Genomic DNA, 128,408 nt, shown 5'->3' on the forward strand with positions numbered 1-128,408 from the left:
CATATGATCTAGCTATTCCACTTCCGGATATTTATCCAAAAAGCATGAAATCAATAATTAAAAAAGATTTATGCACCCCTAAGTCTACTGCAGCATTACTCACAATAGCCAAGACTTGGAAGCAACCCAGGTGCCCATCAACAGATGAATGGTTAAAGAAGATGCAGTATATATACACAACAGAATACTACTAAGCCATGAAAAGGATAAAATTGTGCCATTTGAGACAACATGGATGGACCTTGAGGGCATTATGCTAAGTGAAATAAATCAAACAGAGAAAGACAAATACCATAGAATTTCACTCAGATGCGGAAGATGAAAAAAAAACCCCAAACAAACAGCAACAACAAACAAACAAACTTATAGATTCAGAGAACAGATTGGTGGTTGCCAGAGGGGAAAAGAGGTACAGGGGCATGTTTGTACGGTGACGGGTGGCCAATAGACTTTTGTTAGCAAACACTATGCAGTGTATACAGAAGTTGAATTATAATGATGTACACTTGAAATCTATAAGATGCTGTAAACTGTAGGGTCACGCTTGCTCAGCAATAAACCGTGAGCCCTTTACGAGCTGTGTGTCCTTCTGGCCCCCTTCATCTGGGCAAGATGCCCATCTGCTGGGATTTGTAATGATCCAGGGCCTGGCCAGCCCGGATCTTAACTTATCTCACTCAAAGAACATCACGAAGGAAGATAGAACCCCTCCAGGTGAGCTACTGTTCCTGGGAAAGCTGACCGTACCAGGGACAGCCCCTCTTGGCAAGCACATAGCCTCTGTGCCCCTCTGCCTATATAAACAGTCCCCTCCCTGCCTGAGGTAGCAGTGCACAAGTCCATCCACCCAGCCGCCCCTGGACACTCCCTGTACGTAATTCTCAATAAACCTATATGTCTCGTACGCTGTCTTCAGGTCTTTTCTTTGGTCTCTCCATAACCTATCCCACATTGCTTGCCCAAGTGGGCATGTAGCCAGACATAAACAAATGTTACCTCAATAAAAAAAGAAACTGAAAGAGAAAGGTAAAGCAACTTGCCCAAGCCATACAGCTAGGAACCAGCAAAACCAGGCCAAACCCACATAAGTCTCTCTTTAAAGCTCATGCTGTGCTCCCAAATATGATGTCATTGTAGCATTCACAAGAAAATCCAGAAAATAAAGCAAAAAGCTGTAAAATTGTACCAAGTCCACAACAGTCATCTTGATGTACCAAAAGCATATGGTTAACGGAAGCATCAGCAATTATAGGGGAAGGATCAGCAAACATCGTCTGTCAAGGGCCAGGTAGTAAATACATCAGGCTTTGGGGGCCAGATGGTTTCTGTTGGAACTACTCAGCTCTGCTGTTGTGATGGGAAGCAGCCATAGACAATCTGAAAAGAAGTGAATGTGGTTGTGTTCCGGTAAAACTGTATTACGGAGATGGAAATTTGAATTTCTTATAATTTTTGCAGGTCACAAAATATTTTTCTTCTTTGGATTTTCTTTCAACTGTTTAAAAGCGTAAAACCATTCTTAGTTCACAAGCTGTACAAAAACATGCGGCAGGCTAGAATGGGCCCCCACCCCACCCCCACCATAGTTTTCCTGAGCCCTGTTACAGAGGGAAGAAGAGCAGCTGGACTTAATCCAATGATGAGGGCCTCCTGTAAGCTGGGTGCTGAAAATACAGTGATCAGTAGATAGTCTGCCATGTGCTAGTGATGGAGCAAAGAATCAAGCAATTAGAAGGGTACCAGGTTCTATTAGGGCAGGTGGAAGGGCTCCTAACTCAGACTTGTGGGGACAGGGAAGGGACACCAGGGAAGTGATGCCACATGGGGACTTCATGGATGGGGGAACTCATCAAGAAAACGTGGGAGGAGAGAATATTCCAGGTAGAAGGCCTGTGGAATCAGAAGAGTTGGGTTTGAGACCTGATGCTACCATTAACTCATTATTGGCTATCAGGCAAATCAGCATTCATTTGTCCTTTAATTTCCTCATGTGTAAAATGGATATGTCGATACTTACCTCACAGGTTGTCAGTGAGATAACGGAGACAAGAGTGTGATAGGCTATTAGTTAGAGTTCATTTTCAGTGTTTTGCATTTGTGAATTGAATGAGTTGGTCTGAATAATCTGCGAGACTCTTTCCAGCTCTGAAGTCCTATGAGAAACACTGCTAGTGAGTAACTCTAGGTGCTGTCAATGTAAATGTCAGTGATGACCTACCTCAGGATGACTGAGACTGCCCCAAGTTGAAGAAATATATTGTCCCTGGTATTCAAAGATGACGTCGGTGATTGCGATGGTGCCCTTCTCTGGGGTAAAATGGCTGCAAGACAGACACATGTTCTGTCCTCACCCCATGTGGGAAAGGCTACCCTGATTTGGCAGCTGTGGCAGATTTGTGAGGATCTTAACCTGAGGTTGACGTAGACAAAGGTACCTAACACTGCTCAGCTTTTGCTCAGTTGGCCCCAGTGGTTCATGTTCTCAGATCCGCTCAATCCTTTCAATCCGTTCAGTGTAAGAGAAGAACTGTGGGCTTGTGGTTGATTCCCTGTCCCTTAAATGAGTGGCAGTATTTCTCTTCTTGCTCAAAATAAGAAGTTGATACCAAATGTCTTAACCCCAGGTCCGTGCCTGATGCACAGTAAGACATCACTGAGACACCAGTGATTGGAAGTATATAGGTTTATTTGAATTGGCCAAAACAAAAAGGCAGGAGAACAGGTTCTCTCAGATCCAACTTAACAAAAGGAGGAAGCAGGGGATCTTTATAGGGCTGAGGGGCTTGGGAGGAGGAGTTTCAGGGAAACAAAGGGGAAATCCGTGTTTCTTTCACTTCAGATAAGACCTTGAGCAACCAGACTTTTTGGTGTCAGCAGCAGCAGGGGGCTGGTTATCTGGTGGTCGTAACTTCCTTGAGGCATTCTTTTTCCTCTGCAAAATAAGCTCATAAATCCTTGTGACCGTTGAGTCACCCCTTTGATTAGACAAGAAAACAACAAGTTACCAAGCTATAATTAAGCAAGGGCGTGAAACAAGCATTTGGACTCAACAAATACAGCTAACGAGGACTAAGGTTATTTATTAACTCCTTTTCATCTGTGTCTGCATTGAGACCAACATCGGGGGGGAACCGTGTTCTTACAGAATATTTACAGTATCCCTTAGATACTGAGCTTCAAAATGGGAGTAGATTTTCCAACAGTCAGGATGGACTTGCAGACTGATTTCAGCAATGGTATGAATTCTGGCAAATGGCAAATGAAGAAGACATGGAAGGAAAAATGAAGGTGAAGGTGTTCGGGTTAACTGTAGGGCTTCTGGCCATTTCTAGAATTCTTTTGTTCCTGTATAGCAACAATTGAGTCTAGCAAAAATACCTGCAAATGGGAAAAATGTCAAATGTCCTTGAAGAAGTCTGTGACATGATTGTGACAGGAAAGAAAATCTTCTTGGGTGGAAATATATCAAAGACACCATTGTGGAACATAACTTGCCAACAATACTTGATCCAAAATCACTACATAATGAAACTTCTGTCTAAAGATGAAGCTGAGTTCCCTTTGGCATATGTCATGGTCATCCACGAAGACGGATACATTTGAAACGCTCTTCAGGGCTCTTTACATGCCTCAAAATGTCTACTGTGTTCATGTGCATGAGAAAGCCACAGCTGCTTTCAAAGACGCAGTGGAAAGGCTTCTGAGCTGCTTTGTAAATGCCTTTATGGCTTCTCAGAGGGAGCCTGTGGTCTTCGCAGGAGTTTCCAAGCTACAGGCTGACCTGAACTGCCTGGAAGACCTTGTACCCACCGAGGTTCCGTGGAAGTACACTATCCATATGTTTGACCAACGTGTTTGAGAGCAAGATTTCCCCCTGAAAACCAACAAAGGAAATAATAGTTCAGTATTTGAAGGGATTTACAGGGAAAAACGTTACCCCAGGGGTGCTGCCTCATCCTCATATTATCAGAAGGAATAAATACACGCACATGGAACAGAGATACTGTTGTTTCCTTTCATGTTGTAGACTTGGATGAGAACGCTTCCTCCCCATAGTCTGACCATCTACTTTGGCTCTTACGAGAGAGTTTGCTAATTTTGCTCTTCAAGACCCGAGAGCCATGGATTTACTCGGGTAGTCGAAAAACACATACTCAGCTGATAAGCATTTCTGAGTAACCGTAAATAGGATCCCAGTTACATGAGACTTGATTTCCATTCTACATAAAGTCTGGAAGCATTCTGTGTGTGCATGTGTGCGTGTGTGTGTGTGTGGATTTTACACTTTGAAAATGTCCTTGATGGCCTTATGTACGTTCACCTGTTTCCAGACTTTATTGACATACTACAGACTACTGTTTTTTGTGTCTTTTCAGTGGAATTCATACGAAATAAGTTATACTTCTTACATATCAATAAATATACTATTTGCTTGTGTAACATACTTATTAAATTTCTACTGCATTGTGTGTCACAAATCTTTGATATGGCACATAAAACTGTTTTTTAAGTAATTACAGTATGTTGTTTAGGAATTCAATTATCTTCAGCATGGATTATTCATTATAGTCTCATTTGATGTGAATTTGAATTGTGCGTGTTTGAAAAGTTTGAAATCTGGAAAATGGCAATAAAATCTCTATAAGAACAATTTGAAATAATGAAAATCTCTCCAAATTAAATTTTTTTAAAAAGCCATCAAGAATTCAGCACTCTTAGGCGAGTGAACTGTAGACTGTGTTTAGGCCTGGCCACAAGGCAGCCTCACTTTGATTGGTGAATAGAAACCCTGCCCTCTTGTTAGCGCCGTACACTAGGCATGTGAGTCTTCAGGAACTCACACCTTCGCGTAAAATTTGAAAACCCTGTACAGTCATGCACCACATAATGACGTTTTGATCAAGGACAGACCACATATATGACAGTGGTCCCATAAGATTAGTATTATATAGCCTAGCTGTGCAGTAGGCTGTACCACCTGGGTAAATGTAAGCACACTCTATGATGCTCACACAATGACAAAATCGCCTAATGACAAATTTCTAGAAACGTATCCCTATCATGAAGTGATGCATGACTGTATTAGCTATTGGTGGGCAGAAAATTAAAAAACGTTTTCACTTATTATAAAATACATTCCTATTGTAGAAAACCTGGAAATAAAGAAAAGTGTAAAATAAAATTGGTAGGTAGAAATTGAAAGTAAAAGTAGGAAAGCAAAAATTATACATTGTGCAAATTGAGAAGTACTTGCTGTGGCTATATTTGCATTATTTATCTCCTTCTCCGTGTATTGCTTTATGTAGTTAGGTCACACTGATTTACATATTTTTTGTGTCCTACTACTTTCACTTAACAATATATTAGAATAATTTCTCTATCTTCCCGAAAATATGAAATAACTGCATTCTTTCTCGTAGTATGGATGTACCATAATTTGCTTACCAGTTCCTCAATTGTTGAGCATTCATTTCCAGTTTTGTACTGTGTAAAATGCTATTGTAATCACTGCTGGATAACATCAAAAATAAGTAACACCTTTTCGCATAACGCTTTGTCACATGTTAGTGTTACTGCCTTTGAAATGAAAACTTTAAAAATGGAAAGATAGGAACACTTTAAGTTCTTGATACATATTGCCAAATTGTGTAGGGAAAAAAGAAGAAAATGTTTTCTTTACTTTCTTAGGTTTTTCAGCTAGGGTCCTGGAAATTAAACTGACAAAAGACAGAATAAGAAGAGAAAAACAAAGAGGGTTTATTAACACATGCAGTGCCTGTACACACAGAGAAACTCAGTGATGAGTAACTCGAAGGGATGGTTACAACTTGGGGCTTATATGGCATCTGAACAAAGAACAATAAATTTGTGGAGAAGAGACAAGACAATGAAAAAGGAATTTGGGCTTTTAGGGTGGTAAATTGCGGTAGGGTCAATATATGGGGAAACTAATGGACGATAAAGGCTAGTTAGCAAGGTTTACTGTGTAGATGCTTCTGGTGCTGGCTCCATACATGTCTAGAGTTGTCTCAGGGGATGAAGCCTCCTCCCATCCTTCCTGGTAGAGACGGGGAGGGCAGAGAGTTTTGTTGTGTTTGCTTCTTCCCAATTGCCTTTAGCTCAAAATAATCTTTATGTCATAGTGGCATATTTTGGGTAGCACACTCTGAACTCCTTCAGCTGCTTTCCAGAATATGTCCTAATTTTCAACCAGTCCACCAGTGTACAAGGGCTTAGTTCATCTCACCTCTGCTAACAGTGGATGTTCTGATATATTTCTTTTCAAAAAATATTTGAATTAAACAGAAAAAGAATTGCATTATTGTTTTTATTTGCAATTCATTGAAGATGAATATTTTTTAAATGTGTATTAGCCATTTTTCTTTGTGTTTGTGGGTTGCCAGTTTTCTCCATGCTGGGCACAGAATTTAAACGCTCTCTTGTTAATTATGAAGAGCAGATTGAGTGGGTCAGTAGAAGACAAGATAAGGGTATTTAGAGAAAAGAATGGAGCCAAAGGTGTAGGAAAGCACTGTGGGAATTTGAATGGGCAGGATCTGTTAAAGGGTACAGTGAAATAATTAGGTAATTGCCAAGGAAGAGAAAATCACCTCTCGTGAGATGATTTGGCTTGACTGATTCTTTCCAAATGAGAAGACCCAATCCTCAGTCTTCAGAACAGCTGCTGCTTCTTTCCTTCCTCCATCTTCAAAAGCCATCTGGAAGGGTTTGTAAAGCACCGATGTATACCAATACAGATATGCAATGATTTTATTCCCCTGTTGGTAAAGGTGTAGAATCAGATAAAGCATTTTATTTACCTCTCTAGCAAAATTCCCATTGGCTGCTGTCTATTTTTTATACTTTTGCAAATGGTACAGAATGCCAGGCCATGAAGACATTGAGGAAGGTGCACACTAATGAGGAAGTCAAATTGTAGCTCCAGGCCTAACACGTGCAGCTCAGCATAGGATGAGGGAAAAGATAACCAGTCAAGGCCATTGAAATTTCTCTTTCCCAATCAGAAAAAATAATTCATGACCATTTTAGAAAATACGGAAAATAGGAAAAAGTATACAGGAAGCAGTAATTCCTCATAATCCCAACACTCCAAAGAAAACTGGTCAAATGGGCATCTTTTAGTCTCTTCAGGAATAAGTAATTTTAAGAACTGTTGACTTGTTCTTCCTTCAGCTTCTCTTGACTCTACTCCTGCAAATTTTATTTTATTTTATTATTATTATTTTTTTAAATAATTCCTGGTCTCTATTAGGTAGGTAATGTACACAACAAGGTTTGATAAGCAGTAAAGAACTATCGGGGATAAGCTATGAATGCCCTGGAAGAGAATTCTAGCCCTTCTTGCTTGCAATGTGTAATTTTAAGCAATAATTTTGAAGAGAGAGAGCTGGCAGTTTGTAGAAAACCCAGTCTGTACAGATGACTGGAGAAAGGAAAGGTTCATAACTGGAGAGGCGGAGATGAGAAAACAGCCTTATTTGCAGAGTGCCTGAGGGCTTGAATAATAGGACGGAAGCTTAAGAATAAGTAAGGCACAAAAACAGATGAATTTATTTAGAATGTCGGAGTTTCCAGGATTTGTGTAGCCAAATCAAAGTCTGAAAGCCACTCTAGGTTCAAAATCCATATCTCTGGCCATAAGAATTGCCTCTTTTTCTCAAAACCCACTCAAACACAAGTCAGTCGCCATCTTTGGGATGAACAGCGCTGCCCAGTAGTGCTTCTTTGAAGACTGTGTTGGCTTTCTGCTCTCCCGCCCACTCACATCCCTTGTCCCGCGCTTCCAAGCCCAAGTGTGTGAGCCTTTCCCCAGAGCCCTCGCTGCTGGGGGTGGGGGTGGGGCGGGGCAGTGACCCCTGCATCCTCCCAGAGCTATCACACATGAGTGGTTGGCCTGCGTGCCTCACATGGGTCTCAGTTCCCAGCCTCTCCCCAGAGGAAGGGCTTGTCCGTTGGACAATGTGGCAGATCGGTCCATTGGGAAATCTGGGATTCACTGTCAGGGAACGCGTTATCCTTCACATTTAACCTGAAATCTAGTTGGTTAAAAAGAAGATAGGAAAAACACTGCAAATTTTTTTTTTTTTTTTTTTTTTTTTTTTTTAAAGATTTTATTTTTTCCTTTTTCTCCCCAAAGCCCCCCCGGTACATAGTTGTGTGTTCTTCGTTGTGGGTTCTTCTAGTTGTGGCATGTGGGACTCTGCCTCAGCGTGGTCTGATGAGCAGTGCCATGTCCGCGCCCAGGATTCGAACCAACGAAACACTGGGCCGCCTGCAGCGGAGTGCGCGAACTTAACCACTCGGCCACGGGGCCAGCCCTGCAAATTTTTTTTTTTTTTAAAGATTTTATTTTTTCCTTTTTCTCCCCAAAGCCCCCCGGTACATAGTTGTGTATTCTTCGTTGTGGGTTCCTCTAGTTGTGGCATGTGGGACGCTGCCTCAGCGTGGTCTGACGAGCAGTGCCATGTCCGCGCCCAGGATTCGAACCGACGAAACACTGGGCCGCCTGCAGCGGAGCGCGCGAACTTAACCAGTCGGCCACGGGGCCAGCCCCTGCAAATTTTATTTTTAAAACGTCGTTGAATTTTCTAAGTTGCTTCTGACCATTTATAGGAAGAGAGGAACCTGGATAAATTCATAATAACACTGAGCTTGTTCCCTGGAACGTGTATCATAATTCATTTCTGAAAGAGTATGTAAAGAGCACACAAACCCTCCTGTTTGCGTGGCCTGGGGGGAACCTGGGGAACAGAGAAAAGTGACTTGCTCAAGATAGACAACTTGCGTGATGGAGGCTAGAATCTGGCCTCCGAACTCAGCCCAGGCATTTCCTATGGAATCCTGTTTGCCGCCGCCTTGTGATTTCCCTTCCCCAGCGGGAAGGCATTTGTGAGGAAAACAGATACAAATCTGTTAGAGGTCACTCCACATCGGGGACTTTAGGGACTTCCCACCTGCAGCTAAATTTAAGGGCGAACCTTAAGCACAAAGGGTCTGTAAAGGGAATCCGAAAGTCCTTTCTCTGGGAAAAGCAACCTGTGAGTGGGTAAACTGGGGGGCGGGGGGAGGGGGTGGGTGGAGAGGAGGATCTCAGAAAAATACCAGAGAATGATTGGCACGAGCCCGCTATTGGAGGATCCGAGCGGGAGATCCGGCTGCATCAAAGGCAGTTATTTCCCTGTGCCGCTTCTTACGTCGTTTCTGGGGTTGGAAGAGTTAGACTCAAAGCCGTCCAGGATGCTGCAAGGAAGGAATAAACAGGTATTGCATAGCAGCGGGATGACCGTAACTTGAGACATCGAGGCTCCTTCCTTCCATGGTTCTCTTCGCTGAGCCTCTGAAGTCCAGGCCTTTGGGGGTGGGACTAAAGGCAAATAGAACTTGGCACTTCCACATTCCAGCTTCTGTTATTCTACTTCTAAACACTGCTGTGAACCTGGCTTTACCTTAAGGAGACGGAGAGTATTTGCTGAAGGACATTTCCAGGCAACTTCATCTTCCTGGGAACCCAGAGAGGTAGGCAGGGGCCAACTTGCTGGAAAACTACTGGAGGGAGGAGATGGGAGGGAGACGGTCTTCCTACAATATTACCTCTACTTAATCCCCCAGAGCTGTTTGTTTAAGATCCAGTAGCCTTGTTCTCATTTGGGCTACCTTTGTCTTTTATATTTCCAGAACATAGCACAGTGCGTAGCATAATATAAGTACACAAAAAATGTTCGTTGAATGAGTGAACGAATCATTTCATCGTGGGACACGAGATTTCCGTTTCTAAAGGTTTTTCAAAGAACAGCTCATGTTAGTATGTTGTTCCATTACGTGGTATACTTACTGGGGACAATGAGTTTTCATTTGTCTTGTTAAATCATTAGTATCTATATATATCTTAGTTAAAACTTTTAGCTTTTTATTAAAGGACAATGTTCATTTCTAACTTAATGGTTTGCGTTATGTTCCTCAGTTCCCTTCAGGCAAGGGGAAAATGTTTCCAGAACTTAATACAGTACCTGGCACTGTCCGGCGCTCAAAATGTACTTTATTTAATTAGTCACTCCCCATGACATTCCTGTGAAGTATGAACTTCATTTGCTAATAGGTAAAACTGAAAATGAAGTCCTGGACCAGCTAGAAAAGTAATGAAGTAGTTTTGCAATTCTACAAAAATCCGTTTTCCAGAATTAAAGACACATTTACTAAGTAAATTCAGGTTTTTCCAAACTCAAAGCTACTTTTCTATTTTCCTCATTTTATCAGTTTGAGCCTTTGATAGTCGTCTCTTATAAAGAAGGTCCTTCCCCATCCGGTGGTGGATTGGCCAAATAGAGAGTAGGCATCAATGAGCTCCTTGTAGACTGCGGGCTTTGAGAAGAAATGGGGACACTGCAGTTCCAGCGCCTGGGGACCCTAGGGTTAGGGGATCTGTTTCCTTGCACTCTGTTCTGATTGAACAGCATATTGCAATTGGAAGAAGGGAGGCCACATTCTTTGAGCATGTCATTCTCGGGGATCAGAAGCTCAAGGTCTCCCTTGTAGTTGGAACACTTAGGGGAGCGGGACCTTACGTTCCTCTAACTTCAAAATCAGATCAAGGACTTTTTGAGGATTAGAGCAGTGGAAGGAAAGAGAGAAATCTAGAAAAGTGAAAAAGCCAAGGTGGCGCTGGGATTGGATCCCCATTCTACCTTCTCCGCATGACACCCAACCTCTAAAATCCAGCCAAAACTCAAACCTGAGGACTCTCTGAGCAGGGAGAGAGGCTGGACTGTTAAGACATCTGAGGTTCTTGGGCTCAAGCTATTCCTTTAACCCTTGGCATTTAAAGCTGCGGGCTGCAAATGCAGCTGGAAGGTGCCTTGGGGCACAGAATTTACGTAATACAGAGGAGCTGTTCACCTTTCAGCTCTTTGCCTCAGCTTTGCATTGCCCCAGAGATATTGAATTGACTGCTTGTTTACAAGCACCAGCTTGTTCGTGCATTTTCCTGCTATCCTATTTCCAGTTATTTCATGTTAAACTATCGCAACTCTCCCCATTTTCTCCCTGCTCTCTTCTTCCCCATGGCTTTCCCTCATGGTCTGAAATTAGCTCTGATGTCTCTGGCCAGCCCTGAGCTGGGTGCTTTATGTATGTTACTTCTGGAATCCCTCCAGCTACCCCAGGAGACTGATGTCATCTTGATTTTGGAATTGGAAAACCGAGACTCAGAGGTGTGGGTGAGCAGGCTAGAAAGGAAGCCACGGTGGAGGTTGGAGAGCCCCAAATAACTGCAGGGTTGTTTTTTCAAATTTACCCAAGAGCAAGGTGTGAGGTGTGAGATCAAATGACTTGGTCAAGGGTTCCAAACTGTCAAGAGTGGCCTTGGTCCAAATGGGGACTTTGTGACACACAATCCAGAGCTTTTGTTTGCCGCACTCCTCAGCTCTTTTAAGCCCTGTTGCTTCAGGCTATTTCTTGTGGTTATCAAAAAAAATTGATGGGGGTAAAACAAGGTATGAATTTATCAATACTATAGTAGACACATAAATAAACAGAGGGATAAAGAAGAGGGAGAGAGGAGGGAGCCAGGGCAGGGAAACAGCTGGGACAGTGAAAAAGGACACAACATCTAATGCACTTACAACCACTATCATCCAAGCTGCTCTTTCTCCGCCACCTCACCAAGCTTTCGCAGACTCCGAGAAAGCTTCCATTCGCTTCCCTGGTGTCTACCTTGGGCACAGAGGTGATGTCATCATGAAATGAATACATGAAAAGCACTTTGGGCATCATATGGCCCCAAGAATGAGGAAGACGAGGATGATGGGCAGCGTATCTGCATCTGGAGAAACGACGGCATTTTCTTCTGCTCCCTTTCTACAGCCAGTTGTTGAGCTGAAACTCCAACTGCAGTTTTCTCAGTGGAATAAAAATTATTTTATGTCCCGGAGTGAGAATTTATAAGAGTATACCTTAAGTAGAAATAAGCTGGTATAGATTGAACTTGGGACATAAATATACACCCTGCCATTTATTGAGACCAAGCCGCAAGTCTACACTGGTTCCCAATTTCTTCAGAACTCTATCTTTCCTGATGGCTGCCTCCAACTTAGGATTTGGGGTATTCGTTTTCAGCTAATGTTCAAGCTGGGATGAAGACTCGCTCACTCGTTATCACCCCCTTCTGTGATTTGGCACAAACACAAGAACATAGAGCCCAGAATTTAGAAGAGTGATTAGTGGTGTGTTGCAAAAGGGAAAGCCAGAGGGCCAAGGGAACCAGCATTCCCCATGTTTCCCACGGGACCACCAAGAGAGTAAGCATCAGAGGGCACCGGCTTGATGGAGGAAAAAAAAAACTTGATACTAATTCTTTTAAAAATATCTAGCATCGTCCAAGATCCTATTTCAAATAATTGTGGATGTTTCTAGAGCTCAAAATCAAAGGACCCTCACAGCATTTCAGGTGAGGTACAATTAAGGACTCCACTGCAGTGCGGTATTAAATTGCAAACGTTTTTCACCCTGTAATTGTAAATTCAGGGAGCCATAAATTCAGAGAAGAACAGACAAATTATTAGAGATGTTTTTATGCATGAAATGTCTGGACCAAGAATGAGGTGACAGCCAAAATAAACAAAAGAAGAGCTGATGTAATTATGTGGATACATTAGGAGAAAAAGCTGTAAAAATTATTTAGTAGTTTAGACAAACATAATTGGGTATTGACACCTTCATTCAGTCATTCCCAGTCAATGTCGGTCGATGTGGACAGTCCTTCTAGGTAGAGGGATATTAAAAAATAAAATAAGATTTAGAGAAATTTTAGTCATCATTTCAGAAAAGATTGTTCTTGTGTGACTACAGTATTGAAGAAATAATTTGTTCAAAAGAATTCTGGATAGACACATGAAAGATAATTATGTAAATATATATATGGGTTGATTGAATTCTATTTTGGGTCATATAGACAAGACTGTATGCACCTGAGTCATGCTGTAGAATCTGATTCCTAAAACAAGTGAAGACTGACTTATCTGGTTCTGGAGAATCTCCTTGGGCCCTTTGTTATCATTTCCTGTGCTCCTGACGCTTAGGAAACAGAATTGGTAACCATCTCAGTAATGCGTTAGCTTTCAGTAGGGGTGGGAGAAAAGGACAATGAATAACAACTTCAGGTTTGTGTTCTAAAGCAATGATTGTGAAGACAATGCCCAGTGAAGACTGAGTAACCCTATGGAAAATGTTACACTATGGTATTAAGTGCAAAACACAGGATGCAAACTTACATCTCCCATGTGTTCTTGGCAAGATCAAAATGTGTGTGACTATGGGCAAGAAGTAAGTGAGAGTACAGGACATGAAAACATTGTGCTTACAAACAATCTGTAATATTATGTTGTCTTTACAATTAAGATGTATTGGGGGAAAAAAGTACATTGAATGTATCCACGTCCACAGATACAAATATAGGTTACAAATCATGAATACTTGGAATCTCACAGTAATGTGATCAGGGAAACAGGGAAATGAAAACTTGAGCCCTCAATCAATAAATATTTGATTGTCTAGTATGCAGACCGTGGTGGGAGCTAGAAATAGATGAGGAGTATGTGAGCTCCGCCCTAGTGCCCCCTTCTGAGTGCTGCACAGCGGGCTTTCACACCCATGTGTAGCTAACTACCAAATGAAACAAAACATCAGTTCTATTCTGGATGTATAATGTAATTGGCACGGGCTCACAGAGTGAAGAGTGAGGGAGGAGCAAGAAGATTTCAAAGGAGAGGCAGTAGGTGTGTCATTTTCTTGGTGAGTGAGTGTGGGGGGAGGGGTTCTTGTTTACCCTTCCCTCCCAGTCCGGTTTGTTGCCGGGCGCTGATCTCCATATATGTTATCTCGCTTTATTCTCACGACTGACCTATGAAGGTGGTAAAATTATTTTCACTTTTTACAGATAAGGAAGCTCTTTAAAAGACTTTATAAATCTGAATCTCAGAGTCTCTCTCCTTAAGTTCTGGAACATCCCAAACTGGGATGGCTCCTGCCGCCTCCCTCTCCAGGCATCGGGCTGGTGCGCCTGTATCCTTCCTTGAGCTGGGGCGAAATAGACTTGACATTCCCTGACTTCAGCTTTAGCCTCTATGCAATTTTGGGGGACAAGGAGCTCTTAGTTCTTTTGGGTTTTTTTCCCCTTTTTTGGTGAGCCTTTATTTATCCTACCTAGTGCCCAGTCACTCTGTGTAGTAAGTTAGGTGGGGAGGTAAGCTTGTTAGTGTACCTTTTTCAGGACCTTACCTAGCAGCAGAAAAAATTAAGCCCTGGAAAGAATTTGGCTCCACAGCCAGTCATATGCTTTGCTTTATTCCATTCTCAGCCAATACAGAGAGGGGGATGTGTATGGAAAAAGACAGGGTTCAGCGATTTATTTTTAAGCACTAAATATTTATTGACAAAGCCTCTCTCCAGGCAGTGTTCACATGCTTAGAACTGAAGCTTTTAACTTCGCAGTGCTATTTAAGCAAACAAACTCAGTCACTCAAACACAATGATTAACAGGAAGTTGGGGAGCTGGGGAGCTGACACAGGAGAGGCTGGGGTTGAAGTCCTAGGAGCAATGACTTGCAGAATGGTGAGCTCTCTCCTTGGTGATTTTACTGTGGGAGTAGGTGGACATGGTGGCCCCGGAACCTTCCTGAGCTGACTTGTTTTTGTCTGGTAACAGGCTGCAGGTTAGCAGGAGACCAAATCCAAAGGCACACCTTCAGAAATGTGTCAAAGTGGAAGTGCAACACAGCAGTGAATGAGGAGGGAAGGGAGAACACGAAAGGACAAGCACTGTCGCTTGGAAGGGCAGGAATAGCCAGTCAGAACTGTATCTGTGAAGAGGATGATTCTGGATTCTGGAGAACACGTGAGTTAAACATAGCTACACTTTGATCAGAACTTGAGATATTTGCCTCATTTCCTGATTTTGAATAATGGTCTCTTGGAAGCACTGTCTTTTTAGTGTCTCTCTTATCACTGTCCTGGTTCTTGTATTTGTTTACAATAATGAGTTATGGGAGAGTAAACAGTTTCTGAGGGCGTCTCTGTCCAATGCTTCACTGTTAGCAGAAGTCTGTCATCAGATTTTCAACGGAAAGGTTTTTTACCCAACAGAGAATGCATTGAAAACCACCCTCAGTGACTCTACCTGTTATGACTACGTGGCTCAGAGTCACTATATAACAGAAACACTGTCTGAGGAAGAGGCAGGCTTCCCTTTGGCTTACGCAGTGACCATCCACAAAGACTTTGGCACTTTTGAGAGACTCTTCAGGGCAATTTACATGCCTCAGAATGTCTACTGTGTTCATGTGGATGAAAAGGCGACAGATACATTTAAAGATGCGGTGCAGCAACTACTGAGCTGCTTCCCCAATGCTTTCCTGGCCTCCAAGATGGAGCCAGTTGTGTACGGCGGGATTTCCAGGCTCCAGGCGGACCTGAACTGCATCAAAGACCTCGTGGCCTCGGAGGTGCCATGGAAATACGCCATCAACACCTGTGGGCAGGATTTCCCCCTGAAAACCAACAAGGAAATAGTTCAGTATCTGAAAGGATTTAAAGGAAAAAACATTACCCCAGGAGTGCTGCCCCCAGCTCATGCCATTGGACGGACTAAGTATGTCCACCGAGAACTATTAAGCAAAAAATATTCCTACGTGCATAAAACAACAAATTTAAAAACTCTGCCTCCACACAACATGACCATTTACTTTGGCACTGCCTACGTGGCCCTCACAAGGGAATTTGCTAACTTCGTTCTCCAACACCAGCTCGCACTTGACTTACTTTCCTGGTCCAAGGACACCTACAGCCCTGATGAACATTTCTGGGTGACACTCAATAGGATTCCTGGTATGTATGTCTCAACTTCTGTTTTTATGAATAAACATTGCATGGTCAGTACCGAATAAACTGTTCAAAAAATAGTAAAAAAAAAAATTAAAATTTCAAAGATCTTTACAGTTTCAAATGTTAATTTAAAAAAATCTTTTCAGCAGCTCTGCTCAGAGTAGGTGATATAACTCATCTCCATTTTATGAATGAGGAAACTGAGGCACAGTGATGAGCAGGGCAGAGGAGAGCCCTACTGTCTGATGCTTTTGCTGATATACCAACCTACCTTTCTGGGTCCATAGACTTACTTCAGATGTGTGCTGCAGCCTTAAGATGTGGCAAGGGATTGGGGCCAGCCCCGTGGCCGAGTGGTTAAAGTGCTGCCCAGGATTTGTGGGCTCAGATCCAGGGTGCGGACCTACTCCACTCATCAGCCACACTGTGGAGGAGTCCCACATACAAAGTAGAGGAAGACTGGCACAGATGTTAGCTCAGGACTAATCTTCCTCAAGCAAAAAAAGAGGAGGATTGGTAATAGATGTTGCCTCAGGGGGAATCTTCCTTGTACACACATAAAAAAGCTATGGTCAGGATTGAGGGAACCCTGGGTGCAAATGAAAGATTAAACCCAATTCTCCTTTAAGTGTGATGGCTCTTACAATCAGGAATAAATGTCAATTAAATTGGAATGGCGATTTGAACATTTTAATAATACTTTTGACCCTGTTGAAGCTCCCATAGCTGAATTCACATCCTTTCAAAATGGGAACAGAGTACAACTTTAAAAATTTTCATTTGCAAGTCCTTTCCTGGAATTGAATTAGAAATTTAGAGCACCTTTAAGATTTCTCGACCAGTGCCTTCATTTTGTAGACAGAGAAACTTCAATGTGGTTACACGATGAGCTCAACTTCCCAGCTAGTAAGCAGACATGCCAATTATAAACCGGGTCTCCCCAAGCCTGATGTTCTTTTTAAGTTGATTTTCAATTAGGTCTCAGTTGTTACTAAATTAACGCCACTTTTCTTTTGGTCCAAGTTCCAAACAATATGAATGTTCTCAATTGTTTAGAGTGAAGCAATTCAGTTCTGCTTGTTCAATTCAAAATAAAAATTCGGATTCACAGTTTGGGGGAAAAGGGATTTGAATCAATATATGGATCAGGTTGATGGTTTCTTAAAGTTCGTGGTTCAACCCTGGACACATTCTGCAATCACCTGGAGCTTTAAAAAATGTGTAAGGCCAGGGCCCGTTTCCCAGAATGTCTGACGTCCAGGGCGGATCCAGCCGTCGGTATTTGCTCAGTCTCCAGGGGATTATCTGTGAACCATTGCAGATGCTTGTTTTAAATGTTGGTATACAAAGCTTCATAGACTTGGAATGCTTTCCTTTTTTTCTAACCACTTGAAACCAACCTCTTTATTTATTTATTTTTAATTGACATATAATTAACATATAGCATTATATTAGTTTCAGGTTCACGACATAATCATTTGATATTTGTATGTGTTGCAAAAAGATCACCATAATAAGTCTAGTTAGCATCTATCACCATATATAGTTACAATTGTTTTTCTTGTGATGAGAACTTTTAAGAACTACTCTCATACCAACTTTCAAATATACAATACACTACTACTAACTATAGTCACCATACTGTACATTACATCCCCAGGGCTTACTTATCTCATAACTGCAAGTTTGTACCTTTGACCACCTTCACCCACTTCTACCCCCCACGGCCTCTGCATCCCCCTTCACCCACTTCATGACCAATCTATCCTCCATATCTGTGAGTTTATTTTTTCTATCCATTCATCCTTTGATGGACCCTTAGACTGTTTCTACATCTTGGCTGTTGAACATAATGTTGCAATGAACGTGGACGGGGGTGCAGATCTCCTTTTGAGTTTTACTGTTTTCGTTTCTTCAGATAAATACCTAAAAGTGAAATTGCTGGATGATATGGTAGGTCTATTTTTAGTTTTTGAGGAACCTCCGTACTGTTTTCCCAGTGGTTGCACCAAATTACATTCCCAGGGTTCCCTTTTCTCCATGTCCTCACCCACACTTGTTACTTCTTGTCTTTTTGATGATAGCTGTTCTAACAGGTGTGAGGTGATATCTCCTCAAACGCTTTTTAAATTGGTGGGGTTTTCCCAGAGCTGGGAGGAGTAATGTTGTAGTGATAAAAGAAATCGCGGCTCAAGAAAGTGAGGTGGGGAGTCATGACCATATAGTTGTTTATATGGAATTGTAGTGCCCAGAATAAGGGAGGTGAAGCCCCACTTCTCGCTTTGTGTTGCTTGGACCAAGCGTGATGGAGATTTTTGGAGTCTGAGCACCATACTTTAAGGGGAGTCATTGACAAAGCAGGTTCCAAGGAGAGTAGCCAAGAAGGAGAAAAGGGCAAACCCCATCTTTTAAAAAAGGACCAAGACAAACAAAAAGGATGTTTAGTCTGAGAAAGACTTGGAGAGGGATCACGTCTTCACATAAACAAAAGATTTGCTCGTGAGAGAGAAATTGCACCAACTCTGTAGTTTACAAGAAGAATGTAGGGTCAGTGGTGGGAGATACAAGAACCCATCAGTCTGGGATCAGAATGAGACGCTTCCTCAGTGCTGAGCAGGCACAAGGGATATGCGGAAGCAGAGCCTGGAGAAATTCTATGAAGAAACTCATGGATCAAGTGTCGGACAGGAAGGCGTGGGAGTCTCTTCCACTCTGAGAGTCCGTGATTCTAAATTACGACTCTCATCAGTTTATTGAACAGAAACTTAAGGGTAGCAGCCTGACTTCTCAGTGTGATTGATCTGTCGGAACTGGATTTTCACACTCTGGTTAGCGGTTACCGATCAAAAAGCAATGGAAAACAAATGTACTGATTCTTGCATTTCGAAAACTTAAAATAGTAAGCCTTTGAAATAGCTTCTGTGTTATGTGTATGGAGGATCCTTGTTCTTACGGCACCTGGCGCAGGCCCGAGGGTGGGGCTTCGTCACGAGAAGGTAAAGGAACTGGAAATGTAGGTGGCCATCTGGTTCACTGTCACTTCCGCCATGTGGAAATCTGGGTCATTTCTGTTTTGAGGGTCCTTCTAGTTCATATATGGGTTGTTTGTTTGTTTGGGACATTTTAAGATTGTTCTAATTGAATGCAGTGATTGGGATTCTCAGAGAAGTAATAGGCCAGAGGGGAAAAAAAATCTTACAGATGAAATGGCCTTATGGGGAGCGACAACACTGGCCAATAGAAATATAATGTGAGCCACCTCTGTAATTTTAAGTTTTCTAGTGGCTGCATTAAAAGAAGCAAAAATTAACAAGTGAAATTAATTTAAATATTGTATTTCATTTAACCCAATATACCCAAAATATCCTTTCTACCTGTGGCTGGCGGCTACTGTAATGACAGGGCAGGTTGGCCAGGCGTCCTCCGTGTCTGGAGAGAATGGTAGGACAAGAGCAGGACCGCCCTAGTAACATCGAGCAGTTGGCCATGCTCGTGTCTCCATGTCTTCATCTCTGCTTCTTCTGCTTTGCCTGCTTCTCTTTCCTTATCTGGAGTCCTCATCTCTGCTTCAGAGTTTCCACTCGCTTGCGGGGCCCACTGCCCTCTGGCTTCTACTCTCTGTCTTCCCCTTGTGTCATCAGACTCTGTGCTGCTCTGTGGACAGCACTGCCTCTCTGTGTCTCCTTCAGCTGTACCCAGAGAGTCTTGCTTTGGGTCACGTGGTCACTGTACAGTGAGTGACCCTGTTGTCCTTTCACACCACTTCATAGGCGACTGCTGACCTCTGTAGACGGCTAACCTTCATTTAGGTCCCCAGTTGCTCTGGTCAGCTGTGGCCAGGGTGGCAGAGTCATGTGGATTAAAGCACAAAACAAAGCAGGGTCACCTATACCTAATAAGTCCCTTAAGAAGTGGCGGGTCCTCTGGAAGCCTCTCAAAAGATAAGAGTTCCTGCTTGGCTGTTACACTAAGGGAGTTTGCCAATGCTGTAAAGATGTTGCCAGATAAGCTCTGTTGTGAAATTAAGGCTTTCTGCTCTCTCTTCTTCCCCTCCCCCTCTTCATCTTTTACCCACTTTTCTTTCCCTCTCTCCTCCCCACTTCTTTTCTCTAATGCTGTCCGCAACAAGATGGCAACCGTTTTTTAGTTTCACATCTGACTCAGCTGTGGATGATTTCCAGTTAGGAAAAAGATCCATTTATAGGCCCGAGGTTGGAGTTCCTCACATGCCACTTTCATTTTGAGTGATAGATCATGTGCTTGTCTGGGTTGCGTGGTTCTGCCTGGAACAGGGACGTCCAGTGGGTTTCTTTCATTCGTCACGTGTTCTTTGGATTGAAAGCTTTCAAAACTGATCAATGATTTCTGCCTCACTTGCTAAAAAGGAGTATTTGTAATCTGATTCTGTGGGAGTTTATTTCAAACTCTTATTAAAACCTGAATGAAGGAGAAAAGAGCCGGTTTGGTTGCAGATGGGAGGAAAAAGGCACGTCAAGACGCCTGGAGGAGAAGGGATAGAGGAAGGAAGGAAATTGGAGATTGTGGGCCTGGAAGACAGACTCTGCTGCCCATTTGTCCCCTGGAGCCAGCCTGTGGACCAGCCCTGTTGGTGTTCTGTGTCATATTTGTCCCCCTGTGCGCTTGACAGGGGCGGCTTGATGCATTCCCATTGCTGTCGAGCCCATACTGGCCTGACTCTTTGTCATTATTTGAGACTGGCTGATTGCTTTGGTCCCTGTGTATGTAAAAATGCGATGCTAACGTGCCACATGCAGAAATCTTGAGAGGTGGCTGCGGGAGGCAGGAAAGAGCAGATCTGAATCAAGATGGCCCTGGGAACTCATCCTCGTGGCCTCTGATTTGGCTGGGATCTTGCTGGGATCTTCCAGAGGGAATTTGTGTTCCTCCTACACATGCTCACAGAGCTTCCAGGATCACGGGATGTGTGGACCGACTTGTAGGGGAGGAAAATTTGGGGGTAAGTTTTACTATTAGCTTGAACAATCTCCATTTTTATATCTGCTAGAAATGCTGATTTTTGTCAACTTGTAGAAAAGGAAATTGGTGAGTTGGAACACCTGTGAGTTCTTTTCAAGGAAATACAGTTTCTTGAGAAGGTAGTAAATGGCCTGACAGACGACCTTTTATGTAGATAAATTATCAAGGAAACAGTGGCATTAGTTTTATAACTTCTCCAGGGGAAATGGGGAGGGGAGCATAGTTTTAACTTGTGAGTGATGTTGTCTCTGCTATACCTTTGTCCTCCCTCCCTCCCTGGGCACTGGGTTTATCTTTTGGGCGTTCTGTGGCTCACACTGTCTCCTTACTTTCTTCTTTTTCCTTCCCCAGCTGAGTTAGAACTAGTCTGAGTTAGACTGGTTCTTTTCTCTCAAGAGGATAATTCATGCCTGTGTGGTCTTAGAAGTTAAAACCTGATAGGGCTCAGGGCACCTAGAAATTCAGTGCCTTCTGTGTTTGAAGTTACAAAAAATGGGCTTAGTTGCTTAGTTATAAGATGACTCAGCCGAACCGAGGACCACTGGAGATTTTGACATTTTTTTGAGTTTTTGAAAAGATTATAATTTCCACAAATCAGAAGTTGCCCTAATATGTAGTTTTGTTGATTTAGATGCATTTTACATATCCACGTTATCATCAAAAATGGTCTGGAAAATAACGATGGTATGTATGAACATGTTTGCTTTGTTAATTATTACACCATCTTCTGGGATTTCTGAGGAATAATCAGAGACATGACCCCATGTTAATATTAATATTAAATTAATTAAATCAAGATATCATTAATATTTAAATTTAATAAATTAAAATATTATTAATACTTAACATTCAGAAACAACATTTCTTTGTGTGGTGACCTCTTTTAACTTTATATTATGAAAGCTAAAAGTAGATTGAAGAGAAAAAAAATAGAGTCAGTGGCCATCAATGAGCATGCTCTTCAGACTTACGCAGATTATAAAGTGTGTTGAACAAATGATCTAGAGATCTGTTTACTCTGCAGAGTCAGAGAGTCGCTCCCATTTGCTGGTGGGATGTGAAAGCAGACAGTCCTGGCTTTGCCATCTACAGTCTCTTTGACTTTGGGCAAGATGCCTAATTTCTCTGAGCCTGATTCTTCGTCTGTATCCTGGGGATAAAATATCTCCTTGTCGGGCTGTTGGAAGGATTACAGAGTATGAATTGTACCTGGCACCTTGTAGGGCTCATGAAATGTTACAAGAGAGGGGATAGACGAACTTGCTAGATGTTGATTTTTAAGGTTTTAGTGTTACTATTCTGAAACTTCTGTGTGTGACCAAAAAATCCATGAACATTTGGTTTTGAAGGCCCCAGGATAATTTTTTGCTGGAAATCGAGTATGTGACCCGCAGAGGTTACCCCTCAGCTGTAGCCTTTCTTAGCAATGTCACATGTATGGAGAGCCTTAAGCAGCTGGTTTCTCCCTCCTCTTATTAGGAAATAGTGTTCTGTGACTATTTGGAAGCCTCTCATTGTGCCAAGCTGCTGTCACTCTAGAGTGGTCCGAAGACAAATGGTCTCCAGGCCATTGCTCATGCTGCCCGCTTGTTCTGGAATGTTCTTTACTTTTGCTGCTCATTCTAGTCAGTTCTCAAAATGCAGTTGAAATGTCACTTTCTCAGAGAACACTTTCCTCTCCCACAGAAGCAGCCATCCCCCACCCCCATTCACTTTACTCCTACTTCGGTTATAGCATCTCTTGCATTGCATCTCAACTATTTGTGTGGATCTTGGGCCCCCTCTACCCCGTGTCTCTGGCCCCACCCAACACACACCCCGCAAATGTGAGAACGTGAGTGAATGATTAGAGCCGGGACCTAGCCTCATCATTCTATGGGGTTCCCACATAATTCTGAATGAAGAGCAAATGAATGGGAGAGAAAAGAGCTCTATTCTGCTCATCTAATACAGTATTTTCTACACATGAAGAAAATTCTCCTCCAGCTTTGCAGAACGTTAGTTTTCTTCCTTTTCAGTTCTGGGTCGGCTTTAAAGCAGTCCACAGGGCAGGGGTCCTGCCCCTACCTCCTCTTCCAGGGGGCAAACATCCTTTGCCGCTGATGGTAAATCCATTAGAAAACTCTCTTGGGAGTGTGGCTGGCTTGTGGGAGTTGCTAGTCATCTGATTGCTAAGGTCAGTATAAATTAACTTCTTTATGCATTTTGAAGATTGAAGTTGTCCGTTTTAGTTCAGGTGTAGAAAAGTGAAATCAACATTTAAAGGAATTTGCCAGAGTCATTTTGGCCCTGCGAAGCTTTGATTTAAAATAGACAGAAAATGTAGTGAAAGTGGTTTATTTAGGGCTATAACTTGAATTCCCTATATAATTACTAGGCCCCAAACAGCCCTCTTGGTCCCATGCCAGTTTTCCCCGCCTCAGGCCCTTCTTTGCTTGGAGAAATGCTGTTTATCTCCGAGGGACCAGCTGAGCTGTACTGTGCACTGTGAAACTTTTCACAACCCCTCCCCCAGCCGCCAGGCAGAGTTAACTTTTGTCCTCTGTGCCCCAGATAGTCCTTATCTTCTTCCTTATTTTCTTGTTTGAGTTTGCGGCTTCAGCCCCTGCGGGGCCTCATAGAATGCAGAGTCCTGGGGGGCCTGTGACCTTTATATCTTTGTGAACCTCAACCCCTAAGGTGCGTGGGGTCAGATTGAATTTGATTCACCCTCAGTTGCTAGTGTAAAATAAATATGGTGTTGCTTCCATGCAAATCCAAGAATTTTCTACTGTCCAAGTCACTGACAGCTCACAGTGGACCGGCAGAATTACCAGCTGCGTTTTAAGCCCCAGGGTTACGTAGTAGAAAGCCTTTCTAGAAGGCATGTACATCATAATCATTGCATGAATCCTTACAACATTAGGCATTGACAAATAGCCTTTTTCCCCCTAAATTAACAGCTTAATTGAGGTATAATTTACATTCATTTGTAAATTATCACGGTATGTAATTCACATACCGTAAAATTCACCACATTCCCTGTTTGAAGTGAACAATTCAATGATTTTTAGTATATTTACAGAGATGTGCAACCATGACCCCCTCTACTTTAGAATATTTTTATCACCTCCATAAGAAACCTCATGCCCATTTACAGCCTCTTTCCATTTCTACACTTGACCACTACTTTTCTGTCTGTATGGATTTGCTTTTTCTGGACATTTCATGTGACTTGAATCATATATGCTTTTTCATGTCTGACTCCTTCCATTTAGTGTAATATTTTTGAGTTTCATCCATGTTGCAGCATGAATCAGTACCTCTCTCCTTTATATGGATGACTACTGTTCCATCATGTGGACATACCACATTTTGTTTATCCATTCATCTCTTGATAGACTCTTGGGTTGTTTCCACTTTTTGGCCATTATAAATAATTCTGGTGTGAACATTCCTGAACAAGTGTTTGTATAGATTCATGTTTTCATTTCTCTTGAGTAGATCCCGAGAGAGAAATTGCTGGTTCATATGGTACTCTGTGTTTAACATCTTCAGGAACTGCCAAGCTGGTTTCCAAAGTGGGTACAATATTTTACGTTTCCACCAGCAGTCTGTGAGGGTTCCAGTTTCCCCACATCCTCGTCCACACTCGTTACTGCTTATCTGTTTATTTAACCCTTCTAGTGAGTGTGAAATGATATTTCACTGTGATTTTATTTGCATTTCTCTAATGAACAATGACGTTGAACATCTTTTCATGTGCTTGTTGGCCTTTGGTATATCTTCTTAGGAGAGGACTCAGTGCCTTTTGGACATTATTTCTGTGAACCTAGTATGTTGCAATCCCTATTTTATGGATGAGGAAACTGAGGTATCGAGAGTTTGTGTTACTTGTCCAAGCACCCCCAGGTCATAAGTGCCAGAGTCAAGATGGTTAAATCTGTTTTGAAGACAGGGAAGATTAAGAGATGAAATTGTCTGACATTGTCAGACTGCGTGGCTGAAGTGTTAATTCAGGTTTCTAGCTCCTGAATCCTCTATTAACAATTAACTAAGATTCACTTAAGAAAATAAATAAAGTGAGGCTGGCCCGGTGGCGCAGCAGTTAAGTTTGCAGGTTCAGATCCCAGGTGTGGACCTACACACCGCTTGTCAAGCCATGCTGTGGCAGGCATCCCACATAAAATAGAGGAAGATGGGGATGGATGTTAGCTCAGGGCAAGTCTTTCTCAGCAAAAAGAGGAGGATTGGTGGCAGATATTAGCTCAGGGCTGATCTTCCTCAAAAGAAAAAACCAGAAAACAAAAAAGAGAAAAATAAAGCAACCCATTTAATCAGGACAGTGTCCTAATATGTAGTTACTATGATTTGACCCCTTTTCTGTGATTTCATCCAAACTGTAATTCCTCCTTCTTTTAAGAATCAAATGGCTGCAGCTCCCTCCCTTCTGATGAAACCCTGTCCGCCATCTCTAGTCCAGGTTCTTATCCTCCCAGTTCTTTGGTAGTGAGTTCAATGGTTTGTGCTGGAGTGCTGGTCGATGCTTTTGTGGCTTTTACTTTCTGTTTCTTCCATTTCACAAGAGTTGCCCCTTGGCCGTGGTCTCCGTTTTTGTGTCTGTGCCAGCTACGTTTGACCACCTAAAGCTTAGGACGGGCCTTGTTTAAATCAACATGAGTTTGCTGCTGCAAATACTAATTCTTATGTTACTGAACCTGACAAATTTAGAGCAGTGTCTGACAGGATTTCACAAACATTTATTTTTACCTCAGAGAATTCATAAATGTGTCTGTCTAGTTTTCTCCTTATTAGGAACGAAGCGAACTTCAAATTCCTATAATCGTTGCAATCCTAACTAACCTCCTTCTAGCCTTGGTGAAAAATCACAACAATTCTTGCGGATGGTAAATCAGCCCCCCTTGGAGAATCTTTCATTCCAATATTGAGCCGCGCGCAGCTGTTTCCAGCTTTTCTTGCAACTTTACAGGACTCAGTCTTGCTCTGTCTCCAGTGTCTTCAGTCTCATAAATCAGGCAAAAGCTAGGCAAGGGATGCAGTTTAAAGTTCTTCTTGCTTTCTAGCTTCAAAGCTAGAAAAAGGAAGCTTAAGATAGAAGGGAAAATGAAATAAAGGACAAGGCAGGATTGGGAATGGAATTAATTGCAATGATAGGTCACTGGTGTCAAGATGTTGAGAATGGAGGCCTGGAGTTGTTCTGAAGGGTGTAGGGCCCAGCACAGCCTAATTCTGAGTGCAGTTAGAAATAGCTCGATCTTTTCCCAAAGTGTGTGTGTGTAGTGCTTTTTAAGCTTGTTCCCAAACTGTTTCCTGTAACAGCAGCCTCTTTCCTTGTTATACTTCCTGCTCATGGCGGAGCTTCCCAGCCTTGTCTGTGTGCGCTGACGTGCTGGGAGTGGGTTGCAGGTCGGCTCCATATTCATCCTGGCAGCATGTCTGGCCACCGAGGCCCAGGGCAGTTCAGGCTCCTTGGCCAGACGCCTGTGGCTGAGAGTGCTTTGTGCTTTTTTTCTTTTTACAAGTGCCGGATAAAGGATTGTTTTCAATATGTGTCATGGGGAGAAAATACTTGAAAGTTACTTCCTTTCTACACCATCTCAAATTATAAACTAGATTTGAAAATCTTAGAGGGGCAAAGTTTCCATTTGGTCATGAATGGTAGGAAAGAGCTGAATCTGTTAAGGGAGCATCCATCTTTAAGGTAGAATTCATATTTTAATGAATGTTGTAGGTTAATTCTATAGAATGGGGCTATTTCCACATTCTGGATGGCTCCAACACTGGCACTGTTTGGTTGATGCAGGTAATGTAAGTTTTCTTTGCAGAAGAAATCCTGTAGAACAAATGTTTTCTCAGGGATACAGGAGAGACGTAACGTTGATGCTTCACTTGATTGTGTCATTTAAGCCACGCAGGCATCCTCCGAGGAGGTAGATGGTATTACCGCCAATGTGCACATGAGGAAACTGAAGCTCTGGAAGGTAAAATGGCTTAATTTGGGTTTGTTTGACCACTAATTCATGATCAATCTAATCTATCATGCTGCCTTTTGGAAGTTCCTGTGGCTTAAGCAGTGTAGTTCATGAAAATACTACTCTTTGAATATCTAGAAAATGTTTAAAGGTCTTAATGAGTTTTCAGTCTTTTCTTTTAACTTCAAAATTACTGTACTTACAAGAATAGTATAAAGAGCTCTCCTGTATCCTTCACTCACAGGCCCCAACCCATAACATTTTTCTCATTTGCCTTATCTTATTCCTCTCTGTCTCTCTCTTCCCCTCTCTCTCTATGCTTATCTTAAACCATTTGCAAATCACCCCTCACTATTTCAAACTATATTCCTAACAACAAAGATACTCTCCTACATAAACGTAGTGCCACCATCAAGTGACACAGTGTTACTCTTTAATCCATACACCCTATTCCAGTGTGACTGGTTGTACCCATAGTGTCCTTCATAAGTCTAGAATCTGATTAAGGATCACGAGCTACACTTAGTTGTCATATCTCTTTAGTCTCCTCCAATTTGGAACAATTTATGTTTATCCTTGTCTTTCAAGGTCTTATCATTTTTGAAGAGTCCAGGTCTGATGTTTCTCATGATTAGATTCAAATCATGCCTTTTGGGCAAAGATACCAGAGAAATGACACTGTGGAAACTCGCAATGTTGATTTGTTCTCATAGTGGTGATATTACCTTTTGTCCCTTGGGTAAGATGGTGCCTGTGAAATTTCCCCACTGAAAAGTTAGTAAGTATTTTGTATTTATTACTAAGTAATTAATAAGTATTTTGTGGGGAGACACTTTGAGACTATTTAGATGTGTTATTCTTCATCAAACGTTCACTCCCCAGTTTTACCATCCACTGAGCGTTCCTGTCTTAATCAATTATTACTGTAATGGTTGTCAACTCCATCCTTCTGTGTTTATTAGTTGACATTCATCTATGAGGGAGAGCCTTCTCTTCTCCTCCTGTGTTTGTTTGTTTATTTATCTTCCTATGGACTTGGATTCCCATTTTATTCAGTAGATTACAAACCACTATTAGTTTTACTTACTTTGCTGCTCAAATTGTCCTGGACTTGGCCAGTGAGGGCCCCTTCAAGGTGGCTACTGTGTCCTTTCAACATGTCCTCCTCATTCTTTGAGCACTTCCTTGCTTTCTGGCACAAGGAGATGTTCCAAGCTAATCTCCTACTTAACCTGCTCGAGTTGTGGAGTCAACTATTTTCTCCAGGGAACTCTGGTTCCATTTAGTCAAGAATGGTATGTGTTTAAAAACCAAGATCTGGGCACTCAAGGGCATTATTACTTCCAAGCCCTTTCAGGGGTTAGAGCTAGGAAAAAATATATATCTTGTGTACACATAATGTCTGTATACACACATGACACACACCCACAGCCACACCTGTGCATTTTCAAAGACATGCCCCAACTCACACATTGTCTCATACACACACAAACCTATTTTTTAATTTAAAAATATATATATTAGAAAGCACAAGTTCACACTGATATCTCCAATTCCAATCCAACAACACGGGGTTTATTCTTTCTACTTCCTTCCCCAGCAGTGAGGAACCTGGCTCCCATTAACCTTAGTATCTTCATTTGTTTTTCTCCATCCCATTACTGGAACCAGTCTTTCCCATTGGTGCTTAGCTGAAATCCTGGCCGCAGGACATGCTGATCCCATCTCTCACCAGCTATAGCCTTGACCCTTGGGAAGAGAGAAGGAGCTCTGAATGAATTTTGATATCCTGATATATCTCATTTGTATTGGGAGGCAAAAAATTAGATATATAAATTCAAAGTCCGGCTCCAGTGCTCCCTGACTTTATGGCCCGGGGTAATATGTTGGACCAAGTCTCCCTTGCTTATCTGTAAAATGGGGGTAATAACTGTGCCTACTTCACAGGGTTGTTGTGAGCAATAAAAGATAATCTTTGTGAAATATTAACTAAATACCTTGCACATAGTAAGTATTCTTCCAGTGTAATCATTTATTATTGTATCAGTCAGGGCCCCAGCAGGAAGTAGACAGCACACTCGAATTGGACTAATTAAGAAGGATTTACTTAAAGGGACTATTTTTGAAGGTTTGGGCAGAGTGAAGAAAAACAATATTGTAATACCCAGAACCAGTAATAGTGGATCTGTTACCATTTCTAGACCTGAAAGGGGGAGTGGTTAGAAAAGTTGCTGTGGACAGGGCCCCTTCTAGAAGAACTGTGACTTTTGAACTTCAGTCAAAGGACAGGGCTGTCCTGCTGTGGCTGACGAGAAAGGAGCTGAGGAGTCAACGCCTTGATCCCTCTGTCTTCCCCTCATTGGCAAACCCAACAGAGGCAGAGCCCATTGACACACTGCATAGAGATCACCCCTCGTGCAGGGTGGAGAAGAGAGGGGAGGGGACCTAAAGGGCCAAATGGAAGCTATTCAGCACATTATTCAACTTTTTTGGTGGTATGTTGTCTTTGTAAAACTGATAACTGATTCTGATGGAATTCTTGTCATAGTGTGTATCAAACTCCTGTCACTGTATCAGTCATCTGGATAGTCTCAGACCTAGTCTTCCTAAGAAAGCAAAGTTTAAAAACAAATTTAGCAAATGTGATCAGGAGAGCAGGTGTTCTGAAGATTGTGAAGTCTTGGAGTCTAGGAAGCCTGAGGGCGCTATCTGAGCACCTGAGTCCCAAGTCAGAACAGAGGAAGAAGGACCTTGGGCTTGGTGAATTGTTCTCTGCAGAAAGAGACGAGATAGGAAGGGTTCCCAGGGGCTCTGGCCCTAGAGATTATTCCCAGGTGACTGGTTAATTAGTTCAAGGACCAGGCTTCAGGAATTGAGGTCAGCCTGGGGCCAGCTATTCCCTGGGTCTCGCTTTCTGCTTGTAACTGGTCAGAACAGGCAGTGATGTGATCACCTGAAGAGGGGGCTGGAGAGATGGAATTGGGAAGTCAATCATCATGAGCCAGAAGGAAAAGATTTGTCCAGGTGGTTGTCTGAGGAATAAAGAAAAGACGTTGGAAGGAAAGGAAAAGAAACCTCTTGGTGCTTCAGGCCTAGGTGCATTCTCAGCAAGTATTGATTGATTGGATGTGAGAGAAAGAGGAGCGTTGGAAAAGGGAATGAATGTGTCGTACTGAAAGTGAACACAGCTCTCCTTCTTTCTCATGATTTCTCCATGAAGCAAATGTGGACGCTGATGCCAGGACATTCCTGGGCCTGCCTGAAAGGGCACAGAATGGCAAGAACTCTGGACTGAAGCTGCTCTCATTCAAGGCCAGGGTCAGCCTCTCCCAGCTCAGTGACCCTGGGAGACCAGTGACCATCTAAGTCTCAGTTTCCTCACTGGGCAAGTAGGGTGCATAGCCCCTAATTCCAGCTATCAGCTCTGTCATTCATACTTCTTCGTACCTGTTTTAACATACATTCTCTTGTCAGTGCAAGTGCCCCCTCTGTCCTTATCTCGATTACAAGTGCTTTAAGGGCTGGCACCCGGTTCTGTGTTGATAACAACAATGGGTTTTTAAATTCAGTTTTAACCTCCTGTTCTGTTTTCTCTTGGCTCCTTTTATGCTGGACATTGCTGACTGGTAGGAAGGAGTGGTGGTTGGGTCATGGCTGAGGGTGGCTAGTGTCAGGAACCAGAATGGAAACACTCTCAGCGGTCAGTCTGCTTAAGGAAGAAGTAGTGTGGGCTCTGGTATGTGGTACTGCAGAGTATCCAATCGTAAGTGATACCCATAAATATTAGTTATTCAAGAAGGACTCTTGATCTCCAGTCACCTTGAAGAGTCCCATGGAAGAGTATTTCTGGGAGAAGGACCATGATTCATTCTATTCATTCATTCATTCATTCATTTTTGGTGAAGTATCGTCTAACAGAAAAGTGTCCATATCATTGGTGATCACTTGATACAGTGTCACAAACTGAACACACCCATGTAGCCAGCATCAAGATACAGAACGTGACCAGCATCCTAGTCACTACCCTGGTGTCTAAGAGTGGAGATTACTTTGACCTGTTTTTATCCTTTACATAAATGGAAATATACAGCGTATACTCTTTTTGTCTGGCTATTTTTGCTCAATGGCACGTTTGTGAGATTCACATTTTCTATCGTAGGCAGTTGTACTTATTCATTTCATCACTGTACAGAAAGAAGGAGGTGTGTAAAGTGGGGAGGGGTGATTTTTCTCCCTAGGGAACGTTTGGCGATATCTGGAGACATTTTTGGTTGTCACAACTTGGGGGAGGGGCAAAGGGTGCTACTGGCATCTAGTGGGTGGAGGCCAGGGATGCCACTAAACAGCCTACACAGGACAGCCCCCCACAACAAAGCACATTCAGCCCCAAATGCCAATTGTGCCAAGCCCGAGAAACTCTGCTATATAGTAACTGTTGGTGGACATTTGGGTCTATTATGAATATGGCTGCAGTGAACGTTGAGCTGTATGTCCTTTGATAAACACGTATGCATTTCTGTTGAGTGAATACCCGGGAATGGAATTGCTGGGTCGTGGAACATGCCTCCGCTCAACTTCAGTAGATATTGCCAGTTCCCCGAGTGGTACCCATTTACACTTGTGCCCGCAGGGCTTGAGCAGTCAAGGGGCCCCACATCTGCATCAATACCTGGTATCTTCTGCCTTTTTCTCATTTATTTATTTACTTTTTTTTATCCTTCTTCTGCACTCTCCTCTAATTCGGTTTATGGCACACTAGCGACTCAAAACATCAGTGTTTGTCGGTAAAGAATCCTGCTCCACGTTTTGTGAAAGACTGGGTGTGTTCGCTGTGTACAGTAAATTGGAGACTGTGTTTGGAGCAGGAGAGACTTGCAACGAGGGTTTCTCTCATTTAAATAACAACACTAGCGCCTGTCTGTATATCCATTTTCTTCCCTTCTTCCTAGGAGTACTGATTAGCTTTCCATGGTAAATTTTACCCAAGGGATCAGATTATCCACCACTTGAGTTTATTAAGTATCTCCAAACTGTACAGTATTATTTATCCTGAAAGATTAGTTGTTTTGTTCTACAGTATATTACTTGGTCATAGGAAAATAGATCCAGGGGGTCATTGAGGAAACAATAAATAAAAGAATTTTGGTCTCTGGTCCATTAGTTCTCAAACTTTGGTCACCAGACCTTGTTAGAAATGCAAATTATTAAGTTTCACCTGGAACTTACTGACCTCTGGGGGTGGGGGCCCTGCAATTTGTGTTTTAACAACCCTTCTAGTGATGAGATGTTAAACAGAAGTTTATAAACTTTTAATCTGAACTGTCCTTATCCCCAAGCCACAAACATACCTAGTCTGGCTGAATACTTTTAGAAACAAATATTTTGGTAAAACAATAGTAGGTCCGTTATTCTTCCAGGGGTAAGCAGTTGATTTCCACATGTAAATGCAGTGGTAAGTTTCACCTTGAAATGTGAATTGGCTGTGAGTTATTTGGGGTGATTTATTTTTCATCTTCTAAGCCCCCAAATTTCAGGCTCTTCATATTTTTACTTGCTACGTTTATGCTACTAGAAGATTGCCGCCTATCTGCACATGCGCTGACATTTGCCTATTTGAATCTGTGTATACTGTCTTTTGCAAGTATTTGCTTAGCATCCTTCAGTATCCAGGAAGCGTTTCCATGATCCTTTGCCACATGAAAATCAGATGCAGATCACTTCAGCTCACATGATGATGATATGGTCTAGCATGACCGCTTTCTGGACCTGCCTTCCTAGGCCTTTAAAATTCTGTGTGTTAAACTTCTTCCCCCATCTGAGATGAGAATTTGAAATAATGCTTTGGGTTCCGTGATCTAGACAACAACTTATTCTGTGACTAATTAGATGAATGGTGTAGAAAGTAAAATGATTGGGTCCCAGGAGAAGGTAATTTTCCCCAGTGAAGCCCATTGGAAGATTCCTCAGTTATGGGAGAATTGTTGTTTTAAAGTGATTTGGAAAGGTCTTCTTTCTTCTTCTCTTTAGCATCATGATCATCAGGATTTAAAAAAAAACGTCATTCCATTTATAAACTGTCTGGCCACCCAGAGCAGAGTTATTTAATTGTCTGTCCAAAGTGAATGGATTCCCACCGTTCTCTGCTTTCCCATGAATTACTCTTAATTCGAGAGGAAAAAACAAATCCCTGTATTTTATAATTAAGAACGAACCCGAGTCATTTGACCTGCTTCAATAACAAAGCAAACCAAACAACAATGACCTTCCAGAGAACAGCCAGCAGAATTGATCCTCCCCTCGTTTACCTAACCTTAATCTCGCCTCTCAGTGCTGCTTCAACAAACTGTGTCCGAGCCAGGCCTTTCACTGCCCTTTTTCTTAGTATTTAACATTATAAATCTAGTGTTTCTGCTCAAACCTGTGTACTCTCAATTTCCTTCCCAGCTAAAGGATAGCAGTTAATTGAGAATGGAGAAACAAGTCCCGGAACAATTATGAAAGTGTAATGAAGTTTGCATTAGTCCATGCAATTAAGCAAAGGAAGGCTGCACGGGGAGACAGAGTGGCGTGCTCCTTGGTCCATTTATCATTAGGTCTGCGTGGAGGCCTGCGCACACGGAAGAAGAGAGAACAAGCACCATTGGTACAGTAAAACCACATCTCCAGATAACGAGAAATCAGCTTAAAAGAAAAAGTCCTGGAGGGCCCTCCGAGCCTATGCTGTTCTAAGGTATAAGCTAAAACAGTGGGCAAAGAGTGGGCTGAAAATTGTAGTTTTCAAATGCCCAGATGGTTCTGGACTCATTGAACAAGCGTTGAACGCAGTGTGTGTCAGGCCCTGGTGGGGCTGCTGGACTACGGTGAGAACAGGAGGCAAAAGCCCCTGCTCCCCTGGCGTCCACCTTCTCACCCTTCGAGGTCGTGGATCTCTGATGGCGAAGTTTTTATCGGCTGCCACGCCAGAGAAGTTCTATATTCCCAACTCTCCCCGGGAAGTTTCTGCACATCGGGCTTAGTGTTTTTGTGTTCTTGCTCCCTCTCGTCATTTCTCTGCCTAGAAAGCTTTCTCCATGCTTTGAGTGTCTGAATCTAACCATCGGAAGCCCTTTCTTACCATCTCAGCCCCAGGGGAACTCTTTGTCTTCGGAGCTCCCACAAAATTTAGCGGATAGTCTCTTGTTCCGAACTGACCCATAGTCTTCCCCATTTGGTTATATTTTCAGCTGTCCATGTTCTGAATCCTGGTAAAGAAAGACTCTCCTACAAGAGAGGGGCCATTCCTCACACTTCCTGGGTTCCATCACTGCTGCTGAGTGGATTCATCTTATACATATTGAATTACAGCTCATTTTAGCTGGAAAGAACCACAGAGAACATCCCTTTAAAAGATGAAGCAAGGAGGAACGCCCAAGAACACCTAATCAGTTAAAGGTAGAAAGTGAACTAGAACCCGGGGCTCCTGATTTTTGTACCATGTCCTGTTACTAATATTATGGGAGTTAATGGGCAACCCTTCCTTGAACCACAAGGGAAAACACGTCTTGCGTGGTTTCTCCCAGAAATATGATTAAAAGTTGTGTGTGTTTTTTAATGTCATTTAATCTACCTGGTCAATCAATCTGGTCAGAGCTGGGTTTTTTTTGTCAAAATAGAAGCTACTAGTTGCTCTGTTCCCAGTTCTAGTTAAGAGCACATTTACCCATGGGCATCTGAAACCATGGAGAATGTAGGCTCCATTCATTCATTCATTCGTTCGTTCAACACATATAAACAGGTAAATAAATAGTATAAATAAAATAATGTACATATTTCTACTTTACAACATTGGGGGAATGGAAAAATAAATCTAGACTTTCCACTAATTCCCAATCCATTAATTCCTTAGTGACTCTGGGACTTTAAATCCTTCTCCTATCTTTATTTCTTTAAGAAAAAACTCAAATAATGCAGTATCTGAGGTTCTGTGACTCTCTACAGGACTAGGGTCTCATCAGAGCCTTGGAATTGTTTCTAGGAAACGTTGTTAACGAAGGCATGGCTAGTACCTTTACTTCATAGCTTAAGAGGCTTTATTTACATTTAATGTTATTATTAAGACGTGCAGTATGCATTTATGGGCTGACGTGGCCTTTCTCACCGTGATTTATTTTGCTCGTACTCCTCGTCCACTCGGCACGCGTTGCCTGGGAGAGCTCCTCCACCTTAAGCCTTGGTGATACTCCTTTGGCAACAAAATAAAGTGCAGGTCTTCGAGCATGACGACAGCTGCCGCCTCCCCTAGCGCTCGAGCCGGGCAGGCAGCACGCTCTGCAGTGCAGCCCCCTTCAGCGCCTGCTTCTTTAGTCTGGAGCGTCAGGCAGGTGTCTTCTGGCCCCTGCACACAGGAAAGCCTACAGGTGCTGAGGTGTCAGAGGACATTCTTTTCCGTCTTCGATTATTTTCATTTTGTTGAGATTCCGAGTCTTCCATCATTTCAAAGGAAGGGCACCCTCTTCATTTTGGAGCTGTGTCTAGATAGCTTCATAATCGGGAAAAAAAATTCTTTAATGTACCAAAAATAAAGACTTCTGAGGAATAAAGAGTGAGCTTTTAAGGTGGCCTCAGGGGGAGGGTAAACGTGTCTAGCCTGATTAATTGGCTAGTTCAGGAATAATTGCTTCCAAAGTGAGCGACAAGGCGTGGTTGCTAGGCCTCCAAGTGTTGACCTTGTCGTTGCCTGCAGTCAACGGCGGGTCGCAAGGGCTGAACTGCTCAGTCTCAGTAGCAAAAAAACACATGGTGTCCGTTCTTGATTAGCAGGTCGTGTGGCCTATTAGATAGAAAAGATGACAGGTAACAGCCTTTCTCTACTGCAACATGCGGTTTTTTAAAAAAGCTCTCCTGGAGGGATTTTTAATAGCCAAGGACAGCCAGAAAGGCAGAGAGGAAAAACAGCTGTGTTTTCGTCACACAAACAATGCCATTTGAAGTAATGGGTTCAATACAGAAGTATTATGAAAGTTCCTAATTTGGCTAGCGTCTGTATTTTCTTAACATAGCAACATTATTAATGTCTGTCCCCTAAGCCTGTGTAATTCTGAACCCCCGTGTTGTTGGCCAGTTGGAAATAATAATATAAACAGAATCTATTGGCTTCATTGTTATGTATCTGTGCACTGAACACTTTGTCAACCTGCAAATATTTTAAATATTTTAATATTCATTCTAAACCAGAAGGCATTGCCAAAATAGATTCTGAAATTAACCTTTGCTGTTTTGAAACAGAATATATAATAAGCTAATATTTAAAGGTATTATGTGGAAAAAAGAAGCTTAGGATTGAATTTTCCACGATCCTGAACTTTAGGTCATTCTCCTCACTCTACTCCATAGAAACACTAAGAATTAGATGAATCTGCTCTGTGCATATAATGGCTACATTTTCTTTTTCTGTTCTGGCTAAAAATCCAAAGGTGGGTTCTGTATAGAGTTTATTTGCAATGGGTCTTAGGAGAGTTTAGTACGGGAGAGAGCAAAATAGTGAATAAAAAATGAGAGCAATGAAAGCTAGAAGAATGAACAGCCACAGGGTGCCCAGGAAGTGGGGTGTTGTTCAGCTGGAGTTTAGATGCCTTGAATCGTGGGGCATAGGCTTCGGTTTTCCTACCTAGGCTGCATGCAGGAGTCAGCATATTATCTTACTAATTCCATTAATAGCGGGATAAAGGCTTTCCAAAAGGAAGGAGAGAAAGCACATTAAAGGACATTATTTCTTCATGGAGTGAGGCGGGGTTCAGTCTCCATTGTGAGTTAATGCTATAGGGTGAAGGCTCTGAGGTGTTCAGTGCAGACGGGTGGTCAGGGGAAATGTGAAGGCATGCAGTAGTTGCATTGATGTTTTAGAAGTGCTTTTTTTTTTTTTTTTGAGTAAGATTAGCCCTGATTTAACATCTGCTGCCAATCCTCCTCTTTTTGCTGAGGAAGACTGGCCCTGAGCTAACATCCGTGCCCATCTTCCTCTATTTTATATGTGGGATGCCTGCCACAGCATGGCTTGCCAAGTGGTGCTATATTTGCACCCAGGATGCAAGCTGGCGAACCCCAGGCCGCCAAAGTGGAACATGCGCACTTAACCGCTGCACCACCGGGCTGGCCCCAGAAGTCTTTTTAAATAAGATACATTAATCTATATTAAAAAATAGCTGATGGAGGAGGGCCAGCCCCATGACCTAGTGGTTAAGTTTGGAACACTCTGCTTTAGTGGCCTGGGTTCCATTCCCAGGCGTGGACCTACACCACACATCAGCAGCCATGCTGTGGTGGCGACCCACATACAAAATAGAGGAAGATTGGCATAGATGTTAGCTCAGGATGAATCTTCCTCAGCAAAAGAAAAAAGCTGATGGAAAAGTGAAAGGTTGGAGATGAGAATCTTCTAAGTAAAAGACCGTGGTACCCCTTAGCCAAAGCACTACTATTTATAAAGAGGGTGAAACAATATTCATTTCCTAGGTGGTCGATAAGCTTAACTGGGCAGGTATAAAGCACCTCTCTGAGTATTAGACGATGTTCTCTGGGTGGTTATACCCTCTTGGTCCCCTAATCTGAACACCATTTGTGCCCAGGATTCACCTTATTTCCAGTGAAGTTTTACAGTCTCATCTAAATCAGGGGCTGTAACTCAGGACTCATTCATTTGACCTCCACATTCTATGACAAGCATCACAGTCGTTGCTGGAAGTGGGAGGAGAGGGGCTGTCCCTAATCTCAAAGTGTCAGGACCAGGAGCCCTGCAGTTTCAGATCCCCGAGGACTAGAACTCCTGGAGGCTCTTGTTTTAGTTTCTAAAACAAGTATTATTTTCTGAAACAAGGATGGGGCAGGGCCGGAAAGCATTCCAAAGGAGCCGGGATGGATGAGGTTTTCTTTTAGTCTAGAGCTTGTCCTTTCAGCTATTTCTTCATTAACGCGGTGTATTAGAATGGAGACTACGTTGTACCCCCTGGACAGTACTGGAAGAGTGGAGGAGTCAGGTCGTGGATCATTGCCATGAGCAACAAGAGTGGGTGAGAGCCGCAGCCTGTCGGATGACTAGCAGGAAACGGGGTGCCTGCCAGAACACATCATTTCAACTTTGGCTCTCACTGCGCTAATTCTCTGAATGGCAATAACAAGAGGGGGGAGAAAAAACCATGGGAAATGAAAGAAAAGAGATCTGAGAAACTCAATCTGCGGGGAGAAAGGAGTTACCAGAGTTTTAGTGAAACAGCGAGCAGATGCAAGCGGGAGGCAGAGGGAGGGAAAAAGGTTGGGCTTAAGCAACCTGCTACTGCGGTTTAGACAAAGGCGGTTTGATTGAGGCAGAGAAGAGGCGGGATCAGTTGCTAATATCAGCATGGGGAGAGAGCCAGCAGCTGGACTCCCGGGACGAGGCTGAATAAACTCGCAGCGTCTTCCTTCAGGGTAGAAATTACTGGAGTATGTACCAAAATAAGAACCCAGAGAAAAAAGTAAGTTTGGGAAAGGACTTACAGATTTTGACAGTCTTTGAAAGCTCACTCCTCTTTGAGGCATGCGTTCGTCGATGCGTTACCTCTTTATAGTTTCTGTTTCTTGTGTAATCATTTTTATCGTGTTCTATGTGTTTAATTCTGGGGGAGAGCAAAGCTTCCAGAGGCTAAATAACTCGGACACTTTGATGCTGAGTCAGGTTTGCACATCCTTTATCAAAGGCAAGACGCCTTTCCTGTGGAGAGACAAACTAACGATATATGAGAAGTCTTCTTGCAAAGAATACTTGATCCAAAGCCACTATATCACAGCCCCTTTATCTAAAGAAGAAGCTGAATTTCCTTTGGCGTATACAATGGTCATCCATCACAATTTCGATACCTTTGCAAGGCTCTTCAGAGCTATTTACATGCCTCAGAATGTCTACTGTGTTCATGTGGATGAAAAGGCGACAGTCGAATTTAAAGATGCGGTGCAGCAATTACTGAGCTGCTTCCCCAATGCTTTCCTGGCCTCCAAGATGGAGCCAGTTGTGTACGGCGGGATTTCCAGGCTCCAGGCGGACCTGAACTGCATCAAAGACCTCGCGGCCTCGGAGGTGCCATGGAAATACGCCATCAACACCTGTGGGCAGGATTTCCCCCTGAAAACCAACAAGGAAATAGTTCAGTATCTGAAAGGATTTAAAGGAAAAAACATTACCCCAGGAGTGCTGCCCCCAGCTCATGCCATTGGACGGACTAAGTATGTCCACCGAGAACACCTGGGCAAAGAGCTTTCCTACGTGATAAGAACCACCGCCTTGAAACCGCCTCCTCCCCATAATCTCACCATTTACTTTGGCTCTGCCTATGTTGCTCTGTCAAGAGAGTTTTCCAACTTTGTTCTCCATGACCCACGGGCTGTTGATTTGCTCCAGTGGTCCAAAGACACCTTCAGTCCCGATGAACATTTCTGGGTGACGCTCAATAGGATTCCAGGTATGTGAGAGTCCGTTTTTCACATGCTAGTGATATGCCATACGTGGAAGGGGTTTTCAAGAGCCTGCTCATTTTATTTGAAGTAGAAGATGAAAACTGAGATCTATAGTTCTCACCCTAATCCCTTCTAAACGCAGAATGATGTCCTTTATGTGATAATACAATATTCTAGCATGGCCAGATAATGCCTGTCAGTGGTATTGCCTTGCATTTCATCATGTATTTTTGCATTCATCATCTTATTAAGTCTTTACCACAATAGGTATTATTGTTATCAGTCCCCAGGGGTGGTCTTTTTTCCCCCCAAATTGGTCAAACTTGCTCTAGCCCCGGGGCCTTTGCCTTGACCATTCTCCTGCCTACCCCTCAGACCTTCACAAGCTCCTTCTCATCAGCTAGATGTCGTCAGCTCAGACAAGCTGAGCTGACCCCCCACCTCATTTTTCCTTCAAAGAGTTTATTACCATCTGGAGTTATCATATTTACTTATTTGCATGAGTTTGTTCTCAGCCTCCTCTGCATTAATTCCATGAAGTCGGGTCATTTTCTGTCTTGTTAATTGCTGTATCCTCAATGCTTAGAACACACAGTAAATGCTCAATAAATACCTATTGGAAGAGGGAATGAGGGAATGAATGGCAAAGCCTGAGGCTTTACTCCGGCACCACAGCTGTCTCCCTAAAGCCCAGGGAGCTGAGAAGTGTTTGGACTCATGCATGCACCATAGTATTGGTATAGACCTTTTTAAAAATATGTGTGTTTTACTTCAGATAAATAATGAGATTCTAGGAGAAACTCCTTTCTTTCTCACCCAACCATTTCTACCTTTACTAATGGACCAGATCAGTTATTTTTAAAACTATATAAAACATGATAGGATTCCTTCTGAAGGAAACAGCATGCTTTGGGCTCAATGAAAAATACAAAATGGATCTCTGATGAACTCGACAGCATTATTATAGCAAGAGAAAAGAAATCATTGTTCTCATTTTTGGGGTGCTGCCAAGTTGGAAATGCTGGTAGGTGCTCCCAGGCTGCAGGGCAGAGTCTGCTGGACGATAAACACACTAGCATTCTCTGGAAAATACCATGTTTGGGCTCTGAGTCCCAGGGTGACTGGCCTGGTGAACAGGGCTTGCTCTTAGACTGTGTGTTCTCTGTTTCCTGACCTCCCTATCACTATGGCCACCATCTTTTCACCTTTTATCTGTTGTTGCCATCATTGGCATATAATTTGGGTACTTAGGGGCTGATTTTCATACTCAAATATTTATTCCATTTTCTTTTCTTTTTTCTTTTTTTGCTCAGGAAGATTTGCCCTAAGCTAACACCTGTTGCCAATCTTCCTCTTTTTGCTTGAGGAAGATTCACCCTGAGCCAACATCGGTGCCAGTCTTCCTCTGTTTTGTATGTGGGTCACCACCTCAGCATGGCTGCTGACAAGTGGTGTAGGTCCACACCCAGGAACTGACCCTGGGCTGCCAAAGCAGAGCACACCAAACTTAACCACTAAGCCATGGGGCCAGCCCCTTCCCTTTCTATTGGTATTAGCCATGTGGTTCCTTAGATATTGTACTGAGATCAAGGCATTTCATAACTTAGCAAAAGCCTGAATTGTCACTTTTTTTTTAAAAAAAAGGAGAAACATGGGTTTTGGTTAGTGTTAAATGTCTATGATTACTTTGACCGAAGGATGGTCAGTCTTATCAATGTCAAATCAATATAAGAAAATCAAGGAAAAAGAATCTTTCACCCTCCTTTTTCTTTTCTTAGCCCCCTTCTCCTTTCCAGTCCTAGTCAAATAGACAAGGTGGGAGAGCAAGAATGATACCTACAGAGGGGCAGGAGAGAAAACCGTTCTTGCTGTAGGTTTGTGGTGTGGCATGCTGACTTCTGCCCTCTCACAGTGACAGTATGACCCCATGTAAATCGCATAACCTCTTGGAGCCTCAAATCTCCCTGGCTACAAAATGAGGGCCCAGGTAGCAAGACCCCTTCATTCCTACTCAGGCTTTCTGTGCAGAAGACATGATGCCCAGGACCACATAAACACCTAGTACGTGGCTCTCAGGAACTTGTAGAAAGGTGGAAATTCTGGGGAGTCTGGACTCCATGTTGCCCATTAGCTTTGGCGAATGCTTGCATTTGCCTTGTAGGAAATTGGAGGCGAGAGCTCTGTGAAGAGAACATCTCTCTGGAGAGGAAGGCAAACACCGCCCATGTCATTGGTCTGTTCGGTCTGATTCTGCAAGAGATGCTCTTCAGGATTAACATGACATTTGCTGCAGCTTTGCCTCCTTCCTTTCTTAGACTCTGGATGGCAGCCTGGTTCAGGGAGAAAGCAAGATATCCTGCTTGTAGATGGGGCATTCCTGAATTACAAGTGATTTAAACAAAACAAACCATCAAACTAGCCCCAGTGTTGGATTATCTCCATCTTCAAAGGCTATATAAATGCAGACACACGCGCCAGTAACTCCATTGGTTTTATGCTTGAGCCTCCTTTGTGACTTATGATTTGGGGTGTGAATCTGGGTTTTTATGACTGGACAGCCTTTAACCATATCATCCCTTCTATTTTCAATGTCACGTTTTAAGGGGAGAAATCCTTTGGTAAAAATAGCGTAAACATCTTCTTTTGCAAACGTGCAACTACAGATAGCACTGTTCTTTTCCTCCCTCAAAGATGTCTTCTCTCTTTCTCTCAAACATCCTAAATCAAAGTATTTGTTTTAGAAAGACCCTGTGCAGGTGTGTCAGATTCCCCCAAACACCCACAAGAGTTGGAGGACCAAGAAAAGAATTAGCCCCTTATAATCAGATGATAAGAGAAGACAAGGGGAAATGGTTTAAAATTGGTAACACTCAATAGAAAGGATATTCACGGAGTCAGCAGTAAATCACGTGTCTTCACACTGCTTTTTATTTTTTTTTTTCATGTTGTCTTTCTATTGAGAAAATGGCTTCTTTCTGGGTTTTCAACTCTCAGGGTTTCTCCCTACTGAGTTAGAGTTAGAAATGGTGATAGAAGGGGCTGGAGAGGACCTTTGCGCCCCAGTCTTATATTCCTCTTCAGGGGAGGCCGGGCAGAGTGACTCTCATTCCATCCTGTGTGGCTCATGTACAGACGATTGTCTAAACCTCTCTCTCTGGCCATATGCTGAAAGGAGGCCCTCCAGGAGCACAAATTTCCCATGCTGCAGACCATTAGTCTCTGATAGGAGTAGCTCACCCTGAATTCTGGTGCATCCTTGTACTTTTTAACTTAGGTCTTTGTAATGGTTGTTATATGTCACCTTAAGAAAAGCCCCTTTTCTCTAGCTTTTCTTTTTTCTTTTTGCATGGAAAGATTCACCCGGCGCTAACATCTGTTGCCGATCTTCCTCTTTTTTTTTTTTCTCGCTCCCCAAAGCCCCAGTGCATGGTTGTAGATCCTAATTGTAAATCCTACTAGTTCTTCCATGAGAGCCGCCGGCACAGCATGGCAACTGACAGCCGGGTGGTGTGGTTCTGCAATGGGGAAATGAACCTGACCACTGAAGTGGTGAGAGCGCCGATAAAGCTGTTACGTCCCTTGGGTTTTTTCTCCTCACTGCGTAAATTTGTTCTTTTGAAATTTTGCTCATGCGTTATTCTGACCTTTCTTGTGCCATGATGCTTTTTTTCCCATAAGAATGTTTTCATTTGCTTCTCTTCCTTTTTCCATGTTGTATACATTTTTTTTTTCAGAGCCGCTTTGTGACATAAATTTATCTCAACCTTAGAAGTGACCACATGGTCACGTTTCCTCATTTTTCAATTCTAAAAATAGCGTGTTTCCTACTTCGATTTATTTGACTTTTTTAACTTTGAGTTTTACTTACATGTGCACATTATTTGGGAGTGTGTTATGACCCTTTAAGTTGCAAGTGACAGAAATGCAGCTCACAGTTGCTGAAACAGACACCAGAACTGAGTGAGTCACAGAACTGAGATGCTCAAGAAGGGGCTCCAGGGGCCAGCCTGGTGGTACAGCGGTTAAGTGCGCATGTTCTGCTTTGGCAGCCCAGGGTTCCCCGGTTTGGATCCCAGGTGCAGATATGGCACCACTTGGCAAGCCATGCTGTGGTAGGCGTCCCACATATAAAGTGGAGGACGATGGGCACAGATGTTAGCTCAGGGCCAGTCATCCTCAGCAAAAAGAGGAGGATTGTCAGTAGTTAGCTCAGGGCTAATCTTCCTAAAAAAAAAAGGAGGGGCTCCAAATAAAGTTGGATCAAGGGGGGAAACAATATATTCAGGACTCTTTCTTGCCAGCTCATCTCTGCAGGGTGACCAACTGTCCCTGTTTGCCCAGGTCTGAGGGAGGGTCTTGGGCATGAAACTTTCAGTGCTAAAACCAGGAAAGCCTCAGGCAAACTAGGATGAGTTGGTCCCCCTATCTCTCTGCCTCCCTCTCTCTGTGTTGGCCTCATTCAGGCAGGTGCTCCCCACATGGTGTCAGAGATGGCCAGACGTAGCTCCCGGTGCTTGGTTCTGACAGCTGGCACTCCTGGGGGAAAAGAAACTCTTTGACCTGATAGTCCAGCAACAGCTCAGGGGAGTCCTCAGAGTCATCCTGCTTGGTCCAAATCCCTAAGCAAATCAGGGGGAGGAAGAATGCTGACCAACATTTCTTGGGTCGCTTTCCCACCCTAGAGCCAGAGGTGAGGGGCAGGCTACTGTGGAGGATGGTTCCTCAGAACGGTGCTGGGCGGACAGAAGCACACGTGGTGGAGGATGGTTCCTCAGAACGGTGCTGGGCGGACAGAAGCACATGCCCCCTGCAAGATGGTTCCTTCACCTGCAGGCAGAGAGCCGTTAGTGAGCATCCCCACAGGACCTTAGAGGGGCAGGATTTAATGAGATTTATAGCTCTAAGCACTTGAGCAATTTTAACTTGGAGAACACAATTGAAAGTACTACTGTTGAAGTGGCTTGATCTCAACAAGCATACGCCTTTTCCACTATAAAAACGTATTTAATAATGTTCCTCTATTATATTTCGATAGTACTTAGTTTGCCAAAGGATTTTTTATATATTATCTCCTTTAGTCCTTATAAGAACTCTATAAAAGAAGGACTATTCTCCCCATTTGCAGATGAGAAAATTTAAGATTAAAATCTGTGACTTGTCCAAAGACAAATATTGCATATACCTAGCAGGAAATAAGAATGAAAAGAGGGGCTGGCCCGGTGGCGCAGCAGTTAAGTTCGCTCGTTCCGATTCTTGCTGGCCCGGGGTTCGCCAGTTTGGATCCCAGGTGTGGACATGGCACCACTTGGCAAAAGCCATGCTGTGCTAGGCATCCCACATATAAAGCAGAGGAAGATGGGCATGGATGTTAGCTCAGGGCCAGTCTTCCTCAGCAAAAAGAGGAGGATTGGCAGCAGTTAGCTCAAGGCTAATCTTCCTCAAAAAAAAAAAAGAAAAAAAGAGTAAAAAGAAACATCTAGGAAAAGGATAGGTGGGACTTATGACATACATTTAGATTAAACTGAACCTAGTTTTACAGATGCTTATTTAATTATTGTAATAACTGCAAGTATTCAGAAGATGAAATGTAGCTAAATTCTGAGTCTTATTAAGCTTGTGGAATGATTATATAATGGACCCACCCCAGAATTTTCTCTCTTGTTCCTTATGTCATCTTGATAGCCCATCTTGCCTGGAACTTTTGGCTTTTTCAAGTAAGCAGAAAGTTCAGGAAAGATGAGGGAACTGATGTTTACGGAACATCTGCCTATAGGTCTGCATTATCTCACTTTATCTTCACAAGAATCCTGTTTGGTCGGTGCTTAAATCCACATTTTACAGACATGACGATGGGATCAGAGGGGTGGGTAATGGCCCTGCCCCAGAAGCAGGGAGCGCAGTAAATGAGAGAGCGTGCTCCACAGGCACCTCAAATGCTACTCACTCAGAACTCAACTCCTGCTCTCACCTTTGTATGCCCCGCTCTGCCATTTACAAGCTGTGTGACCTTGGATAAGTTACCTAAATTTTTGGGCCTCAGTTTCCCCATCTATAAAATAGGCAAAATAATAATATTTATATCAAGTATGTGAGGCTTAAATGAGTTGGACCAGTGCCCAGCACATATTTTCAGTGTTAGTTTTTATTATTGTTGTTGTTATTATATTTTTCATCTAGAAAATGGATATTCATTCAATAAATATTTATTGAGCACCTAGACACTATTGGATATAGTAGCAAATAGGACAAGTAAGGCCATACCTCTCATGGAGTATTTATTCTAGAAGGGGGAGACAGATAATAAAAAGTAGACAAGCTAATTGGAGATTATGCTAAGAGCTATGAAGGAAAAGCAGGCTGATGCAGGAAGGGACCTACTTTAAATGGGGTGAGTCAGGGAAGGCTTCTCGGCAAAAGTGGCTCATCACCAGTGCCTCTTAAATGAGAATGAGCCAGCCATGCGCTTGGCAAAGAGGTTCCAGGCAGAGGGACTGGGGATTGCCAAGGCCCTGAGGTGAGCTGGAAGAGCAGCCGGTGTGGCTCCAGTCGAGCGAGCGAGCGTGAGGGCTGGCCTGGCATGAGGTGGGCAAGGCCCTTGTGTGAAGGCCACAGGGACCACATGACATGGCAGCACCACGTTCCCAGGGTTATTGGCAGAAGCAGCAAGGATGATGGCTGCAAGTGCTTGGCATAGTGCCAGGTGCAGAGTAAAGTCAAGAAACTGGATCTGGCCGTTGGCCTCCTCACCATTTCTGGTGCTGCCATCCATCTCTCTTCCTCTCTCTCCTTCAGTAGTCTAATTTCTTTCTAACTACTTTTCTGACTCCATTCTCAGCCTGCTTTAACACCTTCTCCACAGTGACAGGAAGACCTTTACAAAAATGCACATGATCACATCTCTCTCCTTCGTAGAAACCTTCTGAGGATCCCCATTACCTCAGCGTAACATCCTGGCCCCTTCACTGGGCACGGGGAACTCATTGCAATCAGGCCGCTTGGCCTTTCTAGTGCCGTTTCTAACTATGCACCCCATCCCATATGGCACCCCAGCTCTCCTAGTTGACTTGTAGGTCCCAAATGTGCCACTTCCAGTCTGCCTGCCTTGACTCATGCCTCTCCCCAGCCAGGATGCTTGGAAATGCTCTTCCTTCCTTTCCCTCATCTGACTGACACGTGCTTTTCTTTTAAGCTTCAGCTTGGAGTCACATTCTCTAAAAAGCCTTTCCTCCTTCTCACTCCCGTGGCCTCGCTCCTCCTGTGTCACGTTGTACTATTATCAGTCCTGCAGCACTGTTTGTGTTCCCCGGGGCCTTCTAGACTGAGCTTCAAGGAGACACCTGCACCTGCTAGTTTTTGTTTCTCTTATACCACACAACCCCCGGTGCATGAGCCAGGCTCAGTACAATGGAGTCCCAGCTCGTATTCATTTAACTTGCACAAACTCAACTGTATTCACACACACACACACACACACAGCATGTAAGATTAAACGGTTTTGGCCATCCCACCCTACCCTCCGTTCCAACCAATACATCTGGGATTCAGAGTGAGCATGAGGTTAAATAAGGATTTTGCTTGTTCTCATGATGGGCTTGGTTCCCATGGCTCACTAATGTTAAAGATACAGTGTGCATCTCATAACATCACTGCTCAGCTCGAGCCAACTTCTTCATCTGGTGCTCATTAGAAGGATCCATCATCTGGACAGAGATTAAGGAGAAAATTGCCCATGTTGGAATTATGGAGATACTCTGTGTCATCTTAATGTGGAATATTCCCAAGAGATTTCTCCAGAGGAATTTTACTTGTATGTTGTTTTCCTTTTACATACTGACTTGGCAACCTAACTTCCCTTTAGGATGTACACCTTCTCTAAATATTGATTGACTTTATTGAACAGCTAGTAATTAGCAAAGTCAGGGCACAAATTCACATCGTCTTTCTTCTAATCCAGAGTTCTGTCCCCCAGTCACAATGCAGTGCATAGAATCGTTCTTTTCTAAAAGAGGATCTGAATAGATATTTTTCCAAAGAAGACATACAGATGGCCAACAGGCCCATGAAAAGATGTTCAGTACCAGTAATTATTAGGGAAATACAAGTCAAAACCACAATGAGATATAACCTCACACCCATGAGAATTGCTATCATTAAAAAGACAAGAAATAAACATTGGAGAGGGTGTGGAGTAAAGGGAACCCTCATACGCTGCTGGTGGGAATGCAAACTGGTGCAGCCACTATGAAAAACAGTACGAAGATTCGTCAAAAAATTAAGAACAGAACTACCATATGATCCAGCTATTCCACTGCTGGGTATTTATCCAAAGAATACGAAAACACTAATTTGAAAAGCTATTTGCACCTTTATGTTCATTACAGCATTATTTATAATAGCCAAGATATAGAAACAACCTAAGTGCCCATCAACAGATGAATGGATAGAGAAGATGTGTTGTATATATACAACTGAATATTGTTCAGCCATAAAAAAGATGAAATCTTGCCATTTGCAACAATACGGATGGAGCTTTAGGATATTATGCTAAGTGAAACAAGTGAGACAGAGAAAGACAAATACCGTATGATCTCACTCATAGATGGAATATAAAAAACAAAACGAATGAACAAACAAAACAAAACAAAAACTCAAAGCAGCAGACAACAGATTGGTAGTTACTGGAGGGGAAAAAGGGTGGGGGGAGGGCAAAATGGGAAAAGGGGGTCAATTGTATGGTGATGGATGGAAACTAGACTTCTGGTGGTGAGCACGCTGTAGTATATACAAAAGTTGAATTACAATGTTGTGCACGTGAAATCTACATAATATTTTAAACCAATGTTATCTCAATTTAAAAATAAATACATAATAAAAGTCATTTTTACTTAGGAAGGCAGATAGGGCTGGAGCGCTATGAAGAGATAATTATCAAAGACTGAAGCCAGCAGTCTTGGAGCAATACTTGGTCATAGAACTTTGAGCTATGACTCCAACATTATGAAAAAGCTGTCATGTCGCCAAATGTGTTAAAGGGCAATTGCTTTTATAATCCCTCTTTGAAAAACTTGTATTTAAATGGATAATTCTGTGCTTTCCCTATTCTTAGTTACTGATTATTGAATGGAGACTTGGATAATAATTGATTTTAGAGCCACTGTTCTCTGTGAAATTTAGAATCAGGAAATGTAAGTTTTCAGTAAACATTCCCCTTGAGTCTTTCCTCAGTTTGCTTTTTGGCTCTTCCTGTTCTTTCTCCCTTGATGGTCATTTATGTCTGTAGCTCAACACCATTTCTGTACTGATGAACGCTAACCCTCCACCATGCTCCTCAGGCCTTCTCCCACATTTCTCCTTGTCTTTTGGATATCTCTTCCTGAGGTTCCCACTGGCACCTGCCGACATGCTCCCCCATCCATCTCCCTACTCCCCATAAACTCACTTCTCCAGAATCTCTGTGGCTGGCACCACTGTTCTCTGTGTTGGCCAACTTCCCCCTTCCAGGCCCCGATATCTAATCAGTGCATTCTGTACATTCTGTCCATGATGGGTTCCTAGTGAGTCTCACCGTTCCCATCCCTATCACTACAGCTCTAATTCCCGCCCATCGTGCCTCTCAAGTAGATTGTTAGAGCTCGTCCAAGTGATCCCTCTGGCCCAAATCTCCCTCTTCAAACCATTCTAACACTCTTGACATATTTTCCTTTTAAAGCATAGCTCCAAGAATAACTTCTCAATCCCAAAAGCTGCAGGGAGTTTCAACAGCTTATTGAATTATTCAGCATAAACATCTCAACATGGGGTATTGGATATCAACAGATCCTTGCTGGATGTCACCTGTCAATTCCCACTGCTGCCTTCCCTGGAAGGGACACTCCGGAAAAACCACCGTGCCGTATCTTCCTGCACTGGGTACTTTTCTTCATGTCATTCTCTTCACTTGTGCCATTCTCCTCCATCTCTCCCATTTACATAATGGCCTTAATAGGTCGGCATTCAATGCCTCATCGTTTAGGAAGCTTTTCCTATCTTTTCTTTTTCAATTGTACACTTTTGGAAACCTTTATTTTAACTCCCTTTTTGTCATTTTATAATCTTCTTGGCATTATAATTATGAATGTGAATATCAAATTACCCTGTCAGGACTACAGCAGGCCCCCCTTATCCATGGCGGTATGTTCCAAGACCCCCAGTGGATGCCTGAAACCAGGCATAGTACTGAACCCCATATATACTATGTTTTCTCTTCTACATACATACCTATGATAAAGTTTAATTTATAAATTAGGCACAGTAAGAGATTAACAACAATAATAAAATAGACCAATTATAATAATATACTGTAATAAAAATTACTGTAGATCTTAGCAACCTCAGCATATGATTTTTTTTCTTTCCTTATTAAGTCGAAAACTTTTATCTTTTCACTCAAAGGGAGCAATTTATGGCTTCTCTTTGGCATATCCGAATTGCCAGCATCACTGCTCTTGCACTTTGGGGCCATTATTAAGTAAAATAAGGGTTATTTGAACACAAGCACAGCAATACCATGACAGTTGATCTGATAACCAAGATGGCTGTTAAGTGACTAACAGGCGGTAGTGTACACAGCGTGGACCCGCTGGACGAAGGGCTTATTCACGTCCCAGGTGAGACAGATCAGACCAGCATGAGAGTTCATCATGCTACTCAGAATGGCACACAATTTAAAACTTCTGAATTGTATAGTTCTGGAGTTTTCCACTTGATATTTTTGGACCATGGTTGACCATGCGTAACTGCAACCTCAGAAAGTGAAACCGTGGATAAGGGGGGACTCCTGTATAATCTTTTCGGGGTTTTTTATATCTTTAGCAGCCCAACATAGCAAGCAGCCAGTGGGATAAGAATAGATATTTCTTGAATTGAGTCAAATGGAAATAATTTTAATATGCCCCTCAGCACTGCTGTCCACTCAGCTACAAATCATCACCCCCCTTTGCCACCACCCTCATCACCACACACAACGCACATACACAGCTTAGATTACTTTGCCAAATCCTGAGGGCTTGGCTTTACATAGCATCTTCCATCATGTTGAGCTTTTCTGGGAATTTTCTTGGTCTTTTTTGCCTCTAGTCAACAGCAATGGGACTGTTCTCTCTCCTTCAGTTCTTCCAAAGCATCTTGCTCATCTTGGGAATACTCCTCAATGTCACGCTCATCCTGGGGGCAACACTGGCTCAAGCCAGTCTGTGCTTCAATCCGAGGCCCACCATCCGGTGCCAAATGGGCACTGAATTCTGCACCACAGAAGTAAAAAGAACAGCTCAACAGCAGCGGCCCCTGCTTTAAAGACCAGATCTGGGTTTTGATGAGGCTGCTTCTTTGATGGAACTAACCCATCATTTGGTGAAGCAAATGACCCTACTAAGATTTTTAGTGATTCTTTGTTTCTGAGGTGGACAATTTGCAGTCTTAGAAAGCTACATCCAAAGCAGCCAATATTACTTTCCTAACTAACCATTTCTCTTTTTTTATGTATTCATTACATTTATTTTCGTAACTACATCATTATACGTTGTTTGACTTTAATCCATTTGGACAAAGAATGATCGGAAAGTAATGCTGACTGAATGTAAGGTAAAGAAGGCAAACATTTCAACCCATTTTTTCCATGAACATCGATTATCCGATTTAATGCAGACCCAAGGCCATATATTTTTTAGAGGTAGGTTCTACTTCCATTCCAGATTCTCTTCATGTAAGATCATAAAAATACAATCCAATGCCCAATTTAAAAATCGCACCAGCCCATATTAACACAGACAGCTCCCAATGAAGGACAAGAAAAGCTAAATCAGGCGTCAGTAGGGCCTAACTAACCATTTCTTAATGTAGTTATTCAGTGACAGATCTGCCCACAAGCCTCTCTTTCTCTCATCCTCTGACTTGCACAATATGTGCCATTCTTTCCCAAGATGCTTTTGGACAAAGCCATGAGTGGCAGAAAGTTTTTCCCAAATGTGTTTACCTTTCTTTAAATTGAGATATAATTGACAGAGAACATTAGTTCCAGGTGTACAACGTAATGATTTGGTATTTGTATATACTTTGAAATGATCAGCACAGTAAGTGTAGTTAACACCCATCACCGCACAGTTACAAAATTTTTTTCCTTGTGATGAGAACTTTTAAGATTTACTCTCTTAGCAACTTTCAAATATACAATATGATATTATTAACTATAGTCACCATGCTGTACTTTACATTCCCAGGACTTATTTATTTTATAGCTGGAAGTTTGTACCTTTTGCCCTGTTTCACCCACTCTCTACCCCCCACTTTTGGCAACCACCAGTCTGTTCTCTGTATCTATGAGTTTGTTTTTTTTGTTGTTCAGATTCTATATATGAGTGAGATCATATGGTATTTGTCTTTCTCTGTCTGACTTATTTTACTTAGGATAATGCCCTCCATGTTGTCACAATGGCAAGATTTCCTTCTTTTTTAATGACTGAACAATATTCCGTTGTGTATATATACCACATTCTCTTTATCCACTCATCCTTTGATGGACACTTGAGTTGTTTCCATGTCTTGGCTATTGTAAATAATGTTGCAATGAACATAAGGGAGCAGATATCTTTTCAAGTTAGTGTTTTTATTTCCTGTCAGGTAAATACCCAGAATTAGAAGTGCTGGATCATACGGTAGTTTTATTTTTAATTTTGGGGGGACCCTCCATACTGTTTTCCATAGTGGCTGCACCAATTTACATTCCTGTCAGCAGTGCACAAGGGTTCCCTTTCCTCCACATTCTTGCCAACACTTGTTATCTCTTGTATTTTTAATAATAGCCATTCTGACAGGTGTGAGATAATATCTTATTGTGGTTTTGACTTGCGTTTCCCTGATGATTAGTGACGCTGAGCACCTTTTCATGTGCCTGTTGGCTATCTGTATGTCTTCTTTGGAAAAATGTCTTCAGATCTTCTGCCCATTTTTAAATTGGATTATTTGGTTTTTTACTATTAAGTTGTATGAATTCTTTATATATTTTGAATGTTAACCCTCTATCAGATACACGATTTTCAAATATATTCTCCCATTCAGTTGGTTGCCTTTTCATTTTGTTGATGGTTTCCTTTGCTGTACAGAAGCTTTTTAGTTAGATGTAGTCCCACTTGTTTAGTTTTGCTTTTGTTGCTTGTGCTTTTGGTGCCTAATCCAAAAAATCAGAACCAAGACCAATGTCAAGGAGCTGACTGCCTGTGTTTTCTTCTAGGAGTTTTATGGTTTCAGGTCTTATGTTCATGTCTTTAATCCATTTTGAGTTGATTTTTGTGTATGGTGTGAGATGGTGGTCTTTTGCATGTGGCTGTCCAGTTTTCTCAATACCATTTATTGAACAGACTCTCCTTTCCCCCCAAATATATCTACCTTTTAGCCACTTCAGTGCCGTGTTTTCAGAGAATGGATGGTTGCAGGTTATGCCTTCAGAGTCTTTGTCCTTGAACTTGGTACTTCCATGATATTCATTCCGCATAATCTTTCTCTTCGGCCAAATTTAAAAGATCAGAACTTAGTGAAAACATTAGGGGAAAAAGCTGTGATCTTTACTAAGCAAACCAAAGATACTCAGACCATCCTAATGGAATTAGCTTCCTGACATGATTAGTCCCCTCTTCTAGATGTTTCCTCTTTAGCCACACCACCCCCAGTCCTCGCATATTTCCTCGTTCATTGAAAATCTGTAATTCTGTCCTCAGTTGAAGTTAGAGCTACTTCTTTGAGCTCCTTGTGGTTCTACAGCAGGAAGGCCCTCCTGCCAAGGACTCCAAATGGCGTCCACGTTCCACGCGGAAACTGCCCACCTGAGACTCTGAAGTCCGGCTACGTGTTGGGTGGTCTCCTGGAGAGGCTGAACACCTCCCTGTCTGGTTTCTCCTCTCCCGGGACTTTGGTCTGTCTGAGCTAACTGCCCTCCACTCCACCTCCAAGCCTCCTTGGTCAGTTAATCTTATCACATTTTGAAATTTCCCATGCACTACTGAGTCTAAACCAAACTCTCTAATGCAGCTTTCCCGTAAAAACAGCCCCCTTTTTATTCTGCGCAGAATCTAGCATAATCACAGCATTTTAGAGCTGCAAGAAGCCTTCGGGAGCACCTAGTTCCAATCCCGACGATGTGCAGATTTGGAAATTGAGAGTCAGAGAGATCAAATGGCTGGTTGCTTATGATGCTCTGTAAAATGAATTAACATTTTCTGATTTCATTGCCCATTCATTATAAATATTAAAATAAGCATTTCCATTCGTGAGACCCCTATTTTTCTATTAATCCCCCCTTTACAGAAAGATTTCTCAAGTCACGTGTGGTGTGGAGGGAGAGGACTTTAGATCCAGTTGACAGTGTACTAACAGTTAATTTCCTTTTAGGTTCTCCCATCATTATTTAAGCTGTGACTAAGACATTCTTAGATCCACTGGGGAACATCTGTGTAGTTAGAATGGTTTAAATGCTTTCTTTTAGGTTGACTGTAAAGCTACCCCACATATGTCAATCATTTTGTCCCCATGCCTCAGTGGTTCAGGGACATGTGGAGAAGGGACGTGTAGGGTTTTTATGCACTACAGTTTGCAGACTTTTAATGATCTGCATGCTCCCCCCATCCAGATAAATGGTTTAAACATTTCTTTTCCTTCCAGACTGATCAGTACCCTTTAGTTAATATACCTTTCAGCAGAGAGTGGGTAGGGCTGATGGTATATAGGATGACCGATCCATCCTGATTTGTCCAGGATTTCCTAGTTGTAGCTCTGACAATCCCATTTCCTGTGAAATCTCTCAATCCTGGGCAAACAGGGACAGTCGGTCACCCTAAGTGCTGCCTCCACATACTCCTGCTCACCTTACCAATGCCCAGGTCATCTCGTGATCAGGAATTAGTGCCCTAGATAGTTATGTTCCACAGAACAGCACTGATATTTACTGGAAGAAAACTATAATTGAAACCACTCAGTTATGTTGGTTACATCACATTGAAGACACATTGAAGAGTAATGATCAAAACTACACTATCAGCCATGAGGGCCCTAACCAGAGCAGACCAGGACTGAGCCTACTCCATTTATAACAATTTTTCCATAGTTTTTGGGGAGAAACTATAAAGGTTAAGGGTGTCATATAAAAGGATAGATTGGTAAATATAAATTTGAATCTAAAACCACTTCAAGCAATGGGAGAATCAAATGCAAAGATTGTCTTCAGTTAAGTACAAACACAGGACATATCTTGGAGGCAAATTTGTTCCAGCTTTAATTTCTAAGAAAACAGAAAACATCTGCCTTTTGGGATTTGTAACAAACTGTCTAAAGTCAAGTAAATGACGTCCTGTGGGAAAGAAGCTAGTATGACAGTGGACTGAATAAACTGAAAATGAGTCAAGAATGTAATAGGGCTATTAAAATTAGAAGTTGGAGGAAACTACTGCCTATCTCTATTTTAAGACTATTTTGTTTCCATTTATCTGAAAATGCTCAGAAGATAAAGACAATCTTCAAGATACAGATCTCTGGCAGCAGCTGAATTGTAAAGTGCTGTCTTTTAGTAGAAATACCATTCCACTGCAACCTCAATTCAACATTCAAAAAATATGGAGGTGGAAGAGTTTGGGGGATATTTTGTATGAGAAAGGTTCCAGAAGAACATCCAGATCTGGACACACCTTGGACATGCAAAGTCTTTTCTTCATGAATTTGCAATCTTTTGTTCTTAGAGGAGACACTTGCAAACAGAAAAGCACAGAAAGACAAATAGTCACCTATTCTTTTCCTTGAAATTTAACAATATATCCAAAGATAAAATTTTTGATTGCGGTTTTTTTGTTTTTTGCTTTTGTTTTTGTTTCAGCCATTAGAGTTAAATCTGGGCAATTAACCCCAGAGGGAAAGAAATTTGCTACTCTCAAGTAGGCTGCTAGGGAGTAGAAAGAAAGCAGTGTGGTCCTACAACAATGCAGTAAGGTGGGGTGGCGTTATGTGGAATAGTTTGGGGTAAAGGTACAGAAAGCTTCTTAGCCAGACTTCCACCACTTGGGTAGACTTTCTACTTCTCCTTTTTTCTTTTCTTTTCTTTTTTTTTTTTTTTTTGGTGAGGAAGATTGACCCTGAGCTAACATCCATGCCAATCTTCCTCTATTTTTTATATGGGACGCCTGCCACAGCATGGCTTGATGAGTGGTGTGTAGGTCTGTGCCTGGGATCCAAACCTGCAAACCCTGGGCCAACGAAGCGGAGTGCACGAACTTAACCACTATGCCACCAGGCCAGCCCTTCTACTTATCCTTTTTTAAAATTAGGAAACTAGCGCACAGTGATCTCAAGAAACTTTCTCCGGGTCACATAGTAAGCAGCAGAGCCAGATTTAAACCGTGCTCCAAAGCCTTGGTCTTCACCACCAAGCTGCGTATTTGTCTCTGTCATCAGCTTTTCTCAGGGTGCACCAGCAGGCTGGCTTTCTGAAGAGGTAACAGAGTCAGATACAGTTGAAAGAACAGGTTCAAGAGGCTGTGATTGGGAATGAGGGGCAGTTCCCCTACCCTGGGTGCGGGGAGAGGGCAGAAGAGACTGAAGCTGCCCATGATAATGAGGGCCTTGAGGCCTCCTGCCTGTGCCCTGGGATCTTTCAGGGGCAGAGCGACCCCTCCAGCACAGCTGTTCTGCTTCACTAAACAGACCTAGGAAGGTGGATGGGGTTCTTAGGGTTCCAGGTGAGCCGGGTCTGGCAACAGAAAGAGAGATGCCTTAAGATTTGTTGATCACTTCTTACTTGCAAGACATTGTTCTAAGCTGTTTTTATGCACTGACTTGTTTAAATCTCTTAAGAACCCTATGAGGTCAGTGTTCTTAACATCTGCATCATATAGGAGAAGAAAGGAAACTGGGGCACATAGTCACACTCTGCGCTATAACCCAGATGGTGTACATCAAGGGGCTTCAGGCAGATACAAGGATGATCCACATTACTATTTTCCTTCATATCACATTTCTTCATCTTGAAAAATAAAGAAATTATAGGTCATTGCAAAGACTCTGATGTTGCAAAATTTAGGCCTGGAGGAACATGATCATAATCTAGAGCAGAGATCAGCAAACCACATACAGCCCAAGGGCTAAATCTGGCCTATTTTTGTACTGCCCATGAGCTAAGAATGATTTTACATTTTTAAGTTGTTGAAAAAAATCTCAAAAGAAGACTATTTCATGACACAAAAATTATATGGAATTGAGAGATCGATGTCCATAAATAAAGTTTTAGCAGGACACAACTACCTGTTGTTATGGCGACTTCCATGCTTCAGTAGCAGTGTTCAGGGGTTGTGTCGGAGACCAAATGGCCCACAAGCCTAAAGTCTTTACCACCTGGCCCTTTACAGAAAGAGTGATGTTGCCCGATGTTGAATCATGTGGTAAACATATCACCTAACATTTTTTTAGGAAAAAGTTTTGTCATAGATGTGAGTTTTCTAGCTAATTGAAAGCCTACCCTTTTGTGCACAAAACAGTTAATTAAAAAAACCTATTTTGAATAAACCTATTCCAGAAATGCCTTTTTAAATAGAATATGCAGAATATATGTATAGGATATATATGAATACATTTATATTTCTGTTTCACTAAATGTTAGTACTCTGCTTGTTTTCAAAGATGGTCTGGGTTGGCCCAGTGTCTGTACTGATCGCCACAGTTTTCAAGCCTTTCATAGACATTAACTTATTTGCTAATTATAAATACTAGAGGTAGTGGTTGAAGGTAATAAGATGGTCACTGAGCTACACAAATACCAGTCATCCATTAATTGAATGGTCCTGCCTCGCTCTGCTTTCGGAGTTTTTCTTGAATCCATTTCATTCTCAGACCATCACCTGTTGCTGACAGTAGGCTGCCCGAATCTACCAGTCCTACATTGCTCTTCTAATTTGTGACTTCTTATCTGTTTAAGTCTGAGAAAGTTTGCTATGATTGTGTCTAAACTAAGAGTCAATAGGCTAAGCCTCAAGAGGGATTCAAAGTCCATGGCCTTTGATGCTTAAAGCAAAGATGATAAACTGGCATCCCGAGGGTCAAATGCCATCTTCAGGGTGGCTATGCATGCATGCACTCGTGTCTTCAAACTTTGTTAATTACTTGATAATAGTCAAAGAGTTTGGGAATTTTCTTTTGGTAAAATTCAGATTTCTCTCTTAAAGTATCTGAAGAGCTGGGAGCCCTGGGCCCATGATCTAGCGTGGCATTAATTGCTGGCGTTGAGAGGCAGCTGCTTCCTTTAGGTGGGACGATGGCTCTTGGCCAAGGTCCCCACCCTCCCTCAACGTCCTCGACGCCTTGGCCAAGTGTTAGCTGCCACTTGTGAACTCATTAGCCCTGTTTTTCCTCCCCTCCACTAGCTTCACTTACTTTTTTCACTTACCTGCCTGTACACATCTGAGTGTGTGCACCGGGCCTACAACGTGTGATCATTATTTTGGTTCCTGGGAGGCCTCTTCTTGTTTACTCTCTGTGTCTCGCTTGCGACTGAAGTGTGTGAGGTTGCCAGACTGACGGAACCAAAGCCTTAGTTGGGGAGCAGGGTGCTGTAACCTGTAGGGAGGTGAGAGGACCCATCAAAAAGCAGTGCCTTGATTCAATAGCACTCATTACGCCGAGAGAGCAGTCTGAGGGAGAGGAGAGCTATGAAGACTTGGCAACAAGTCAGGCCCAGATGCCAGCCCCGCCCCCACGAAACCAGCCTCCTGCTGGCCTTTGACAGCCCTGCGGGAGTGGACGCACCACTCCTGTAAGGTTAATGAAAACTGAGTGACTGTAACAGAGAAAAGACCTGCCTTGTTCTCAGAAAGCCCCAGAGAGCCTGGCCTTTTGATTTAATGTTTGGCTGAACTGATTATGTGTTGTTAGCTGCTGTCCTTGTGCTGTCTCCTTGTTTGTGACAGTAAAGGTTATCCTGGGGCATGAGGGAGGCAGGGAGCGATACAAAAACGTCCACTTGACGACAGTTTTCAATATGTTAAGCCAGCTAGAGTAAACGGAGCAGACATAATGTCCTGGTTGGAAGTTAATAGCTTAGCCTGCCCAATTATTTGCTAGAAGAGCATGCCTGTTCAGTTACCACAGACACCAGGCAAAACAAACCTACTGCTGGGCCAGCCACTAAAAAGGCATCACATTCTAATCTCAGGCTGTTCATCGAAACCATCGCAAATAAGGCAGGACAGACTATAGAAGTGTTTTTTTTGGATACTGCTGTTTTGGACTGTAAAGCGTGTTGCATACCACTCCACCCCCTATGTGCAATCTGCTTTGACTAAATCATGATTAAAGACTTGGGGAGTTTGCTTTGCATCGGCATTCCACCAGAACTCCCTGTTGTAGATCAAGGCTCCAGGCAAAGAGAGGGAAAAACTCTACTGAACTTGCAATGAAAGCCTTTGCCTCCCTTCCTCCCTCTGCCTTCCCCCTGCTGCTCTCCCACACGTATCAAGGATGTATTTTGCAGAAAAGGGTGTGGCTCTGGTAAGAATGAAGGGAAATGAGGGCAGCAAAATGGACTATTCAGTTCTTCCCTTCATACAGCCACATTTCTAGTATTTTTCTTCTGGGGTGAAAGGGAAAGAGAGATGGGGAAGAGAAAGTGTGGAATTTAACCACCACTTTTATGAGTGGGAATAAATCAACCCATTTGAAAGCCTTAAGAGTGCAAATACTTTTCTTTTCCATTACTAAGAACAGAAATCAAAATATCAGTTCATTAATAGGGTCAGAAATGGTGGATATTTTTCAAAAGAGAAACAACAGCGACAGTAGTCGCTAATGCCTATTGCACGTAGGCGAACACAAACCCTGAACAAGAGTTGTCTCATTGAATGTTCTCAACAACCATGTGAAATAGGAACCACTGTTATTTCCCATCTCTCAAACCAAGAACTTGGTGCTGAGAGAGGTTAAGTAACTTCACCCTGCTCGCACAGCTGGTGGCGACCGGCTGGGATTTGAATCCAACTGTCCTGGCTCCAGCCTCTGGACAAGGGAGCTGTAGAATTAAGGCTCTGGCTTCTATCCAGCTGAATGACTTCGAAAAAAATATATTTATTGGCCTCAGTTTCCTCATCCATAAAATAAAGGTTGTGTTAGGTGATCTTTAGATCCCTGCCAACTCTTTGACTCTATCTCCAAGTCGCTGTTTGTCACATCTACAGTACTACTGCCATTCATTAGTCCCGTGAGCTGTAAGACGTTAAGGGTGGTGTGGGATAGGAGGGGGGTGGGGAGATCGCTGCATTACATACCAAGAGTTTTCCTAACAGGGGCAGCTGCTCCAGCTGCCACATCATGCCCAGCAGGTGGATAACTGGGTGACTGCGGGAATAAGAGGGGAGCAGGGCCACTTTTAGCATACCTTGTATGGCTGCCACTGTTGAACTTTTAATTGGAGCAGTAACTTTCCTCCAGAAGCGTCCTTACCATCAGCATCAATCTGCAACGCACTCCACACTCGCTGAGTGCTCGAGGCACCTGGCACAAGTGAGCTCGGAGAAGCCCTCTGTAATGTGACCAGACCTGCTGGGCTTCTCTTCCTGGCTCCCCTGCAGTACACTGACAGATGCTTCCAGGAATTTTGCAGCAGCCCTGAGCCTTTGTTCTTTCTTCAGAGTAAGGAAGTGGGAGAGGGGGTTGGGTGGGAAGAAAAATCCTTTGAGTTCTATTAAATCACCTCAGATCTGAAGATGTCGGCCTTTTAAAGAGACCCAGTGGCCAGTCACTCCACATGTTGTAGATAATACCATGTCAACAGCTCAAGTTATCTGAAGCTCTGTGTGAAAGGGAACCAACTTTTGCTCTCTGGGAACAATGAGTATCACCTTTCTCTCTGGTGTGTGCACTAAGGTGTGTTTATTTCACTTATGTCATTCACACTGACCCTTTAATGTTTAAAGTCACTCCTAGGTTCCTTCTCCCCTTGTCCCATGCCCCCAAGAGTGTAATTCTTATTTCCTTCTTCCCATACCCTGCACATACATAGATACGCTATGTAACACTATCAGAAACTGTCTGATTTAATCCAGCAAACACCCACCTAACCATCAGACATTTTTGGTGCTGGTCATCTTCTCCTTAGACTTGTTGGAAGCTCTTTTTTCCTTATCCGTGTCTGTATGTGCCCAGAGGTAGAGATGACACTGAAATGAAAAGAGGAGGCAGAGAAACAGGAAGAGAAATAAACCCCAGAAGCAGAAGTCCTAAATGCTGTAATTTCTAAGGACTGGTTAGCAGATTGTGGGGCTAACCAGAAAAAGTAGCATCACTTATTCTAAAAGGCACAAGGAAAGCGTGAGAAGAGAAGGGAGATCAGATCGGAATAGATTAGATGGAAGGGAGGTGGGGGGAAGCAAGAGAAACTCAGTCCCAGTGAAAAGGACCCGTCATTCCATTCCATAACGTAATATGCTAAGATCCACCACTTGCGTTTCACATGCAAATGAGGACGGCTTCCCGAAGGCTGGGCTGAGCCGAGAGCCAAGAGCCAGGCTCTGCTAAGTAGCCGGGTTCAGCACCGCAGGCTGAAGCGCAGTGTGCCTTAGAGAAGCATCTCCTTTCCGGCCAATGCCAAAAAGGATGGACACGGCACTGAAGCAGAGAATAGATGAGGATTAAAGGACTCGGGCAAAGAAGCCCTCCCGAGAAGCTGTCGAAATTCAAGACTGGCAAAAGAAGTCAGTTCAACCCCTTCACACTTGTGGTTTCAGGGACTGATCATTTCTTGATCCCTGGAGAGCTCTACATCTTCCCCAAGGAAGTGAAAATAATGAACTTTTGGAGGCTTCACTTTTTTGCTTTCACTGTGCTCAGTGTGGTTTTTTTGGTGATACTTTTCAATACATGCCAATTAAGCTTGCTAAAAAGTCACAGGAAGCTGAATGGTTCCAGTGAAAGGTATTTAAGAGTACAAGCCTGTAATAACGCCTTAGAAGATAAGCCAGCCTTTCTGTGGAGAAAGACCCTGACATCACCTTTGGGAAGTGTCTCTTGCAAGGACTACCTCCTCCAGAATCACTACATCACAAGCCCCCTCTCAGAAGAAGAAGTCGCCTTCCCTTTGGCGTATGTCATGGTCATTCATAAGGACTTTGATACTTTTGAAAGGCTCTTCAGGGCTATCTATATGCCCCAAAACGTCTACTGTGTTCATGTGGATGACAAAGCCACAAATGAGTTTAAGGAATCTGTGTGGCAGTTAGTGAATTGCTTCCAAAATGCTTTCATTGCTTCAAAGATAGAGCCGGTGGTCTATGCAGGAATTTCCAGGCTCCAGGCAGACCTGAACTGCCTAAAAGACCTTGTGGCCTCGGAGGTTCCATGGAAGTATGCCATCAACACCTGCGGGCAAGATTTCCCCCTGAAAACCAACAAGGAAATAGTTCAGTACCTGAAAGGATTTAAAGGAAAAAACATTACCCCAGGAGTGCTGCCCCCAGCTCATGCCATTGGACGGACTAAGTATGTCCACCGAGAGCACATAGGCAAAGATGGCTCTTTTGTGAAAAACACCAATGTTTTGAAAACCTCACCTCCACATCAGCTGACCATCTACTTTGGCACTGCCTATGTGGCCCTTACCAGAGAGTTTGTCAACTTTGTCTTCCAAGACAAAAGGGCCATTGATCTGCTACGGTGGTCAAAAGATACCTACAGTCCTGATGAACATTTCTGGGTAACACTTAATAGGATTCCAGGTAGGTACCGGTTTCCATTCCCGTTTTCTCTTATCCATAGATTGAGTTTGCTAACATCTAACTGCTCTGGAGAATTGACTCATTCGAAATTATTTGAAAAAAATTTTAATGCTTAGAAAACTATTATTCTGGTTGCTTTTTAGTGACAGTTTAAGGCTAGGTTCTGTCTCATAACTATGTGCAATGTAGCAATCTAAGACATACGCTGAGCTACAGGAGCTCTGGCAAAACTACCTTATACTGTGTATCACATAGTTACCAACTTTTAGCTCAGTCTTTTTTGTTTTAATTGAGGTATAATTGACATATAATATAGCTTAGTCTTTTGAATGAAGGCTTTTCATAGTCCTTCGTGAGCACAGCTATGACATAATGAGGCTGATTTTTAATAAGCATTCTAGAATTCATGAGTTGAAGTAGGTAGTGTTTCTTTCAGAGGATGTTACACAGTATTACATTGATGCTCAAAGTTCATGAGGCTGATTTTAGATTCTTTGAATCCTCTTTGGATGCTTACACATTATCACTTTGGCTTAAATGTCTCTAGTCTAAAACCTGAACAGGTACCCGTGTCTCAACTGATTTGGTTCAGTAAACCTAGTCCAATATTTTATTGTCTAGAAGAATGGGTAGCAGTGAGTTGAAACATACAGAGACAGATGCTACCTGGAGTTGATCCAAAGTAAATTCTCAATTTTTAAGCCACAGATTTCTATTAGAAATTCCAGTTTGCAGCCTCCTGTCTTCATATCCTATGAAATCTTTTCAGCTGTGTATGATAGTTTGGAAAGGAGTCCAAGGTATGCCAGGCAACTGAAAGCACATAACAGCACCCACCTCTCTCTTTACTTCAGGACTGGGTTGGTTTTCAGGGGTGTTTCCCATATGTTGTCTGGGAATACCTGTGTGACCTGTGGTGCATCTTCCTGGTGATGGCCCAATACCATATTTCCCACTCTTGTGCCAGCATGGCTGTGGGTGTCAGCCCTGTGTCACTGTGGCCCTGTGCCTGCCATACTTGAAATAACTCCCTGCTCTTATGTGTCGTATCATTCTTGTTGACACTTTCGGGTGCTGCCTTCATGTCTGAATGTAGAGTCATAGCAGTTCTTAGGTAACTCAGCATTCCTAAGAGCTAAATTAGAGTGGTGGTCAAAGAAAGCTACTTAGAGAAGGCAAAAAGAGGACCGGCAAGTTGACTGGGGACAGAGACATATGCTACCCCATGAGCAGTTGATTTCCAGACACTAAATTGTCAGATCACAAAGAGCTTTAGGAGGGGGGCGGCAACCCGCATGTGTCACAGTGTAGCGAGCATTCATACTTCTTATTTACAAATAACTATTTTCAACACACATAAATATTCTAAACACATAAATATATCTAAATTAGATATTCAATCTAATATTGGTTCTGTTGATACAGGTTGTGCCAGATATATGTTGTATATCATTTCTTTCAATTATGAGAAATGATCAGTGTTATCCTTATGTAGAGATGAAGAAAATGGGGCCTAGAGAAATTGAGGTAATATGCTCATCTTCCCAGAGCTTGTCCAAGGCAGAGCTGAGAGCTCGTCCTGGATTTATGTGGCCTGAAGTTTGAACTGTTTCTCTTGCACCAAGAAAAGGAATAATCCTTCCTTCTTTCCTGTATATCTAAAGCAGATTTTCTGCAGAACTCCAGAAAGGAGAAAGGATAAGGATGGGGAAAAAAATGAGGACGGCAGTGGTAGTAAGCTCCACCCGACCACTTTAAGCTGGAAATAAGGTTAGCAGGGATGCGGGGTGGCTGTGTGTGTGTGTGTGTGTGTGTGTGTGTGTGCGTGTATGTGCTGAGGCTTAGCAGGGCCACTGTGCTAGCTGGAGTCATGGGAAGGTGCCCTTGCTGGCACTGCCCCCACACTCCACACTGGCTTCTGTGCCAGCTCCCTCTGTCCTCACCTGGGGTAGGCTTTCGTCTGGCTCTTCCTTCTCCGAGCCAGTGGAATGGGAAGAGTTCTTCAGTTAGCGTTCTCACAGAGGCTCGGGGGCAAGAAGCAAGCACGCTGAGCCTCAACCTCATCACTGTAAGGATGATACAGGAAAACGAAGTGTCTTGAGGACTTAGTCTTCACACAGAATAGAAAAATCTTCAAAACATAACATTTTGACACTTATATTTTCAGCAATCAACAAATATTTATTTAGCTCTCCATGCTCTTTACACAAGCGCTATACTGTGACTGAGGGTCCTCTGCAAGAAGACAGACATGACTTCACGGCATTTAAGCGCCGAGATTTGAATGGTTGAGGATTAAGTTTAGTGACTCTAGTATATTGGGCTAATTTAATATATTGGGCTAATTTTCCCCCACCCCAACCCCTCGAAAAAAAAAAGTTGTGTTTTTTTTCCCTGAATATCTGCCCCTATTTTAAAGACATTTTTTAAAAAGTTAACTTTTTTAAAAAAAACAGGAAATACATTCACAGGTTTCAAAATTTTTAAATTTTGCACTCCATCAGCTGCTGGTATTATTGCTTCCTTGTGTATCTTTCCAGAGATACTTTATGAAGTTTATAGACAATAAAACTCATGAAATATGTGGAAAACAGTACATGTTTTCTTAAAAGTTCACCACAAATGCACAGAAAAAGAGAAATGGTTCTCATTTTAGGCACCCTATTGTCTGTACATGAGAAACAAAATACTACAAGAAATATACCATATGCAGACATTTAGGGAGCTAATTTTAATTTAAAAGCTCAACTTCTTATTTTGAAGCATCTTTAAATCTAGGTTCAAGGAATTTTGTGGGACAAAGGCACAGGGACCTTTGCTTCCCAGAGTCCAAGGATGGAGAACGTCCAGATCACTCGGATGGGCTAGGGAGCACCTGTGGTTCCCCTGCTCAAAGCTTCACAGTGGCTTCTCATGATCTTGAGAGTCAGGTTGAAGTTCTTCCTGTGGCATGACCTCCCTGACCTGACTCCTCCCCTCCCCCACCCATATCCATCCTCATTTGTTTTGTGTTGATGCCTCTTCTTTATGTTCCAGCAACTACTCTGCCCTACACACTCCTGCAGTTTTCATCTAATTGTTTTTGGTGGCTTTTTATGATGTCCTCCCTGGGATACCCTTCCTGCCATCTCTGACTAACTCCTAGTCATCCTTTATAACCCACCTTGGATGTCACCTCCTCCAGAAGCCAACCCTGATAACCCCCCTCCAGATGATTGGTACTCCCACTCTGGGTTTTCTATACTCAGTGCCATGGCATTGAATTGTAATTACCTGCTAAGTGAATGTCTCCTCTGGTCTACCTGCTCAGTGTTTGGGTTCTGTAAGGGTAAGAAATGTGACATCCATCTTTGTCTTCCCCATCACTACCCTACACTACCACCTATCACTATGCCTGATTTGAGGATATGTAGAGTGTTGGATGGTTATGGGTTGGGTCTGGGGAGGGAGTGGATAGGTATGAGATTGGAAGGATGTATAAAAGTGTCCTGTGCCTGGGGCAGCTAGGGTGGGGTCAATTTTTGATAGTAAGGATTAGAAAAACAGTGGGTAAGATACCGCTTGGAGGTATAATTCCACAATAGCTAGGCCAACAAATGGTATCAGTAAAGATAAAGATAAAGATATCAGAAAGACCTTGTAGAATTAGCAAGCTCCAGAGTTCCAGTTGGAATGTTAACAGAGCAAAGTCCTTCTTTAGAATATCTGGTTCCCAGGTAGCCACCTGGGCCCATCATGCAGCTGCGTCTGATGCCGAGAGAAAGCACAGGCACCTCATGTGGACGCCTCCAATTAGTTTCCACCTTCCTTGCACTGGCCTGAGTTTCTCCCACAGTTTGGCCCCCATCCGGCCCTGCTGTTAATCTCATTCCTGGCCTACTCGTGGTTCATGCAGTGGGTTGCTTCTGTCTTAATTTGATCTAGACTGCTCTTTAGCTACTGGCTTAGAAGAACACAGGAGTATAAGGAAATGAAAGGTTAAGAAAAGTCAACAATAGAAAGAAATCTGAAACATTTCTCCAGGTGTAGCTCTCAGCAAATGTAAACACTGAGCTATTTAGAAGGTATGTGTTCTCTACAGAAAGGTTACCAGGACCTTAAATCTGGGAGTGGCTGGATCAGTCCCAGTGTTTTTCAAAGTATGCATTGTGTTCTTTGTACATCAGCCCAAATTTAGAATTCAGTTTCTAGAATCACAAAGGGTGCTTTCAGTCATGACAATTGTACTGATGATGGAGAATTATAAACATTGATGGACTGGTAGAATCCAGTCTCAGTGAACATCATTAGAACATTCAGGTCTACAATAAAGCTATTTTTTTGTGGCCAGATGACAGTCCACATGGCACTTATTTTCTCAATACAGAGATAAATTCTGGTTGAAGGAGAAATTATATGAAACAGATATTCCATGGGTTCTTATCCATTTAACAGAGTTTGAAAATGATATCATTTTTGTATAGCCAGATAACATTAAATACACATAGTAAATTTGGATATGATTTTCAAACTAGCGTATTAGTGATTTGAGCCTGTATGGCTTGTTTTTCCCTGTTGGTAAAGGGCTCTAGGCTCTTCTCAAGCCAGTAATTTGGGGAAGATCTATAATCTACAATTTATCCTGGCTCCTGAGTACCTTGACTGATGAGGCTCCGTCATAAAATGCTGAGCTCCTGGTAGAGAACCTTAGACAGGTGCCAGGGTATTTACGTCGTTAACCTATGCTGAAGCTATAGGCATTTGAAGGACCATTTAGGAAACCTCCAGGCAGTGGCTGTGCTATAATATTGGGATCATCTTCTTCACCGTGCCCAAACATGTTTTGCACCCCCACCCTGTGAAGGAAATAATCTGGAAACACTGCTCTCACTTAGCTTTTAATTCCTAATCTCTAGAACAATATTATGCAAGACAAGAAAAATTGGATTAAAATATATATGAATGTTTAATTAAGTATGAATACTATTACAATTGGTAAACATCCGCTAAGCTGAACTTAAGGTGAATTTAACTCTAGCAGAAAGGATTCGTATAGAGCTAACAAGATCATTTGTCCAACTTTTCATTCAACCTCCCATCATTCTTTACTAATTATATAAGACTAATCTTTTCTGGAAGTAGCAATTGGCTTTTTTTTCTTTTTAACAAAAACATAGTATTGCATTTCAACAACTCTTTAAACACTAAAATAAGATGTTAATTGTATATCAAAGCCATGATAGATATATAATCAATGTCTAAATTCTCTCTTTAATGTAAATATCTCTACTCTGTTTCTCTGAACCGCTATAACAGCATCTCCTTCCATCTGCCTTTGAGTTCAAGTACTATGAAAAGGGCTTTGGAGCTAGACAAACATAATTGAAGTCCTGGCTCTCATTATTTGCCAACTATGTGATACTGTCCTTAGTCTTTGCTGAGCCTCAGTTTACCCATCTGTGATGATGGGAATAATAAGTAGTACTTAGTTCCCAGAGAAGTTATGAGTATTAAATAAGATAATGTATATAGTGCTCTGGTTCTCAGACAGAGCATGCCTCAGAACCCACTGTAGGGCTTGTTCAAACAGATTGCTGGGCCCTGACCTCAGAGTTTCTGGTTTTCTGCAGATCTGGAGCAAACCCCACAATTTGTATTTCTAACAAGTTCCCAGGTGATGTTGATGCTTCTCATCTAGGAAGCACACTTTGAGAGCGCTGACATAGACGATCTTTTACAGAGACTGGCACATTTATAGATTTGCATCCAATGTTGATTCTGTCCATTTGCATCAGAGACTCTCCCTGACTGAGAAGAAAGGCAGCAACCAGTAAAAACGAGAGTGAGCGTGTATAAGGAAAGCTTTATGGTGTTGATTGCATATCATGGATATTGTCAAAGCGATGTGCAAATGACTGATGTTTGGGAAGAACTCCTGTTGAGGAAATGTCCTGGGTTTTGGATTGAGACACACCTGATGGTAAATTTTAGCTTTGTCCTTGTTAGCCTTGTGACCTTGGGTGGTCCGAACCTCTAACTCCTCATCTGTACAGTCACAATAAATATGGCTACTTAGTAAAGCTGTTTTGAGAATTAAATGAAAAATCTGGTGTAAATTAGTGAGAGGTTAAGTGTTTATCCACTTAGTAATATGAATGTGTATTAAGAAAACCTAAATGTGGTCTAGAATTCCTAAACTAATGAGATCCTCGAGGTGTTAAGTAAAATCAACTTAACTCTCTTTTCACTACAAAAGGACGGCTACACTGTGGCTTGACAACCACGTAAAACTAGATGTAGATATACTCAAAAAGGAACAGGAGGAAATATGAGAAAATTTAAGCAGTTTAACATGTTTGATTGGGTACTTATTCTTTATAATTTTGATTTCCCTTAATGTTATTGGTGTAATTTTTGAAACTAATAAAAAGCTTCACTTAGTCTTCACAATAATACTATGAAGTATGTATAATCCACTAGAAGACCGTTCCTTAAAAATGGAAAAGGTGTCAGTAGTGTCTTCAGGACTCTATTTTTGAGATCACATCACGTGAAAAGAACAGGAATTGGAATTAATAGGTTGTCTTATTTTCCTAAGCCCTATCTTTCTGTTACAACAGAAAGGACTTAAGCTGTCTTTTCAGAACATCATATAATTTCTTGGAAAAGGAAATTAACATAGCCAAGACCTGAAAGAAAGGAGAGAGCCTTTTCACAATCATTCTATACAGGTTTTTGCTGTCCAGCCACATCCTTCCCATTTCGGGTGCACAACTTCCTCAATGTTAAAACAAATGTCACCCCCCCAGCAGGGATAATTTTTAAACTCTGTTATGAAATTTACAAGCACAACAGTACTGAGAATATTACGATAACCCATTTGTGCCCGTCAGCCAGTTTCAACAGCTATCAACGTATTACACAAAACAAAGCAACAAAACAAAACTAGTGTCAAATCATCGAGTTGACTCTAATTTTTAGAAATGAATAGCTTCTTTTTTTCAAAGCAAATGCAGAATTCCAATCTTCCAGACTAATGCTTTCTACATATCTTATAATCATGATTTGTTGAAGAGTGAACATCTTTTTATCCCACTTAAACTTTTAAGATATATTACGTCAGCTGGAGTGAGTTTTCTTCCTTTTTTTTTTAATGGACAAAGCTGAACCTACAAGCACAAGCTCTTTAAGCATTAGAAGCAAGCGTTAGAATTCTGCTTGATAAGATTTCCATTCTCTTGGCCTTCATCTTCCTCTAGAGAAAAAGGGAGAAGTACATCACTAAGAGAAGTAAATTGATCAGTGGGATAGACTGTTCCACGTGCAGTGTTTAGACGTACTTTTTTCCATCTCTTCTTGCTACTGAATATTCCACTTCCTCTATTTAAAAAAAAAATACAAAGGACAAATGGACAGTCTTACTGTTTTATGAGTCCCCTATGAATATTTATGAGTTTAGCTTTGGAATTGACATGAAGATATTTTGCCTTCAGCCAAATCTTAATGTATTTTCCATTACTACGTGTTATTGTAGAGCCTCTTCTGTTGGTTTCAATCATCGTGTTAATTTTTCACATATGTAATTTAATCTGAGATTCCTCGGGTATCAAGCTTTGTAGCTTTGCATGAGGCTTCTCTGATCTTGCAGGGCGGTGTGGAGGGAACAATGTGGACCTGGGCATCCCAGCCTTGTCACTTACCAGCTCATCTCACACTGGACAAACTACATAACCAGCCTGAGCCTCAATTAATTTTGGTTTTAGGACATAAGAGAAAGTTTGGAAGGTGTTTGAGAAGTTAGTAAAAAGTAAGAATTGTATATTGGGCAGTTTTGATTCTACTTCATCCCCAAAATATATGTATCTGGAGAAGAATGCATCTCACAGCGGTGACAATGGGCTGCTAATGTTTCTTTTCAAAGATGTCGGTAGAAGGGCCAGAAGAATCTCTGCGTGGCTCTGAGGATGAGTTTTGGATGACCTCAAAAGACACTCAAGGATTGGAACAGTAGTTTATGGACTCTGAGTTTTTAAATGCTTTACTCAGCATAGCTAAGAACAGTAGAATACTAAACAAATAGACAGTAAGTATTATGAGCCATGTGTCAATATTTTATTTTCCTTTTTATAGGAACTGCATGCTCCAGCCACTGGATCACGTAATAGGGGCCAGTGACTTAGCTATGCACACTACAAAGTTATTTTCTAGGCTCTAGCCCCTGTCTTTAAACTAGCTGTTTGACCTTGGGCATGGCACTTAAACTCTCTGGGCCTCAGTTTCCTTCTCTGCGAAATGAGGAAATTGGGCTAGGTGATTTCAGAAGAGGTTCCTGCATTATTTTGCTTTAACTCTAGAGCACGTAGTGGAAGGAGCAAAATTTTTAGAGGCAGACAGACTTAGGTTTCATTTACCTGTTGTGTCATCTTGAGCAATTAACCTATCCTACATGGGCTTTGGTTTACTCGTCTGTAAAATAGAGACAATACCAGCTTCATGAGATTGTCGTGAGAGTTATAAGACAATAAGGGTATATAGCTCCCAGCTCAGCCATTGTTAATTCTATTACCATTTTCATCCCTTCCCCTACCGGATGGTATGTTAATATCACCACTTGCCTTTTTATAATACACTGTAACCAATAGGTTTAATGGAACAATGGCCTCTGGGCAATGAATTTCTCTCCTTGTCAAGGTCACTATGTCCCTGTCTGGATGCCAACCGCCACTGTTGCCATGACTGAGAACTCAGGCCAGTCGCCATAGGCAGTGCATGGAGGTGATTTTTGTGCTCTAAATTCTGACCAAATGAGGAAATTGGGTACTAAGTACTTACACAATTTCCCCATTTGTCTGGTTGTTTTAATATAGCATATTTCCCCTTATTTCTAAAGAGTATTTTCTGAGTGTGCCCATAAATGCTGAGCTAGATGGAACATGGTATTTTACCTGTAGGGGAGGGAAGAGAGCCCTGTGGAGCACTTTCCTAGTGTATATCATTTGAGGCAAATTATGCAACCGCTCTGAATCTCAGTTTCTGTATTTATAAAATGGGGATGATAATAGAACCTATCATTGTAAGCAAATTATGCGTATTAATATGTATCAAGTGCCTCAGATGGTGCATGGCACCTTGTAGATATCAATAACTGCTAGTTGTTTTTATTCCACCTAATTACTCTCATTAAGGGACAACAGGGCTAGAAAAACGCCATCTCTCAAGATGTAGAGACTTCTGAGATTACCACAAAGAATCTGGAAGATTTTCTAGAACTTAGACAAAATCAGCTTGAATTCCCCCCTCCCCCCAGCTTCCAATACTCCTAGGGCTCATCCCTCATGAGAGGAGCAGAGTAACTGAGAATATGACATTGGTTGGTGAGATGGATCATCCCATGTGCAGCGTGTGTAACTGCACCAGCTCGTGTACTTAAGTGCTAGGAAACACAGGTGGTCAACAGCGATCCTATATCAGTGTTGATATCTTGACTTTTGAGGATACTTGCCATTTCCAAATAACCTGAATCTCCTCCCTCTGCCCCAGTGGGGGAAAAAAAAATACAGCGTTGTTTCGACCAGGATGAGGGGGCACCTGAACCGGGTTGAAACAGGGTGTCTCGGTGAATGGCAACTTGCCTGTCTCCTTGTCAGCTTCCATCCTTTGTGTCCGAAGAGGGACACGTGCAGTAAAGAGTGTACCAAATGAAGTAGACACGGCCTCATTTACCTTCAGAGTCCTCCAGTTGTCCACAAGGAATTGAGAACTGTGGTAGAATGAAGAGTGTGGATCCCTCTGCCTCAGAGGGTAGGGGGATCAAATCATGGTTTCTTCTAGCCTGTGATCTTGGATTCCTTGGACTCTTCAGACTTAGTTTCCTCAACCAAGGAATGATAACACTAATCTCCTGATGGTGGGGGGATGGGAGGCTCGTGTTCCGAAAAATGAACGAATAACTCTATCAGTATACTGTAACTCTGTAACTAGTAACTCTAAAGCCTGCAGTTCCACTCCTGACACACAGAAGAAGGTGCCCACTGATTGTAGTTGTGGTGATGGGTGTTTGTTTTAAGTAGAAGACGCTGGAAGGAGTAGAAACTGGGAATGGCTACTTCAAGAATAACAGAATGATTTTGTGAAGTGGAATGGGTAATTTCACACTGGAGTTGGAAAAGATATTCTCATCATTTAAGATTAGAGAACCCAAGCCCAGGAAGGTGGAGTGATTTGTTTGGGTCTCGTGATTTAGCAGCTGAACTGGTTCACAAAGATGAGACTTCTAAGTCATAGTACAATAGTCTGTATATGTTTAGTGCGTCTCACAATTTTTCTCTGAAATACTCTAGATATTAGAGCAAAAGGGCAGTTACAGCATTTTGGTATGTACACTGTATAATACTGAAAGATGGGTTATGACAAGATTCTATAACAGGTTTTCAGAAATCATTTAAAAACATAATGTATATTCATATTTCACAAATGAAAAATTCTATGGATATAGCACAAAATGGAATTTTCAAATTTATCCATTTTGAAATTTATCCATTTGAAAATGGAATTTTCAAATTTATCTACCATGAAGGAGACCCCTTCTATTACACATTGTTGTTGAATTTGGAGCTTTCTTACTTTTAAATTTAAATACAGCAAAATTCACTCTTTTTGATGTCTAGACCCATGTGTTTTGACGGTTGCATAGAGTCATGCATCCGCCACCACAGTCAAGCACAATTCCATCACCTCCAAAAATTCCCCCTGGTCAGCCTTGCCCCCAGTCCAAACTCTTGGCAAATTCTGACTTGTTCTCCACCCCTATGATTTTGCTTTTTCCAGAATGCCATAAAAATGGATTCATAGAATATATAGCCCTTGGACTCTGGAAAAGCAGCTTCCTACTTTGCCTTTCTTTTAATGAATTCATTTTGTGTGTTCCAAGGTGCATGTGATGGTTTCCTATAGATCCTTTGGCAGCTTTAATATTTGTTGAGTATTGGTTCCATTTGGCTCACTTTTCTTTTCCTCTGTTATTGTTATTTTCCATAAATAATAGAATCCGTTGGACCTCTTATTATTAAAAACAAAAGAAAGTAGGGGTATTTTTAGTCATATTATTCATTGAGGTAAGAAACTAATAGTAAATACAGCATCTAAGTTATATCGTTATTAAGCTTACATTTGGAATCTTTTGTTACCTTTGATTTGACAGTATCCGTGATTCAGAATAAATAGTAGGAACATCATGAACTTAATTGGAAGAATGAGAGTAACCAAAATCGTGTTCCACTTTTATTCCAGAATCACATGTGACAGACTCACAAAATTTCCCATCGTGAGTCCTTTCAATCCATCAGATCATGCGAGAGCATCGTAATGAGCGTGTCACAGGATCCCAACATGATTCCTTATCAGAACTCTCACGGAAGAGGATCTCTCTAGATTTGTAGATGGCTGAGGGTTTATCTTTTTCTACAGATTGAATGTATTAGTCATTGGTTTTGGTCTCAAGATGTCCATAATTCACTTTCTAAAATATTGAAATAACTGTTACACAACTGAAAACACCACTATTCAAGTGCTTAAAAGTGAAGCCCTCAAAATCTGCAAACTAGATACTCAAAACTGGCTCTGTGGTCCCTAAAGTGAGGAGGGCAAGGAACTAAATGGGCCAACATTTCTTTGAAGTCTCACATTTTATTTTACAAATTTATGTAAATATCGCACTCCTATCCACTAACTTTCTTAAACGTTTTATTGAAACATACATACAGAAAACTGCACATATGAGAACTGAAGAGAGCACTGAATTTTCAAACTGATCCATACCTGAGTAACCCGCTCCAGAATCCGTGTTACTACTAGTACTCCGGGAAGCCCCTGTACTCCCTTCCAGTTACTTCCAAGAGTGACAACTGTCCCCACCCCATAAATTAGTTTTGCTTGTTTTTGTGTCATTATCTAACTTCTCATTGTAGCCCAGTGCTTTTCATCCAAATGTTCAGGTTAAATAGATGTTTCAAGAAGAAATGCTAGGCCTACCCTGTGGCTCCTAGAAACTGCTGCAAACTCCATGTGGGCAGGGGTAGGGGTGGGATACCCACATATCCCGGCACATCGCAAGACTCTTTCTCCCACGTTTCTCCTCTTTTTCCAGTTAGATGTTTCTCATATTTGCAGAAGAGTGCAAACAGAAGAACTGCGTCTGCTGTTCTGTATAAAAGGTTAGGCTTGCTATAGATAGGCACTTAGTTCCCAGAATTAGCAACCTATATATACCCCAGTACATGCAGCAACAAATGGAATTTACCACTGACCTTCAACTCCTTTGGACCTGACTTGGGTTGTAAATAGGGATTAAAATTAGACAAGAGTCCTAAGCAAGTGTGATTTTTATTTAGCTGCTTTTACATGGAGTTGGATGTTCGACAACTTGAAAATGAATTCCTGATTCACACCCAGCTGCATGTAGCCTGGTGCCTTGTTTTGAAGGTGAAGAAGGCACTGTGTGCGGGCAAGATGGAAATTTGTCTAATGGAGTCATTAAGGACCTTTTCCCAGACACAGACAAAGCAGGACAGGGCATGCTATGTTCTATTGATTCCAGTAAGTAATGACCCTGCCTGGAAATCCGTTTCTGTGTAATAGAGTGAGAAATCAGTACAGTAAATACTTTTATTTGAAACAGTAAGGTAAAATCTAGGAATTGCCACTTGAAATACAAATACTTGACTCAAGCTGTGAACAAATCTAGAAAAGTAGATCACACAGACAGCTTACTACTTGGTTTTCATGTGCTGCAGGTAACAGAATTTCTCACGTTTCTGGAATCTAATAAAACTGAAGTCCTAAGGAAACAGTTGTTTGAGCTGATAAACACACAAAAGTGGTAGAAATGTGCATAAGGGAAACTCATTTAAGGAAACCCAATCCACATCTCTAAATGCTAAAGGCCACTTGTGAACGGCTATTTGCAATCTGGATTCAGTATAGGTTAGTTAAGTAGTTAATAGGTATGTTGGAGTCTTAAGGTGACATGGAATATTCATTTCTACAAAAAGATGCTTTACGAACTAATGTTTTCTTAACGATTGTTCTTTGTAGGTGTAAGGTTTGTAGTGTTTTGGAATTTTTTCTTACTTTCCTTTTTGTTCTTTGTATTTTTATGCATTATTTGAATCCATTCTAATAACCAGTGTTCAATTTTTCACAAACCATAGAAGAATATTTTTAAGAGGAAAAAAGTAAAGATTCACAAGGTAAAGGTGCCAAGATGCTTAACGCTAGCTCATTTAGAGGAGTTGGAAATAAACTACTGTTTCTTCTTTGAACTTTTCTGTACTTTTAAAATCTCTAAAACTTAAAGTTACTTTATTTGATGAAAAACTAAAATCTCTCCTTACTGAGGCACAATACTTGGTGTATTAGAAACTAGAAAGTATTATCCCTCTGAAGCGAGGTTCAGTAAAATGCTCAGTGTAGAGCAGGTGTTCTCAGCCCTGGCCACACATTATGATTGTGTAGAGCATTTTAAAAATCCCCATGCCTGGGCCTCACGCCCGTCCAGTTAGTTCGGAATACCTGGGAGACGGGGCGCAGTCATTGGCACTTTTTAAAAATTCTACAGACGATTCTACTGTGTAGCCAGAGAGGCAACACTGATGTAGATGAAGGCTTGGGTCAGAGAGAAAAACTGGAAATGGAATTGACTATCTTGTTGACCTGGCCCTCATTAATTCCCTACCATTTGCACCTCATATCTACTTTTAAAAAACATCAGTTAAGGTTTTGCAGGGAGGAAAAGAACTTCCAAAACATAGTGGCTTGAAGAAAGGTTCTCCTCATCTTGTTCTTCGGGGCAGGGCCAGCGACACGAGGGCTGGATCAGCTTGGACGGGATCCCTTGCCGGACCGGGTCTTCTCCCTGCGTGGTGCCTCATTCCCCAGTGAGCTCACCAGGCTGCTTCACTTGGCAGCCTGAAGGGGAGGGCAAACGCTGATTGACAAGTGATTTTGAAGTCTCTGGTTTTGTCACATTTGCTAATGTCCCTTTGGCCAAAGCCAGGCACATGGCCAAGGCCAGATTCCAGGGCTGGAAAAACACCCTCTACCTCTTGATGGAAAAGCTGCAAAATCATGTACATATAGCAATGAGATGAATTCATGACCATCTTTTGCAGTCTACCACAATCAAAATACATCCTTCGTTAGTGAAAACATTTGATAAAGTATTTATTGGAATCTTTTAAAAATATATATTTTTTTCTAGTTAATTTTGGGAATGTACATTTAACTTTCATTACAAAAGAAATTTAACAGTAGTTAGGAAATTTTTTAAATAGGTACCTACTCCCCAATGGTCATAAAAGTAGCATTTTAAAAAAATGAGGAAAATACAGAAAACTACAAAGACTAATAATCAATCAACTGAATACTCAGAGATAATATTTTAGTATATTTCCTTCAGTCTTTGTTTTCATATAAAAGCATATATTTTCACCTGCCTTGACTGTTTTTATAATTGGCTCTCCTCATGTAATAGTATGTCATCGTCTTTCCATGTCATGAAGAATTCTTCACCATAATTTATAGTAGCTCTGTAGCATGCTATCCTTTGCGCTATAATTTATTTAGCAAAGCCTCAAATTATGGGCATTGAGGAGGTCTTAGCAGTAATAATAGTTGTTTTATTAATAAGATTGGTAATTAATGATGACTGATACTTTTACAGTACTTCCTACGTACCAAGCACCATTCAGAGTGTTTTAAGCATATCGTGCACTTTACAGGAACTCCATGAGGTACCGCTTTGACCCTCATTTACAGATAGGGAAACTGAGGATCAGAGAGATTAGATAAGCTGTCAGCAGTCTCACAGTTAGTAATTGGTCTCAAGCACGCACTTGAACCCAGGCAATTTAGTATCAGAGTCTCTCCTCTTAGCTGCTATAGTCCAGTGCCTCTCAAATAATAATTTACGACTAACTTCCTTAGGACAAATTCCAGTACCTTGAACTGCTGAGTCCAAGGGTATGCACATTTTTAAGGGTTTTGATGCAAAAGTGTCATATTGCTCTTCCAAGAAATTGCACCAATTTACACTCCCATTGGCTAGTCTGAGACCCCCATTTCCCTACACCCTCCATATTACTATTTACTAAATCTTTGCCAGCTTGACAGGTATAAAGAGAGGAGAGGGGCGGGGAATATATGGAAATCTCTGCACCTGCTGCTCAATTTTCTTGTGAACCGAAAACTGCTCTAAACAAAAAATAGTAAAGTCTACTTAAAAATTAATTTTTTTAAAAAGAGGAGAGGCTATCTTAGGGTTAAACGTTAGTAACTTTAGTTCCTAACACGTTTGAGCTTCTTTTTTTTTATTGATATATAATTGACATACGACATATTAGTTTCAGGTGTACAACATACTGATTTGGTATTCACGTCTATTTCAAAATGATCACCAAGGTTAAGTCTAGTTAACATCCATCACCACACATTGTTAACAAGTTTTTTCCTTGGCGATGAGAACTTTTAAGATCTACTCTCTTAACAACTTTCAGATATACAGTACAGTATTATTAACTATAGTCCCCATGCTGTACGTTACACCCCTAGGACTTATTTTGACCTTATTTTCTATCTTAGACATTTGCATAAGCCAAGGTACAGGCAACTATGTGAAAATGGAAGACCAACTCAGGAATTCCCAAAAGGGTGACAGGACAGCTAGGTGTGTGAGGACCGTGATGAAAGATGAGGCCTGGACACCCAGTGTTACAAACTGCATGTGGACAGGGCCAGGCAGACAATGAGTGAGCCCAGCATGGCGGGGCCCAGGCCGGCAGGAGAGCTCCTGGCTGTGCAAAGCCCCAGTGAATTGTTATCAAGGGGCGTTGGCTGTCCAGACTTTCACAGGAAATCTGTTTTTTTCAGCGTTCCACGCCCCCTTCCATGGAGATCAAACCAAACAGGCCTCTTAATCAGATGTGATTTATGGACTGCCCGTCTTCAGTTTGCAATCTGGGGACAAAATTGCAAAAATCTTTATGTGCCACAGTCAGCATTTTGTTATCTTTCCATCCAGAATGTGATCTAGAGCAGTGAACTGCTGGACCCAGCCGGGGTTATGTTTCTGAGGAGCTAGCTGGGGCGGGCTGCTTGTTTCCTGGCAATCTGAAGCAAAAGAAAAACATGCCAGTTCTTTTGAGAGAGGAAATAAACATTAAACTGAGTCCAAGGGGAGCAGAAGGGGCAATGTAAAATGAGAAATGGGGTGAGGAGTCAGAATTCTAGTAAGAGGTGGAATGGGCACCGGCAGGAGAGGTCTGGGATGATGGCGAGTCTGACTTCGGTTTCATATTTCATAGGGTGAGTGGTTGGTGGGCATCTCAAAGTGATGAAGAAACGGACACAGGGAGGATGGTTCAAAGTAATCCCTCAGCCCCCAAATAGGAGGGCAACAGGGTCAACACTGATTATAGAAAGAGCCATCTGGTGGTATTGCCAATGAAGTGGGCAGACTGGAGGCAAAGAAACTGGTTTGTAGGCAATTAAAATAGTCTTGGTGAGAGATCTCGAGCACCTGAGCTAGGGCAGTGCCAGCAAAGGAAAGTGACACTATTGTAAGCCACATAAGGCTTGAAAAACTGCAGTAGACTGCATATCAGCTGGGGGCTCAACTGAAAATCTGATGGATGGTAACTATACTTACTGTGGTGATCATTTTGCAACGTATACAAATATCGAATCATTATGTTGTACTCCTGAAACGAATATAATTTATGTCTTATTTATGTAGATATTTCTATGTATTTCTATGTATAATTATACTCAATTGAAAAAAAAGAAACTCTGGGGATAGGATCCAGCAGTCTTTATTTTAATAAGCTCTCCAGAAAGTTTTGACATATTCTGAAGTTTGAAAACATTACTTCAAATTCTTTCTTCTTTCTTTCGTGCCCTCTTCCTTCCTTTCTTTTGCTCAACAGTTTACAGAGTGTTTGCTAGATGTTTGGCCACTTGTCTGAGGATGGATCTATCCGTATAAGGAAGATAGCGTCCTGACCTTTGTGTAGATGTTTTGGTATTCCTGGAACGCCTGATAAACGTCTGACATGACAGTACTTCCCTCCTCTTCGTGCCAGAAATCAGCCCCGCCTAAGTAGCTCCCCCGCGAAGGTTACTCTGGCGCTGGAGTGAATGGTTTACCAGCCAAACAGTGGGCAGACGCTGTGAGTTTTTCCCTCCCAGTGCTCTCATTAACCTTTCAATAAAAGCCCCACTCTTTTCATTGTGGCCACTCAACCTCAAACTTTCATGAAACAACCTCGTTATAATAAATTTGCTAATGGTTTCACACTTTACTCACAAAACTTCCCACTCTCAGGAAAAAAGAGTAGCTTGAGGAAAAAAAGTTACAAGGAGAAACTAATAGTTATTTCTTGGCTGCTTGAAAGGTATGATGCCAAATAGAGGGTTCCTTAAACCGAAATAGTGCGGCGGGGGTGGGGGCGTGAGAAATAACAGCACAGAATAGTGCATATAAATATAACGCATTTGCTCTTCTTTTCAATATTTCTTTTCTACACTGAATTAACAGAATTTTGCTCTAAAGACAAGCAAATCAGATGAAAAGAAACTTATTTTGCTTTGACGTATTAAAAACAAAAAGTACAACATGTACTCACACAGATCAAACTCTTTAAGAGAAAGTACCGAGAGAAGATGCTGAGAGACAAATTATTTATCCAGGTTTATTCTCAGAGAGCTGAAGTTGAGAAACTTGCACTGTGCCACTGAAAGCAATACTTTTTAGAATGGAAATCGTTCTTAAAGGTTGATTTTTTAAAATTCTTTCTCCAATAGCATAATTTTGGTGCAGCCCAGTGGATGGGTCAAATTTTGGGCTCTTCTCACGCGCTAGAATCATTTTTAGCTCCATGCAGTCACTATGGTGTTGCTTCCTGGGCAATACTGTTAGCTAATTGCATTCTACCCATCATTCGAGATCCACCTCAAATTCTACCCATCTAAAAGTTTCTAAAACTTTCTTAAAACAAAGGCTTGTTGGAAAAAAAGACTGCTGTGTCCTGTCCTCAGACTTTGTGATTCAATCTGGCGTGAGGCTCAAGATTTGGATTTCTGTGCTTCGCCACTTTCGGCTGAAGTTTTAAAAAATAGATTTATTTTTAAATAGCTGTATAATTTTTTTTAAAGCCAGGCGAAGCTTGAAGAACTGCCAGCAGATTAGAAATCAGTTGGGGGCCCCAGCACTGCACAAAATGTCAACAGTCATAGCTGGAAGGGATTAACTAGCGGATGTGGGATCATCGTGAAGGCGAAGAATTTTGAGGAATGTCATGGTTTAGTGGAGGAAGGAAGGGAAAATTGTCAGCCTACAAGTCTGGAAGTAGTGAAACTGAAGGCCTTCACTGCCTCAGAAACATTTGCCATAATTAAAAGGGTGTTTGACACAAGCTAAAGATGACAAACAGCCAAGGAGAAATGTAGGCAGAGGGTCAGGGGATCCAGGTCAGCCTTTAGGCCAGGATTGTGTGGAAACCTGAACTGCTCTGGGCCAAGGGCTGCCCACTTTTCTAAAGGCTCCGCTGACCTTTCTTGTCCTTCACCAGAAGACTGTCCAGGAAAGACTCTTGAGTAGAGGTGCCGGACTGCTAGTAAAAGTATCAATAAATACAAACCCTTATGGATATACTAGGCCATAAGCTCCAAGAAGCTCTCATTCATGGCTTTACCCCCAGCATCTACTCTAGAACATAGGAGGCATGTAAGAAAACTGAATAAGTGAGGACATTATTTGAAACAAAATCAAGTTATTTAGCCCGTCACTCCTAGGCCATTCACTTAAATTTCCTGGGCTCTAGTTTGCACTACTTGGCAATGAGGGAACCTATTCAAATGTTAAAGCATATTAAAATTTCTGAAATCCCTTTGAGTCTAAAATTCTGGATTTTTCTTTCTTTCTTCATTCTATCTTTTCCTTTACAACCAAGGAGGAGTCAGTTTGTTGGCAATTAGCAACTGAATGCAGAGATTTTTTTTTTTTAAAGATTGGGACCTGAGCTAACATCTGTTGCCAATCTTTTTTTTTTTCTTCTTTTCCCCAAAGCTCCCCAGTACATAGTTGTATATTCTAGTTGTGAGTGTCTCTGATTGTGCTATGTGGGACGCTGCCTCAGCATGGCCTGATGAGCGGTGCCATGTCACTGCCCAGGATCTGAACTGGCGAAACCCTGGGCCGCCAAAGCAGAGCACACAAACTTAACCACTCGACCATGGGGCCGGCCCTCAGAGATATAATTTTAAGAATGCTATGTCATTATCTCAGGGACTGCAGAACTCTAGAAAACGTCCACATGAAACAAAACAGGATCTCTTTTAGTAAGTTTCACGCATTAAAAATCCTAAATGATTAATGAACTACTGGTAGGCAAAGACAAAAATGTATCTTTTTATTTCTAAAAATGACCTCAATTGGGGCTGGCCCCGTGGCCGAGTGATTAAGTTCGTGCGCTCCGCTGCAGGCGGCCCAGTGTTTCTTTGGTTTGAATCCTGGGCGCGGACGTGGCACTGCTCATCAAACCACACCAAGGCAGCGTCCCACATGCCACAACTAGAAGGACCCACAACGAAGAATATACAACTGTGTACCGGGGGGCTTTGGGGAGAAAAAGGAAAAAAATAAAATCTTTAAAAATGACCCCAATTAACCATAAGAAAAAGAGGCTACAAGTTATTTAACACTACCTTCCCTGGGTTATTAGGTAATTTTCCATTTTTTTATTGTTAAAGCTAATCGACAAGGAACATTGTGTATTTTTTTCTTTTGTTGAATTCTTCTTAGAATATTTACAAGCATCATTACTAAATCAGCAAAGTAAACAAGCTCAGATGTATGTAAATAAACTTTTTTAAAAATATAAAAGCAATATATAACATTAAAAAAGGTTTTATACACCAAAAATATTTCTTCATTTCATATGCAAATATTTGTACATGGTTTTATTAATAATGTACAATATCATGTTCTCAACCAGGGGCAGTTTTGCCCCCCAGGAGACATTTGGCAATATCTGGAAACATCTTTGGTTGTAACAACTCGGGGTGTGGGGGCAGCTCAGGGGGCGACTGCTGCTGGCATCTAGTGGGTAGAGACCAGGGATGCTGCTAAACATCCTGCAGTGCACAGGAGAGCCCCCGCAGCACGAGTTATCTGGCCCAAATGTCAGCAGCACCGAGGTTGAGAAACTTGCTTTGGATTTTAGTTAAAAAAGCATCCTCGTGCACAGCTACACCGTCCCCTTGATTTTAATGGAGGGGTTGTGTTTTCAGCCGTCTGTTGAGCAGTCAAGTGTGCCAGACGCTGTGCCAAGCTCACACACACACTATCTTATTTAACACTCACAAAACCCTGTGAGCTTGTGAAGGTTAGTACGTGATGTCTTGAGGAGATTATGTAACTGTTCAAGGTCACACAGCCGGTAACAGCAGAACTAGGGATTGAAATGTCGACTGTCTGACTTCAAAGTCTGTGCTCTTAGTCATGATGTATACTGAATGTCATAAGGAACATCTTCACATACAGATTTTCACATTTGAAAACGTATTTCCTCGGCTTATTTTGAAGCTATTGGTGTCAAAGGCCTAAGGGAATTGGCAGTTATGGCGGCTTTTCCCACACAGTTCCAAATTGATTCTCCGGAGTTGTATCAGTTCAGTTAGATTGTGAGAAAACCTCTTTCAATACCCTGACATCAGCATTGACTTTTGACATTTAAAACCAAAATTCCTTGTTTATTTAATAAGTTAGAAAGCATATATCTGAGCTTCAGTAATAAGCACTTGCTGGATTTGTCACCACGTATGCCACATTTCCCCAAATGAGGACAACACTGGTTAAGAACAATAAGGAGAAAGTCAAGTCAATATAAATAAAGCTTACATTTCAAAGAATCATATTCATTTATTCAACAAATATAGTTATTTGACTAATAAAGGCTAAGCCCCAAGGAAAACATTCCTGGTTACTCTGTAAACTTTATCTCAAATCTTTGTTTAAATAAGCCTATGAAGAGCAAATACGAAGATTGGATCTTATAGTTTAAAATGTTTTCTCTGCTAATATTGGTGTCTTCTTGTTACGCTATTCTAGAAATAATGCAAAATAGACCCTTCCTAGGATATTTGTGATTTAGGGTAGATTCACACCCATATGCCCCAGAACTGCCCTCCTAGAATCCTGACAAACAATAATCATAGTCATAACAGCAACAATAATAACACGATCATCTAGTCCAGTATTTTTTAAATAGGAGTATATCCCATTAGTGAATCCAGTGAATCACTTTATTAGGTTTTAGCCAGAATTTTTAACATGAGATTAGACTAGAAAATAACATAAAAAACAAGTGCATTGCAGGTAATAAGCCTAAGTATTTTGTGAAACTTTCATTTACTTTATCTATGTGTGTGTGATGGTATAAAATTGTTTTTCTGTGGAATGGAGTCTAAAAGGTTGAAAAAGTGCTGATCTAATCTACCTACGTCATTTGAAAGTTGAGCCTGGGACATGTTCAATGATGCCCAAGGATACACAGCTGGTTAATGACAAAGCTGGGATGAGAACTAAATCCCCCAATCCCTAGGTCAGTGTCACTTCCATCAGGGGGTTCGGCCTGAGGTCAATCTCTGGGAGAAAAACAGGAAACAGAGTTAGGCTCAGTAGATGTTTATAGAGAGTAGAAGGAGAAACTAGATGTTGGCACAGAGGATAGGATCATAACTTTGGGGTCTCCCTGTATGTTTTAAACCAAGACAAATTAAATCACTTACTGAATAGTGGGCACACTATACATTTAGGCTATTCAGTCTTTTGCTTGCCATTGATCTCCTCAGAATAACAACCAATTCGAATATTACAAAGTAGTCGAATTGAGCTGTCACCAGAAGTCTTGTTGAGTGTTTATCTCCTCCCTAAGCCAGTTGTACCAAGCAGGGCAGATGTCAAGAATAGATGATTGATGGCCACCTAAGCAGTTGCTGTGTGACAAACTAATACAGGTTGGTCCTTGCTATGAGGGTAGAAGAAATACTTTTCAATACTGAGAAGTAGAACATTATTACACCTTAAATCACAGTGGCCTTTTGGGGAACTAAGGTAGCAACCCGGCCTGTCTGGTCCACATGCAAGCTAAGTGATCCCCACCATCAGCACTAAAGACTAAGTTGATGGGGCAAATCTTGCATGCCACACTCATTCATTCCTTTCACACTGAGCCAGCATCTCCTGTGGGCCAAATGCTGTAAAGTCAAAGGCATCATGAGGACTAGCCCTCTGCTCAACATGGCTTTTCCCTGGAACAGGTGGGCTGATTGTCTTCAAGGAGGTGATGTGAGAGGTCTATTAAAATGTATTTCCAGCAGTGGGGACAAGTTCGTTAAATTAACCAAAAGATGAAAAGGTATAGAGTACCACATTCCTTCATACGAGCAGAGCAGAATTTGAGTGAGAATAGGAGAGTGAGAGGCTAAACTGGAAACTTGATGAAGGCTGAGGGAAAGACTGCGGGGAGAGGAGAAAAAGCAGCTGTGTTCTCTTAGCACTGTGGATTATAATCCAGCGCCTCCAGAGCCCCGGGCGCTCAGGCGGGGCCTGACGTTCTGTGTTTCTAAGAGGCTCCCAGATGACATGGATGCTCTCAATCCGAGAATTCACTTGAAAAGCAAGAGTCTGTGCTCATTCCCACCAGATATTTCTGTGCCTCGGGATTCTTTGCAAAAAAGGACAACGTAGAATTCAACTTCAGCTGTTTGTTCCTTTCCTCACTTCTACTTTTAAAAATGAAATTTTTTATGCACAAACATGAATAATATTTAAATAGACATGTTTGAGACACATCATCAAACAGAAACTACAGAAGTTGAGGTTTGTCATTTTGTTAGCATGAGGTTAATCGGTGTTATGTGTTTATTTCAAAGACAGCAGTCATTAATTATAAATGTCATGATTTTATCTCTAGAATAATGGAATGTGATTCTGAGTAAGAGTCAGTTTGTGATGATCAATATTAATGAGAATGAAAGGGGAAGAAAAATATCTCGTCCCTTTAAAAATGTAATCATTTAAAGGAGGGTAAGGGGGTTTTGTCATGGCAGTGTTTTATTCATGCTTTTCTGCTATAGTTATTTAACCAAAATAGACTCATAGAAATCACATACATGTCGGCTAACCTTGCTGACATGAGTAAATATACTAAATTATCTCTTTGCTTTCCAGACTGCCCTATCCCCACCCCCCAACTTAACTAAGCCAAGTTTTATTTTAAATTCTTTTAAAATGTGTGCTAAGAACAAAATAGGGAAGCTTCTTTTGGATAGGCAAACACTAAAATAGTTTTTAAAGTATTAAAATGCAAGTTAAAGCAATAGGAAGAAGTGTTGCTTAATAGTATTTTTCTTAAATAGTCAACATTTATAAGCAAAGTTTCCAAATTTGGCAGCAAGAAAGGAAGAATCTTGCCTTATAGAGAGTCTTAGGGGATAAAAACTCATGCTATTTACAGGAAAGGCGGAGCCAAATTTAATTTTAGTTGCAAGACCTCGGTCCAGTTCTTGATTTAAATGATCATATAATTATAAGGTGACATCAGGGCAAAAGAGAAGAGCTTTTTTCTTCTGAAAATGCATGTTTTTATTAATGTTTTTAAAGAGGAAAACATTTTATGTGACTAATACAAACTTCTTTAAAAGTATTAGTCTTGTCCAATTTTTTTTCCTATTAAAAAGTATCCATCATCTTGGGTTATTTTTTTCTCATTAGCATGTATATTAGGGTTCTATTGGCCACTGTAACAATTTACCACAAACTTAGCAGTTTAAACAACATAAATGTATTGTCTTACAGTTCTATAGGTCAGAATCTGACATGGGTGTCATCAGGCTAAAATCAAGACGTTGGCTGGGCTACGTTCCTTTCTGTAGGGTCTGGGCAGGATCCGTTTCCTTGCCTTTCCCAGCTTCTGGAGGCCACACAGATTCCTTAGCCCCTTCCTCTGTCTTCAAACTGCAAAGACAAATCAAGTCCTTCTCACACTGCACCACTGCGACCAACTCTCCACCTCCGTCTTCCACTGTAAAGACCCTTATGATTACATTGGGCCCATCTGGGTGTTTCAGGGTAATCTCTCTATTTTAAGGTCAACTGATGAGCAGACTTAATTCCCCTTTGCCATGTAACGTAACAATTCTCGGGTTCCAGCAATTAGAATGGGGACTTCTTCGAGTGTATGTTGGTGGAAGGAGGGGCCTTATCCTGCCTACCACATTATGTCTTACCAATATTGGAGAAGCTCTTCTAAGAAAGAATTGCTGCAGCTTGGCTCCAGATACCATTTGTGTAGTGCGATTACATTAAAATTATGTTCAGACTGCATTTCTCACTGGTGAAAATTGCTGCAGCTCTTAGGAAATAAAATATTCCTCCTTTAGTTGCACTTATGTTGATTTCCATATACTCCCTTTCCAGTAGTGGAAATCTTGGGGATGATACTCTATATGATTAAATGGACCCTTCAATCTCTGTGACCTATCCAAAATTTGAGACAAAGAAGGTTATTTGAGATAGCTTAGCACAGTGTTTCTCAAACTGGGGGACATTTGGGAACGTCTGAAGACATTGTTGATTGTCACAATTGGGAGAGATGCACTACTGGCATCTTGTGATGGAGGCCAGGGGTGCTGCTAAACCTCATACAATGCACAGGACAGGCCCTACAATAAAGAATTATCCAGCCCCAGTGTCAATAACGCTGAGCTGGAGAAGCCTTGACTTAGCAAGATAGCAACCTCAAGCCTCCTTCCCCCTTTTTCAAGATTAACTCTTAACATTTCACAGCTGAATTAGGTAATGTACTAATCAGATAATGAGTCATCAGTTAAACTTTCGATCAAAAGAACAACTGAAAGAAATAAAGACGATGAATGGATCAGTGCACACCAATCTTCCTAGGAAAAACTCAAAGATTGAAGCCTGTTGCTTGGGGTAAACAGTTCATTGTCACTGGGCAATCAGAAATCATGTCTTGTTTCTCTCTCCGTCCCCAGTGTCCGGCACAATGCTTGGCAATACCAAATGCTCGAGAAATACTTTAACAAATAAAAAGGATAGTGTGTTAAAGGATTTGTTTATGAGTTCCACATGTAGTGAAGAAGATGTTTTCCTTCTGTTTGCCTAATAGTGCAATTTCATATAAGAACGACTCTGGAATCACCCTCACTTATTAGCACTAAGGACATAGAGAAGCTTGTTTCTTGACCTTTCACTTCAAGATAGAAGTCATCTGGAAAGTCCTAAAAAATTTGAATATTAGGATTCAAAGTAAATTCTACTAAGGCCCTTGAGAGAGAGACCAAAACTCCCCAACTTTTTCAGCTGCCTTATGGTTTCACGCTATGGTATTTCTTAAACTCTATTTTGCAGGCTTGGGCACACATTATGAAAAAAATCGGTAGATTCTTTTTACTGGTAGCAAGGCTAGGCTCATAACCACTAATTATTCACATCACAAGCCTTTGGGGTCTTGCACCCATGATGAAAAGGCTGATGTGAAAGATAATATACTGAAAGAAAATAAGCATGGCTTGAAGGCTTCATCGATGAACTTGACACTTTGCCTCTTGATTCTCATTTTTGCTTTTCTTCTTCATCAACATTGCAGATGTCCCTGGCTCCATGCCAAATGCATCATGGACCGGTAACCTCAGAGCTGTGAAGTGGATTGACATGGAAGATAAACATGGAGGCTGCCATGGTGAGGCATTCATTTCACACTTTGAGGCCATACTGCTTGTTGGTGTTGGCATGGAGGTAGTTGCGGAATACAGGGTTCTCATGGAGAGAACTGCTGGTATATTTAGACCAATCTGTGAGTTATTAAGTAGAGGAGCTAGAGGCTTCAAGACACGGTCCTTGAAAAATACATTTAAGCATCTCACAGACATTCTCCAGCTCATAATTACCTAGGTAGATTTAGATTATAATAGTACTTTCTTCTTGCTAGTTTCTGCTGTCTTACTTTTTTTTTTATTGCAGTAACATTGGATTATAACATTATATAGTTTTCAGATGTACATCATAATATATTTTGAATTCTGTGTAGATTACATCATGTTCACCGTCCCAAAACCAGTCACAGTCCATCAGCACACATGTGAGCCCAATCACCCCCTCTGCCCACCCACCTCCCCTCTTCCCCCATGGTAACCCCCAATCCAGTCTCTGTTGCTATGTGTTTGTTTGTCGTTGTTTTTATCTTCTACTTATGAGTGAGATCATACGGTATTTGACTTTCTCCCTCTGACTTATTTCACTTAGCATAATACCCTCAAGGTCCATCCATGTTGTCACAGATGGCCAGATTTCATCATTTTTTATGGCTGAGTAGTATTCTATTGTGTATAAATATCACACCTTCTTTATCCATTTGTCCCTTGATGGGCACCTAGGTTGCTTCCAAGTCTTGGCTATTGTGAATAATGCTGCGATGAACATAGGGGTGCATGTATCTTTATGCATCTCTGTTTTCAAGTTCTTTGGATAAATACCCAGCAGTGGAATAGCTGCTGTCTTATTGTTTATTCCTCTTTCTGTTACTTTTGGAAGTGCAGTGGTTAGGAAGGAAAAGTGGTCAGGATGAGGAGTGATATCACGGGAGCTGGACTCCCATCCTTCACGTCAGCCTCTGCCCCCTACAGACAGGCTTCCGGGTGGCTCGGAGGTGTTTGCTGCAGTTCTGACTCGACGGCAGGTGATACTAACAAGAGAGATTTCTCCTCCAAGTGGACAAGAACTAGAAACCTTAAATAGTTTTTATTTCTCTGGAACCTTATGCAGAAGGGTTTTTGTCGGTCCTAGTGTACATTCCGCTCACACTGTTGCCCGGTACGTAGTGGGCATATGTGTTTGTTCGCTAGGGCTAACATAAAGTACTGCAGACTGCGGGGCTTAAACAACAGAAATTTACTTCCTCACCATCCTGGAGGCTAGAAGTCCGAGATCAAGATGGCTGCAGGTTTGGCTTCTCCTGAGGCCTCTCTCTTTTGCTTGCAGCTGGCTGTCTTCTCCCTGTGTCTTCACGTAGTCTTCCCTCTGTGTCTACCTGTGTCCTAATCTCCTCTTTCTATAAGGACACCAGTCATATCGGGTTAGGACCCTCCACATGACCTCATTTTAACCTAATTCCCTCTTTAAAGACCCTGTCTGCAAATGCAGTCACAGTCTGAGGCCCTGGGGGGGTTAGGACTTCAACGTATGAACCAGGGGGAGAGACACAAGTAAGCCCATAACTGCATGCAATGAATATTTATTCAGGGAGTGATCAAGCAAATGAACTAGTGAGTGAATATGGAGGTTTGACCTTTCTTCCTGTGATAACAAGGTAAAGCCTTGTTATTCCACTCAATCTGTGGCTTCACTTATCAGTCGATCTCCTCTACACCTAATATTTCAGATGAAAACCTCTAAATCTGCTTCTCTACGGCTCTCCATTACTCTCAGCCTCCTTCTCATGTCTGTCTCTTGAGAGTCCCCTTCCGCTGTGGACAGCAACATCCTCATGTCACGGTAGAGAAATTTCAGTCCATTCTCAAGCATATTCATATCTTTACCTAAGCAGCCCACATTTTCCCCAGAAGTGGCTCATGCCACCTGCTTGCATTCTCATCACAGCCTGCCCTCCTAGTGGAAGGAGGAGGATGGGGGGAGGTTGCTTTGCTCTGTGATCTCCTTGGTCTTCTTTAGAAATTGGACCAACACCATCAGTCAGGGTCCCAATATTCGGGACATGTCTTTTCCACATCCTTCCGTAACCCCTATCACCCTCCCTCTAGGACCACTGCAGGCATCCTCTGATCTGCTTCTCTACCTCTTCTCCAGCTGTAACACTGGAGGACCTCAACATCCACAACAGGGACCCATGTGATGTCATTACCCGGCAGCTCCAGCCCTCCCCTGCCACAGAAGCTCCCATTCCACTGTGCATCAGCTGCGCACCCCCGCAAATAGAGCCCTTACCTGCGGTCTCCCTATCATCACCTGTATTCAGACCCTTCCCCAGTAGAGAAGGTATAGGCTGGTTAGGTTTGCATTCTTCTAGGGACCTTTCCTGATCACATGACAGGTAGGGGCCATGACCGTAGCCCCTGGCCAGGAACCTACACACGGCACAAAGCTTGGGTAGCCCAAGCCTCACTCAGGCCAATGTCTCATTTTTCTTCTCTTAATGCCTGTTATGCCAAAGAACAGCTAACAGCCTTATAGAGTTCAGAGCATAAAAACCGTCCCTCAAACCACCATATAGGGAGAAGAGACAGGCCCAATCCAGAGGAGGTGGAACATTGCATGCCAAACCAGCAAGTCAGTAATACAACCTGAACCCTTTCCCCTTGGCTGGGAGTAATAGGATTTGTTCAGACCCAAGAGTGTGTCCCTACTTTATGAGCCCTCTTAGCCCTCAGAATCGCAGCGCACTGTTCCAGCTCTATGGTCTTGAACTTGGAGCTCCCATCTCTGATTACAATCTCTGTCACCTCTGCTACTTTCCTTCACCAGCTTACATCCTTATTGTCTTTATCCCCAGAACAGAAGCTTCAAGTGGGCTGGGATTTTTGACCAGTTTGTTCATTGCTGTATCCCTGCACCTAAATATGTTGTTGTTGTTTTCAATGTGTTTGCTTTTCTATAATTGAGATTTCCAGAGGTTCAACTTTTCTGGCTTCCTCCTTCTACTAGTTTCCTTCTGAGAACTCATTGTCCAGCCTATGTGCTGTGAGCCACTGTGTGGTGCTCTTCTCAGTAACATTTTAGTTCCCTTGCCATTTGACCTTCCAAGCCCAATTCCTACACTCAATCATTAGCACCATCTGCTTTTTGCCATTTGTGTTTCCCTAGCAGAACACTGCTGGAGAATGTTACTGAACTGTCCTAAACTTACCCACCACAGGGACCTGCTATCTAACTTCATCTAGACCCTCCTGCCTGTACTTCTTTTATTCACCTCATTATTTTCCTGGTGCCTTTTCCAGCATACACCTTTTCAACTTTCCTGTTCATCTTTAAGCTCTCACTCTTATGTTAAAACAGCCTTTCCACTCTCAAAAGGTGATAATGTCAACTTTAGGAAGAACTTTCAAGACATTTCATCACAGTTCCCCCATAAGTTCCTTTGTCATGTCATCCTTTTCCTCTGTCTTAGAGATTTCAGACCATTCTCTCATTGTTCCCTCTTGTTTCAAGAGGAAAAGTTACCTGTACTCACAACCAAAGCCACCATTTGCAGTCACAGTCATGTGTGGGTCCTCCTAAATTATCCCCTTACTCTCCTGCATTCTCAGCATCTCAGATCTTATTGCCTCTATCCTGAGGACCAAGTTGTCTATGCCCCCTTTGCTTGGTCCAGACTGAAGTCTTCTCTCCTGTCAACTTCCATCTTCTTAAGCATGTTCATGCTGCCTAGGCATTCAGTTCTTCTCACCACCCAGTTATTGTTTAACTTCCACCAGCCTGGCTCTTTTCCCCAGTGATTTTCACTCTCTCTTGTACTTCTTCCCAGACACATCGAATGAATCACCACGTCCTGTCAGTCCCTCCGTGCTCTGCCTCTAATACCCTTCCTTTCCCACTCACGGCAATCATTAACTGAATGAGCACTCCGGTTTGCATTAAGTCATTACTTCAATCTCTTGATTGGTTTCTAACGTAGCCTGCAAAGTGCAGGAAAATCAATCTTGCTAACAGCAATTTCATCATTTGATTCTTCTATTCAAAAATCTTCAATGACTCTCCATATTTATAGGATTAAAAAGGCCCAACCCTTTCATCTGTTTTCAGTCAGTCAACCGCAGTAGTTCTACTGTATGCCAAGAAACCTCTGGAAAAGAGTTCCAACTTCCTACCATTCTTGTTTCTAACCCATTACCCCACAAAACTTCCTATTCTAGTGAAAATTCCCACCTCCACAGTTTTTCCAGAGGCATTTTTCCCAGCTGAAGCCATCATCCATCCCCCTGATGTTTCTCAGTTCTACCCATCCACTCACTCTCCACTCATCCTTCTCCATCCTTTTATTCAACAAGTATTAACTTAACACCTAATATTTACTGGGCACTGTTGCAGATGCAGGGGACACAGAAATGAACAAAATCGTCTCAAATTTCAGCTCTTCAAGAGCTTATATTCTAGTCTGGGGAGAAAGACAATAAACAGTTGTCTGGAAAGAAATACAATGAACAAAATATTATTTTCCTTTGTGGCACTGATACATAAATACATCAGTTAGTAATAAGTGCCAAAGAAAAATGAATCGGGGAAGGAGGAAAGGAGGTCAGAGAAGGCCTCACTGAGAAGATGGCCTTGAAGCAGAGACCTGGGGTGTAAGAGGGAGCCTTGAGGATGTCTGGGAGAAGGGCGTGGTCCAGAGGACGAGGAGCGAACACAAATTCTCAGGCAGAGTGTGCCCGGTGTGCCTGAGACCAACAAGGAGGCCAGAGTGGCTGAAGTGAATGAGCAAGAGTCGTTAAGGGTTATAAGTGAATGAGCAAGTGGCGGGAGGTAAGTCCAAGTTAGAAGGGGCTAGACTCTGAGGAGTCTTGAATGCCATTGCTAGGATTTTGGCTTTTACTCTGCATGAGATGAGAAGCCGTGAGAGGATTTTGAGCAGAGGAGGCATATTCTGCTTACATTTAAAATGATCACTCTGGCTGTTGTGCTGAGAATATACTAACCGGCAAAGATGGAGGCAGTGGAAACCCGTTATTATTGTAAGAATCTAGAAAGGAAGATGGAGGCGGCTTGGACCAGGATGGTAGTAGTGGAGGTGGTGAAAAGTGGTCAAATTCTGTTACTATTTGGAAGGTTGAGCCGACAGAATCGCTGACAGGGGAGTGAGAGAAGTGTAGAGGGCACTGAAGAATAGAATTGCCGTGGATTACGATGGGGTAAACTTGGAGGGGATTAAGGAGTTCAGCCCTGACATGTTATATTGGGGAGGTTTGTTACTCATTTAAGCGGAGATAGAAAGTAGGCATTTGGATAGCTAGCCTCCCGGAGCTCAGGGAGGAGGCCTGACCAAGTTCACTGCAAGTTCACTACCCTGACTTTTGAAAACAAGGATGTTTTGACTGTTTCCTGTTTTCTCCTTTGCAGGCCACTACGTACATGGCATTTGTATCTATGGAAATGGTGACTTAAAGTGGTTGATTAATTCGCCAAGCCTCTTTGCCAACAAGTTTGAGCTTACTACATACCCCCTGACTGTGGAATGCCTAGAACTGAGGCTTCGAGAAAGGACCCTAAATCAGAGTGAAACTGCCATACAGCCCAGCTGGTATTTTTGATCGCCTACAACTCAGGATTGAAGGGGAATCGCAGTTGGGAAGGAGAGCCCTTCTTTGTGAGAGAACTTTGCCTTGGTTATAGTAACAGTTTCGGGACCAAGGTTATGCTTCAGGACCTGGCTACGTTATGCTATGTTACGACAGCCACTGGACACTGTGAAATATGCTCACAGGATGGCTGCACAGAGCCGTCCTGGAACTTTGGCCACCCTGGTGGTCCCCTCTGTATCAATCTATTGTTCTGATCAATGATAAATTTAGCTGCCGTCAGATCTTAACACCAGATACTCATCATATATAGATGTTCTAATGAAAAGGAAAATTGTAGATAATTCTATTTAGGAAATTAAGAATTGGGTTTTTTGAAGAAGGAACCATTTATAACAGATCTATAGCCACGTATAAATGGGTACCAATCCTCTTTGCTCAACCACACATAGGCATAGAAACAGCTTTCTGAGTAATTCACCAATCTCCTTTAGAACTTGAGCAACTAGAATTGAGGACTAGATCTCGTTCCTGAGTTTCAATACTAACATTTTCAGTTTACTGTGTCTAAAGTTCTGTACAGAATCTGAAGTCCTTAACAGGTGACAGGATGTGCTCTCAGATATCAGTCACTGCCTGCTGTTTCAGTAAAAGGACCCCAGGGAAACAGAACATTTCTCGACTGTGTGTCATAATGTGCTCTGATCCTTCTTCTGTCGTTTCATTGAGAACACTGAAAAGTTCTCTCAGAATGAAGATATTCCTAGAAGAAAGGTGCTATTGCGTGGATGTAGTCTTAAGTCTCTAACACCTCAGAATGAATCACTTTCCTCTTCGGTCACCGCCCTCCACCCCCACCAAACTTATCTTACTTGCAAAATGGAGCCCAAGTTCTATCCTGTGAGGCTTTCACAGCTCCGTAGTATTCTCTGAGTAACCCTACAATGCCTGGTGCTGATCAGAATGTCTAGACTTTTAAGAGCTTTCAATTGTGGCTGAGCCTCTCTGTCAGTTATCCCTTGTCTGCTCACTCATCCAATTCATTCATTCAGCATGCAGTCAATAAATATTTCTTGAGTGTCTGTTATACACCAGACACGTGCTGAGATAAGCAGGAAAAGTAGCATGGAAGCTATTTCACTCTACATATCTTGGTAATAATGTTAACGTTGGAAAGGCCGCTCTAAGACAGTCTTACAGAGTGGTGTATTTTAATCTATTCATCTGCAGGGTTGTAGATTGTGATATTGGGCCAAGGATAGCAGTAATTACAAGTCAAGATTTAAATCAGAGATTATTTAAAAGAGGAAAGGGAAGGAGGAGACAGAAGCTAAAGCCTACTGTGTTCTAGGCATTCTGCGGGCTCCTTTATATGTCTCCTTGCATTCAAACCTCACAACTCTCTTGGGAGGTTCACAGGATAACCCCCGTTTTGCAGATGAATTAAGTGAGGCTGAGAGAGGTTGATAATAAGCATAGGAAACAAGTTCTCTGTCTGAGAATTTGGATTCTCTTACTGGTCTTCTTAGTTCATTTCCTGAGGTGGACTATTTAGAGAAGATGAAATAAAGCCATATTTAGTATACCAGAGGAGGTAGGTTTGAAGAATGTTCTCAGTGTTAATATTGAGAAAAAGTCCTGTCACCTCAGAAAAATGTGAAGTCTACTTTTGTATTCCTCTAATTCATTGAGTTCCTTAATATTTATTTATTCTAATGAAAAGCAGTTACTACAACTAATGATACATTTAATCAACACGATTTTTTTTCTGTAATTGTGCCTGTTGAATGTTAATCATATTTAAAGGGAATGACTTTGAAGTAAATCCTTCTTTTTCTTGCTACTGAAAAAGATGGAACCGTATTGGGGGGTAAAGGGTTGAGGGGCGGGGAACACATCTAGAGCTAACAGCATAGTCTAAAAATCATCTTTTTCCAAATTATTTAAATGACGCCACCTGAAAAGAGGAAATGGTTTACACTGGATCTTTCTCATGTAGAACTAGAAATCTTTTGGAATAGAAGATGTTTACATGTCTGTTGGTGGTCATCTCTCCTCTGTCTCAAATACTGTAATATTGGAAGAGCGTAGTGTTTGGGCTAGTGGGTTTCTGCTAGCCCATGGGGATGCCCTGAAACTACTGAATCTGTCTTTGTCTTTGATGATGTTCTATGTTGTTTTCTTGGAAATAAACTAATATATTGTTTTCCACCTTTGGGGCTATTATGTATTTTTATTTCATGGTTGGTTAACATCCATTAAAGAGCATGGTTAGCAAGGTAATTCTCCTAGCATTTAAAAAGACAGAAATAAATACATTCATACATACCCACACACCTGTCTAAAAAATACCCATCTACTGAAAAATAATTAAAATTTTCCTTTGTAGGGTGTTGGGTAAAGTAATTGGGAATGATAGAGAAGATCAGAATGAATGGCTAATGTTCACACTTTATTTAGGTTTCTAAATTTTTACCTAATGTCCTTTTCTGTTCCAGGATATGACATTGCGTTTGGTCATCATGTCTCCATAGGCTTCTCTTGACTGTAGCTTTCTCAGACTTCCTTGGTTTTGATGACCTTGACAATTTTGTGGGGTGCTGGTTGGGTATTTTGTAACCTTCCCTCCAGTTGATTTTATCTGCTCTTTTTCTGATGATTAGATTTGATTTTGGGGTGTGGACCAGGAAGACCACAAAGATAAAGTGCCATTTCACCACCTCATATCAAGAAAACATGCTATCACCATGATGTCATCATAGTTGATGCTGACCTTGGTCACCTGGCTGAAGTAGTGTTTGTCACATTTCTCCACTGTAAAGTAACTCTTTTTTCCCCTTTCCATCCAGTATTCTTTGGAAGGAAGTGACTATTCACAGCCTGTACCTAAGGAGCAGGGAGTTATGTTCCACCTCCTTCAGAGCATCTACATAAATTATTTGGAATTCTTCTGTACAGATTTGTCTCTTTTCCCCAATTTATTTATTTATAACAGTATGGACTCATGAATATTTATTTTATACTTTGAGCTGTAATCCAATAGTAGTTTTTTCTCAAATTGTTCCAGTTCAGCCAAGGGCTGGCTTCCGAGTCCCTCAGTCCTCCATCGCTATGGGTTTTTTTTTCTTGAACACTGTCTTACCTTTTGGCATTACAAGATACACCACTCAAGCATCTCTTGCTGTTCCCTTATTCAACTTGGAGAATACATGACAAGTACAGTAGCCATAGTCTAAGAAGTGCATGGTGATCAGAAGCTCAGACCCTCAGCTGAGAGTCTGGGTCACCTCACCAAATAAGCCATCCAGACCAACAGAGGTGCTAGTGAAGACTAAGGGAAATAGAGGATGGAGACATTGGGTATCAGTTACAGCATCAGGACAAGCTGCAATAGTGCAAGCTGTAGGTCATTCCACTAATCTTCCCTGCGTGTTTTCCCCCAAGAAAAGACACTCACCAGATCTTGAAGGAGCTGCTCCCTAAACTTTTGGGTTAAATTGATCTGTGCTGCTCAAGTGTGGTTGCAGCACTGCACAAATGGGATCTACCCGGGACTGAAACTGTCAGCCTTCTCCAAGAATTACCCTCAGCTGAAGAGAGTGACCTCAACCAAGGTCACATCCTGTCTGGAGTCAGCCTGCACCCAATGCCTGGATGATGTGGGGCTATAAGGGCCCAATGCCTTCACCTTAACTTGGGCCCATTGCAACTTATGAGCTCCAGGTGGGGTGGACTGAGGCATTATTGTGATTGCACCGTAGCCCAACTTCTCTACTCAATTCTGCTTCCTTCTCTTCCTCCATAAATATGAAGTGAATCGGAAGTGCTCCCTTCCGCACTAATTGCCATTTTATAGCCTGATTTCTGGAAAACCTTACCTGTAACATGTTCCCCATCCAAAGATAATAAAAAATTCATCTATATTTTCTTCGATATTTGTAGTTTTATCCCCCATGTTTAACTCTTTAGCATTCACACTATCTATAACTTATTTTGTCATATGATTTCAGGTAGGGATCTAAATTTTTACTCTATTGAGGAAAGCCAATTATCCAATACCAACTTTTCCCCATTGATCTAAAAGGCCAATACGATCATGTATTAAGTTCTTATATACTTGTGGGTCTTTTTCTGGACTCTGTTCTGTTCTATTGATCTTTTGGTCTATGCATGTGCCAAAATCATATTTTAAAGATTACTGCAGATCTCTGATATGTGGCAAAACAGAGTCTCTTATCATTCTTTTTCAACTTTTTCTTGACTATTTTTGCTCATTCACTTTAAACAAATATTAAAAACAGCTTATCAAATTCCTTGAAAAATCCTGTTGGGATTTTGATGGAATTTGCACAGAATTTATATTGATTAATATTGACATTGAGCTGTCAATATGTCTATTTATTCATGTCCTCTTGTATGACCTTCACTAATACAGTACATATACTACTACTAATAATAATAATTAGTAATAATACTAATACATAAGTTTTTCTTATGTACATCTTGCACGTCATGTTATGTTTATTGTCATATATTTTACAGAATTCTTTGTGCCTATTGGAAATGGGATTTTTAAAGTATTTTGCTATTGATAGTGTAAAGGAAAACAATTGATTTTGATCCTGTAGGTGGATTTCATTGGACTTTTTTATTATTTCCAATAGTTTCTCAATGTATTGCATTTTCTGGTACTTGTCTATTAATAACAGTTTTGTCTTTTCCTTCTCAGTATTTACTCATCATATTTATTCTTGTCTTCTTACATTGGCAGAAATTCTAAATACAATTTTAAATGGTAGCAGTGACAGCAGCTACCCTTGAGTTTTTCCCAACATTAAAGGGCACATTTAACTCTTGTGCATGATGTTGGAATTTTGATTCAGGTTTCTGGTAGATATTTTTTATTGGATTATGAATCATAAACTGGAAAATAAATATAAATCAAAATATATTAAGATTCTCATTTAAAAAAATCTCAGTTGCTATCTCTTTTTTTGGTCGCTTGATGGAATTCTGGGTGACTTCAGTTTTGAAATTTTTTCTTTGCACGTATTATTTCAAAAGTGAGAGGAAGGGCTGGCCCCATGGCGGAGTGGTTAAGTTGGCGCACTCTGCTGCAGCAGCCCAGGGTTTTGCCAGTTTGGATCCTGGGTGCCAACCTAGGACTGCTCATCAGGCCACGCTGAGGTGGCATCCCACACGGTAGAGCCAGAAGGACATATAGCTAGAATATACAACTATGTCCTGGGGGGCTTCAGGGAGAAGAAGAAAAAAATAAAAAAAGGAAGATTGGCAACAGATGTTAGCTCAGGTGCCAATCTTAAAAAAAAAAAAAAAGAGGGGCTGGCCCCGTGGCTGAGTGGTTAAGTTTGCGCACTTCGCTGCAGGCGGCCCAGTGTTTCATTGGTTCGAATCCTGGGCGCGGACAAGGCACTGCTCATCAAATCGAATCCTGGGCGCAGACATGGCACTGCTCATCAAACCACGCTGAGGCAGCATCCCACATGCCACAACTAGAAGGACCCACAATGAAGAATATACAACTATGTACCAGGGGGCTTCGGGGAGAAAAAGGAAAAGATAAAATCTTTAAAAAAAAAACAAAAGAGAGAGAGGAAAAGGTCATGACTCCTAATTTTTTTAACAGTTAGAATTTAGTGTAGCAGCCTGTTTCAAGTGGGAAACTGGAGTAGGTATCCCTCCTAACAGATTAGGCAAATAGTTGGAGTTTGGGAAGACTAATGCCTGAACTGGAAAGTTCCTATTGTAACTACTCCCCCTTCTGGCCAGGATGGTTGAGGGATTAAGAGGCCAAGCCACCAGGAAAGACGCTAGAGGTCAACGCTTTCCCAGGTCCACGTTCTGACCTTGAAACTAGGACTAGCAGTCATGTCTCTAAGAGGAAGAGGGCACGAAGTGAAGCTGACCATGCTCCCTTTTCCATGAGCAACACCTACAAGCTTTGAACGTGGTGGGAATGCACGGTGCTGTCTAGAAGATTAACCTTGAGGAGTCCTGTTGTGAGCTCAGGAAGCCTGACCTACGTCTCAGGAAGTATCCTGGGGGCTGCAATAGATAAGTGGGCCCAATGATTCAAAAGTAAAGAGTTCTTGAAAAAGGGAGACCAAATTCAGAAACTGATGACCAGCATCAAGTGTTAAACTTTAGGAGTGATCTCAGGCATGATGTGATCAGGAGCAGAGGATGTTAGGAGAAATAGTTGAAAAAATTAGTGAAAGTTTAGTTAAAATTAATTATTTCAACTTGAGGCCACCAGCTTTACACAAGGCAAAAATGTAGGGTTTTAGGGCCAGCCTGGCGTAGCAGTTAAGTTCACGCGCTCGCTTCAGCTGCCCGGGCTTCACTGGTTGGGATCCCAGGTGCGGCAGGCATCCCACATATAAAGTAGATGAAGATGGGCACAGATGTTAGCTCAGGGCCAATCTTCCTCAGCAAAAAGAGGAGGATTGGTGGGAGATGTTAGCTCAGGGCTAATCTTCCTCAAAAAAAAAAGTTGGGTTTTAGAGGGCTTTTTAAAAAAGTTTTATTTAATAAAATAAATACTTAGATTCATTTTCTCAGAATTTACTAAGTAGGTTTAATGGGTCATGAAGAGCTAGGAGGAAAAGCACTGGTAACTGCCATGTCTACACATTTAAACTCTGGTACTTGACACCATTGGTGATTTGCTTCCACATACCTCTGAGCAGGTGAGGCATGGTCACTCCATGACTAGCATTCATGTGGTGGGTTTCACAGAGGACCCAAGAGGAAGTATTTGAATTAGACTTTCCAATTGCATCAGAGATGACCCAGTGGAAGAAAAATGGTTTAAAGAGTAACCACAGTGACAACACGAATTCTTTTGGGGTAACAGTTACAAAAAGCAATAGAGGGATTTCACTACATTATAGGCTGGGGAGAAATATTTGAAAATGTAGGAAATCTACTAAAACACTGATGTTGTAGTCATTACCATACATGGAAATTTTCCTTTCTGAATATGTGACCAAGAAACTTTCCTAAGGAATGGTGGGAATCTAGACAAATGTCATTTGAAAAACTTCCATAAATATAAAATAGAGCTAGAGAAATATTGTTGTGTTTTCATAGGATTTTTGAGTAGGAAGATTCCATTCATTTATTTGTATATTTAACAAATAAACTGTGCCAGGTTCAGGTCATGGGTATATAGCTATGTATTAAGACTGGTAGATCTTTTAGATTCTAGTTGAAGAGATAGGAAAATTACAAAATATACCAACAAACAAGATAATTTTAGATAGAGATAAAGTTCTGTGAAGAAAATAAAACAGGTAGAGGTGATAGAGGTCAAGATGTGGAGGTGGAAGGGCTCCTTTAGATTAGGCTGTCAGCCAGGACCTCTCTGCAAAGGGGACACGTTGAGACCGTGGTTCTGCTATTGACCACAAATTGCAGTTGGATGTTAGGACTTACCTTTGCCAATGTATTCCTTGACTTTGTTAAAAATTCAGCCAGTCAAGGGCTCCTTGAAGAAAAAGCTGGTTCCAGAGCTTGGGCAGAGAAAGTAGAAGATGTGTCTGCAATGTAATGTGGCACCAGAAAGTAGGGTAGTGCTCAAAGAATGATGAGAACACATCAAAAGGCACAGAAGTCACCCTGAAGGAGCTCCTACTGGCTAGTCTGAGACACTTTGAGCATCAAAATAGATATGATAGTAATAAATTGTAGTCTAATAAATTAAGAGTCCATGGATCTATACATGAATACATACATACATATATGCGTACACAAATGCAGGAGAAGGGAAAGCTTTTACAGCAAAAGGCCAACTAATAAATAAGGAAGGAATGATGGAGTTAGGAAATCATCAATGGTTGCTAAAACTAATGGGTGAAAGTTTGATAGTAAACGAAATATTTACATTGCTTCAAAATATCTCCCTACAGATTACTTATTAACTATAAACATACAATAGTAACTTTACAGTGAAAAAACCTGGAGACGTCACCTAACCAAGTGATCAAAGTTACATCACTAACATTGGGACAAATCAACTCGTGCCTTCTGATAGGAAGCACTGAGAAAGACATAACATTCCTTTAGTGGTATTCCTACCAAAACTGCATAAATTGAATTTGTAGTCATGAGAAAACTTATCAAACAAACCAAAATTGATTAACATTGTACTAAATAATTGGCCTGTATTCTTCAAAGATATGGAAATCCAGAAAGCCTGGGGAATAGTTCTAGAGTAAAGGAGATTGAAGAGAAATGAAAATCAATGCAACACAAGATTCTGGATTAGATCCTAAACTGGAAGTTTAAAGAAAAGGATAAGAAATAAGATGGGCATTATTGAGACAATAGAAAAAAATTGTATATAGACTATAGATTAGATAATACAATTGTGTCAATGTCAAATTTCCTGATTATATAAAAAAATTTCTTTGTACTTAGGAAGTACCTAAGTGTTTAGTATGTAAGGTGGCATGATGTCTTCAACATACTCTCAAATGTTTCAAAACATGTATCGACACACACACATACACAGAATGGCAAAGAAAATGAGACATAGCTAAACAATTGGTTGATCTGAGTAAATGATATAAGGAAGTTCCTTGTACTATTATTTCAATCTTTCTGCAAGGTTGAAAATATATCAATATGAAAAGTTACCAAAAAACCAATGAACTAACAAACAAACAAAGACACCCAAAATCTCAGCTGATTCAGCTACTTCATCTGGTGGTATGACCAAGTAAGTCATCGTTCCTGAAGGAACTCTGACCTTTGTGACACAGCAGGATGAGGCAGATCTGGGTTCCTATTAACTTGTACCTCTGTACATGGTAGTACCAGAAGCCAGCTTCCAAGCATAATCCTCTCAGCCCTTCGAGTGCAGCAGAAACTCCATTTACCCTTCATCATCAGTGCTATTACTCTAGCCCAAACCATGATCTTTCTTTTTGCCTGTTTTCCCAGCAGCATAAAACATCCAAAATAGCTGGGTGTTTTTCTCAAGAAACAATGAAGTGGAATCTTTTTTATATTTCCAAGTGGAAAAAAAATTTTATCTCACAAGATTCTTAACAGCAATCAACAGAAACTGATTCTGGCTGATTTAAACAGAAAAGGAATTTATTAAAAGGTACTAGCCCTGACTTTTACTTTTGGTAATAACAGACTAGGTGATTCAGACCAACTCTCTTGCTGAAAACAACTAGAGAGCTGGATGAAATATAAAAATGTCCTTTCTAATAACATCCAAGAGCTAGCAAGATAGTGAGGAATTGCTAAACCAAGATACCAGAGAAATGGAAATCTAGAGATTTCCAATATGGGAAAAACAGCTGAGAAGTGGATCAACTGTCTCACAGGGCTAGGTCTGAAAACTTTTCCTTAAAAGTCCAGATAGTAAACATTTCAGGGTTGCAGGCCATATAGTCTCTGGTTCTCTATCATAACTATTTAACTCTGCAATTATAGTGTAAAAGCAGTCAGAGTAGAGATATTTGCATACTCGTGTTCACAGCAGCACTATTCATAATAGCCAAGAGGCGAAGGCAAACCAAATGTCCATTGGCAGATAAATGGATAAACAAAACACAGCATGGAATATTATTCAGCCTTAAAAAGGAAAGAAATTTTGTCATGTGCTACAACATAGATGAACTTTGAGGACATTATGCTAAGTGAAATAAGCCAGTCACAAAAAGATGAACACTCTGTGATTCCACTTATATGAGTATCTAAAGTAGGCAATTATGAATCATAGAGATAGAAAGTAGAATGGTGCTACCAGGGCTCAGGGGAGGGGAAAAAGATAACTTGTTATTTAATAAGTATAGAGTTTCAAACTTGTAAGATGAAACAGTTCTGGAGATCTATTTCAAAACAACGTGAATACAATTAACACTATTGAACTGTACACTTACAAATGGTTAAGATGGTAAATTTCTTGTTACGTGTCTTTTACCACAATAAAAAAAATGTGTGCAACAATAACAAAAAAAGAACATCAATGAGATTGTTAATGTAGCCATCAGGATCTTCTGGTGGAAACAAAGCTTTGAGAATCATCAAAACATTCAAAAAGTTTTTAAAGAAAGCAGTCATAGAAAATACATAAAAAATGAGCATGGCTGTGTTCTAATAAAACTTTATGTGCAAAAACAGGCAGCCAGACTACTAGCCATAGTGTGCTGAACCCTGAGCCAGGGGACAAAATTCAGAGTCCAAAACAGCTGACTGTGGAGGCCTTGAAGTCACTCAAGCTTAACCATGACCTCGTTTGCCCATGTGCAGAGAATAATAATTACATCACAATTGCCGCCTGGCTGGCAGCTACTATAAAAGGCCTTTAGTTGTAAGATCCATCCTGACTTCAGAAATATTAAAATGCGAAGCAAAAAGGCGAACTTTAAAATCTATGAAATTCAGCAAATAGAATTCCACGCCCAGAGACACCATAGCTAAGCTGCAGAAAACCAAAACCAAAACAAACTAAAGAATCTTAAAACAAGAACAGGGTGGGAGTATTGGAATTATCTTCAAAACAGCATGAGGTCAACCATCAGCTGACCTCTCAACAGTAACAATGGAAGCCAGGAGACAGTCAGAAGACATTACGACGTGCTAAAAGAAAATAAATGCCAACCAAGAACTTTGTACCCAGCAAAAAATACACAAGAACAAAGGTAAAATAAGGACATTTCAAAACCACAACACGAGAGAATCAATACCAGCAGAGCCACACTAAAGGAAAGTCTAGAATATTATTCATAAAGAAGGAAAATGATCTCAGACAGAAGCTTGGAGATAATGGAAGGAATGAAAATCAGTAAAAATGGTAAATTGAGCATTGGCTATGTAATAATAATGTCTTATGAGTTTAAAAATGTATACACAACTAAAATATACAGTAAAGCATATTATTTGGGAAGAGGTAAATGGAGTTATAGTGTTCAAAGTTAGGTAGAGTTATAGTATTCTAATGCTAAGTGTTCTATAGCATCATCTGGGCGGAGAGTAAAAGTACCCATTAATGTTGAAATTTTTTTTAAAAATTTTATTTTTTTCCTTTTTCTCCCCAAAGCCCCCCAGTGCATAGTGTATATTCTTTGTTGTGGGTCCTTCTAGTTGTGGCACGTGGGACGCTGCCTCAGTGTGGTTTGATGAGCAGTGCCATGTCCACGTCCAGGATTCGAACCAACAAAACACTGGGCCACCTGCAGTGGAGTGTGCAAACTTAACCACTCAGCCATGGGGCCAGCCCCTCCATTAATGTTAAATTTTGAGAAGTCAAGAATGCATGCTATATTTTATAGGGTAACCATTAGAAGATTAATGTAAGAGTATATAACTTCCAAACTACTGAAGCAAAAAAAAAAAAAAAGTAGAACAATAAAAATAATTAAGTCAAACAAGAGAAAAGGGAATAAGAAAGAGGTGGGAAAATTAAAAACATAGAGTAAAATGGCAAATTAAATCCAAATATGTTATCATATTAATTGTAATTGAACTAAATGTTCCAGTTAAATTGTCTGATAAGATTTAAAAAAAAACTATACATTGCTCACAATAGTTACATCAGAAATATAAGGATAGAGGCCAGCCCAGCGACATAGTGGTTAAGTTTGCACACTCCACTTCAGTGGCCTGAGGTTTGCAGGTTTGGGTCCTGGGCACAGACCTATACATCACTTATCAAGCCATGCTGTGGTGGCATCCTACATACAAAATAGAGGAAGATTGCCACAGAAGTTAGCTCAGGGACAATCTTCCTTGAGCAAAAAAAAGAGGAAGATTGGCAACAGATGTTAGCTCAGGGCCAATCTTCTCCCCCAACCCCTCTCCCCAAAAAAGGAAAGGGATATAAGGATACCATAAGGTTGAAAGTAAAATGATGGAAAAGACATACCATGGAAACACAGAAAGAAAGCTCTCTTTGAGACAAAAAACATTACTAATAATGAGAGTCATTTCATAAAAGGTTTAATTCACCAGGAAGACATAACTGTTCATATTTGTATGTGGCTGATAACATAGCCTCAAAATGTATAAAGCAAAAATTGACAGAATAAGGGAAAATGGCCACATTTACAGTCATAATAGGAGATTTTCACCTATTCTTTTGTTAACTGATAAAAGAAGCAGGAAAAAAATCAATAAGACTATTTAAGATTTTTAAAAAATACAATTAACAAATTTGACTTATTGTCCATAAAGAGAACACTGTAACCAACAATCTTTGTGTCAAGCACACTTAAAACATTTATAATAATTGACCACATACTAAGCCAGATGGCAAGAATCAACAAATTTCAAAGAACTGGAAATATACAGAGTATATATTTGACCAAAAAGCAATTAAGCAAGAAATGTTTAAACAGTAAATAGATGATCCTCATATGTATAGAAATTGATCAATTCATTTCTAAATAACTCACGAGACAAAGAAGATACCACAATGGAAATTAGAAAATATTTTGATAGTGAAAATAAAACTTGTGGGGGTGTAGCTAGAGTAGTGCCAAGGGGGAAATTTATAGCATTAAATGCATGTATTAGAAAAGACGACAGCTGAAAATTAATGAGCTAAGCATCCCTGTTAAGAAGTTAGAAAATCAACATCAAAATAAACCCAAAGAATGTAGAACAGAAATTACAAAGATAGTAGAAATTAGTAAAATAGAAAACAAACGTACAATGAAGACTGTCGACAAAGCCAAGGGTTAGTTCTTTGTTATTCAGAGATCTCAGACATTATAAGTTCCTTCAGGGATGGAGTGGGAAATAGTTCTCTGTCTCTGAAACTCACACTGAATCTTGGATATAAATAATTCAATTAATATTATTTAAATGGGTGACTTTAGTCTATGAACCAAAGAATAAACTATTAAGCAAAGAGATAAACTTCAAAGGGTGTGTGTAAGTGTATCTAAGCAATTGCAACAGGATATTAAATAGGATCTAGCCTCTTGTCCTGAAATTAGTGACAAGAGCCAGTACAGAAGTGAAAAGGTGTTAAGTTCCACAGGACAAGGGTCATAGATCTCCACCAGGAATTCTTGAGATGGCAAAACCAGTCTTATTACAATCAACTATGATTCTCTAACCCAGGTGTCAGCAATCTTTTTCTGGGAAGGGCCAGATGAATAGTAAATACTTTCCGCTTTGTGGGTACAGTTTCTGTTGCAACTACTCAACTCTGGCACTGTAGTTCAAAGCAACCATAGACAATATGTGAAAATATGGTTCACAATATGTGAACATATGTGTTTCAATAAAACTTTATTTCAAAACAGGCAATGGCCTGATTTGTCTCTTGGGCTGTAGTTTTTTGACCCTTGCTCTAAACATTCCCCCCTCCCTAATGTCTAAAATTAATGAGGGAGAAAGAGCATCATCATAAATGCGAATCAGCCCAATGGGAATGCTGTGGTTGCCCCCACTCTCTACCCCAGCCAAGTGAGGGGGACCAGAGAATCACTTGACAATGCAGAAGGTGTGCACAAAGGGAAGACTTCCATCTCTTTACCTGGTTAGAACTGTGCCTAAGGAGGGAACTTAATGGCTCTGCCCTTCATCTAGGCAAACAGGAAAAGAACGGGAAAGAGGAGGCAGGGCTGAGAGAGGCACTGAAGCAGAGAGAGGAGCAAGTGTTTGGTATAACAATGATGCATAAGATTCCCTTAGCTCCAGGGGTCACAAAGGAAGGAAATTGGACTTGCTTAGTTTTGCTCTAATTTTATGTACAAGGACTTGCCTCCTGGCCCAAAGAGTACCCAATCAGTTATGGAAGAGTTTGAGTGGGGTCAGACCTCTCAGCTCAGAGAACCTAGGTGATAGGGAGGCTGCCAGGCTCTCCCAAGAATACACACGACACCTCAAAGAGAGAGGGGCTGGTGACCTGCCATGCAGTAGGTAATGTACAGCCAGTTGGAGGTGGAAAGAGAAGCAGCCACAGCCAGCAAAGGGCCACAGCAACAGCCAGATTAGTAAGAGACACTCGTCTGTTCTCGAGGAGAGAGAGGGCAGGAACGTCCCAGAGTCAGACGACGTGTCCTCTCCTTCTCCTAAACCACACACTCAGAGTGAGGAAAGCTGAGGGGGAATCAAAGAACAGACCCCACCTCCCACCACACTCAGCTTCTCTCGACCCAGGAACCTGGTCAGGCAGAGGAAAGGAAGCTGTAAACTGGAATGAGATGGGAGCTTTTAAGCAGATGGAATTTTGGTTTTGTTTTTGGTTTTTTGATTTTTGATTGGGGGGGTTGAGAAATAATTTAAATGAAATAACTATGTGTAAGTTTGTGTACAATGTAAGGCCATGCTTTCTGAATAACTTCCCATAGCTCCTGGCAGAGAGTTACCTACCATGACGTCTAAACAGTCTGGGTCAAGTGTCGCAATCAATGGCAGCCTTTTGATGTTAAGGCCCAAAGTCACTGAAGTAAATAATAAACATACTAAAAGCCCTACAACATGATAAGGAGAATTTAGAAATCTGAGTGGGAAGGAGTAATGAAGCCAAGATCAAATGCTGGCTCCCTTCCAAAATCACTAACACAACCTGCTATTAAGCCAAAGCAGATCTGTTGCTTCCTGTGTAGTAAGGAGAGGACCATCTCCACACAGGCTTCATAGTGCCCCCAGGAGACAAGGACTGATTCGGGCTACTTACTGAGATCTGAAGGGATGGATAACTGAAGTTGACCTGAAAATTATGGAATCTGACATGGAGAAGGAAAGGAAGACCTAAAACAACGCATCTGGGGGCCATGACTGCTGTGGGGAAAAGGGTTAGCATTTATATACCCTGGGTTGAGACTGTTTGAAAACCAAATACCAATTTATAGAAACTTCTCACCAATCTAGAGTCTACTTATTTAGCATTTTTGGCTACACATGCCAGAGTCAAGAAATCAGACAGACAGACAGACACGCACAAACACACACACACACACACACATACACACACACCCCTCTGTGGAGAAAAACATCCCCTCCCTTTATATTCTTCTGTAAACTACTGAAGTCTTCACTCAAAGCTGAATGAGCTAAATGCTAAAGGTGATTGGACTGTTTTTTAAAAAAATCTCGAATAGTTAATGTTCTACCATGCTGAGTTGCAAGGGTTCTCATCCTACAGTAGGTAATATTAAAGCATTGCCTGTGGGATCAGAAAGACTCTCATTTGATTTCTGCTTCCGCCGTTTAGTAGCTGTGTGACCTGGATGTGGAACTTCTCTCACAGCTTTGTCCCCTCACTGTAAAGGAAGGATAATGATACCTCACAGAGAGGTTGTGAGGATTAAACTTTGTAATAAATGTAAAGCCCTTGGTACTGTGACTGGCTCCTAAAAACAACTCAGTGAGTTTGTTTTTGTTACTGACACTGCCATCAATATCATAGAAAGATCAGGAGGCAGAAAAAGGAGATAAAAATGGCTCAAGTGAAAAGGATAGGTAGAGATAAGGACTTCTAATAGTATGATAATATAATATTCCTTATGTGATTCTGGGGGCTCATCAAGAAACACTTGTTTTTAATATAGCTTATTAAAGGCAGATAGAACATACTACTTTGTAGAAAAACTATTAACAACTAAAAGAGAGAGTTGGTCTATAAAGAAATGTGCTTTAATTATCTAGAAAATTCACTAGTGAGTGATATATGAAGATATGTGAATCTACCTGTGAATGCAATCATTTGAAAATGTATGAATATTGAAAATTACTGCTATAGACAAGTAATGTATCATAATGTTAAAACTTAGTCCTTAATCATCCATAACCCACAGTTTACATGAGATTCTGTCTCCTCCAAAATCCACAGCAGATTATGAGGACACTCAAAATCTAAAGCTGAATGAATGAGGAAAGTGAGTCACCCCATTCAGTGTTTCATTAGAAGAATCTGCTGAGGGCCTAAATGTGCCAGGTATTATGCTGAGCACTTTAGATAAAAACCGTTAAGACCTGGTCCTGCCTAATGGTGCTGTACTCTAACTGGAAAGGACAGAAACCTGGAAGGATCTTCCCACTTAAAGGGCCAGGAGTGATAAACTAGATGGGAAATTGCTAGAATATACCTAGATGGGCATACTGAGGAAGAAGTTAGCCAAAAAGGTGGGGACGACACAGAGAGGTATGTACCTGGACACAATTATGACAAATCAGCTGATTCAACAATAGAAACAGGAAAGGAGACACTGTGTGGCCTTGGTAACTCAGCCTGTATGAGGCTGCATTAACCAAAAGAGACCAGAATAAACACAGAGCAGGAAGTTAGAAGCATCACAAAATAATGCTTTACCACGGAATGGCCTGGAATCAAAATACAGGAGAGCAATAGGCAAACTGGATCTAGAAAAGTGAGTACAACTGATAGAGTGGCCAAATCTAGAGACTTCTCGAGAAGCGAAATGTTTTTGAAGTTGATTTTTTGTTTTTTAACCCTCAAAGAAAGATTTCGTCCCTCCACCCCCATCCCAAGCTGTCAAAAACAAAAATGAAATTTTGCAGATGTTATCTTTGTGTCATTACTGCTCAAATTATAATCATGGTCACAGTATACTGTACAACATGCAAGCTTAGCAACCAGTGGTCAGAGGGAGGATATCGACGGTGAAGATCAATCCTTTCCCTACCACAAGCCTGTAATGCAGCCCTAAATGGGAAGATGGTGCATATGTTGCTGAGCACATTATCCACAAAGTTTAGAACGGATCCTTGCCCTTACTGTGTGACGGAGAGCAACTATATGGCAATTCTTTCACCTATAGAAGAAGCTGCATTCCCTTTGGCATACGTAACAACCATCAATCAAGATTTTGATATGTCTGAATGGCTCCCTCCAACCTATTTACGTGCCTCAAAACGTCTACTGCATTCACATAGATAAGAAGGCCACAAATGAGTTTGAAATTGCTGTGGGGCAATTATTGAACTGCTTCCCAAATACTTTGATATCATCAAAGTCTGAGTATATTACTCACAGGGGAATATCCAGACTCCAGACTGTCCCCGCCTGCATGGGAGATCTTCTAGCTTCAGACGTTCAGTGGAGACACTTCATTAAAATCTGTGGTCACAATTTCCCCCTAAAAACAAATAAGCAGATAGTGCAGTATTTGAAAACATTGAATGGGAAAAACATTACTCCTCACTTAGTGTCCACTTTGAAATCTGCCGAAAGGATCAAATATGCTCGTAGACTGTCTTTTGTCCTAAAAACACGTAGAAAGAAGGGTCCCTTGCCAAATCAACTCAAAATCCACTTTGCTTCAGCTTACACTGTCCTTACAAGGGAATTTGTCCATTTTGCTCTTTTTAATAAAATAGCCATTCAGTTACTTCAGTGGTCCCAAGATACCTATGAAATATACCTACAGTCCCGATGAACTATTCTGGATTTCACTTAAGATTCCGTGTGAGTGTGTTTCCCTCCTCATTTCTTATTAATTTTTACTTCTTAACCAAGGTAATATATCATTGTGGTTTTAAAATCAAACATCATTAAAAGGCTTAGTGTAATGAAGAATTGAGGGCCATGCCTCTCCTCACATGCAGTCCCAATTACCAAAGGCAACTATTATCATATTTTCAGCTGTTTCTCCTGTTGTTACCTCTATATAAATAATATGTCTATACTATCATTTCTTAACATATCAGATTTTAACATTAATTAACAATATCCTGTGCTCACTTCAGCAGCACGTATACCAAAATTGGAACGATACAGAGAAGATTAGCATGGCCCCTGCACAAGGATAACGTGCAAATTCGTGAAGCATTCCATATTTTTTTTTTAAAAAAAATCAATATCCTGTTATAATTGTTGAGAACTACGTTTTCATCCTTTACCCACAAATTTTCCTTCACTCATCTTTTTAAAACCATGATTTTAAATCAATTGTCAATGTTTATATTATTATAACTATGAAGCTATAATTTATAACTGACAAGAACTCTACTATAATTACATTTACTTTCTCCTAAATATTTTGTTTTTCCTGAGGTTAATGATTGCTGCAGGTCTTTCATCCCTTACTTACTTATTTTTATATATACTTATCACTAATATTTCCAGAATGCTTAAACTAATCTGTCAAATAAATATCATTATTTTTCAAGCGTTCAACTCTTTACCAGCTCCTTTTTCCTTCCGAGTCTAGACATTTCTCCCCTTGGGCCTATCATCAAGCTCTGATCCTAGGAATTCTCTTCCCCACACCTATGTTAGATCCCATATTCCAGAGAATCTATGTCTTTGTCTTTTAAAGATACATCCTGAATATTTAAGAATTAAATAACACAACATCACACATTTGCTTCAAAATAATCTGAGGGTAAGTGAGGAAGGAAATCATGATTGGCTCTCTTTTGATAATTATTGACCCTGGCTGATGGGTATACAAGTATTAATTATTTTATGTGTTTAAAGTTTTCTAAAGTAAAAAGATTTTTAAACTTTAATCCCAGATATTTCTCTTTTTTGGCAGTTATGCTAAATGGGATCATATTTTTAGTTATGTTGTTTATTTTACTTATGAAGTCTGTTAATTTTTGAATATTATTTTTTGAACCCAGCCATATAACTAAATTTTCACATTCATTTTAACAGTTTTTCAGTTGATTATCTTAGATTTTTCCATTTATTCAATCATAATCTGCAAGCAAATGATAAACTTCCCAAATTTCCAATTATGTTAATTTCTTTATCTTATCTAAATTAACAATTATCTCCAGGATAATATAAAATAATAGTATTGATAATAGGAATTTTTATCTTGTTCCTAACTTTAATAAGAAATGTTTTAGGTGTGTGTTTGGTGATTTCTACTTGTTTGTTAGTAAGGGGGTAGCTTTCTCTCTCTACTTTTTCCATACTAATGTCTACTTAGATTTTTCACCCCTTCTGCAGTCAGTTTTGATAAATTATATTTTCCTGGAAAATCATCAGTTCCATCCAAATTTTCAAATTCATTTGCTGACAGTTGAACAAAGGCATTTCTTAAAAGACTTTGAAGTTCCCTATGTATCCATGGCTCTTCCTACTTAGCAATTCGTGTTTTGTGTATTTATGCCTTTCCTCTTTTTTTTTCCCCTTGGATTTACTTATTAGTTCTGCCATTTTTCTCTTTTCCAATTCATTAATTTCAAGTTGTCATTATTAATTCTTGCATTTTGCTTTTATGAAATTTGTTTTGGTGCTCTTTTTCTAACTTTTTTAAATTGGTTGCCTTTTTTCATTTACTTTTTAAAACTATAATTTCTTCTAGTTACTACTTTGGGTATATTCCATAGTTTCTGATAAGTTGGACTTTCATCATGATTACTTTCTGGATATTACACAATTGTAATTTTGCTTTCCTCTTTGAAGAGCTGTATAAGAAAAAGTGTTTTTAGAGTTTTAGGTGCATTTTTAAATTTCCATTGTGCATACGTTTTTAAGATTAATATTTAATTTTACTATTTACTCCATTTGCTCACAGACTGTTACCTGCATTATCTCTACTTGGGAAGGTGAGATTTTCTTTGTGGCCTCATATATAATAAGTTTTGGCAATTGTTCTATGGACACTTAAAAAAATGTGTATTATTGGTTTTCAAGGTATCGCTTTCTATATATACTTGTAGAAATTAAATATATCTTATTTAGTATATTACTTAGGTATTACACATTCTTTTGAGATCTACCTACTGAATCTATCAATTCTTAATAACGTTGAATTAAAACTTCCTACAATTTTATTTCTCCTTTTAAGTTTTAGCATCATGAATGTTGACGCTGCTATTGGGGCAGAGATGTTAAGTTTTCTATCTTCATTAAATTGCATCTCATATCATTTGAGGCTTTTTGTCCTGAATTCAACTTTATTTGATATTAAGATCATGAGCTATCTTGATTTTAGTTTGCCTTTCTTTGATATATTTTTTCTCACACTTTAATTTGTGTATGAGTCAGGGTTCAGTTAGGAGACAGAAATCACATTTGTAATGTGAATAGAAAAATTTAATATAAAGAAGTATTACCTAGTAACAAGGGATTAACTACTAAGAGGTAACGAACTCTAAAGAATAAAGAAATAGCAGAAGTAGAAAACAGCCATGACCCCTAAGCCTTAGGCAGAGTTGCCAAGGAGTTTACTTGGAAACTTGGAAAAAGTCTTTCCCCAAACTTGGAAAAAGGAGATTCAGAACTTCTTGAAGATGATGTGGCTGAGGCCCACTGAATGGCCAAGAAGTTTGCTACAGAGCCACAGACTGGGCTGGCAAGCAAGAAAACATCAACTGGGGTGCTAGCAAGACTCACTGGGAAGTCACTTGCTAGGATACCAGCGAAATTTACTGGGAGGCCATATGCTAGGCTCCCACTGTAAATTGATGGGAAGTCCCATGGTGCCACTGACACTTGCTGTGAAGCCATCCACTAGGATGCTGGCAAAATTCTCTAGGAAGCCGCTTGTTGGGATGCCCGTGATATTCACTAAAATGTAAGCACTGTTGGTGTCCTTCAGTCTCCCTGAGGTGCTGCTGAAACTCACTGGGATATTACCCACTGGGGTGCCACTGAAATGCACTAGGAACCTACCTCTGGGGTACTATCAGAATTGTCTGGGAAGCCTAGCATTGGGTTGCCTATGAAATTTGCTGGACAGTGAGCACTACTGAGTGTCCTACATACCACAAAATCAGGGAAAAAGGCCATCAGAACAAGAAAGAGAAAGCCTTTCCTCTTGCAGGGCCCTTCTAGTGCCCTTTACTGACAAAACTTGGTGTTGTATGAGCTGACAAAGGAGAAATGTTTACAGGGTCCAGTTCTAGTATCATAAAGGATGCCTTTGAAGCTGAGAGCCAGGATATTGATATCTGGCACAGTCCACCCCTTTGGCTATTCAGTTTCCACGTGCACCCTCTGCACACACTCCCATATAACAATGAAACAACTCTATGTTTCCATCCAACAAGATATAGCTACACTTTGTGTAAGTAAGAAGACCTCATGCTTCCTCCAAATGAGGAGACAGAGAGTATAAACATTATTGCATCTATCACTGGCTATATCAGTTATTTCTCAAATTCCTTCACAGCTCCACGACCCATTCCATATTTCCCTTGCTCTCAGCCAGAACTTCAGCTGGTCAGGGTTCTTTACCTGGTGGGGTGATCCAAATCTTCATTCGTGAATGATATAAATCCTTAAACGTCTTGCCTCTTTTCGGTTGCTATAGTTTTCCATTAACCTTTACTATCGAGCATGGAGATACTAAGTGATGCCCCCCAAAGAATTCTCTGGGTTCCAGATAGAGTTCACTGGGTAGAGCAATGCAATTTTCTGGAGAATTGCAATCACTCCAGCCAATAAAATGACACTTTTTTCAGAGTGACATTTTTTCTCTCTGTTGGTTCTGTGGCATAAGGGGACCATAACGGCCAAGTGGAAATCTCATCTTTGAATTCAGTGGCACCATTGTCCATTGAGAGAGCATTCCCCCTTGGAAACAAAGACCTCCAAACCCGCAGAATTCAAAGTTGTCAGGATGGAAAGTAAAAATTCTGTGGGAATCAATCCTTGATTCCCAGACCCATGTATTCTGGCTATGGAGAAGACAGCATCATATATTGATCTCTGATTCAAAGTATATACAGGAGTTTCCTGTACAAGAAAACTCCATTCTTTTGGGGTGTTGTCTCTCAACTGCAGCTGGAGCTGAGCCTTCAGGAAGCCATTACAAATTTCAGCCAGGTCAGCCCCTTCTGCTTGATGATATATGCGGCAAGACCAGTTAATTCTATGGACATGAGCTAGCTGTTAAACTTCCTTTGTTATGAAATGAGTTCCTTGATCAGAAAGATAAGAATGAGTTCCTCAATCTTTGTAAAAAGTGGCGTGATGATGAATAAGTCATCTGGTGAGTCCATAGATTGTGGTTCTAGCAGAAGCCTAACGGGCAGGGAAGGCAAATCCATATTCCATATTCAGAATGTGTATTTATTCCAGTGAGGGCAAATCTCTACTCATTCAGTGATGAAAGGGGTCCAGGGTACTCAGTCTGACACCAGGTGGCTGGCTGGTTCCGTCAGAGAATAGCACCATTGCAAGGCTCAGCATTGTTCTCAGCTGTTAGCAGATTAGGCATTCGGCAGTAGCATTGGCCAGGTCAGCCTTGGCAATGGAAAGTTCATATTGTTGAGGCCATGCATAGCTTCCATTCTTTTCACCATAGTTTGTTCATTGGCTCATTGAGGAAACGATGGGGTGACTGGGGAGAGTGACAGGCTGATATATACAGAATGTGTCATTTGCTTCACCTGATAATTAAAAGCCTTCTCTGCAGTGTATGCCATTTGATGAGCATTCACATGGGACCCAAATATCATAGTCTATGCCCATTCTGCAAGATCTATGTATATACCTCTCCCCCAAACTTCCTTGTCACCAATCTCCCAATCCTATCTTTCAAGTCCCTAACACCCAGCCCAACTATACAACTGCCTGTGTACTGAGTGTAGATCCACACTTTGGCCATCTCTCCCTGCAGAAAGAGTGGACTACCAAATGTACTCAAAGTTCTGCCTATTGGAGGATTTTCTTTTACCACAGTCCTTCAGGGTCACCCTTGATTCATGCTATAAATCTGCAGCTGTTCACTTTAAATGGTGCAAACATACCATGTACACCAAGAACCCTGCCCCAAGACAGCTTTCAAATCTGTATTTCTATCATTAGTCCCACCTCTCTCCTCAGCTCCATGGCCAGGCTTTTTCCTGGTGCAATTTATTTTTAATGTTTTAATGTAAAAACTTTTGAATGTACTTTAAAAATAGACTATGATGAACCCCCATAATCCTATCAATCAACTTTACAGTCATCCATAAAATGCTTTACTTGATTGCATTATTGCCCTTCATATTTCCTTTAACTTCAATATTTTTTTTAAAGATTTTATTTTTTCCTTTTTCTCCCCAAAGCCCCCGGGCACATAGTTGTATATTCTTCATTGTGGTCCTTCTAGTTGTGGCATGTGGGACGCTGCCTCAGCGTGGCTTGATGAGCAGTGCCATGTCTGCGCCCAGGAACTGAACCAACGAAACACTGGGCCGCCTGCAGCAGAGCATGCAAACTTAACCACTAGGCCACGGGGCCAGCCCCTAACGTCAGTATTTTAAAGCAAATCCTGAGCTATTGTCTTTTCACCCCTAAAAACTTCAGCATGCACATCAAAAGAAAAAAAATACACAACTTTCTCATTCAACATAATGCTGCTACCACATGTAACAAAATAGCAATAGTCCTTTAATATAATTGAATGCACGGTTCAAATTCAAACTAATTGCCTAAAAAAATTCATACAGTTGGTTGGTTTGTTGAAATAAGGACCTGAACAGGTTTCATCCATTGAATTTGTTTACGATGTCTCTTGAATCTCTTTTAGGTTTCTTTTCTTCTACATCAGCTCCTTTGTCAGGCAGAACATCCCACATTCTAGATTTGGCTGATTGCTTTCTTGTTTTAACTTGCTTCTCTATTTCACACATTTCCTGTAGACTAGAAATCAGATCTAAAAGTTTGATTAAATTAAGGTTCAATTGGCTAAGAGGGCAAGAGGAAGCTCTTGCATGAATCAGGAGACATATAATGTCTGTTTTTTTTCCCTTTTAGGATACTAAAATTCATAACTGACTTCAGACAGATTCACTTCTTTTAACTGTCCCTGAACATATCCCCAGGAGAATCTACCCACATACTCCCAAACTACACTTCCTCTTTCATTCATCTCTCTTTGTTCAAGGCAGAATGTTCTGAGACATCCTGCATTCTTCTTCCCTTTCCATTGATTCTCACAATTTTCTAAACAAGGATCATTTCTTTCTTTCTTTTTTTTTTTGGTGACGAAGATTGCCACTGAGCCAACATCTGTGCCCATCTTTGTCTATTTTTCATATGTGGGATGCTGCCACAGCCTGGCTTGAGGAGCTGTGTGTAGATTGGCCCCTGGGATCTGAACCCGAGAACCCCAGGGCACCAAAGCAGAGTATGCAAATCTAACCACTAGCCACCAGGGCAGCCCCAAGGAACATTTCTCATATCAGATCTTTCCTCTCCATTCACACTACACTGCCTTAGCCAGAAAAGGTTCCATAACAGAGGTATTGGAGTAGGATTAAAATAAACAGAACTATCTAAGGATATCATTTCTCTGACTCTCCCAGGCAGAATAATCACTCCTTCCCTTCTATTTCCATTTCACTTTTGTTATTCCTCTATAATTGGATTTATCACATTATATATTTAATATCTATTTCTCTCCATATCCAGGTTGGGAATCCTTTTAGAAGAGACTAAACTTTATTCAATGCCCTAAATTCCTTATATATAGTTAAATTAAATGTTTACTGTTGAATGAGTGTTTCTCTTAAAAGCAATAGTAAACATGTGAATAAACTATGAAGAAGTAGAATCTTTTCTAGCTTTTCTTTATTAGTTATGAAATTATATTTAAATGTTTAAAACATTAAATTCAGTTCTGTGCTAATAATACTAATCTGATGTGAGATATAAGAAAGAACTTATAATCTAATATTTCACAGACTAGAGCAATGATGCTCAGGAGGCTTTGGGGCCATGTTTGTAGTAAGTGCTATTGTGGTGTCAGTCCCAGACTATTGATAGTGACACTATCAGCTAGCAATGCCTAAGGCACTCACTCAACTGTATCACACACAGGGGCTGATGTTGTAGCTGGACTGGCCCCAGTGGTTCTTATTATAATTGCAGGACACACTTCAGCAAAAACCATCAGGGAAGCTTAAGGAACAAGATTTATTACTCACAAGTTCTGGAGGGTACATGGCATGCCCCAAGGGCACACAGAACGTTCTCAGGTAGAGAGACAGAGTGCGGACCTGGGGCTCTGCCTTGATCAGGATCCAAGCGGGAGAAGTCTAAGGTTTCATGGGTTCACTCTTTATTGGCTAATTTAAAGCAGAAGAGCAGGAACGAGGGTCAGGAAGGGAGACGCAGGGTCACTCAAAAGGTCAGTTATTTAGGTTTTCCGGGGCTTCCTGAAAGAGGGAACTTCATGGGTGGGGATGGGGTAATTCCTTAACTGGTTGTTTTGCTGGTGGCTGTGTCAGCACATTTCCACTACATGCAATGACTATTTCAAACTTTCTCCACTCTTCTCAAACCTCTACCCTCCCTGGACAACCTTACTTTCTGCAAATAGTCTCGCCTCCAAATTCCCAGAGTAAATAAAGGCAATCAGATGGAAACTCTTTCAGCTTCCTGTCTGAGTTTGCACACATTCTTTTTTTCCTACAACAGTTGAGAAGAATCCTTCCCCTCCATGGTCATTTCCTCTATCTATGCGCTGGATCTCTTCACCCATTCAGACAGCTGGGGTCTAACTTAGATTGTGTGGGGGCAGGGTGAGTCAAAAAAAGGCCTCATTAAGGAAACGACAAAAAGAGATCTGAAGAATAAATGGGAGGTTGGACCAGAAGAAACAAGGGTGAGGTGGAGGTCGGTTAAAAAAACTCGTAGGCTGAGAGAAAAGAATCTGGATGCACATATTTTAAGACAGGCAAAAGCTACACATGTTCAAGGAAACTTCTTTCTCAGGAAATCTGTGCTAATGATGATCTTTACTAAATCTCAGGCTTATCACATTTTAATGGCTTCTTTCATTTCACATTTAAATATACTCAAGTCTCTTCCACCTTAAGACAAACAAAAATGAAGAAAGTAAAAAATAAATAAGAGCTTGTCCAAGCCTTCTTGCCACTCCTGATACAGCCATCCCATCTCTCCCATCCAGCTGAAGTTGTTGGAAGAGCTGTCAACAGTTGCCATCTCCAATTCCTCTCATGCCACTCCCCTCAACCTACCTCATCTGGATCCTGCCACTAATCCTCCCTTCACTTTTTCTTTCAAACTGATTTCCTAAGGACATTAATGATAAATCAAGTGGTCACCCTCCAGCCAAGTGCTACCACACTCTCTGGCTGTCCTCTCTGGCAACTTCTTAGTTTCCTTTGTCAGTTCATTGTCTTTTAATAAACCACTGATTTGAACGTTTAACACAAGGTGGCCTGAGGCCCTCTTTACTTCTAATTCTTTAGTTCTAATTACCTCTAACTTCTAATTCTAATTTAAACTCTGACTTTGTCCAAGTCAGAGGTCAGCAAACTTTCTGTAAAGGACCATAGAGTAAATATTTTAGGCTTTGCTGACCACACAGTCTCTGTGCCTTCATCACAATGACTAAATTCTGCCATCATAGCCTGAAAGGTACCAAATGAGAGAGTGTGGCCATGTTTCAATAAAACTTTATTTATAGACATAAAATTTGAATTTCACATAATCTTCACGTCAGGAAATAATATTCTTCTTTTGAATTTTTCCCCAATCATTTAAACATGTAAAAATGATTCTTAGCTGGTGGCCTGTACAAAACAGATGGTTGGCCCAGGGCCACAGTGTGTGCCCTGCACTCAGTGATTTTCTCCACCCTTGTGGCTTTAATTACCACCTATGCACAATAACTCCCAAATTTAAATCTGCAGCCCAAATATATTTTCAAAGCTCCAAACATACACATCCAACTGGTTACCCCACATCTCCTCTTGGATGTCTCAATGGTACCTCAAAATCAACACATTCTAAGATGACCCCGATTCCTCCCTCACCCCACAAATCCAATCAAGCACGAGGTCTTGCTGGTTCTATAGCCTACTTATTTCTTGAAATCATCCTCTTCTCACCATTCACTCTGCAGCCATTCTAATCCAAGCCACCTTCATTGTTTGTTCCACTGCAACTGCTTCCTAAATGGTCTCCTAATATCTCTTCCTGACCCCCTGTGATCCATGCAGCAGCCAGGGTAATAACATCATCCCTCGATATCTGCAGGGGATTGGTTCTAGGACCCCCAGGATACCAAAATCCACAGATGCTCAAGTGCCTTATATAAAAAGGCGTGGTATTTGCATATAACCTGTGCACATCCTCCCATATACTTTAAATCATCTCTAGATTACTTATAATACCTAACACAATGTAAATGCTATGTAAATAGTCATTATACTGCATTGTTCAGGGAATAATGACAAGGAAAAAAAAAGTCTGTGCATGTTCAGTACAGATACAGCTATTGTAGACCTTTTGATTTGTGGTTGGTTGAATGCAAGGATGCGGAACCTGTGGAAACAGAGGGCCAACTGTATCTGAAAACACTAATCCGATAAGTAAACTTTCCTGCTTGAAGTACTTTTAACACTTTGCCAAAAAGTCTTTCACTCAAGTTAACGCCTGCAGGTTGCCATAGTATCTGCCCAACCCCTGCCCCTCTCTCCTCACTTTGTGCTTCTCACCCACTCTTTTCCCTACTCTAGCCAAACTCGTACCATACTGGTCTGTACATTTTAAGCCTTCTTTAAGAAATCCTTACCTACTCCAAGATCATAAAGACATTCTCCCATATTTTCTATTAACAGTTTTGCTGTTTTTGATCTTCACATTTACCACTTTAATATATTGGAAATTATTTGGAAGGTATAAGTAATAAATCTAACATTATCTTTATCTATTTGGGTAGCCAATGTTTCCCATACCATTTTTTGCACAGTGCTTATTTCTAGTGCTATTTACTTTCTATTCTAAGTTCCTGGGCCAGTTTCTAAGCTATTATTTTCCACTGGTCTATTTTTCTAATAGCAGTACAATAATTTTAATTATGCTCAAAATTTTCTTGGCTATTTTTGGTCCTTACACTTGCAAATTAGTACTAGGATCAGCTTATAAAGTTCTGATAACAATTCTGCTGTGGTTTTTATTGGATGTCAATTAAATGTTAGTAATCCCCTTTCATGGATAATATCCAAAAGCCACAAGGAGAATGAGAACTAGAAACTCTAAATTCAATGAAACCAGAAGAAATTGAAACTCTAAATAATGACGTATGTGGAAGGGCTTCCAAAGCAGTGAAGATAAAATGGTGGTGCACGTGAGAAGAAGCAGAGAGGGGATGTTTATTTCTACAAATCTCAGAAAGAGCTAGCAAAGCAGATTTCTCCAAGGGGAGGAGACACTCTCAGAGGTATAAAACCAAAAACCCTCCCATTTTTTACGCTAATGAGAAAAGGGTGCCTGGACCAGCAGTAAGAATGTCTATGGACCTGGTTTGGTTCCAGAGATGCAAAGGAGATGAAGCTAAATGAGAAAACTCACAGATAAGCTGAATTTACAACTACCTATCAAAAACCTACCACAAACACATTAGTGGAAGGTGGAGTCTCAGACGCATTTTCTTTAAAGTTTGCAATAAGGATGCCCACTACCATTCTTATATTTAACATTTTAAAGGAAATTGTAGCCAGTTGAATAAGGTAAGAAAAAGAAATAAGGTATAACAATCAGAAAAGAAATTAATTTGCCATTATTTTCAGACAGTGTGATTGTCTAAATCGAAAATAAGCTAAGAGTCTCCAGGAAAGCTACTAGAATCAATAAATAACATCAGTAAGTTGCTCAATATAAGATTATATTTAAGTGAATGGTGTTCATATATACCAGCAGAGAATATTTTAAGCAATAAGAAACCAGAAGTCACTAAGGATAAATCTAACAAAAGATGTACAAGACCTTAACAGATAAATTTATAAATTTTATAAAAGACTTAAAAATGGAGTGCTATACCATTTTCATGGATTGAAAGACTCAACATTTTAAGGATGGCAATTCTCCCAAATTAATTTATAAATTTCATGCAGTTCCAATAAAAATCACAACAGGCTTATTAACAGAACTTTACAAACTGATCCCACTACTAATTTACAAATTATAGGGACCAAAACTAGATGTCTCTATGCTTCTGCTTCAGTTGTCTTTTGTTTATTAATTGTTTTCTTAGGTATTAGTACTTCTGTTTATTGAATTTGGAGTTTCTCTTTCATGTTTTAGTTTTCAACAATTGTTTTTGGTATTTCTTGGTATGTCTTCTTCCTTATTTTTAAGATTCCTTGCCCACCTGTCAGTGGACACTAGTTATGTTCATCATAGCCTGTGATAATGGGAAAAGGGCAGGACACGCCTTTAACTAGAGGACATTGCGCCCTTTCATTATGTCTTTGTTCTCATTCCTCCTGAGTGGCACTAGCCATTCAGATATTATATAGTTTCTCCTTCCCAGCCTTTTACAGCAAGGGCCAGGAAACTTTTTCTGTAAAGGGCTGATAGTAAACATTTTAGGTTTTGCAGGCCACATATGGTCTCTGTCATGAATTCTTTGCTTTATTTTTTTTAACACTTTAAATTAAAAAATGTGAAATGTAAAAACCATAGTTAGCTTGTGGGCAATATAAAATAGGTCACAGGCTGATTTGTCCCCTTGCTCTGACTCTAGACTCGTTGCTCCAACCTAGGACAAATGCCTCTCCTTCCTCTTGCTTAACATAAGTGGAAGATGAAAGACAGCATTGACTTATCACGTTTCTCATAATTTAGTTTTCCAATCAATTATTCTGACATTTGCCCCAGGGCCCAACCTTCTTCCTTCTGAGCCTTCCTTCTGCGCCTTCCTTCTGCTTCTGAGCCTGATGAGATCCTGGGACTCTTTCTGTTCTAACCAGAACACATACCTGCCATAAGCTTTGAACTTTGATTTACTCTCTTAATCATGTCCCATCTGCTCTCCGTCTTCCAAAGAACCTTCTGATATTACTTTTGTTTTCCAATGTTGTCAATGACTAATAATATCTAAAAATATACAACTTTTCTAAGAGAGAAAATTTTTTTTCTGTCATACGTAGGAATTAAGCCAGGAGGGGAAGATACACAATATTTATCCAATGTCTATATCTACTTTTTAGGGAAGTTTTCTTCATAATAACCATGGTTATCAAAGCAATGTCATCAACAACTACTTAGACTTAACTAATAGTTTAACTTCTTTGTTTGCTATTTTCCCCTCATATTCTATTTCTTTCTTACATTCGTATTTTATTGAGTTGGGGTATATCCTTGAGCAATTAATAAATATTCTGAAAATGGTGTAAACTGTTTGAGGTCTCGTATTTGATTTCACTCTTGAATGACAGATTAGTTAGGCAGAAAATTCTGAATTTAAAATACCTTCCCTTGGGGGCTGGCCCCATGGCCGAGTGGATAAGTCCGTGCGCTCCACTGCAGGCGGCCCAGTGTTTCGTTGGTTGAATCCTGGGTGCGGACATGGCACTGCTCATCAAACCACACTGAGGCAGCGTCCCACATGCCACAACTAGAAGGACCCACAACGAAGAATATACAACTATGTACCAGGGGTCTTTGGGGAGAAAAAGGAAAAAATAAAATCTTTAAATAACTTCCCTTGGAACTTTGCTTTGATAACTTTTAGCGTCGTGTCACTAATGAGAAATCTGTTACCAGTGAGATCTTTTTCCTTTATAGGTAATCTCTTCCCTCTTGTTCTCTGTATAGAATCTTTTAGGATCTTTCTCTTTGACTTTGAATATATGAAATTTCATCAGGAAGTGACCACTGATGACTTTGAAGGAAATCCCCTCATAATGTGCACTAGTCATCCAAATTCTCACTTATTGGCTATATCAAAGATGGTTAAGTGAAACTAAGGTACAATTTGAGACAATATAAAATAAAATATACTACCTCACATGGAGATTTATTTCTACACCTTGATCTCATTATAACTTCCACCACACTCTGCATGTCTCGGGGGCACATATTATATTTCATCTTGTTTTTCAGTAGTTTGGGAAGTTCTCTCTTCCCTTAGCTTATGAGCCTCTGCAGGTGTGATCAGATGCCTGATTCACCTTGCAGATCAGAAGTGTCATGTCTAATAATATTTGTTATTAAATGAAGTAGTGCTATAAATTTCTGCAGCTGCTCAGCTTGAAACTTCATTCTCCCAGAAAATATTCTAGTCCATTGTATGTACATACCACACTTTGTTTAACCATTCATCTACTGATGGACACTTAAGTTGCTTCCATCTTTCAGCTGTTGTGAATAACGCTCCTATGAAAGAAGCAGGTTTTGAAAGCAAAGCAGTCTCTGAGAGTTCCATTCTGTTACCAGGGCATCTTGGACAAACTGGCCTGAGCGCCAAAGAATAGGGCAGGGGAATAGATAAATTCACTTGCAATAATGACTTTTACATTGAAAAGTGAAGAAAACACATAACCTACATAATAAGCACTAATTTTAGAGAGTCCAAAGAATCCAAAAAGCCTTCTTTCTCAGGAACGTAAGATGTTTTTGTTTGGGTTATTGTTTTACTTTGTGTTTTCTCGATGTCTTGTTCATTTGCGGTCACTATTGGTAATAGTGGTGTCCATGGACCTGGTGACTTAGAGTGGCTCTATAAATCTTCCAGCACATTTTCTAACAAGTTGCAGTTGGGGTCATATCCACTTACTGTGAAACGCCTATAACTGAGGATTCAAGAGAGAGTCCTAATTCATATTGCGGTCCCAGTGGAACCAGATTGGTATTTGCTCCCAAATTACAAGCTTTTAAAGAAAATGCTACAAAATAACAACAATAAGAAAACCAGTAACTTTCATTTTGGAATATGTGCCCTACTTTCGTCATAGATCCTGCCTAGGACACGCTGCAGACCTGTGGCCAGCCTGTGAACTTGCAGTAAGAATAGCCTCAGGTCACTCTGAAGGCAGATGATATTAGAACAAAGTTCAGTCTTCTGCAAGTGGCACCTTACTCACAGGTGGCTCTTTCATAGTGCTTAACTCCTAATCTAATCCATTTAATCAAACTCATTTAAACCACTCATTTAAAATCAGCCAAAGCCTAACTCATTTAACCGAAGACATGTTTTGTGGGATGCCCTAAAATAAAGGAATGCCCCTCCAGAGATAAAATTAGGCTCTTTCCCCCATCTTCCTTAGTGAGAGGGGAATCCAACTATTTCATACATAAGTAAAGAAAGAAAGTCACCTGAAAGCAAAGCAGATCCTTCTTGTTGTGCCAAAAGTCACTAAATGGTTGAACATTCACATAGGCCAAGAGCCTTGTTATCCTAGGAGAAACGTTTAAACAAACCCCTTGAACTCTGAGAGCTTCGTGAAAATCAATCTCACTTCTCAGCAGAATTGGTCACCAGGAAGAAAGGAGACAGGGAAACTGGCTTCTGAAGTGGCAATGGTCTGACTTCTCCCATGAGCAGTTGGCAACTTGGGGAGTGTGCTTGTGAGTTGAGAACACTGATGGCTAAGGGTCCCATTACTTGGAGCTCAGGCCTGTTTCTCCAAGATGCCCTAGTAACAGAATGGAACTCTCAGAGACTGCTTTGTTTTCAAAACCTGCTGCTTTCATAGCAGCATTATTCACAACAGCTGAAAGATGGAAGCAACTCAAGTGTCCATCAATGGATGAATAGATAAACAAAATGTGGCATGTACATACAATGGAATCTTCTTCAGCCTTAAAAAGGAAGGAAATTCTGACATGTGCTACAGATGGATCAATCTCGAAAACATTATGCTAAGTGAAAGAAGCCAGACACAAAAGGTCACATATTGTATGATGCCTTCTATATGACATATCCAGAATAGGCAAATCCATAGAGACAGAAAGTAGCGTGGTGGTTGCCAGGAGCTGGAAGGAGTAGGAAATGGACAGTTATAGTTTATTGGGTACAGAGTGTCAGTTTCACAAGATGAAAAGAGTTCTGGAGATGCATGGTGGTGACAGGTGCACACCAATGTGAATGTACTCATACCACTGAACTGTACACTTAAAAGTGGTTAAGATAGTAAATTTCATGGTAGGTGTATTTTACTACAAAAAAAAATTTTTTTAACCCTGCTGCAAAAGTGTTCTGCCCCAGCACCTGTGAGGGCAGCCACGGCAGAGAGGTCAGCTTCCACGACCCGCCCGGGGTCAGATCTTCCCTAAAGTGGACGGGTACTTCAACACCCTGCAGCCCCAATTCCCACCTTTCTCTAGAGTCAGCAGCTCAAAACTTACCCTCCAGTAACAGCAGTAAATTCATAAAGTTGTCCATCTTCCCTCTCCTGGTTCCAAATCCCTCCATGTAAAGAGCACGGGGAGCCCCAAGTACTTACCACTGCTTGAGAGAATGTGACGTTTATTAACACAGGTAAAACTAAGAACAATCCATTAAAAACATGGTGACTGGGAATGCCTATTTGGCAGCCAAGGTGAGTAATAAAGTAAGTAGTAAGACACACCTAATGTGCAGCTCAAAAGATAAGCCCCATGCTGCAAAACTTAATGTGGGCTTCTTGCACAGAACACATAGAGTAGAATGGAATGAGAATGGATGAGCTCACCCTGAGAAAAATGTAGAGATAGAAGAACATGCAGCCTAGGAGGGAGTTAACTAGAGGAATGAAAATGGAGAACATCACCCAAGTTTTTCTAACCTGCCCACATGGGATGGCCAAATCAAGAACTTGATTAAATTAGGACATTTTGAGTTCCAAGGAGGGAAATTGAACCAATAAGGGAATTGTATTGGAAGCTTTGTGATTTATGTAAAGAGCAGGGGTGCAGAAAATGAAAAACTAGAGAATAAAACATTGCATGACTCTCTCCCTCTAGCATGACTATCTGCTTCTCTCCGTAAGTTAACTTTATTCCATAGCAGGAAACATTGCTACAGCAGCTCCTGGGCCCCATCTCTCCCAGCTTCATCACCAGAGAAGGACTGAGTTTCTTCAAAACTCCAGGCAAAAAGTGATGAGTTCAACTTAGGTCATGAGATCACTCCTACAAATCAACTGAGGCAGACACTATAGCTTAGGCTGGGTTGAAGCCCACTGCTAGACCAGTCATCAGCTGTGGTCAGTAAGGCTACGGAAGGCCTCACCAGAATCTCAAGATTTGACTCAGAAAAGCATTCTCCGGAAAAGACAGGCTGGGCAGACAAACCAAGTGCCCACTATACAACATTCAGAGTCTTGAGGCTGAAGCCTGTTTATTAAAGGTACAGTGGATAAAAGAAGTAATGACGCCAGCCTCACATCCCATCTCCCTCTAGTTGCCTCTCCTTGTTTTTAAGACAGCTCATATCCCAATAACTATAGGACTCCGGATAGCCTGTGGAGTCTGCTGCTGGAATCCCAGTTGCAGTTCACTCAAGGGAAGCTGAAGCATACCATTATGTCTCAGAGCATCCTACAACAATCACTGTACATCACCACAGGCCCACCCAGGGCGGGTGGCCCTCAGCATTTCCTCCCTCTTTCATCACAAGGAAGAGCCTAATCCTCCCAGTCCCCATCTCTATGAAGGTTACTCAATCAGAAGCAAGGGTCTATTGACGATTGGTCCACACAATCCTAAAGTTGCCTCATCAGACACTGGGGATTCTAGCTCATTGGCCCAATGGTTTTCTCTTTCTCAATAAAGCAAACAGTAGCAGCACCACAAATTAAGACATTTTTCCAAGCAGTGGTCATCAATCAGTGACGAGTACAATGTTCCTCTTGCTTTCTTATCTCTCTATTTGCAGCACAGAAATATTGCCTGCCCTTGCTCTAGGGGAGCTCATCTCCACAGACAAGATAATCACAAACAGAACTACAAAGTCGACTGTTGACTATTTACGACCCACACTGCTCCACAAGATAGACCTAATGGGGGTTTATCACAGTCAGTCAGGGCACTTACTGTTAACTCTCAACAGAAGGACTTCAACAGGTCTAAGGACTTGGTAGGGCCACAACAATCAGTGACTGATAAAATCTCTGCCACCCAGAACAGCATCTCCCTATCTACACCAACCCTTGATATGTATAAACAAGACTAACATTATGTAAACATCTGTAGTTTTGTTAATCTCGCTCTTTTTTAGAATTTAGAGCACCTGGCCCTTTTAGCAGCTGTAATTTGTTCCAGTTGGCAGTAATCATTGCTTTTCATACTGTTTGCCACTGT

General features: G+C 41.2%; 1 protein-coding gene, 1 non-coding gene and 1 pseudogene across 5 annotated transcripts; all 3 read left to right on the plus strand.

Moving 5' to 3' along the window:
• The first annotated feature begins 3,393 nt into the window (after positions 1-3,393).
• On the plus strand, positions 3,394-4,205 carry LOC103559603 (N-acetyllactosaminide beta-1,6-N-acetylglucosaminyl-transferase-like; annotated as a pseudogene).
• A 10,626-nt stretch (positions 4,206-14,831) lies between these two features.
• LOC103559598 (glucosaminyl (N-acetyl) transferase 2 (I blood group)) lies at positions 14,832-95,677 on the plus strand. Of its 4 annotated transcripts, none has more exons than XM_070584040.1 (3): positions 14,832-15,897; positions 87,805-87,897; positions 93,288-95,677. In XM_070584040.1, the coding sequence occupies exons 1-3, from the start codon at positions 14,976-14,978 to the stop codon at positions 93,476-93,478; spliced, it is 1,206 nt and encodes a 401-aa protein (XP_070440141.1). In that variant the 5' UTR covers positions 14,832-14,975; the 3' UTR covers positions 93,479-95,677. The 4 variants fall into 4 exon arrangements, with proteins under 4 accessions (XP_070440141.1, XP_070440142.1, XP_008531492.2 ...); XM_008533270.2 differs by lacking the exon at positions 14,832-15,897 and adding an exon at positions 38,223-39,334; XM_008533268.2 differs by lacking the exon at positions 14,832-15,897 and adding an exon at positions 60,835-62,098.
• A 15,479-nt stretch (positions 95,678-111,156) lies between these two features.
• Positions 111,157-111,263, plus strand: LOC139077544 (U6 spliceosomal RNA). The gene has a single exon (XR_011530167.1). It is a non-coding gene; the product is annotated as a U6 spliceosomal RNA (small nuclear RNA).
• Positions 111,264-128,408: the final 17,145 nt, after the last annotated feature.

The sequence above is a fragment of the Equus przewalskii genome, chromosome 19 (assembly GCF_037783145.1).
Source record: "Equus przewalskii isolate Varuska chromosome 19, EquPr2, whole genome shotgun sequence".
NCBI lineage: Eukaryota > Metazoa > Chordata > Mammalia > Perissodactyla > Equidae > Equus > Equus przewalskii.

What these genes read in the sequence shown, in the direction of transcription:
- LOC103559598 (XM_008533268.2), top strand. Translation starts at nt 61,009, where the DNA reads ATGAGGATTAAAGGACTCGGGCAAAGAAGCCCTCCCGAGAAGCTGTCG. An exon ending in AACACTTAATAGGATTCCAG is followed by an intron (nt 62,099 to 87,804) that starts GTAGGTACCGGT and finishes TCAACATTGCAG; the next exon opens with ATGTCCCTGGCTCCATGCCA. An exon ending in TAAACATGGAGGCTGCCATG is followed by an intron (nt 87,898 to 93,287) that starts GTGAGGCATTCA and finishes TCTCCTTTGCAG; the next exon opens with GCCACTACGTACATGGCATT.